Raw genomic sequence first — 143,739 nt, 5'->3', positions numbered from 1 at the left:
CTTGCTGACAATTGAGCAGAAGGACCTGACAATGTCACCCCGATTGCTGCAGCATTTGCAGCACAACGGGACCGGTAACGGCCCCTCTAGGGCAGGCAGCGGGTCTGAGGAGAGTAGAGGTGAATCTCGGATGGATGGGGAAATTTAGATGTTGGAAAGTTGGTTGTGAATAGGCCTGGATAGAGGTTTGAGTTGATTTTCACTAAGGTAATCGTGATGTAGAAAAGTTGATAGAAGGAACAGGGAACACGTATAGAAGGTAAGAGAAGAAGAGCTGGGCAGAAGTGAAAGAGTGAATCCCTCTCCTATGGGATCGGATCACTGTGCATATTGTAGGGAAAGTGGACACTGGAAGCGAGATTGCCCTGAGCTAAAGAACCAGCAAGGGGTTCTGGCGAACTAGGGACTAGGAAAAATGAGGTGGAATTTTTAGTGAATGCAAAACCAACTTATTTGATGTTAAACTTCAGTGAAAAGTATTTGTTACAGTTGTGGGGGAGCTGCTGGCCACCAGGAAAACATTCTGAAACCTTTAAAATACAAACTAAGAAAACAATAAGAATGCTAAATTCACCAAAATCTTTGTTGGGATGAGATTTATTAGAAGATCTGGACGTTTAAAGAAGGAGAAATGAAACTAAAGGCTAAAAATAATCAATTAATTGAAATCTTGAGCTTATCTTTAATTCAACAGAAAAGTGGAAAAGAAGACCTCCCTGAAGTAAAAAAAATCTATAACCAGGTATATCTGGAAATAAATTCCAGGTAAGGCAAAAAAAATGCTTTACCTGCTACAGTAAAAATGATAAGGGGAAGGCCTGTCTAGCTCAGGTAAAACAATATCCCTTGGTCAGCAGGGCTGTAGGGGATATTGGCATGAAAACTGAAATAAAATACACTCTGTAGTAGTTCTACTAATGTAAATCTGTGTGTTTTGCCATGACAGTGACTTGTTATGGGATGTGCAGATGAAACTCTGCATTGACAACGAAGTACAAGGAATAAGGTTGGTCAGGTGCCTCCTACCATAGTCAAGGGCAAGACTGGGTTGGCCTCTGTGTTTGCCACCAAGAAGAATCTTGAGCTCCGCTGTTGGCTGCAACCCAGTAGGCGTTGAGCAGTGGGAACATGTGCCATGCCAGACCCTGATGTGAGGAATGGCCCCCTCTGTTATAAGAGGGTCATCCAGGAAGGAAGAACGTAAGATGACCCATTGAGGCACTGATTTGGAGATTGGAAACTGCCTGGCTGACCACGAGGCCAGACGAGCAGCAGAGGAAGTAGGAAAAGAGGAATTATCCTTAATGCCAGACGGTAAATTCCAAACTGTAAGTGCAGATCAGGAACCAAACTATTCTAAAGAAGACCTAAAGCTAATTCAGGACATGAATCGTAAAATAAAATTAAATAAGTGGGCTTATTTGGCAGATGGCCGTATAGTGGTACCATCCAATTTAATATGGACCACAGCCCTAACAGAATATAATAAGACTCATTGGGGAGCTGATACTTTATATAAAAGGCTAAATCAAAAATTGATAGGGCAAAACTTATACAGTACAGTAAAGCAGGTGACTCAGCAACGCGAAGTGTGTTTACATAATAATCCCAATGTAACAAATAGAATAAAACTAGTGAACATTAGTAGACGAAATTATCCAGGATAACAGTGGCAAGTTGATTTTTCTGAACTCCCAAGAAAAAGGGGGGTGCCAATATTTATTAGTTATGACTGATACATTTTCAGGTTGGCCAGAAGCTTTTCCTTGTCAAACAAAGCAAGAGAGGTAATGAAGGGATTGTTGAATGAGATTATTCCCCGTTTTGGGGTACTGGCAACAATCTCTTCTGACAGAGGCTCACACTTTTGTGACAAAACAATACAAGTGAGTACAGTGTTAGGAATAGATTGGCAATTACACACTCCTTATAGGCCTCAAGCAAGTGGACAAGTGGAAAAAATGAACCGTTTAATTAAAAACAAATAGCAAAAATAAGGCAAGAAACAAATGTAACTTGGCTACAATCTCTCCCTTTAGCATTATTAAGAATCCGAACTAAGCCAAGGACAAAGGAAAATTTAAGCCCTTTCGAAATAGTATACAGGAGACCATATCAGTTACAATTTGCTGAACAAGATCTGAGACAGCTGGGAGAGGGATATTTGTGTGAATATGTGAAGGCCCTCCAGGGACAATTAAAGGTTATAAATAAACAGATATTGGGAGCAAGGGCCAGGGGGTTAGATCAACCAATCCACTCCTTTAAAACTGGTGACTATATGTATATAAAGACTTCTTCAGGGAAACCTTTAGAAGAAAAGTGGGAAGGACCCTATCAGGTGCTGCTGACAACCTTCACCGCCGTCAAGATAAGAGAACAACCAGCCTGGATTCACTACTCTTGGACAAAGAAGGCTTCTGAGAAATCACGGGCTGTCACCTCAGCAGGACCCATGAAACTACGATTTATTAGATCATAATTGTAATAGTAATAATTTTTTAAATTTTAATAACTTCTAGAAACACAATGGACTGTCAAAAGGATCAGGGATATTTGTGTAGAGTTATTCTGATCTTAATTGTAATAGCTGTAGAGATGTTAGAAACTGAAACATGGATAAACAATACCCGTCTTCAACACTCCAAAGAATTGTTAATGCCACGAAAGCTAAGGAATGCTGGATACGTACCTCTCTTCCTAAGGGAGGCCTGATAACACCCCTGTATGGGGTGGCCTCCCAAAACTGGAATTATCTAGATGGCAAATGGCCTACATGGCCAGACTTTTGGAAAAAACCAACCTATGGTGGAGGATATTACCTATTTGATAATAAAACTTATAAGTTGGGTCCCAGGTTTGATTTACAAATATTAAACCTAACCACCACAGTAGTTATGAAAAGTGATAATAACTGTCATTAGAAAGCTAAAACAAGACAGGAGGAACATGTCCTGGAAACCCAGGACAAAATACTTGTTCCCAATCTGATGGATGGAATGATTAAACAGACATCCATAAGATATGGAACACGGTGCAGATCCTGCATGAAATTACTAAAGACAATTTCTCATGGAGTTTTGAAACTATATGGAACAAACTGACTTCGTGGTTACCTAATTTGGAATGGTTAAAGCATGCTTTTGTTATAATACTTATTGTAATAGTTTTAGGAATAATATGTATATTACTTCAATGTTTTGTTTGGTGCTGTCAAGGAATGATCATAAGGCATAATGATTTTTGTAGTTGCAAAAGAATTTGCAGAAGTTGTTAGAAAAGGGGGGAATGAATAGCGAATGCTGTACCACTTATCTAAAGGATGACGCACCTACGTTTAGTTAAAAGTCGGGAGATGTCCGAGGACCCTTACTGCCACATGACGGATGCACAGACTGCTAAGTCCTTGGGTTGGTTATCTTCAGAAGGGACATTCTGTCTTAGATTCCTGTTGTACATGCAACGTGGCGAAGACAAAGACTTTAAACATGGCCCCTGAGGAATAGACTCTGCAGGCACGAGATACGTAAATGAATTCCCAGAATTGGAATGAATATGTAAACAATTTCTTGGAAAACTAATGAATAGGTCTGAGTAGCTTGTATAAAGGGGGGACTGAAAAGTCACCTCGGGGTGCATGACTTTGGCGGAGCGATCCCCCATGCACCCAGCGCTGCCGAATAAAGATAACCTCCGCTCGCCTGCGTATTGCTGACTGATTCTTCAAATCAGTAGCAAGTCTGGTACTGCCTCTGTCTTAAATAGAGGACACCATGGTCAACTCAATGTCTTTAATCAGCATTATGTAAAACAAATCCAGGAAAATATAAATTATTTACTAAATTTTTCCATTTCCTGTGTTTTCTGGTTTTTTTAATGATGAAAGCTAGATTTAGATACACCATTTACTTTCCTTTATAAAGGTTGCTTCCAGTTTGTTAGGCTAAACCACAAGCAGCCAGAATATGAGAGAATGGGGACTTCCCGATGATGACAGCTAAAAATTTAGTTAACAGAAAATTAGTTAAGTGAACTGTCACTCAGTCTGTCTCTTCATTTGTTAAGCTAAGACAGAACATACTGATAAGCAGCTTTTTTTCCTCTTATTAACTCATAGGATAGTGGTACATTATTTAACTTTTCATTAGCCCAATACTGTACTTTTGTGATAGAGTCCACAGTATAAACCAAATTTTCCACTCTGCATGTTTAAGGGGTTAAATTCTATGGTGGAAAGATTCTAGACAGCAACCTTAATCCTAGAAAAAAAAAATCTAAGCTTAAATTAAGCTCTGAAATTCACAGTTAAGGTACCTAAACAACATTTGAGCTTCGTAATAATGAGTATTAAGTCTACTATAGTAGCAGCTACTAAGAAGTTTCAAATGCTATGCCAGGTACTTACCTGTCCAAAAAAAGGTTGTTAGACAATTATTTTTTAAAATCTTTGTTTACATTGAATGCCATTAATTACCACCTTCTTCTGCAGATATACTTCATGAAACTAAAAAATGGATTAACCATTCCTGCTCAGCATTAGTCACTTGTCCAAAGGAAGATGAATACAAATTCCATGTTATAATCTTAATGAAGAAAAAAATTATATGGATTTATGGTCAACTGTCAATTCCCATCTTTATTAAAAGATATGAGAAGGAACAAACAGATAACATTTAAGATCTTATCAGTTGTAATCCCATACACTCCATACAGCCCCTTGGGGTGGGGGATGGATGTGTGGGAACAAATGTTTTCCTCTAAGGTGCAATTTCAAAGAGGGAACAGCCCTCATTAACCATTAATCAGATGGCGTAAAACCAGCCTAGATAAAACAAACATTACATCACCAGCCTAAAAATCAAGTTATAGAATCATAATATCTAAGGGATATTAATTTTTATTAATGAGAATGTTCTGATAACAGGCCAGACTGACAGAAACCAACGCCTAGGCTGGCAGACACATGGTGATTCAGACATGCGCCCAGGCACCAAGCTACTCAAGGGGCTGTTCTTTTGTCTCAGTATTTTGACATGCTGTTGGAACGGAAAGTAGTCTTAAATGGCGGTAATGGCCAATTTTTTAAGAATTTTTCTTTCATTATTACATCTCAGCATTTCCACCCTACCAGAATTAAAATGTACGATACGAGGCTGTTTCTGCAGGTACATACTTGTTCCATATCAAAAAAGTACTGCACAGATCATGTTTTTAAGGCATTACGATTATTGGAATGAAACTATCTTAAAGCCTTGTCCTCTCCCATATTTACTTTCCAATCCAGGCCTAACTCTTCTTTCCTTATCTCCAAGACACCATCAATATGCATTGCTATGCGTTTGGCATATTCCAGGCACAACACTCTCCAAGCTGCTTGTACCTCTCTACTGCACCGCCAGCAAGGGGATATATTATTACATGAGCTCCTATCCTCACCACTGCCAGGTGAAGCCAAACCACCCCATAATTCTGCCATAAACACCAACACATTTTACTTTCCTGAAAATGCAAAATATTTATCTATATCTTGTCACCTGTAACTTGCAAGGTACTTCTAAATGCCGCACTGCGTATTTACTTATATATTGTACCTATGAGCATGTCTACCTTTACATGTAGCACTTCCAATTTATATTCACAAGGTTTTGTATTAGGTCTTTCGCGTTAGGTCATTTCTCCCTGTAAATACCAAGAAAATGTTACATTCCAATACTACCTTCCTAAGCCTCCAATATTTCTCCCAAGATAATATCATGTACATCATTATTTCTTCACACACATTATTAATGAAATTACAAAATCAAAAGAAGGTGAAACTTTTCTGCTTCTTTAATTACCAATAACATATTTTTCATCACCATGTTGACTAGGCACAAAGAACGTGCCTCACTATGCTAAACACTATGCAACAAACAGGTAATCCCTGGAATAAAGCAATCCGTATACACCAAAATAACAAATGGATACAGACCAACACATACACACACACACACACACAAATCTTTGAAAAGTGTACTTTATATTTTTTTGTATATCCGCACATCACTAGTCTGAGATACCAAAATTCACACATACAGAAACAGAGACCCAAGAGCAACTAGTATGTGAACTTGCAGCTTATCTGTTGCCACACTGCGTTGGCCTACCTACATACACTCACTTTTTTTTGAAGAACAACTAAGGAAATCTGCCTCATATTTGTAAATGAAGAATTCAGCAATCAGACACCTTTGTTATGGCACTTGCCAACTATACAGGTGAAATAACTTCCCATCCACCTTCACACAAACTGTTTAACATTGACTTTCGTCTGATGTTAAAACCCAAAAGAAGCAAACAACCCTTACAGGCACTTACTGTCTTTACAGATGGATCAGGCAAATCACATAAATCTGTTCTCCTATGGTGGGATGATCAACGGAGACGATGGGACTCAGACATAGAGACAGTCTCCGGTTCACCTCAAATAGTAGAACTGAATGCAGTTGTTCGTGTTTTCCGAAAATGGAACGTACCACTCAACCTTGTTACTGATTCCGCTTATGTTGCAGGTATTGTTACACGAGCCGAAGCTTCTGTGCTGTGGAGTGTTTCACATTCACAACTTTTTACCCTGTTACAGGAACTTATTTTCCTTTTGGACTCTCGATCTGCGCCTTATTTTGTTATGCATATTAGATCTCACACCTCACTACCTGGTTTTCTTGCAGAAGGCAATCGACGAGCTGATCTATTGACGTTGCCAGTTCAAGTACTGCCAGACCGTATTGCACAAGCTAAACTAAGTCACTCTTTTTTCCATCGAAATGCTGGAGCTCTTAAACGACAGTTTGACCTTCCTTCTCAACAAGCGTCAAATATTATTGCTGTCTGTCCTGATTGTCAAAAACATTCTTTCCTATCAGTTGCTGCAGGAGTTAACCCTAGAGGATTACAAAGCCTACAATTATGGCAAACAGATGTCACACATTATTCTGAATTTGGTAACCTTAAATATATCCACTCTTCCATTGATACATTTTCAGGTGCCTTGTTTGCCTCTTGTCACACAGGAGAAAAGGCACGAGATGTTCGTAGACATCTAATGCGTGCTTTTGCTACTTTGGGTATTCCCTCAAAGATAAAGACAGATAATGGTCCAGCTTATATTTCAACAACTATAAAACCCTTTTTTGCCCTATGGGGTATAACTCATATTACTGGCATTCCTCATTCCCCCACTGGTCAATCTCTCATTGAACGGTCTCATCAGTCTCTAAAACGTCTATTGCAACAACAAAAAGGGGGAATGGGAATGGCTATTCCGGAGGGACGGTTACAGAAAGCATTGTATGTTTTTAATTTTTTAAATTGTTCTTTAATAGATAACAACCCACCGATAGTTCGACATTTCACTGCAAATACCTCTTTCGAGGCACGGGTTAAAGCCCCAGTATTGGTCCGAGATCCAGAAACAGGTAAAATTATGGGACCACATCCTCTTGTTACATGGGGAAAAGGTTATGCTTGCGTCTCCACAGAAAAAGGACCCAGATGGATCCCAGCAAAGAATGTACGACCTTTCCGTGAACCTTTACCGCAGACAACTGATACCGACACCGACCCTACAGAATGAAATAAAAACTGCGTGAGGATTTCTGTTTTGCATTAATGTCAGGTAAACAAATTCAGGATATAGCATCTAGATTTCGCTTTTTACAGCACTTGGAACGGACAATATCGCCCTGGATTAAACCACTTAACAAAGGTAATACGATTGGACCAGACCAGATCCCCAACGCGCTGATGGCACCACTAGCAGATATTATCTTCCCTTACATCGACTTTCAACGACACTGTCATGAGCCAGATTGGACAGCGTCTCGATTTCTACAGTTATGTTGCTATGAACATGGACCATCTTGTCGACCGTGGATCAAGATTCATTGTGAACTCTGTGATCACGATCGCTGGCGAGTTGTAAGACTAAAGGACAGATGGGGTCATTGGATGTGTTCTGAGTGTAATAATCAAATATTAAGGTTTAATCAGATACAGTGGGCTGAATGTTTTATGGGAAAACCTCTTTTGGAATTAGAGGGAGTTATAGGGTTAGGTTCTGAGATTTTGTCAAACTTAGTGTTTGCAAATTTTTTATCATTGATTGAAAGCCTAGAAGTACGGGCTATTGCACGGTTGTTGTTTCAATATATTGCATTAGCAAGCAGAATTTATATTATTGACAAGAACATTATTGTAGGATTAGAGTGTGGACAATCAATTGCAGTGCCTCGGTCATGGACAGTACGACCAGAAAAATGGCTGGTTGTAAAAAGACGATGGAAAAAGAAAAGGAGAAACAAGCATTGTCATTAATATGGATAATGATGTTCACATCTGGACCTTGGCCTATTGAAGGTAGCTCTTATCCCCCTTTTCTACCAAAGGTAAATGTTTGGGTCACGTTGGCGAACTTGACTGGACAGGATACTCTGTGTCTTGCTATGGCCACTCCGGATCAGCCTTTTTCCACCTGTCTTGTGGGCTTACCATTAGATGAATGGCCTGTATTAGGGACCTTCAAAGTCTTTTTCCACCCAAAAACGTATCAAAAAATGTGACAGACAATTAGGATGTATGGATACCCCATCTCCCACTGGCCACTTTGGAACCACAAGAAATTGAACTCCTTGGTTCAGTAAAAATGGATTTTTGCATAAAATTTAACTACACGGAAAAGAATCAATCTAGGGCATGGGACGTTTCCCCTATTCATCCTGTTTTTAGAAGTGCAAGTATCTGGTGTAATTACACTGCTAACAACTTGTCTAAATCTAGCAATGCTCCGCTCTCACTACCTGCTGGAGTATTTTTTATTTGTGGTGATCGAGCATGGCCTGTCATTCCTTCTCATATAAAAGGAGGTCCACGTAGTTTAGGGCGACTTTCCATCCTGACTCCTAACACATCTATGATTTTACAACATCGCTACTCTCGAAGGGCAAAGCGTGGCGTTCATGCATTTGCCTCCGATTGTGATGATAACATGCAATTTTGGTCTTTTGGCCAACGCTTTACTGCATCTCTTCTGTAGCCTGGAGCTGCTGCAGGAAAGGCTCTAGCGACATTAGATAAGCTTGGCTGTTGGCTTGCCAAGCAAACTAATGCCACAAGCAGTGCCCTGTCTGGTCTTTTATTAGATGTTGATAGTGTTCGCCACGCGACATTACAAAATAGAGCTGCAATAGATTTTTTGCTTCTGGCACAAGGTCAAGGTTGTGAAGAGTTTGAAGGGATGTGTTGCATGAACCTTTCAGATCATTCGGAATCAATTCATGCTAGCATCCAAAGATTGAAGGATGGAGTTTCTCATCTTCAACAAAGTGATACTTGGGATTGGTTAGATAAACTGTTTAGTGGTTGGGGCATTTCAGGATGGTTAAGAAGTTTAGTGAAGATGATTATATATGCTTTAGTTGCTTTTTTGTTTGTTTTACTACTTATACCTTGTCTTTTACAATGCTTACAAAAATTAATAACTCATTCGATTTCAGGGGTTCTTTTTGTGCAACAGGAAGGGGGAGATGTAGGACAAGGCCTCAAGGACAAGAGTCCAAGTACTGATAGCCTGATGAATAGAGACTTGTTAGAACTTGCAGGGCACAAGCCCTGGGAGCAAAGGAACAAGCTAACTGCAGACCCCTGAGCCGTCACAGTTGAGGAGGCAACCAGACAGACAAAGAGGAACAAGTAGCCAGATAAGGGAATGGATAGTGCCGATAAGGAACTTTATTAATTAAGAAAGTCACGTAGGAAGAAACCCCCTAATCTTAGAATAGGAATTGTTGCTATGACAAGGTAAACTAATAAGTACCTATTGTTCTAACGGTGTGCCTTAAATGTCAACCAATCAGTGTTTTTACGCTTAAGATTTAACCAATCAGTGTGTAATATGTAGAAGGTAGAAACGTATATAATTGTAAGAAAATCACTAATAAATGGACAACTTGCTTGCATCAAGCTGCGTCCCGTCTCTTCATTCGCCGCAGTTTGGATTTTTTTTAATTTTTTTTTTTCAGTTCAATAACTGAAGAATCGACGACTAATTCTACCTTCTGAGGACTAGACTAATCTATAACCTGGTATTATACAACTGGAAAAATGAAATGCGTGCGCCTGCCTTAAAGTGTCTTTCAGTTCATTTTATCGTATCATGGCAGCATATGAACTTAAAACAGTTAGTGCCTAATTTTTTTTCTTTTACAAAACATAGCACAATTCTTTAGCTATGATTCTAAACAACGCTTCCTAGAATCACTGAAAAAAGGTACCACAGTTTAAAAAAAAATATCTGAAAGGCTATCTTGAAGTAAAGGGGTCTTCAAAGCTTTCACTGCATTAGCTTGAACCTTAAGAAACCGTTTCCTGAACTATCTTGACTAAAAAATTAGATCAGTTTTAATTTCTATTCTCCTGAAGAGGCAGAAAGAAGACTAATGCAGTTACCTGTTACCACTGCTGTTACCACTAGACAAACTTCACCTTTTTTTTCTTTCATCAGCTTTTGAGTGCTTGAATCCTCGACATAGTCTTCACTGATCCAACTTAATTCTCTCAAGAACAATGTCCTCCACTCTCACATCTTGCTAACTTCTCTCCTTGGAGAGACAGGAAAAGGAATATAGTGCACTGAGGTCGCCTTTCGAATTATTTCATAATAAAAAAAAATAATATTGGTGTGAGGCATTAAAAAACCCACATGTTTTCATTAAGTACCCTGCTTCATTTACAAGAACGTAGCTTCCTTTTGATACTGGCTTTTTGGCCATTTGCAACTGAACACTTAGAAAGAGAAATCTGGACAATTGCATTCCTAACCAATATTCTTTTTCATTTTGCTTTCAAAAGGTGTCTCCGGATTGGAGAAGTTACAGTTCAAAGTTATAATGAACACTCCTGATAGTTTGTAAAAATTTCATCATTATCCCAAATCACATCGGCCACACTTACATTTAGGAATCCCATTTGAAGTCTGCCATGTAAACCTAAGCATGTTTTCCTGAGGCATTGCCTAACTACATAGCAAACACCGCTATCATATGCAGTTCAGTGTAACACCATGTTTCTTGTGGTTTTGACATTTCAGCACTTGTTCATTAGGAAATTCAAACCCCACTGCCATTAGATGCTACAAGATAGAAGAATGCAGTTTAGTTACACTGTGAGTGACAGACAATTTTTGATGTCTTGATTCTCTGTTACTAATCTCTCAAATGAAGCATAACGTAGAACTCCACAGTACATCACAGTACTTCAGTGATTTCATTTATCATAAAAACCCCGTTCATTGTTTTAAAACACATTCTATACATAGCTTTTTAGCAAACCTGTGGTTTGAAACATGACATTATGAGAAAAGGAAAAGCTAATTAGACTTCATGTTAAAGTAAGCATCTTTAATGAAGCCAGTTTAAAAGTTTTCCCTTGTGTGGATGTTGTGATCTGGTTCTATCTCAGTCAGCTCATAAGGTAGAAGAGAGAAATCATAATTTATTATGCCAAATTACAGAAAAAGGCATAGCTTGGTCCTAAGACAAAAGTCCCACATATGAATAGTAAAGGTCACAAGTTTAATTCTTTTAATGAAAAAAATTAAAATTACGATAAAAGGAATAAAGATCATGCTAGACTGACAAGAAACTTTCAACCTCCAGAGATTTTTGAATGTTTTAAAATTTTCACTTCCACATAACCAAACAATGTGACCTCTTTCCCTCTCATCTCAGGAGCTACACAACCATCATTAAACACACCCTAACTCATTGCAGGGGACACTACTTCCACCTGAAGGGACAGAGTGCTTTTATACAAGTGGTTCTGTTAAGGAAACACAAATCAGCATTCTCAGAAACTCCAACTACCCTTGCAGTCTGCATCCTGTGAAAGTGCTACCTGGAGTGTCATGTACCTCCAACAGTGCTGTGCAGAAACAGCACTCCAGGAAACCTCAGTGTTGTACCAGCTGCCTCGTGGCTTCCTGCTAGCAGATATCCAACAGATTCTTTCTAGCATCAGCAGGCATAGGATTCATGGGAAGAAAAGCAGAGAAAGGTGTATTTCCATAAACCTGTTTCTCCTGCATACTCTTTTTATGCATTCATAAAGAAGTCAGATCAAGCACAGAAACGACCACAGAATTCGGAGAAGAGGGTGGATGGAATACATGAAAATAAAGATGCTTTACTATGTCTAATATTGCTTTCCTTTTCATTGAAGGCTTATAAATGCTGTCCCATCTACTCCAATAATACTCAGAACTAAAACACTACCTATTAATATATTCAACATACATTTCATTATGCAGAGATGATATATTCTAAATTAGTATTTCTGAGAAGCCAAAACAATTGTGACTGTGCATAGTTGGACTTCGTAGCTTGGCTCCATGAGAACTGAATGGCTAAGTGGTTTTGTTCCATCCTTATCAGGGACAAGATTCATTACACCATCTCTGCTCCTACTGAGGTTTCAAGTAGGAAGTACAGAAGCCATCCATGACAACAGCTAACTGCTTTCCAGAGCAACGAGAAATTTTATTTGCAATGAAACACCGCAATTCACAAGAGATAGCCTGATATTTAGGGATCATAGAGAATACTATGCTGGATCAGGCAAGGTCCCACATGTGATCAAGTGGATTACTGCAAAAGCTTCCCCAAATGCTCCAGCATATTCGGTCTGGGCCTGCACTTTGGCCTCCCTCCATGACTCTTCTTTACACATACATCATCTTTTCTCTAGGCACGTACACTCGCATTTCATGCAGCTTTGCTGGACGTTTAGCTGTTTGACTACATTTTACATAGCACTTTAAAGGATTTCTCCATCATAATGTAAAAAGATGACATCTGGAATAAAATATATAAGTCTCAAGTGGAAGTACTGACTGTAACGGAAACCGTCTAAATATTAGCAAGTTTCCTATTTATTTTATTAGCTTTCCCCATATTTAACAAATAGAAAGTTGACTTCCTTGAGCAAGAGAAACAGATGATACCATCTTTTATAATCAGGCAACCTTCTGATTTCTAGAGTTCTCTGTAAACACAAGAACATTAAATTATCTATGGATCAAATTAAACTAATGACATCCAAGAGGTCTCTGAAGTTTTTCTTGCCCAACAGACATGTATTTATTTACACTTCAACATTCAGTTTTAGAATTTCCTACACTATGACAAATTATCCTCATTGTTTACCTTCAAATATTACCCACTACAGAAGATGAAATCCATTAACCAAACACTGAAACTTCATGAAGACTACTGACTTCATTGCATACTGTGTAGCTACAGAAATCCATCTGCTTGCAGACTTCCAAATGCAGCTCTGAAACTTGCATGACAACGTGTATTTATTTCTTCTATACTATCTAAACAATTCCAAACATGCACACATAAAAATTACGTGCAGAAAGAAACCAGTGAACACACAAAAGATTCCCCAATTAATTCAATGGGCCAAAGGTTTCATTGTACTTCTTCAATAGACTTGTCCACTAATTAAGAAGCACAATAAAAAGACAGAAGACAAGGAAAGGGAATGGAGGGGAGGAGAGGAGGAGGAGGAGGAGAAGGAAAAGAAAAAAGGAAGAAGAAAGAGAAAAAAAGCACGAAAACCCTCAACAACAAGGTACACAGCGCATGGGGTGAAAGGCTGGATGAATGGCTCAAGGAGTTAGTAGTGCACGGGGCAATACCTGACTGGTGACCAGTCCCCAGCGGTGTTTCTCGGGGCTCAGTTCTGGGGCCAGTTCTCTTCAATAGTTGTGTCAGTGACGTGGATGCAGGATTTGCAGAGGGCTCTGGATAGACGGGGGCAATGGGCAATCATCAGTGGCATGACATATAACAAGACCAAATGCCGGATCCTGCACCTGGGAGGGAGTAAAGCCGGCCACAAGTACAGCTTGGGAGAGGAGTGGCGGGAGAGCAGCCCTGCGGGAAGGGCTCTGGGGGTGCTGGCTGACAGGAGGCTCAGCAGCAGTCAGCAGTGTGCCCGGGCAGCCACGGGGGCAAACCCCACCTGGGGTGCACCAAGCACAGCGTCACCGGCCCGTCCAAAGGGTGATCATCCCGCTGCGTTTAGTGCTGGGGCGGCCTCCCCTTGAGCATTGTGTGCAGGGCCCCCCCATTTAGGAAGGCTGTTAAGGTCCTTGGTTGTGCCCAAAGTAGGGCTCGAAGGCATGTCCCACATCCTTTGTGGAGTGGCTGAGGGCTCTGTGTTTGCCTAGTTTGGAGAGAAGGCAGCTGTGGGGTGACCTCGGTGATCTCTACGGCTGCCCGAGGAAGGGACATGGAGAAGGAGGTGCTGAGCTGTTTCCCCCGGTGCCCAGTGCCAGGATGCCTGGGAATGGCTCAAAGCTACGTTGACAACACAAAGAGGGTGGTTAAACCCTTGAACAGGCTTCCTGGCCAAGTGGGCATTACCCCATTCCTTTCAGTGATTAGGAGATATTTGGATAATGCCCATTAATATATAATACCATTATATAACACCGTGCTTTGCTTTTACTCATCCCTGAAGTCATCAGGCAGTTCAAGGAGATGGCTGTTGTAGGTACCCTGCAACACAACTAGTCTACTCCCATTCCATTCCATTCCTTGTTCTCACCATGAGTTCAATAACAACGAGACTGTTAGTTCCCTAAAATGCCAGGGGTTTCTTGGCTCCGTAAACACTTTCAAGGACACAAATCAGAAAGGTTACAAGTAGAAGCAGGACTTTTTTCTTTTGAAGCTGCTTTGAAGCACGTGTTCACAAGCATGAAGACAACGCACATGTGTAGCCAGGAGCAGGCTGGTGCATCCCTCGGTTCAGCTGGAAAAGCCATCCCTTGCAGCCTGGCACAGGAAAGGCACAGAGCCACGGAGAGGAGCAGCAGGGACACAGGCCAAGAGGGATGCCAAAGATGGAATCCGGTTTTAGAAGCTCTTTTAATACGCACCCAGTACTTCTTCTATGCTCTAATTGTGTATGATAGCATTTGATGTTATATAAATCCTTAATGGTACTGAACAAAGACTGGGTTATAAGTGGAAACACACAACACATTTTCATGGATGGGAAATGACTTCATTGTGATGGGAGCGATTAAAATGCATTTCAGATGAAACTAATGGCTGGATGCTTACAGTCTTATATTTTAAACTGCTTTCCCTCATGAATTTATTTTGGTATATTTTCTTACGGTGCTATAGATAAGGATTCATTTGGCATGCATGTGCACCTTATCCCTATTTCCATAAGCATTCCGTTAGTTAAGAGATACTGTAATGCTTGTTACGCCTCTCCCTCCTCCCTGCTGTTTGTGGGCTATTTCTAACGCATGGTTTGTCTCTGTTGCTATTATTTTGCTTAATTTAGCGTAGCACAGAGACTCTGCAAGTGGAAAATGATTTCTTCTTTCTTGGGCCTTAACATATAGGATCCTGAATCATGTTAATAAACTAGAAGTATTGTGGTTAGATTCTGCGGATGGATACAAGCTCCCCTCCTGCATATGTTTCAAAAAAGTAGTATATGGATGTATCTTTGGCAGGTGTTTAGAAGTTGAATTCACCTGTGGACAGAGCTGGAGATGATTTTCACAGAAAGCTCGTCGTTTGCACGGAGTACAGGGTTAGATTCTAGATTCTCCTCTAAATGTATAAGACTATTATTTCAGGACCAAATTGTACTTGTTAGTATGTATTTATATTATAATAAAAGAAATATATACTGTAATTGCAGGTGTTTGCCCTAGCTTCTAGATTTAAAAGACCAATTAAGCAGCACACAAAATAATAACTTACTGAAGATTTCTTTAAGGAATAGTCAGTTCCAGATATTTGCATTTTTAAGCTTCTTAGAAATGGTTGGGTGTATTTTGCAGATACCTTGCCACATTTTCACCTTTTATATGGAAAGATAAATTGTCTTAGAAACTCCTTCTAAGCCAGCTTTTTGGGCTGGAAAGTAGGTTTCTGGAGACATTCTGAGATGGGTTGTTTGTGGGGGTTTTTTTTGTTTTTTCTTTTTTTTTTCTTTAAGTGAGAGAAAGAAACAACAAAGCATTTTAAGCTAGACAGTAACAAAAAATTGCACCGCAGTGTTTGCGTAACACCTGTAATAGTTTGTACATATAGTACAGCAATGACTTGTGTGTTCATAGGGAAGAGGCCAATACATTTTCTTTCTAAGCTACGTATTCTTGGTTTCAGTCTATAGCTTCTAAGCTAAGGAACTAATTTTTCATACCTGTTTCTTTTTTTTTTTTTTTTTTTTTCCCCACCCCGGAGGATTGCCTTATTTGCTAAATATGACACCTTATTCATCTCACAGCACCGCTCCGAGTGCTCATATGGCTTCTTCCACCACAGAGCTTTCTATATAAATCTTTCCATTATGGTGCCCACACAAGCAAATGAAAAAAAAAAAAAAATCTACATTTTTGTATTCCTCAGGAAGCAGAATCCTGGTTGGATTGAAGCCAGTGGTAAAACCTCTACAGATTTCCTGGGGTCAGGATAGCATTTGTGGCCTTGACCACCGGTGTTTTTCTAGGTTGAACCATTTCTGTTACAACTTTCAGATGTTCAACCAACCACTTAGAATAGACTAGCCCTTTTGTATAAAATTGCATCAGAGAGAACAGAAAATTCAGAAAATAGTGCAGCAACTCAACTTTTTGCACCTTTTTGTCTCTTGGGGATCATAGCATTTTGCAAAATCACTCCTGCTCAGGGATAAATTGATCAATTAACATATTCAAACAAAACAGAATCAAAGCTGTTTATGGATCTATTCATAGCAAGTAATTAAGTAGCCATCTGAACTATAGCTTTTGCTGCTTTTAGTTATGCATTTCCTGATAAGGTAAAGTCATATACAATTGCACTAATATATGTTCTGCTGCTAATAATAGCTTAAATAACTTTTGTGTATACAGTGTAAACTGCATCAAAATGCAGTGTTTGAGGGAAGTCTGCATATTAATAAACCTGTTTTGTTGTGGGGTTTTTTGGCTTCGGGCACAGTGGTTAAAGAATTCTCATTGCCATATCCTTTGAGAACCACACTTGAAGATTAGTCTGTACAGGCTAAGAATTCTCATTCTTCTATTATGAGTTTTAGACTTTGAGTCTTGATTCCTCCAGGTCCATGTCTTTTTTTTTTTTTTTTCCTAATCATGGGCTTTCATCCAAGAAAAATAAGATGTACATCCCAGAGAACTGATTAAAATCATTTCCAACAATACATTGAGAGTGATTTTACAGGTCACAAAGCCATTGACTTTCCACTCAGTCTGAAGGAAGCCAGTAATAAGATATTCCATGTAAATTAAATCATAAGGGACTTCTGAAAACATACCCAAACCCAAGAATCTTGTAAGACTATAGGGTAATTCAGGTCTGAAGGAACTGCAGTAGGCCATCTACTCCACTATTCTGCTCAAAGCTGGATGAACAGTCCTTGTCTAGTAGTAAGTAAAGACTATCTGAAATTCAATTTTCCTTCCTTGCAGTTTTGGGGTTTTTTGGGGGGTTTTGGTTGTTTGGGGGTTTTTTTATTATGATTATTTTGAACTTGCAGCCCAATATATTTAAATTATGTTTGGAGCTAGGGATCTGTTTACAAGTCGTAACAAAGGATGATTAGAAAAACAAAATTAGTCGAAATAGTTTGGAGACTTTCTTAAGAAAGTGCAAAACCAGACACCTCTGTGAAAATACACTATGTTATCACAATAAACAATAAAGATCAGATCCCAGCCCCTATATGATACCTTTTTTTCATAGTGAGTTCATCAGGTAAACCTCCAAAACACAGCAGAACGCATATGAACTTGAGAATGCATATGTAATTACTAACGTATGTGTGGCTGTTTGAGGTATGAAAGTCCAAAATGCATCTTCTTCCAGGAGTATGTTTGAGTATGTTTTTTTAGTGTGCTTTTTATGTGTGTATGCTTGATGTTATTTATCAAAGCAGACTGTTAAAATATTTCTCTGAATTGTCTCTGAAACAGAGTGCCTGAAATAGCTTCCCCTTTTCACCCTGTGAATAATTCTGCATGTTTCCCCTACTTCTCCACATTTTCTGCATAGTGTAGCCCATTCTTTCCTTGAATCCCCTTCAATAATTTCATACTCTGCCTGCATACGTTTGCTAATGTTAAACTATGTCACTTAGAGCAGCCAACATTGCCTAAGCGTGTACGAGGATGGAGTTTTACAAAAAGTTAGAGTATGCAGGAAGTATAACATATTTAGAATCAGGTTCGCTACCATCATTGCTATTGTAATCTGAGGGAGTGCCTTGTCCCCTTGAACTTTTGTGCCTATATGTGCTTGTGATATAAGCCGTGTGTACCTGTAGATTTCTTTGCGGAAATATATATGTGTGTGTGTGTAATATATATGTATATATTCCACATATATATATATGTGGAAATCTATATAGGTATTTCTATAAAGGGGGTGGCCTCCAGGTAATGATCACTTCCTCCTGGAAGGGATTACTTCAACAAGATCCTTTTCCAATGTACCTCTTTAAATATTTCACGTGAGATTTGCTCAATGTGAGAAGATGAAAAAGATTCATTTCCTGTGTTCTGTAAGGTAGACATATTTTACTGCAAACGCATATGGACAGTAACTTCTGTTGTCAAGGAATGTGTGTTGCCAGCATAAATTATTCATGATCACTTCCTTAAATTGTTGGAATAAGGAGTGGGAAAAATATTTCACTTGATTGATAGGATTAGGAATAAAAAATCAAGAACCATATTTTCTGGAAAAATGGATCTGCAGATTTAAAAAAGAAAAAGAAAGGATGCTTCCCGTACCTACTAGTGGAGATTTAACTTTGTATCTGGGCATTTGTTGGCCTGTACCACGATGAAGATGGAGCTGCTAACAAGGTGCAAAAGATTGAAATGCAGTTCAGCATTTCAGAAGCAGCAGCTAAAGATTTGGAATCAGTTACCAACGTAGCTGTTAAACTATAATGAGTTTCAGAAAGTGGCGGCTGATTAGCACACGCCGCTCTCTCTGTTACCCGAGAAAATACCCATTAGGCTGGTTTCTGTTGGAAGCGTACCCCAACACTGCTTTGCAGAAATAGCTGGGATGTTTGGGTAGTCAGCATGGACTCTGTAAAGCAAACACAAACTCCACAACTCATCCTGGGGTTTCACCTGCAGCTCGTTAAGGTCCTGTGCATTGCCCCAACAGCAATGATGAGGCTTGGTTTAAACTACGGGTATGCAATTAGGTACACGTGACTTATCAGATAGATCTTACTAACTCATAGGTTCAAGATATATTTGATATCTATCAAGCTTTTTTTTAAAATTACGTGGCTCACAAAGCACTTACATAGATGAACAAATAGCTCTAATGAATCTATTTTACCGAGTTTAAATTGTAGCCACAAAAATATTTCTATTTTGGAACATGCTATACTACTAAACAGAATCTTTTCTCCCACCACCTTAAGAACTACTAATCTGCTTTGTGCTAACATTAGTCTATCTCAAAAGTTCTTTTTACATTTATCAATTTCCCTTTTTCTCATTGCTCTTTGATGCTTTATTGTGTCTCTACCTCTGATATTTGTAGCATATTCTGATTTCATATACACTTTTGTAACATCTTCGTAGTATTTACAGTGGTATTACTCTTGAATGACACAGAAGTAACAGATCAAAGCTTCTTTTCTTTTTAATCATCTGCCCCCTATGGCATAGACTGTGTTTTCATCATTCTTTGCAAAGCACTGTGTCAAGTAGCAAGAATGTTTGGAAGAGATACTGAACCAATTTCCTTTCTGGAAAATCTGAAATTGCAAGCAGACCAAAAAAAAAAAAAAATAAAAAAAATCAGACATATAAGATAACTCATCTGTGATGACGCTCTGCGCCACTGTGCCAATTTTTCACCCACAGATCTAAAAATATCTTAACACAATCTCCAAACGTTAGGGAGTTGGAAGTGACGAAAGTTTTGTTTTGTTTGGATTGGAGGTTTTGGGTTGGTTTGTTTGAAGATTCCTGCACAAAGTCTGTTTGAATGTAGCGGTCCTGAGGAATTGAGAGGATTGCTGAACACAACTTGATGATCGATGCAGATCAACATTTACCATGCTAAGCAAAGAGCAAGCTTAATCTGACTGAACCAACATCAACTTGACTCTTGCTCTCATTAGTACTGCCTATTGATCTGTGGCCTGATGGCCAACTCTTGTTCACAATCATGTTCAAGTGCCAAAAATCTGTAACATCAGCAAGGCTTTGGGAACACAGAAAAAAACAAAGGATGAGTGGTAACTAAAAGTCTGCCAAATTAGGTCCCTCCTCTGGTAAATTTAAGGTTTTATCTGGAGAAATTCTTCCTGACATCGACTTAGCTCATTATTGAAGTGGAACAATTGAATATGCAGCATCCCAACACCAATGTCTGCTGTTCTTTGGACTCACATGCAAATTTTGTATTGCACAGTAACACCTGGACAAAGACAGCTAAAGCAGTTACTCATTATGTCAAATCACTTGGCATCCTCTGTGGTCTGACTGTTAGTGTTTTGTATTATATACGGGTTCCAGTGAGCACAAGGAAAATAATAAGCATTTCCAGTGTTTATAGTATTACTATTGTCAAGATTCATTTTTATTCAAAGTACTGCAACTATATGAACTAATGCTTAGAGAAAGAGAAAAGAGTTTGATTGTTTTTTGAATGTGATGCTAACTTTAGTAATCCTTTTATTATATGCCTTTTCATCAGGCCTTCACTGTATATCTATATTTTAAGAGAAAACATAAAAAAAAATCCTGTCAATTCAGTCTATTAAAGGATTTTTTCTCTCCCGAACTTTGTAATCCTTGCTTGGAGTTCTGACGGAGGAATGGTAATAGGAGAGCTCCGCTTTGTCAAGGACTGAAAAACAGCAATGCTTGCTTGCTGACAAAATCTTGAATAAATAAGCTGAGCACAATCAAAACAAATTTTAAAATAATTTCTCTCCTACTGCAGGATATTATTTGAGATTTCTCTCAAATTCTCTCAGATTAATTGCAGTGCAACACTGTTGGCAGTAGCATGGAACTTACTGAAGTCCTATCTCCTGTATTAAGAGAAATGTTGATACCGTGAAAACTTACTATGTGACACCCTTGCCCTCATGAAAGAGGAGGCAGAGACTCGCCGGGCCGACCCTGTCTGTGATGCGGTGGATGTCTCTGTCCTGCAGGGCAGTGGGTGGGAGTGAGCCATCACCCCCCATCCCCCCCGGGCAGCAGGCAGGGAGCAGCAGGAGCAAAGGCATCTGGAGGGGCAGGAGAGGAGCAGCAGCGAACTGCTCTCCCTGCCTGAAATCCTGAGGCTGCAGAGCAGGCAGAGAGGCTCTGCAGGAGAGTTTTACTGCAGGTCGATGTTTGAGCGCATTCAGGTGAGAGAGTGGCTGGGGAAATGGTAGGTGAAGAACTAATTGCTTAGTGAAAAGGCTGCTTATTCCGTCTGACGTGCGGAATTAAACTGCGTAACTCGGGGTAAGTTATAAAGCAGGGTGTTTATTGCGGTGCCGGGTGCAAGGGGGGTCGCTCCTCCTGACTTGCACACGTAGTTTTACTCACAATACATGTTTACACAGTGAAGTTGGTTAGTTCCGCCCAAAGCCTACACCTACGAGCTAATTATTGGTTAGTTGCCTTCTCGCTGCAGTTTAAAGGTAGAGTTCATTTTAAATTTACTCCCCGTGCTCCCCGGGCGGGGGGATTCGCTCTCTTCGGGGGGCCCATTTGAGCAGGAGGTCGGGATCTCCCCCACCACAGTGATTGTACCCCGGTGTCCTTGAGCCTTACCCCTTCAGCAGCCCGTTTCTTCCAGCGGCTCGCAGGCCCCTGCAGCAGGCTCCGTATTCCCACGCCGGTGGGCTCCGCTCCCCCTGCCCTGGCTGCCCCCCGAGGCGCTGAGCGGGCCGAGCCCCAGCCCTTCTCTGCAGGCAGGGAGGCTCCTGCCCGCCTGCCGACGGCTGCTGGCCCCGGGGCGGCTCCTGCCTGCAGCCCGGCTTTCGGGGGGCACCGCGCGGTCTGGGGTCGGGGGGGCACAGCCCTGAGCGCGACAGCTTGCCTGCCGGAAGGCAGAGCCGCTCGGCGTTAAGGTCAGCGTCGGTTTTGTGTGTGTTTGGTCGTGATTTGGCTTCAGGAAAATGATGCTTTTGAGGTGTGATGGCATGAAATCATGACTGAAACAGAGTAGGCGTTTGCAGGAGAAATACCAGCTTGGGTGTAAGTCGGTGAGCTGTTTTGCCTCTCCCCAGCATTACCTTTAATGTTCGTTGTTGGAGGGAAATCGGTCGTGCCAGAGGTATTGTTAGAGTTTACCTGTCCAATGAAATGGCAGAGACTGGCCAATTAGAAAATGTGATTTATTAAAGCAAGCGACAAGTAAGCAAAACAGCGCTGGGCGGCCGGGGAGTCTCCTGCTCCACCAGCGGCGCGCAAATTCAAGCAAGCTGAGCAGCTCTTTTTCTCTTCCCCGAGGTCGCTTCTGACACCTTCAGTAGCCCCTCTGCTGCTTCTGTTATCCTGGTTTCTCGTCAGACAGGACGTTCCCATGTTTGGTGCAGCAAGATAACATTGTGGAAACGTCTCTTCTTGTTAAACAGGACGTTCTTAAGGCCACCACGATGGGTTCCTTCCTCTTGCTTACCTTGGTCGATCAGCAAATTACCTTTAGTTACTTATTACAATTCCCCCCTTCTTTTATTTATAAGTAATTTGCTGATCAAACCTAGACAATACCTCACAAGCTGCATCTAATTCAGGATTTTCATTTGGTATGATTTTCATCTCTAGTTCCGATTGCTTCATCACCATTAGCTGCACTTTTTCCAACCTGTTTTTCACAACAGTTACAAATTTATTAATGATACAGGGTCCGAAAGTCAGAACCAATAACAACATTATGAGGGGTCCCACCAAAGTAGAAATTAAAGTAGTCAGCCAGGGTGACTGTGGTTGTAAAAGTCTTTACCTTGAGCTTTTCCTTTTTACCTTTTTGTTCTTTAATAACTCTGTTGGGTCCCACTGCTTGTGGCGTTTTTAGTTCATGTTTCTGAATAAATATTAAGACCCCTCTATCAGCTCCAGGTTCCCAATATCTTATTCCCCAGGTTCGTCCTAATAGCCATCCGTGGTCATTAGGCTGCAGGATTTCTAGTACATAACGTGCTTACAGCTGCCAAGATGGGGGTCCTCTGTGTGTCTATCCCAGCTAGGAGCTGGCGGATTGCATCCTCTGGGTCCCCATGTGATATTTAAGAATCTATGTTTAATGGCTACGTCCCAGTTTGAAGCTATGGTTTCACATCCCCGATATGCACAGTAATAGTGACTAGGGAAATTGCAATAGCTTTTCCCTGGATTCGAACTGGGGCAGAGATAAAAAGGTTTTATTGTTCTTTCTCGTTGACCGGGTGGGTCTAGTTCATAAAAGACTAAATCTTCCAATTTAACTTGGAATTTTGGGGATCCGGCTGTCACGTTATACCGAACTTCTATTGAATCTTCCCATCAACCTATGGTCCAATTGAAGGGTAATGCTCATTTTCTTTTTTTTTTTTTAAAGTCATGGTAACCAATACCATTAATAGGATACTAGCTTTCATTTCCCCACTGTTCAGTACCTCTCTGCCTTCCTCGTCTACTCTTTTGCAGAGAGCAACGGGATATCAATATCTTCTCGGCAGCAGCAGGTAGTCTTGAGGGGAATTTTGCTGTTATCCTGTCAATAATTTCCAAGGTCTAAAGAGTTAGTTATCTCTTAAATATATTTCCACCTGTTTGCTTGTTGTGCCCGTTTCCAGGCGAATCTTATAGTACACTGTCTTAAAACTCTGCACCAGTCTGTTTCATGTACTTCCCAAAGTTCAGGTACTGACAGTTCCCATCCACAAAATAATTTACGAATTTCCACTTGATCCTCTGGTCCCCTGGTACGTATCGAATCATTGTGACATTTCATACAGTAAGGTTGTCTCTTAAATGAAACACAGGACCAATCCCTCTCACAATTTAGACATCGGCAAACAACCCAACATGAATGTCCGGAAGTGGGGTGTTTTAAGCAGGGCATTCCCCGGAGATCTCCTCTTCTGGGTGATTCGGGTATCTCCGTCTCTGTGTTGTTTTGCGGTCAGCCAGCAATGGTGAGACAGATAGCGATGTCCCAATAAGGTCCTTCACACCGCCCCGTGGCTCAACAGTGCTGCTCCGTGGGTGGCATAGATAGAGATAGAGAAAAGATTCTGCCAACTATACAAAGGAGGTTAACAATCTTTATCTAAGCATTAAACCCATTTGCCATTATCAATAAACAATAACAGGCAATAACTACAAATGACTAACAAGAACTACAAATCCCTAACAAACGTTAGCTAACAATTCAAAACTCAAACATGTCATAAGCTAGTTTCAAAACATTATCATAACAGGATGACATAACAAAACACAATACAACATTTCTTAGCATATATAAGGTTTGTTTGTGGGGGTTAAGAATCAAGAGCCAAGAGGGGCATTTAAAGGGGTAAATTTTCATGCCCCATTAAGGTTAGGCTGCGCATGCGTTTTCATTGTGCAGTTTTGGTCAGGGCATTAGCCTGAATCTTGACCAGGAGGGTCACGGACCAATTTGTTTGTCTCGCCACAAACAATCCTTATCATTTTGGAAAGGATGGGAGCAGGAGACGACACGCTCTGTACGGTTTTGCTGTTCAGCCTTGGTCTCATCGTGACTACAGTAACCATCAGCATGTGCTTTTGTGAGTGTTTTTGGTCACGCCGGTACAGAAGAGTGGGATCTCTTCCTCGCAATCCGCCCCGAGTAGTGGAACCCATGGGATACCAAAGCAGAGTGCGAGAGACTGTTACATAAACAAAAGAAAACTGTTGATCTCCAGCAGTTACCACGTGACTTGTTATTTGTTTCTGTTCATCTTCGTTACCTCGTGAAGAAAAATACCAAGGACCAGACAGACTATCGTGGAGGGAACAGAGGGAGTTACCACCCCGACATTATTCAGGACCGTGCTGGACTCACGAGTGAAGAAGCCTGTTTTCCACCTCACATGAGACTTTGCTGGACTGTTATTCTGTTATTCAACTTCTAGTTCATGTTTGTTAAGAAATTGTTATTTGTTGTTTACTGGTTGTCAAACGATTCATTGAATTTACTTTACATCTAACACACGGTTTTCAAAATAAATCAAAAGGGTTGGGTAATACATATAATAATAACCTACAAAAACAAAACCTAAAAACAACACTTAGAACTATACATTCCACTTAAGTAATAAATGAACTATAAATACTATAGTTTCTTTAAACATTCTTTTTTTATTAATATATATGCGTCACTATCATGGCTAGACTATAGGGATTTCGCATGCGCGGTCTTTCCAGATTGTTCCAGTACATTCTGTGGGGTTTAAAATTGCGCGTGCGCATGTTCAAAGGCATACACGATAAAAGATGGCTGCTGAGTGTCCAGATGAAGTCCTGGACCCATTTCCCGAGCTTACCACTCCGGTAAGTTTGTTAATGGTAACATTTGTGGCACTATGGCCAAATGACAGGTCCTTGCTTTCAATGCAATGTTTTCTCACCATCAGACCGCCACGTCACCTGCCAGGGAGGAAGGCTCTGGAGTGCGCATTTCCCCCTCTGAACATCCCGTAAGGTGAGTGTTTCTTAAACGTCTAACCTGTATGGTTCATTATAAAGGGGAATCAAACCCCCTTTTTTTTTTTTTTTCTCGTTGTTTAGGCAGAGGGTGCGTTTTTCTACTGTCACACGTCAAGAACTTATGGCGGAGGTGGAAAAGTATAAAAGACGTTACCACATCCTCGTCTGTGCGTTCCTGCTGGTTGTTTTCTTTGCTATTCTACTTGTATTCTTCATCAGCCTACATTGTTGTATGAATTGTTAATAGTTAATTATTCCCAGATTCCTGTTTGCTATTAAATTGATATTGTGTTAACTATATAATCTGTATTGTCGACTGTACATTTCGGCGTACTACTCGAATTTGTTTAACGCCATTGGGTGAAATCATAGTAGCAAATTGCATGTTAGTTATAACGTGTTGAATTAATCTTATAAAACATGGAACAGCACATGGCAAAAACAATAAGGTGGCTAATCCACATAACAAATAAAATAGGATTCGTTTTACCCAGGGGCTCCCGAGAAGCCAGGAAAGCAAGTCAATGTTCCAGTCTTTCCAAGTTCGGACGGGAACATGGGCTAACTTCCCTGTCTCTGATGTGATTTGTTTAACTCCCTCACCATTGCCATCAATTTTCAAACAACAGTTGGAAACATTTCATTTACCACAAACACTTCCTTCTTCGGCTAGCAGGAAATCGAGAATCATTAGAATAGTTTGGCTCCTGATCTGTACTTACAGTTTGGATTTTACCATCTGGTATTAAGGATAATTCCTCCTTTCCTACCTCCTCTGCTGCTGCAGAGTTTCACCTGCACATCCCATAACAAGTCACCGTCATGGTAAAACACACAGATTTACATTAGTAGAACTGCTACAGAGTGTATTTTATTTCAGTTTTTCTGCCAATATTCCCCATAGCCTTGCTGAGCAAGGGATATTGTTTTACCTGAACTAGGCAGGCCTTCCCCTTATCATTTTTACTGTAACAGGTAAAGCATTTTTTCCTTACCTGGAATTTATTTCCAGATATACCTGGTTAAGGATGTCTTTTACTTCAGGGAGGTCCTCTTTTCCACTTAAAGATTTTGGTGAATTTGGCATTCTTACTTGTTTTCTTAGTTTGTGCTTTAAAGGTTTCAGGATGTTTTCCTGGTGGCCAGCAGCTCCCACAACTGTAACAAATTCTTTTCACTGAAGTTTAACACCAAATAAGTTGGTTTTGTATTCACCAAAAATTCCACCTCATTTTTCCTAGTCCCTAGTTCACCAGAACCCCTTGCTGGTTCTTTAGCTCAGGGCAATCTCGCTTCCAGTGTCCACTTTCCCTACAATATGCTCATTCGCTTCTGCCTGATACTCCTCCTCGGCCTCTGCTTCATCTCCTCTACCAGTTTAGCACGACCCAGCTCTTCTTCTCTCACCTTCTGTACACGTCCCCTGTTCCTTCTATCAACTTTTCTACATCACGATTACCTTAGTGAAAATCAACTCAAACCTCTATCCAGGCCTATTCACAACCAACTTTCCAACATCTAAATTTCCCCATCCGAGATTCACCTCTACTCTCCTCAGACCCGCTGCCTGCCCTAGAGGGGCCGTTACCGGTCCTGTTGTGCTGCAAATGCTGCAGCAATCGGGGTGACATTGTCAGGTCCTTCTGCTCAATTGTCAGCAAGAGCAACCCCCTCCTCCCCACCAGCAGAAGGGTTCGGGGCAGGAGATGCTCTTCCTGCTCTGCAGGTTACACAAGCCTGCCTCTGCTACAGCACTTCTGTTTTAACTCTTTCTGACCCTGAATGCAAATCTGCTCCTTGTTGCTTTAAGTCTGCGTTCTTACATACCATGCCTTCGCAGGGGGCTGCGCTTTTCCAGCGCCGGGTGGGCACCGGGGCCCGGGGGGCAGCGATGTCGCTCGGGCTCTCGGCAGCGGAGCTCGGCAGCAGCCCGGGCTGCGAGAGGGGGGCGGCTCGGGGGGCGCGGGGCCACCCGGGGCGGGGGGACACCCCTCCCGGCCGGCGGGCGGTCCGGCACCGGTGCCGCGGGCTGGAGCGACCCCGCCCGCCCCTCCGTCGGGGCCAGCCGGCGGCTGGAAGCCGGTGGCCGCCCCCCGCCCCCCCGCGCCGCGGTGCGCTCGCTGCGGGGTGCGCCGGCGGGGCCGCTGTGCCCGGGCCGCAGAGCCCGCACGGCAGCCGGGGAGGGCTCCGCCGTCCCCCCCCGCCCTGCCCGGGGGCGGCTGCGGGAGCGGCGCGGGCGAGCCGGGGGAGCTGCGGGTGACGGGCGCCCCCCGAGCGGCTGCGGAGGACGGGCACGACCGCGGCAGAGGCCGCGAGTGCGGCGTGAAGGTGCCGGTCAGCCGGAGCCGCCTCCCGCGGGGGGCCCGGGCTCGCTGCCGGGTCTCCGCGCGGTCGGGGCTGTCGCTGCCGAGGTTCGAGACGTTTCGCCGCCGCCCCTCGGCCCGACACGCTCCTGCGACGGCGGCGCTGGCCGTGCCCGGCTCGGGGCAGGCGTTGGCCAGCCGGAGAGCGGACCCCTTCTCCGGGAGAGGCCGGAGCGAGGCGGCGAGCGCCGGGGAGCGCGCAGGGAAGGGAGCGGGCAGCCCTGCGCAGGGGGCGAACCCGGGGGCTGCGCCGCGGCTCCGCACTCGCGGCTCCGCCTCAGCCGCCGGCAGCCCCCGCAGAGCCGCCCCCGGCCCCGCACCGCGCCGCGCCGCAGGCAGCCCCCGGCGCCCCGGGAAGCGTTGCGGACCGACGGCTTGCACGTCGGTGGTCAGCAGAAGGCAGCTCTGCGCCTTAAGTGGCAGCGTAGAGGCAAGATGTGTCTGCAGCGAAGCAGCGGAGCGGGTCCGGAGGACAGCGCGTGTCGCAGGCGCTTGGCAGCACACGGCCTCGGGAGGGGGAACAGACGCCATGGGGCAAGCTGGGGCACAAGGTAAGCTCAAGGAGAACCAGTTGGTTAATGGGACCAAACAGAAATTACTTGAACTGTGCATGAACACTTGAGTGAAAGTAAAGACCGCTGTGCCTTTAAATGGGGACGAGGCTCGTAAGACCCAGTGAGGATTAAGTGTGAGTAAAGGTCATCGTAAACGGTTTTTCCAGGGGTATAAAGTATTTTCCTGTCGCGAAGAGCTGTGCTAGCTTTGTGGGTTTGCCCCCCAGCTCCCGTCCCCGCAGACACGCGTAGCTGGTCCCTCGGCCGTGCGGGTGCTCGATCCGTTGCGCGGCGGGCGATGGGATCCGGCCGTTGGACGGCAGCATCGGGTCCCGAGGAGACGGTCGCTGCCAGCCCCGGCCGGGCTCGGCGCTCGGAGGGGCTGCGCGACGTCCCGGTGCGGCAGCGGCCCTTCCCGGGGCTCGCCCCCCGTCTGGGTGCGAGGGGGGTGGCGGCCCGGCGGGTGGCGGGCCTGCCGGGGTGGGAGATGCGGCTCCAGGTGCTTTGCCCGCCGGCCCGGACGGTGCTTTCGCCTCTCGTTACGCGTTCGGGGGAGGCAGGAGGGTCGCCGTTACCGTCAGCGAGCCCGTGCTGCCGCCGCTGCCCGGCGCCGGGGCTGTGTGGCATCCCGGGGTGGCGGGGAGCGGAGCGATGCGCCTCGTCCTTGCAGGGTGCTGAGCTGCCCTTCCCCGGGGCCAGGGCTCGCTGCCGCTTCCAGCTGCACAGGATTTGGTCCCGCAGCCTCAGGGTGAGGGCTGGATTTTCGCGAAACGAGGAGGAGCTGCTGGCACCTTCTGTACTGACGGTCGGCTTGATTTCTTGCTGTGCTTTTCATAGATTTTTAATAGCCCGGTGGAGTACAAATTGTAAAGGAAACTTGATACGCAGAGTTTTAGAGTTTGAAGAGAGATTATTCACCCTCCAGCTGTCGTGAGGTTTCACCTCTCCTTCCTGGCAGGACTGATCTTCCAGTTAGAAGTGAAACAAGGTCAAACGGTTAAGAAAAAAGGTTTCCTTCTGTCAGGGCGAATCTAAATCAATCAAATTCCCGGGCACCAAAGTGTGCTGTGTAACAAATGTGAGTGCAAAGGGAAGCACGTAGCTACCGGTAGCAGAAGAGCATGTGCGAGAGAAGTTGTGGGTCTTCTCTCTAAGTTCTAACACCTTGCTCTTTGCGCTGTTCTGCAAATTTGCCTGGATTTTAAGTATGGACAGAAGAGGGAGAGACCGAACATATGCATTTGATTTACTTAATAGAAAATCTTGGCAGAAAGACATGCTTGTGCTGTGTATTCTGTTAGAGTTTGGCTTTTTAAAATACTCATATGTTCTGTCTAATGAAAAGCTGGTAGTATCTCCCATTCACCTAAGAATATATGTTCAAACATAGCTTGAGGTATGCTGCTAATCACGTTAAGAAAAATGTCTAGCTTAATATCAAACTAGCTAAAGTGCAGTCACTGGGGAATATCTCGGTGCTTGTAAACTTTAATTTAAAGAGTGCTATGAGGCTGGATTACCCGATAACCAGAACAATTGAAACAGCAGTATAAACCCTCTTTTTTGAAGGAAGACTGTAGGTCACTTTGAACAGCATAGAATCATAGAATCATTTAGGTTGGAAAAGTCCTTTAAGATCATTGAGTCCAGCCATTAACCCAACACTGCCAAGTCCATCACTAAACTGTGTCCCTGAGCACCACATCTACACCTCTTTGAAATGCCTCCAGGGGTGGTGAGGCCACCCTGAAACTTCCCTGGGCAGCTGGTTCCAGGCCTTGACAACCCTTTCAGTGAAGAATTTTTTCCTAATGTCCAATCTAAACCTCCCCTGGGGCAGCCTGAGGCCTTTTCCTCTTGTCCTATCCCTTGTATCCTTGTTGGATCTGGTAGAAATGATCCCCAAATGGCAGTGTGTAAAGGATTAATTTAAATTCCAGATTCTGGTTGCCTGGCATTAGCAAAAATAAAGCTTTTGTGTTATTTCTCTTAACAGTTAAAAATTAGATGCAGGAAAAATAAAGAGAAACACTAAGTACTGCATTTCCACCCCCCCACCCCCCCCCCCCCATTTACCTTTTGGTAAGACAGAACTAATTTGCTCTCCTATCTGCTGTGCATCCTGGTGCTGAGCTAATCTTTTCTGTGCCCTAGATTGTTATTAGCCTTGCTTGCTTATTACTGAAAGATTTACTTTCTAGGACTCCTTTTAATTCCATTTGGTCCTACACTGCCTTTTGTCTTAAATGTTATTTTTTTGTAGTGTCCTTTGAAAGATTCTTGGCCTTTTCTAACCTGGGACAAATTTATAGTAGCCTGGTCGAGTTTTCCTAATCGTTAATGATCTTCCCGGCAGGATATGTTCTTTGTCTTCTTCCTAACTTGATTCAGGACACATTCTGTTTTGAAGTGCCCTTACCCTTGAGCCATTGTGCTGGGATTTAGTGGATTGACCCAAACTCTAGTAGATTTTTCTTGAGGCTTTTCTGTGTCACTTTGCACAGCACTGGTAAGATACCTGCTGTCAAAGTGCCTGCATTTTAGTAATAACTCCTTGGCGTTGTTAAAGTAAGTATGTTTAAATTTTCCTTTGGCCGACTCATCTGTTTTAATTCCTTAAGTATTCAGATTTGTTCTGAGACACGCGAGGAAAGGAGCACTTGTTCTTTACAGAGGATGAAACAGCAGAAATAAATGTGTAAATAGGCATGACCATTAGGCCATCAGGGGTGTTTCTATGGGTATGCCTGCTATGCCCAGAATGGTGTAAGAACAGTAATCCGCTTTGCAGATTTGGCTGTATGACCATATCACTATGTTTAGAGGTGCAGGCATCAATAGATGCAAGTGTTTTCACAGAATTAAGAAAACCATCTTGTCCATGCAGTCCAGCCATAAATGATGCAGAGAACAACAAATAATAGAAAAAAAAATGTCTTTTCAGAGGCGTATGAGTAAATAGAGTATTCTGTGCTGTCCTGTACACGCATGTGTGTACATGTATTCGTAGCCAGTGAGTTGTGGCTCCTAAGCCTGATTTAAAAACTGAATGAGTTCATTATAATCCCCTCCTCCCCCGCCCTCCCCCCCCCCCCAAAAAAAAAAAAAAAAAATCTCTGAGGAATCAATCTAATCTGCCTTACTAAATGAACATGTGAAAGTGCTTACCAGGGATAAACCTGGGGACTCTACATATTTCTCTCTTTTTCCTCCAACAGAATGAAAACACCTTTGAGACAATAAAGGAGTTGGAAGAGGAGCCAGTGTGTCCCATTCAGTATTCTCTGTGTATCTGCGTGCACCGCTTCCCCTGTTTGGTTTCTGATCGAGACGGGAAGGACAGGGAGGGTGTAAGGACATTGCAACTCTCAGAGAGAAGGTAGGCTTTTGTGCTGGCTTTAGGCAGTTCTGAGCTCTTTGGGGCTTAAATCTCCCCAGGATGGGTGTGATGTTGTCTACTCCAGGGCAAATGGAGAGGAGGAGGGGCGCCTGGAGGGAGGACCCAGGGCGCAGGGGACACCCTGAGCATCAGAAGTTGTTGGAACCAGTGATGACTAGAGCTGTGACCAGGGGGGACCTCTCAGATTTCTCTGCATGTGGTACCCCAGTTGCTGGGACGTACATGAAGCAGAGATTGTGCGGTGTGGTGGGAGGGTGACTTGGTTTGCAAAGGGGGAGCTCAGGCCAAGCCCCTGCAAGGCAGGTAGAACTGCAGATCCTCCCTGTGCTTCGTGTTCACCTTGCCTGTGACAACGTGCCGCAGAGAAGCTGAGCACAGCCCTTTGCTGACGCCCAGCAGCTTGTGCTCCCTGCTGTGCCCCTCTGAAATATTTTGGTTGATCGTCATTTCATGGCGAGCTCTATTGTCCCCACAGCCAGGGCTACTGCAGCAGTAGCAAACCAGGGCTTCTAGTTCCTCCCCGACGCCTGCCTTCCTCCCCCTCTGCATCTCCCCAGCTCTCACAGAGGAGGGGTTGCCAGTGGTGCCTTCTCCAGGCAGGGCACATCTGCAGCTTCCATTGAATACCCTCCTTCCCTTTGAAAGCCCTGCCTCTTTCTGGCGGGTGGGGTTTGCTCATTTCCGTGAGCGCTTTTGCAGGTGGTGGTGACATGGGAAGGAAAGGGACATACAGTGCTGGAGGTAAAGAGCCGCTGCGCGTCTGGTTACACCGTGCTTGTACAGCTGAGGTGGGTACAAATCGGGGGTGGCTTTGCTGGAGAACTTTGCCAGGGCTATAACTGACCGCCTGTTTGGGAGTCCCAGAGCAGCACGTTCGGTAACAGGAGATCGCTGCGCTGCCTGCCCTTGCCGTTGCTGTTGCGCATGCGGCAGTAAACACCTCCTCTGCACAAAACTGAGTCCGGGTAGAGTCCATGGAGACAGTGTTGGTAAGAATCCCAGGTGCTGCAGCAAAGCAGTCTGAGGTCTCAGCTGAGCTGTACTGCTTCAGAAGGGAGATTAGCCATAGATAGGTACGTGCTTTCTTTCTCAGAGAGGGGGAGGATGGTGTGGGATAGTCCTTTGCTCGGTGGTCCTGTGGGCATGTGCACTGGAGAGGAGCCATCACAGGCCACCTCTTCCTGAGCAAGCCACCACTGTGGGAGGCACCGAGATGCTCAGCAGAGGCAGTTTAGGAGCGACAGGGGTGATCTGTCCCGCTGCTTGGAGGTAATCCCCTCCATACAACCCTGAGATGCAACGTACCCAGCTAGAGGGAATCCCAGTAGAGGTGGACAAAAAGATGAACACGTGCAGGTATTGCTCCCCAGCAACATGCGAAAAAATTCATCAGCAGTACATATCCTGGCATGTACCCGTTCATATGGAAGGTGAAGATTTATGGTTTTTAGTGTAAGTGAAAAGTTGTTGGACAGTCTGTTTTGCCTTGGAACGAAACCATACAATTAAATTTCGCGAAGCAACCCGTGTTTCACATCCGTGGACAAGGTGAAATGCCATGTGCATGAGAGCGTTTCTCATCAGCGCGGATCTTTGCTGTCTCTAAAGCAGTGCAGGCTGGGGCTGTGGGTGCTACTGGAGATATGCAGCCCGCCTGCACTGCAGGAAGGTCATTCTGGTCTGACTGTCAGCTGGAGCTGTATGTTGTACAATATTGTACGTGTTGTGCCAAGCTTTCTGCAGGTAAAGAAAAGAAAGCAGCAGTCATGTATTTGACAACAGCAATCATAGGTGATGCTGTGAAGAAATTCAGGGAAAATCTGCGGCGCATGTGATTTTGACTACAACCGAGCTGTAGTTCTGACTTGTCTTGGTCACTTTAATTAGCAATGTGTCATTAATTTAAAAATAACCGGTGCAGTTAAAGAGCATGGGTGTTGGTCAGAAAGGCCTGGTTTCTCATGTGTAAATTCACCAAGTCAGAGGCACTGATGCAAGTGCCTGGATGAATCGGTAAACAGGGCTGGGCTAGCCAGGGCTGGCACAGGCAGCGTGTGCAGCCTGTAGTGGTTTAGGCAATAGCTCTAATTCAGAGTTATGGTGGAGGTGCTGAATGTGCTTGGGTTTGAAAGCACACGGTCTTCGTTAGCTTCAACGGAAACTGCAGGATTCTGCTGTGCAAATCAATGAAACTGTGAGATACAATCCACTGTTCAGGAAAGTCAGAACATGTTTTTAAGGAAGTCTCTGTTGGGAGGTAAAAGCGCTGCTGAAGCGATAGCAGCGATGGAGCGTGTGTAAAAGAGCCTGGGGAGACCCGCAGCCTTCTGGAGCCAGGCAGAGTATTTCCTGTTCACTTGAGCTATTGGTCACGACGGGAAGATGCTTCCTACAAACTGGGGTTTGTTCTAATGGGAATAGGTGACTTGTGAATAAAGAGGGCAGTGGAGGGTTGTCTTTTTTCCCCATTTTTGGAAAACGGAATGCATTATTGTTCCAGTTTAACAATAGGTGGCACTTGGTTCCAGTGCAAGTAGTTATCTCTTCATTGCCATAAAAAGAAATCCATACAATTACATCAGTTCTGATTCTGAATCAAAGAATGAAAATAGCTTCTGGACAGGGTCTTGACTACTAATTCATGTGCTGTGCTATCTGCGTGGTGTGTCTTCATTGCCTTTCACTAAAATTCCTCTTTCCTGTGAAACCAGTTGTGTTTGTGGGTTTGGGATCTTTTTTTCTTTCCTCTCCTTGTTCGCAGATCCACTTGATTTTTTTCTGGTGGTGTTACAACGAACATTGTGCAGTCCTCCTAACGCTTTGTCCATCAGTAATGTTTTCACTTTTTTCTTGTTCCTGTTTTAAGAGACACTATTGTTTTCTTTCTAAGGGCTGTATTTTTGTTATGTCTTGCATCATGAGTGAATTCAAAGTACTTTCAATGGCATAATACACTTTGTAGTGTAATTTTGTGAAAATGCTTCTGTATGAATTGCAAAAAAGATCATTTTATATTATTTCAGGGGTAAACCCTGAATTAATCAATCTTGGATGTGGTGTTTCTGTCTTCTAGAAATACGTGAAGCTTAACTTTGTTTTTATAGGTTAAGAAGGAAAAAAGCAAACAAAGATGTTCAAAAGTGCAGGCGGTGGCAAAACAGGAGTGTGTGGATAAATTAAATAACATCACTAATTGGCAAATGAAACAAAAGATTACTGTAAGGAAGAATGACTGTTTGAAAATGGAGAGTGAAAACACGATAGAAGAAAAAGACAAAAGGAGTTTTTCATCTGGGGAGAGCTCAAAATTGATTAAAGTGCCAATGAAAGGGTAAGCTAAGGAAATAATCTCTAGCTCTTATTTGTAGTGCTATGTAAGTGTCTTAGGTTTTCTGATACTGTGGTAGTTGAAGTAGTTTCCTCAGTGGTGAAAGCCATAGTGAGTAGTCCACTGCTTCTCAAAAAATGAAGAAAAATTCTTTTTTGACAAAATGAAGCGCACGATGGAGGTTCAAATTTATTGCCTGCTCTAAAAAAAGAAAAGGGGAAACCAAAAGAAAACCCCCACCTAAATTCCTGTGATTTCCATGTCAACACTGAGGTAAAATGCATCTTCAAAACCAGAACTGAAGACTAGAAAAAGCAGTTATTTTTGTAGGAAAAGGCCACCTAGAAAAGAAAAGTAGGAACTTGGGGTTTGCTACTCCTCCCTTTTCTAGGTGATTTTAGTGATCTCCGTGCAGTTGGTGTTTTCCTTTTCATTAAGTTAATATGCCCTTTGTCAGGAGAGGGGAAAAGATGATATTACCAAACCAATCTCAAAAGTCTAAAGAAGGCACACGTATTTTTATGCAGACCTAAGCAGGAGCTTTTTCTGTCTGTCCTTCAAAGGAATCTCTGCTCTAGGTGCTTTCTGTACCGTGGCTATTGGATATAGTCCAGCTTAACCTGGATCTAGCTCAGATTCCACGTGTCCCCCTCACTCCTAGGGGAAGGGTTTTAAATACTTGGGCATATTCCACGATCTTTACAGTCAAGTCTGTGATTTTATCATAGATATTTTTTGTCTCGGTTGTTTCTGGACATCATCTTAAGTATGTCTGTTTCACAGAAATATTTTTTATAAACCTATTCACTTGGTGATTTTTTTTCTTTCTTTCTGTGTAATGCAGTAAAATTGCCCTGAATGCCAAAGGTGCAAAGAAAAGTAAAAGACAGCCTTCAAAGCAGAAGGCTCATCAGCAGATGAGCTCTTCCAGTGGCAATCATGGTCAAGTACCGGATGAGAGCACTTCCAGTGAAACATCTGAGGATGAAGGAAGGTATGCCTATAAGGAATGTTGAAAATAAAACTTACTTAATGACAAAAATTGGCCTGAGAGCTAGAGGCTAGTTTGGGTTTTTGTTGTGTGTTTAGGTTTTTTGTAAACCTGACGCCTATGAAGATTCTTGTTCTTTCATGTGACCACCTGATGTTCTTTCTTGTTCTTTCTTGTTCTTTCCTGTGACTACCTGATGCGCTTTGTGTTGACAAACACTTCACTTTTGTTTAGAGTGCTTTTGAACATGCTGGCCAAGTCAACAATGAGGTCACGTGCACAAATTCTGATTAATTACATGAGTGTGTGCACAGGCATAGAAGTATTTCATGTGTTTAAAAAGGGTGAGGTATCTCAGTTTTTTTCACTGCAGGTACCTCAGGATTTTTTGCCCTGCTCCCCGCTCCACCTTTTCTCTTGCAGCTGTTCCCTCCTGACTTCTTGCCCACCCTGAACTTACTTGTGTGGGTTGTGGCAAAGTGCGAAAGAGAAGTTGTTGACACTGTTCAGCCCTAGCTAAAAATCTGGTGTGTTAGCAACACTGTTTTGGTCAGAAATCTAACGCACAGCCCTGTGTGGGCTGCTGTGAAGAAAATAAACTGCATCCCAGCCAGACCCAGGACACCAGAGAATCCAAAATTACAGTTCTTTGACCTGTAGGAGAAGGATTCTCAGTACTGAAGGGAGCTGAACCCCTGGTATTAAAGAGGGAATGCACGTAACCGTATAGCTCCATGTCTGTAGCTGTAAGATTTCTGTCACTTTGCGTGAAGTTTAGGGAACAGTTATTTCAACTGTTTGCTTAATATCTTGCGGAAAAATTAGCCTTCCAGTAGACATTAATAGCACACAATAATTGTTTCAGTCTTGAACTATATCTAGCAAAGTTACTATGCCAGATTTTAGTTTAATTCAGTTCTGCAATTAAGTTTTCAAAGCTACGGTAGGTATTATTCATAATGCAAAGTAAGCATTTCAGTACTGAAATATATTTCTGTTTTCTAGACCTGCAGCAACAACCAGGAGTGAAAGGAACGAGGTACTGTAAAACTAGTTTCTTGGTAAACAGTCTCTATCAGCTTTTAATCACTTCGATGGGAGCAGTGTTTATGTAGTGATCAACCAGATGTACAAATTGCTGCTGGTACGCAGCTTTATTGTATTTGAGACAAATCTGTGGGCTGTGAAGGAGAGAATGAATCATTCCTGCATTTGTAATGGTCTGTAATACTAGACAGTGGAATTACAGAAAGTACTGTATTTTTTGTAGGTCAGCATACCAATGGAAGTAACTGATGGCCCTGGTTTAACTCACTCATCTGACCCAACTTCAGAGGATGTCCGGTTAGAAGCTTCAGCCTACAAGGAGACTATGCTGCTGTTGGAAGAGCTTAGCGTGGTTCATACGGGTATGTTTTCAAGTCTCTGTCTTCAGCTGTTACAAGTTCCCCTTAAAACATGATTTCTTTGTAGGCACTCCTAAGTATTTTAATTTCATATTTTGATATAGTATCTCTTTGTGACTAGAGATCCCCCTCAAAAGCTGTGAAACTGTCACCTAACCTGAGATGTTGCCTGCATTACCAGCCGATGTGCCTTACGTTATCATTGGTTCTCTGTCTAGTCAGAGCTGGAGAAGCAGTTTCTTGCAAAGTACAGTTCAGCTCCTTCTAATGCGGTCATCAAAAGTCAGCAAGAGCTTTTTCTTCTTTATATCCCCTTGATGTGGTTTAAGCCCAGCCACACCTAAACACCTAAGCACCACACAGCCACTCACTTGTTCCACCCCAGTGGGGTGGGGGAGAGCATCGGAAAGGGAAAAGTGAGAAAACTCATGGGTCGGCACGAAAACAGTTTAATAGCAAAAGCCACGCACGCAAGCAAAGCAAAGCAAGGAATTCATCCAGCACGTCCCATGGGCAGGCGGGTGTTCAGCCATCTCCAGGACAGCAGGGCTCCGTCACGCATAACAAATACTTGGGAAGACAAAGTGCCATCACTCTGGATGTCCCTCCCTTCCTTCGTCCTCCCCCAGCTTTATATGCTGAGCATGATGCCGCGTGGCATGGCACATCCCTTGGGTCAGCTGGGGTCAGCTGTCCCAGCCGTGTCCCGGCCCGGCTCCTTGCGTACCCCCAGCCTGCTCGCTGGTGGGGTGGGGTGAGGAGCAGAAAAGGCCTTGGCTCTGTGTGGGCGCTGCTGGGCCATAACGAACACACCCCCGTGCTACCAACCCTGTTTGCGGCACAACTGTAAAACATGGCCCCGTACCAGCGACTGCGAAGAAAATTAACACTATCCCAGCCACAACCAGCACACCCCTCAACAGCTAATGACAAAGAGTACAGCAAAATAATGGCTTTGCTTAAAAATAATAAGTACATGTATATAACAAATTTCAACTGTCATAAGATGCTTGCATATGTGCACAAGGCATTATATAAACATAAGCATCACTTACTAGGGCTCTTAAACTATGCTAAAATTTCATTAGGCAAGTGTTAACCTTGGCCGAAGGCCAAACTCCCCCCCCAGTGCTGCCACTGCCCCTCCTTGACAAAACGGGGCGAAAAAGCTTGTGGGTCAGTGTGAAGGCAGGGCTGTCACTTCCCAGTGACTGTCACTGGCAAAACAGACTCCACCGATTAAAATACATTTGGATAGTGAGAAACAAAGACCCCAAACCTGAGAAGGACACGTCGGCACCCCCCCTGCTCAAGCTCTGCTGCGCTCCTTCCCTGCCACCTCCCCAGGCAGCGCGGGGAGGCTGCGGTCGGCAGTCGGGACGTAGCAGTTTCTCTGCTGCTCCTTCCTCGTCCCTTTTCCCTGCTCCAGTGTGAGTCCTCCCCCAGGCTGCAGTCCTTTGGGGAAAATCTCCTCCAGCCTGGGCCCTCCATGGGTCGCAGGTCCTTCGGGAAGGATCCGCCTGCTCTGGCACGGGGTCCTCCGCAGCACTGCGCTGTGGGTATCTGCTCCAGCATGGTTCTCTCCGGGGCTGCAGGGGAATCTCTGCTCTGGCACCTGGAGCAGCACCTCTCCCTCCTCCTTCGCTGACCTGGGTGTTCGTTTGCGGGGCTGGTTTTCACATGCTTTTCCCCTTCTCTGCCCGTGTGGTGGTTTCGCCCTTTCCTACGTTTGTTTTTCCTGAGGAGCTGCCAGCACGGCTGAGAGGCTCAGCTGTGCCCTGCGGTGGGTCCATCGAAACCGTCCATGGCCAGCACGGGGCGACCCCTGGCTTCTTCTCACAGGGACCTTCCCACTAACCTGCCACCTGCACCTAATACAGCAAAGCACTGAACAGCTTATACATTGGGCAGTATTTGTGCAGCTTTGTGTCTTTTCTGTCTCAAAACAGGTTCTGCTACTTTGTTGAAAATGCAAAACATGCTTCTTGAATATGAACAGAGAATAGAACGTCAGAAAAATCGGAATAAAGCGCTCTCAAGAGAAGTAAGGAAATTGGAAGATGAAAGGGAGGAGTCACAGTTCAGAGCGGAGAAGACTCAAGATTTGAAATCCGTGTTGGCTCACCAAGAAGCGGAATGGAAAAGGGGTATCCAGAGCCTTAAGTATGTAAATTGTGGTCTGATAATGTATTATCTTGTCAGTGGTTTTGTTCCGAAAGACACTGATGGTGCAGGCAACAGGATGAGAAGTTTCCAGTCTTTTGGGTTTGGGTTTTTTGAATCCCGTGGGCCAGTTATGCTATGAAGTACATAATGTGAGAGGGGAAAAACGTCCGGATACCAGCTCCATGTACAGTCTTCTGGATGTTGTTCTATCTTTGTTTTCTAGCAAGAAAAGAGCAAGAGAGTGTGTACGGGGAAATCAGATTTATAAGAGAGATCTGAGAGATGGTTGGGTGTGGGTTTTTTTTTCGTTTTGTCCTCGCAGCTTCAGTTGGCCTATAATACTAGGATTTCTGGTAACTCCACCCAGTGCAAGTCAAACCAGAGCTTAGAGCATTTGTTTGCTTACCTGTTTGTTTGTTGGAAAGGTCAAGTTTGGGATTGCCCCTTTCCCCACACTCCTGAGCTAGACCCGGAGGTGTGAGGTTTCTCATCGCTGTTGACATCACATCAGACAGGGGTGGCCAGCAGGCACCGTAGGCAGTTGAGCAAGGACAGCTGCAGAGCCCTGGCCTGGGAGGGGAGATCTCCTCGTGGTGATCCCCGGTGGGATGGCGTGGCTGGGGAGCTGGCCCAGCAGGGCCAGGCGGCCCAGGCAGAGCGCGAGCTCAGCAGGAGCCACCGTGAGCTGGCAGCTGGGGCGGCCCGCAGCGGCCTGGGCTGTCTGGGGGGCAGCAGTGCCAGGGCACTGGGGGCAGTGAGTGCCCACCCCTCCTCAGGGCTTGCTGAGCTGTGTCTCGAGCCCGGGGTCCGGTTTTTGGCCGCCCAGCCCAGGAGATCTTGCCCAGCCCGTGTGAGGTCGGCAGGGAGATGCCGGGCTGGCGCGGGGGGCAGGAGCACCAGCCCTGTGAGGGGAGGCTGCGGGAGCTGGGCCTGGGGGAGTTGGGCCTCCCAGCGCGGGGGAGGGGAGTACGAGGAAGACGAGGCCGGTCCCAGCTTGGCCTGGGTTTGACTTCAGCAGGTGTTCAAAATCCTCAAGCATCTGTCAAGTATAAAGAAGTAGTATTTTCATTCTAGAGTGAATTCTCCAAGCAGCGTTAATTTGTACTTTCGAAAGTTACACTTTTTATGAAATTAAACTAGAAGTTATATGTAAAGCTTTTTCCTTGCAATATACGCCATTCAAATACAAACGTTTGTCAGTCTTTCAAGTAATTTTAGTGGTGGTTGATTCTTGTTTTGCAGAATTTCTAAAGCAGGCTTTCAATTGGCAGTTCTTCCCTTACGCTGACACTTGATTTTTTAAATTTTTTTTTTTGTTCACTGTTGCGAGTATATGGGAAAAAATAGTCAAAATAATGATCAAACACAAAGCTGCTTGCTTGTTTGGGTACCGTGGGCACACCATGGACCGTTTTTTACCATGTCAGTGCTTATTGCTGATTGTTTCAGTTGGTAAAGAAGCTGACCTTCCATAAGGCTTTCCTTGTAAGTCAGCTTCAAAATGAAATTGCTGTAGTTTCTCCCAGAGGTAGATCCGACTGGGGTTTAAAACTGTTTTTAATCGTATTCAGCTTAAACCCCATGCATTTCTGAATCTGGTTTTGAACACTGACATCCTTCTGGAGTAAACAGAAGCTGCTTGTTCTGCCTGTGGTCAGCAGTTGTTTTAGACTTACAGAAGGCTTGCTGAAAAATTGTTGGGTCTGCCATAGGTAAGTGGCGTGCTGATTCACCAGTATTGCTTCTGGTCACTGAATCCGTAATGTGTAGGCAATGCTCAGTATACTAAGAAAATGTATACTAACCATAGTAAAAGTTTACGATGCTTTGATCTGATGAGACAACAAACTCCTTTTTCAGCAAAATGGCTGTAATATGAAGATGGATTTTTTTAATTTTATTATAGAAGTGTGCACACTGGTGTGTGTTTCCCTATACAAACTTACAAATAACTGATAAATCACTCAAAGTTTTTTTTTCTGTATCTTGTACAACTGATACCATGCACAATGGCATGAAGTTAGAATTCTTTAAAAAGTTGAAAAGTACAGTAAAAATATGAACTCTGAAAACGTTTAACATTTTTTATGGTTTGAGTTGTCTCTGCAAGTTCATCATGTGGAATATCTACTTTTATATCAGTGCTTTTGTTTCTCAAATACTCCGTTAAATCCCAGATCTTCTTTGAAACAAGAAGAAGAAAAGAGGCTCAGAGTAGAAGTGCTGTGTGAGAAAAGGAGAGAAGACCTCCGAAGGAAAGAAGATCAATGTTGTAAAGAGATGGAGGAGAAACAGAAACTTGAGTTACAGTCTAGGAATTTAGAAATGGAGTTAAGAACACTGAGAAGGCTCTTGAAACAGGTCTATTAAATAATGAATTAAACTCTTTGTCTTATTTTCTGCTTCTTTTCAATTGTATTCCAGTATGCCTAGAGAAGGAGGCGCTTTGTTCACGGAAGAGGCGTTGGATAACAGTTGTCAAATTTTGAGAACAGTAGAGTACAGTTGGTTCACAATTGGGTGGTTGTTTTTTTTTTTTTTTGCTTTGCAGTTTATTATTCCCTTTTTCCTTTTTCAAAATTTAGGTTTCATTTGTATTTCAGGCAAAGCCTGACCTTTTTTTGAATTACTACAAAACATCCTGTATTTCGCCTTCTTAAATTTTCATAAGAAAATTTAAATTTATTTATTTATAGGTGGATTATCATAACGGTGGGGAATCAAAAATGTTTTCAAGTATGCAAGGGAGAATGGGAAGATGTATTGCTAGCTCTGTTTTTTCTTAAGATGCAAGCAGTTTTATTGTATTACTGCAGGTTGAAGAGGAACGTGATGAAACACAGAGACAGCGCTCTCAGGAAAAGAGGGCCAGAGCCCTTCAAGAAGGAATTTTGAACAACCACCTTGGGAGACAAAAGGAACTAGAAGAAGAGACAAGAAGATCTATCGGAAAAAAATCAGAGGTAAGCAGATTTTTTTTCTAATAAATTACATTTCACCATGTTTGTTTTAAAGTCATAATAAATCTTACATAACTTTTTCTGTTTCTTGATGTTTATTTACTGTTTACCAGTGTAACTTATCTGGGTAAATACCTTTCTTGTTTTCTCCTATGTCTAAAAGTTCTGGAAAGCAGCATCACTCCTGTATGTACCTGAATTACTTGTGCAAGTCGGAAGCTAATAGAAGACACTATTTACCCCGTTTCTTAACCTATCTGTTATTTTCCATTTCATAGACATTTTGTCATCGCTTTTTAGGCTTTCTAGCAGTGAAACACCTAGCTACCTATGGCAAGGTTGACCAGGAAGAAAGTTGTTTGACAGTGTTTGTGTTTCCATTGCTTTTATTTTTTAATTAGTTATTCCCTTATTGAACTTACTTCAAGTATGCCTTTCTTTGCCACCTCCGCATAACTAAAATTTTATGATCGACTCTCAGCAATGAATTCAACTCTCTGTAAGAGTTAGAGTAACTGGAGGAGAAAAAGCAATCATAAACACTGTATTAAAAAAGATCTTGAAAAGAGTTTACTGAATTTCCTAAAGAATGTGCAGTGCCTTGAAGCCTTTTTGTTCTTGGCTGTGCTGCCCAATAAATGTAGGGTGAATGTGTTTAAGTGGGAAAAAGTTATACATACAATAAAGAGGAAATATACAGGACTATTGCATTCCGGGGGTGATTGAGTCTTATAGCTAACTTTCAGTAATACAAAAGGATAAGTGTTCAGAAGACATTTGAGAAGGAAAATACCCTTTCTGGCCTTGTTTTTACCAGATCTGTAGCACAACTAATTCAACCTTAAAGGCAGTATTATAAAGGCATGCACATACAAGAAAGCGCTGTCATTTTAAAAGCTTTGGTTGCTGGTTTAAGGGGGGAAAAAACCGTAACTGTATATTTGGGATGTTCATTTAGGTTTTAAGGCTATGTTGCACTTCCGTTGGGTACGTACGTTGTACATGTGCATGGGTTCACAGAGTAGCTTATTGCCTGAAACTTCATCTTCGAAGTCATGCTTCGGTACTAGAAATGTTAAAATGCAGTTTACTGCTGCAGGTTTTTTGTAGATTCATTTCCCAATTGGCTCTTTATTCATTTTCCCTGTCATTCAGGAATCCAGCACTGATAGAGAACAGGATCTGTTGTACAAGAATCAGTTACTACAAGATGAGATTGCTATGCTAAGGCTAGAACTCACTCAAGTAAGACTTAGGCACCAGGAGGAACAAGGAAAATATTTAAAGGAAAATGAGACCTTGAAAGAAAAAAATGAAGCTCTCAAAAAGGAACTTAAACTGCACAAGGAAGCATTAAGACAAATGTTTTTTCAGTTCAACGCAGAGCTGGACTTAGTAAAGAGAGAATCTGCAGTGCTGACTTCCAAACTTGAGCAGACAAACAAAAGCAAAGACAGACTAGAGACAGAAATTGAATCATTGCGTTCCTCCCTGAACGCTGCAGTTCAAGAACTTGAACTTCATTTGTCATCAGAAAGCAATGCTGAACGAAGATTTCCCAGAGAACGTGATGAATGCCTTTGCTTGCAAGTCGAGCTCCATCGTGACCTCTCTGACGTGCAAGAAACCAACAAGAGCTTGTCTCTGCAGCTGTGTAAAGCTAAAAGCAAAGCTAATAGGCTAGAAAATGAGCTTCACCAGTTGAAGCAAATGCTCAGAGAAAAAGCTTTGCTTTTAGAAATGACAAAAAAGAATTAAGTCAAGGCCAGTGTCGGGCAAAGGAATGTGATCATGCTCGACAACTTGAGAAAGATCCAGTAAGCAAACTTGTAATAAAACAGGAGTCCCTGCAGGAGCGATTGGCCCAGCTCCAGAGTGAAAACCTTCTTACTCCATCAGCAATGGGAAGAGATGCAGAACAAGAGGATCATGAAAGAAAAAATAGCGGATTATGGGCAGGAGCGTTTTAATGACATTTTCAACAAACTTAGAGCTGATACAGAAAAGCAAGTTTATCTAACAGAAGAGCGAAACAAGGATTTAAATGCCAAGCGTACTGATTTAAGGGAACAAGTCTTTAAATACGAGACTGATGTAGTAGAAAGACAGGTAAAGTATATGCGTAGAAAGAACAATTTAAAGTTTGTCCGTTCTTGAAATTAGTTTGTTCCTCCAATGTATCCGGTGTAAGTTACATGCATGGGACCAAAGAATACTCATTTGTTCTGGTTTGTTATGTTTCCCTCGGAATTGCGGAAAGTTTTGGCAACGGGGATATTAGTCCTCAGATCTAAGCAGAGAACAGAAAAAAGGTATCCAAGTCTAAGCTTTGATCAAGAAAGGTGATTCTTCTCTAGAACTTTTTTCCATCTATTTTCCTTAGTCCATGTTATGCCCTATAGAATAGTCTAAAGTATTTGATGGTTTTGATGTAAGTATTGCACAGATGACATGAATGAGAGTGGTATAAAAGGAGGAACCATCCAATACACGAGGGCTGAGAAATGAAGATACAGAGAAGTGAAGTGGTTGGGGATAGATTTATATGAAGCTTCTATAGAGGGGAAAAAAGAGGTTCTCTGTAAGCTGCTATCAAGATTGAAGAGTATTAGTAATGTCCAGCTGTTGATTTCTGTATGTGTTTTGAGGGTTCTGAGGGGCCTGCCTGTTCCTCAAAGTTCATGTCAGACGGTGACCTTAAGCTTTCTCTTCTATGATGTGTAGCCACACTCCAGCAGTACTGTCAATCATTGTAAACTGTGACTTGCTTTGTATTCTTACTACCAAAATAATGGGTTCCTTTTGAAGATCATGTGAGAGAGTGTGTGTGTGTTATATGTATATAGCTATATATATATAATGAGCTATCCAGATTTTTGTAAACCTAATCTATCAGTATTTCTAAAACGAGCTGAGTAAGAAGACTACAAGAGGATGTGATTCAACATACCCTTAAAGTGTATCTCAAAGGAGCTTTCAGATATTTGTATTCATTTAATTGTATTTGTATAGTGAAGAAACAGAAGAAAGAACAATCTAACACAAAGTCCTGCCTTCAGTCACCGGAGTAATATTTGCAGTCAAACTGTGGCTCTTAGATCACAACAGATTTCTTTGGGTTTTGTTAGAAAAAAATACCCGATTGCAGTGTGTTCCTGTGTATTGTTCAAGGAAGAACAATACCTGAGCCTTTTTTATGTGTTAGGAAACAGGAATCCTCATGAACAGCTGCTGATAGTCAAAGGTGCTCAGCTGAGAAAGATGACGAGAGGTCATCATCTGTGCAGATGCCTGCTGGTGGCAGGCAAAATTTCATACTTTTGGGTTCAATCTAGACAGGTCTAACCGTATAACAAAATAAGTTAAAGGCGTATTTCATGTTCTTAGAACTTTCTTCATGCTAATTTAACTGTTTCGTTAGGGCATGTTTGGACAACTGCAGCAGGAGCTTGCTGCTGCACTTAAAAAGCAATCTATGCCAGAAGCTTCACTTGAAGTTACTACGCGCTACCACAGTGACCTGGAGAGAGACAAGCTGCGCTTGCAAAAGGAGTTGGAAAAAAAGGTGAAAACTAAGGTAGTTAATGTCTGTAACTATATGAATAAATCTGAGCGTAGCTGTTGAAAGCAGGAGCGAATGTTGTCCTTTTGCACCACCTTTTGCAGTGTTCTTACGAAAACTGAAGTATAGAGGGAACCAGAGGAGCTTTGCAGGAAAGCTGTAGGGTGATTCTGTGTGTGTGTGCATGTCATCTTATCCCCCAAAGTTGTAACCTCATCCTGTCGCTTCTAGAGTATTCCTTCTTCCCACCAGCTCCAGCTGCTGTTCTTGGTTATGGTTCCTAAGGTGTGTTTTACACTCCACACCAACCTTGGCCATAGGTCTTGGATGGGTGGAGGAGAGCTTAGGCCTGTTTCTGTGTAAGTTACTGCATTCTCCTGCGCTCTTGTCTTTTCCGGCCACCTTACTTTTTCTTCTGCCACTGTTGCTTTCACAGACGCAGAAGCAGAACATGCTGGCTCTGACATCCAAGGACTTGCACAGCACGTGGGAGGAGCACTTGAAGTCAAGATCCCACCTTGAAGAGCGCGTTGCTCAGCTGGACGAGGAGAAGGCTGAACTGTTGCAACAGGTGAGCCCAGAAAATTCTCCGGGCACCGAGCCAATACCCAGGAGAACCACATGCACCTTCTGGTCAGGTTCTTACATATCATTGTTTTCTGTTATCCCTGCCATTCAGGCTGCGAGTACCTTATCGTTTGGGGGTCATGGAGGAAGCAAATAAAAGCTAGATGGGTATCCTTGTGTAAGTTCTGGAGTGGCTCTGTTGGGAAGAGTTCCCAGTGTGGTTTGCTATCAGTTGAGCACATCGAGCAAGGCCACAGTTCCCAGTTCTTCCTTGGATTTTGTGTGGTCATCTTCTGACCCCTTGGTTTCTGGGCAGGTTTAAAATGCTTGATGTTTCCAGTGCGTGTGTGGAGGAGCTGCTGTATGTTTTCAGCGTAGCGGGAGCTTAAAAGCCTTGCCGAAAAACATACTGAAGGAATGCTGGGTAAATGAACGACTGCTTGGGAAACAAGCAGCGCCTGCCAGTTGCCAAGGGACAGCCTTCCCCTTTTCTCCTTTTCTGTAGAGGGAAAATGGAAGTACAAAGTCAAAACAGCTGCCAGCTCTCCTCTGGTGTGGCTGAGAAAACACCAAGAGGAGGAAAACCAGCATGTGGCTAAGTAAATGGCCACACAGAAGAGGTGGAGGTAATGGCCGAGGGGAATAAAATGTTGAAGAACTCCAAAAGATCAGATTCCTCCACAAGCCCCTGCCTGCTGGTTGCTGGAAGATCCCATGAAAGCTTTGGATGGATCCATGTTCTCCCATGAAGTGCATACCTACGTAATCCCTGCTATGAGCAGAGGCACTGCCAAAAGTGTTCTCCAGCATCTTTTCCACCTGTTATGTCTAGAAGAGGATGGCCTTTGCTTCAGCGAGGGCATCTGTTTCTGTAGTTACGTATTAGTCTGTTTGATGTGAAACCTGAAGGGATGGAATATCCTCAGGAATTCCGTCCCATGGCATTCTGTGGAACGTGGCTAAAGGATAGAGACGTCCGGCAGCTTCTCTGTGGAGAGCGCTAGATGCACAGACTGTACGTAGGTATTTTTCCTGTGCTCTGTGTGTGTGATAAACCTTTCTTTTCTCTTTTGAAAGTGCGAGAGTGAAAGAAAGGAAGTGAAGAAGCTGGTAGAGTTGAAACGCCCAGCTGAACTACGTCTGGCCCAAGAAATGAAAAGAAACCTCGATCTGCAGAAAGACTGTAAGAGGGACGGCTTTTTAGCGTGGTGAAGAGGTATCCGTGCGTAGAAGTCATGTTTTATTAAACTTTAGTGTAAAAATAGGTGTACCTAACTGTGAGCAGATGCCGGCCTCGTGTTAGTTCTTGCAAGGTACTTCTGTACACCAGCCCCTAGTTTTCACTAGCTGCCAAAACAACTGCAGGTGCAGGTTGCCCTGCAGTTCTCCTGGGAAAAAGGGAGTCTTTCATTCCTCTTTTCAGGTGAAATCTGGACTCTCCAAGTGTATGTGGCACAGGAATACTGGTTTTTCCTGGTAATTCCTAGTGTGTCAAGCACGTTAAAGATGAAGCAAGCTGTGTCTGTGCTGTTTACATGAGAGTATGTGAAAAAGTCCAGTTTTGTTCCTTTGCTTCATTGTTTTCATGACTAGTTTGCTGTGCAGGTTGAAGAGGCTGCTGAGCAGAGCTACGAAGGAACTAAGGGTGTATGAGGAGAGAGGGGGACTGTCCCAGCTTAATTTGCAGGGAGAAGTGAAGAACAGGTATTCTGAAGTGGTCAATGAAATTGGCAGATTAAGAACAAAGGTGAGCTTTGCTTTGTTTGGGTTATTGTGGTGTTTTTTCTTGTGAAACCTTTGTTCTTTCTTTATACTTCTTTTCATATTGTTGACTTTTTTTCTTGGCTGTATTTCTGAAATTATTTGGCTGTTTTTTGATGTTCCTTCTATGGTCACAGTAGTAGGCGACTGTAATACTGATGTAGCTCTTAGGGGTAAAGATGGAAGTGTTACGTACACAGCAGTATCTGCGAGGGCACATCAGGGGTAGGCTGTCCTGCAGAGGAAGGGCAAAGCAAGAGCCACAGCAAGGCTGGCAGGGTCTGTGACCACACAGGCCAGGGATCAGCCCCACAGGCCCTCACCAAGAAGAGCAGAAGAGTTCTGGGGACAGTTCTGGGGACAGTAAGCAGAGTCCTCCAAGAGTGCAGATCACCAGGCCGGTCCATAGGGATGGGCAGGTCTGCAGTCCTACTGGGCCGTCACGTCCATGGGTGAGGGTCAGGGCTGAGAGCAGTGAAGGCCCAGCACAGGCCTGGCTGCAGCTTGAGGCCGTGGCAGCATCGTCGGGCTCCGACGGATGCATTCCCTCTCGGAAGAGAGGGGAGTAACGCCACCATCACTCGGAACAGCTCTGTGCAGTTGGCCTTGCCCAAGGTCACCCCCTGAAGCCTGTCTCGGGCACGAGTTGAGCAGGAGGCAGGTGGGGGTTTGCTTTTCGGAATGGTGTCTTTGCTTCCCAGGGCACAATGCAGTGTGAGGTGGTGCGGAAGAAACCCTGTAACTTGTTGCTTACTAGTAGCTGACTCAGTCCGTCTTTCCCTTGTCATGGAGGCCCAGAAGTAGAGTTCCCAGAAGTGCTTCTGAGGTTGCTCTGGGTGATAGATTCTAGTTTTTAATTTTGCATCCTTTCTGTCTAATAATAAACAAACAGTTCCTGTTGTGCCCTTAACACTATATCCACAGGACCCATCAGCACTCCCTTATCTTCCAAGCCTGAAACTGAATTTCAGCCCAGGCAGCTACCAAAGTCCCTACCAACTAAAACTGGGTAATCACGGGGGGGTTTAATACCATTCTGAAACATTTGACATTGCACAGGAACTGTAGGGTCTCCTGGTCTTGGCTGGGGAATGACCTGTAAAAAACCCAAGTTTTTGTGGCTGAGCATGCGTGCACTTGAAAAAGGACTAGAGAAGAAATACTTCCTCCTGGAAAGAGCACAGAGATGGATTGTGTTTACTCTGTATTGCCACCTTGTAAATAAATTCCTGCCTTTCTTCTAATGTTTGGAAGAAAACAAATGCACCCAATTAAAAAATGCATTTTGCTCTCCATTCCCCCATTAAATGGTCAGACTGATTACAGAGGTGCTCTTGAAATGGCTGCTGCTCATAGCCATTTCCCAAAACTCATAGAATTCAGGTTTTGCAGCCTGAATTTACTTGGCTGTGTTTTCAACAAAAGTCTTTTTTCTGTCTTTTTAAAATTATTATTTATTATAGCTTTTCCTTCTAGGGATCACGTCTACAATAACAGAACGCTGCTAATACACTGAGGATCAGCTAAGGAAAGTGACTATACATCAGCCACTTTGGTCGGCGAGAACACTGCCAGAGCGAACAGGCTTGATAAAGCTGTGAAGGCTCATTCCAGAAAGCAAAATGAAGGTTTTAGGAGCTGTACCATTATTAGCGATGAAGAAAAAGAAGGTATTTCAAAGGGCTGAATCTTCTCCCTAAAAAGTGGTACCAGATTCCTGTCCTGTTGTAATCAGTATTTTCACTGCTAATCACAGTGAAGTGTGTCCCTCTCTCTGATTGAGGATTTCTTTCCCATCTCTCCGTTTTTCACAAACTCATTGGCAAGAGACAGTTTCTAAGAGGAAGAAGTGTGCTGCCAAGGTGTTCCATGAGTCAAACCATCTAGGGTATACTGGACTGTGACATCACCCCAAAACCTTATGGTACTTATAATAAGGTTTCACCACGCTGAACTACCTAGCGGCATCACCGCAGCAGTAGAATAGGAGGATGGTTCCCAACTTATCTACACCAAAGGCGTGACCTGTCTTTTGATTTCTGGACCACGTTTCCATACCCTCAGTGCGCGTTTGTGTTCTTTTGTGGCAGTGCCAGCTCGGCCACATTTACTGGAAAGTAACTTTCTGACCCTGTCATGGCAAGGCAGGTAACTAGATGGTGCCTACAGCCCCCCCCAGCCCCCCTCCCGCTATATTAACCCTTGCTGTTTGATCCTTTGGCATCCATTTGCCCAGGGCTAACGATGGCACACAAGCAGGACTGCTCAACAAGCTAGGAGGCAAACTGCTCGCAGAGCTGTTTTGGCCATAACTCCCTGACGAGATGCCCTTGCCCTGAACGACAAGCGCTTCCCAGTTTGAGCCATTTGCTTTTAAAACCGACTCGCCCGAGCCCCCCAGCGTGCTCGCAGCGCGGGCCCCGCCGGGGCCAGCGGGGAGCTGCTGCTGCCCGGTACGCCGGCACCCCCCGGGCTTCCCGGCAGCGGCCCGAGTGCTCTGCGGGGGGCGCAGCGCCGCCGCCACCCGCCGCGCCTCTCGCTGCCCCCGGCCCCGCTCGGCAGCGCCGCGGCCGGGCACCGCGCAGGAGCCGCCGGCCACCGCGGGGCAGGAAGTGACGTCACTCGCGCTGGACACGCGCCGGAGCAGACCCCGCCCCCGCCAGCAGAGCCCGCCGGCCGTTTAACCGCCGCGCTCGCCGCTGAGGGAGGCGCTGTCCGCCGCTGCCGCGCTGAGGAGCAGCCTGTGCGCTCGGCTTCCCGCCCTCTGGTGGTTCGCTCCGTAGACAGCCGTACCGGGCCGCTGCCCGGGGCCCCGACCCCCCGATCCCCCTGCCCCGGGGGCCCCCCCGATCCCCCGATCCCCCTGCCCCGGGGCCCCCCCCGATCCCCCTGCCCCGGGGGCCCCCCCCGATCCCCCGTCCCTGCCCCGGGGGCCCCCCCCGATCCCCCGATCCCCCTGCCCCGGGGGCCCCCCCCGATCCCCCTGCCCCGGGGGCCCCCCCCGATCCCCCTGCCCCGGGGGCCCCCCCCGATCCCCCGATCCCCCTGCCCCGGGGGCCCCCCCCGATCCCCCGATCCCCCTGCCCCGGGGGCCCCCCCCGATCCCCCTGCCCCGGGGTCCCCCGCCGATCCCCCGATCCCCCTGCCCCGGGGTCCCCCGCCGATCCCCCGATCCCCCGTCCCTGCCCCGGGGGGCCCCCCCGATCCCCCGTCCCTGCCCCGGGGGCCCCCCCCGATCCCCCGTCCCTGCCCCGGCCCACCGGCTGCCTCCCGCCGTCCCTTCCCTGAGGCGGGACCGTGCCCGCGCCCCTGCCGCGGGATGAAGAGGTTTTTCGGGTTCTGGAGGAAGAAGAAGGGGCAGCCGGCAGCGTCCGGCAGCGCCGCCAAGCCCTTCCCCACCGGTGCCTACGAGCTCCGGCTGAAGGAGCTGGGCAAGCTGCACCGTGCGGCCGCCCGTGGCGACCTGGGTCAGGTGCGGCAGAGACTGAAGAAATGCGGCATCGACGAGCGGGACACGGCGGAGCGGTAAGCGGCGGGGGGCAGCAGCGCCGGGCGGTGCTGGGGCGGGGTGCGGGGGGGTTGCGGGCAGCGCCGGGACCCGCAGGTGCAGCTGCAGCCGCCGGCAGCTCAAGGGCGCTGGGAGCGAACGGCAGCATCGCTGCGGGGAGCCTCAGCCTGGGCGGGGAGCCAGGCCTGTGCTGCCAGGAGCCCTTGGAGTCGGCCGAGCATCCCCCGTCTTGCCCCGGCCCCCTCCGTGCCCTCGTTCCCGGGGGTGCTGCCTTGCCTGGGGGCGCAGGAGCGGCAGGGGGCCGGCAGCAGCCTGGCCGGGGGGGTTGCAGAAGGAGCCTCAGGGCCATTCTCCAGGCTCGCTTGGAAGGCAGAGTGCATGCACCTCCGAGGCCTCGGCGTGCGGGGTTAGTAGTTGAGCTGAGCAAGCTGCACTGCCTCAGCTGGGAGTAAAAGAGGGTAAGCACTGCGTTTAGGAAAGGGTAAATGTGCTGTGTATTGGTGCTGTGTGGACGGTTGCCTGATGTGCCTTTTGTGACTGTGATGTTGCAGCCAAAGCAACATCAGTCTGATTTTAGGTGGCAGTTACTTTGCTGTTTGCTCTGTGGCCTTGGTACAGCTAATTAGTGCCTTGGATTGGAAAATCTGGGCAGTGCCATGCAGAGGGAGCTGCTGCTTCTGGCAGGTGGTGTGATGTGTGCTTTTGAGTCAAGCACAGCAAGTACTTGGCAGTTATATTTTAGGGAGAAGCCCTGGGCTGCAGCATAGCTCCTCATGGTCCACCGTAAGCATAAGGGAATCAGCTGAAGTTTTTGGGTCTTGGATGTGTCGAGCTGTTAATGCCTTTTCTGAAAAGACTCTGAGTCAAAACATCCATGACATTCAGAGGAGATGCTGGTTTAATCGGAGTACTTCAGCATCCTGGGCTGTCTTTTTCTGAAGACTGGACTTTTGCCAGCCAGCTAGCTTATTGCCCTGAAAACACCTGAAACTGTCTAGATTTGTAGGAAGGCGATGAAGAGTGCAGCCAGTCAGCACGTGGGCTGTGTGCCTGAGTGTTGCCAGCCAGTATTTGTTTATGCAGCTGCAGGTGGGGGATGCCATTTAAGGTGGCTTGAGTGCACTTCTGTGCATAATTCAGCTGCCAGAGTCAAGGTGCCCGATGGCATTTATGGAAATAGTTCGGAAAGTTTCTCTCTTTTTCTTCTTACTGCTTCCTGATTCAGTCAGCAGTCAGTCACCAGCTCTTAGCAGACCCTGGTACGAAATTTCGCTAGTTTTTGCGTTTCAAGTTCATCTTGTCTAGAAAGCTTCTTTTCCTCTGAAGGGTTTCCTTCTGTGTGCCAGGCAATTATCAGTGTTATAACAGGACAAATAAAGTCACAAACTGTAAAAAACCAAGCCGGGGGCGGGGGGGGAGAGGGAGGGAAGAAAGAAAAGGCAGCATACTATGATGAGCACGGTGGTGGTTTTGCCGTGATAATGCCCAGTGCTGAAAAGCGAGGCTGAGAGCAATTTGGTGGCCAGAGCCTGCCTACTTGCTGCAGCCACTGCCCTCTGTACCAGCCATGAGGGTTGCAAGGCCACCTGTGCCCTCTTAGTGCTTGTGGGTGTGATGTGTGTTGTGAGTGACCACCAGATGCAGTTGCGTTTCAGGGCTTCGTGTTGGAAGACTTGGTATCATTGGAAATAGAGGTGAAGAGTAGGAAATAATGCAAAGTAACGGCAACAATGTGTGCATTGGTTGTATGAATATCTCAGGTTTGCTGCTCAGGATTTCCAAAAGCAAAATCCTGCACCAGGAGCATGGCAAGGATCACACCAACAGGTTCCTTCCATAAAGTGGGTCCTGTAGCCCATAAGACCTCCCGAAAGTACGCTTGATACAGCATCAGTTAGGAGCAGGCAGCTTTCAGAGGTGGTCTAGCAAAACCTTCAGCCTCACTGACAGAGACGGGCACAACTCTGTAGTTGGAAGCACTGCAGGCACAATGCCAGCTAGTCATGGATCCTGGGTCAGAGCCCATCGCTAAGGGAGATTGACCCTGTCAGCTGCCTGTCAGACTGAACTCCAGCGCTTTCATTGCTTGGCTTGTAGCTGCTGGGTTGTCGGCTCAAGGGCCATTCAAAGTGTGTACTGCCAGCCTGCTGTTTCCCAGTGGGGTTGTTTCGTGGCTGCTCAGGCATCAGCAGTTCTCTTCTACTCTGTAGGTGATCAGCGTAGCAGCAGCAGGAGCAGGAACAGAATCTGGGCAGTGTCCCCAGGGCTGGGTGGCAAAAGAACTTCGGTGTTACTGGAGGCCTCTTGCAGGGACAGGCAACCCTGAGCACTGGTGTTCTCTGCCAGCCTGTTCCCTGAAGTGGATCTTCTGTGGAGCACAGCAGGCCTCGCTCCAAGCAGAGCCGTCTCCTGTTGACAGACTGAGAGGCTTGGTTGAGGAGGACAGCAACAAGTCCAAGTTTTCTGAAGGCTTTTCTGTTTGCAGAACTGATAGTGACTACTTGACGTCTGTCATGCTTCCTAGTGGTTGGTAGTAGCAGCTTTCAGATGATTGTGGACTCCTTCATAACCAGTTCTGGTTAGCTTTCAGATAATCTCAGTCAGTCGTTTCTTCAGAGATGAAGAATCCCGCATGTTTCCATGGGAATTTCTCAAAAAGTGGTGGTAGTTGCTCTTGAGCTACTCCTCTGTCAGTGCTCCAGTCTGTTCCCTGTCTGTAGCAAGACATTCCAAATTCTTTGAAGTTTTCTGTATTTCTCTCATCCTCATCTTTGTTGCAGTGGAGGAGGATGTCAGCTGCCCTGTAGCAAGTATCTGTGTTACAGATTACTGTGTTTCTGCATCACCTGCCACTGCATTTGTGTACCTCTCCCTTTCCATTCCCCCTTAGCCAGGGAGCTGTTGTGCTCCTGTCTCAGCAAGGTACCCAAACAATTGCAAGGCTAGTTGAGCTTTCCTAAATACAGAGAAGGACCTACCTGCAGCGATGTGGTTCAGAACCAGTGCTGGTGTTCCCCTCAGTTCTTGAGGAACTGTGGGATTGTTACTGCATCGCCTTCAAGGGAGGAAGGTCCCAGCTGTTTTCTAGCTTGTCTTCTGCTCTGTTGGGACAGGTGTCCTGCAGAGCAGCAGGTGCTTTGCTTTTGCACAGAGTGAAGCTTGTGCTGATTTGTGCCTCTGATTTAGGGGGAAACACATGCAAGGACTTTCTGGGCAATTTCTTTCAGTACAAGTAGGCTGGTTAATTGACATCGGACCTAAGATGTTCTGTGGTTTGAAGGAGGGGTTTTTTGTTTGTTTTTTTTTCCTCTGGCAAGGCTTTAACTTGAAGAAAAGAGTTTCATTTTCTTATGCTGGTCATGTATTATGGAAACACAGTATTCCCTCCCTGGAGAGGACTTCTTCTGTAGTGGGCTTATTATGACTATCGTAGTTACACGTATCTGAAGGGTCGGGTATTACTTTCCTGTACTCAGGCTTACAGTGTTCTGCTGTCTGGTTTGCTGCATGTAATGGGGGGCACTTTGGTGCAAGTGAGTACTTGGTTTTGTTGCAGTAGTAAGCAAGCTAGAGAAAAAGCAGAAATCCTCGAAGTGCAGGGAAACGCTAATACTCTTTATATAAAGCCCATCTACATCTCTGAGACACTTCTGGCACGTGAATAATCCTAGAACTTAGAGGGTTGCTTGCCATAGTTCTCAGATTCCCAAGCTTTGGTCTTTTTTGCTGTGCCACAGGTGTAGTCCTGCTGGAGGCAGTGACCACCACCTGGGCACAGGAATCTGTGCAGATTAAGTTCTAGAGTGAAGGAAATGGCAGCTTACTAAGCAGATGCTGCGGAGGGGTTTTGCTGGCCAGTCTCGGGTGTTTGGTGCGCAACTGCTGTTACTGGTAACGGAATGAGAAATCTTTCCTTAAGCTTGCTTTGTGCAAAGTGAAACTTGTGGTCATAACAATTTACCACAGCCTGAAATTATTTCTCTAGTTGTCTGTTTGTGCTAATTTAATATGTTTAACTTTTAGGACACCTCTGCATCTCGCTTCTGCGAATGGCCATGTGAATGTTGTTACATATCTCATAGAAAACAAGTGTAAACTAAACCTTACTGACAGTGACAACAGATCACCACTGATGAAGGTATGTGGAATATGTTATGCTTGTCAACTGTGCATTAAATGAGAGGTGGCTGGAAGGATTCTTTACACAGCTCTGTGTAGAAGCATGCATGTTGTAATCAGCGTGGAATAGGCATATGTTAGCTCAGCTTTGAAGGTGCTCTTATTTTCCAGCATTGGGAAGCTGGGGCAATTGTAACAGAGTGCTGGCAGTTCTTCCTTTTTTGCGTGTTGTTCCCAGGCTGTACAGTGCCAGCAAGAAGAATGTGTAGCTATTCTGCTAGAGCACGGTGCCAACCCCCATCTGGCGGATGCTGACGGCAACACTGCCCTTCACCTTGCTGTCCGATCTCCTAATACAACCGTAGCGGGGCTGTTACTTGAGCATAATGCCAATATTGATGCTCGGAATAAGGTAAATTTTTGTATTTGTTGAAGAAGTTCTTTCAAAAAGTTGTACTAGTATTTCTCTTGTAGGGTTTTTTTTCTTTTATTTTTAAATGTATTTATCTGTCCTTTCAGGAGGGAAACACTCCGCTTATTCTTGCTATCTCTGAACGTCATGAAGATATAGCAGAGTTTCTTCTGCAGAGAGGAGCTGATGTGCATGCTCGAGATCACTGTGAAAGGTGAGTGGTTTGTCAAAACTCTGCATGGGTCTCTTTAGTATTCTTTAGGTTGGATTAATCAGAGGCATGAGAGTGAGCTCTGAAAAAACCCGGGGAGCCACATAGCAGCTATTTCTGTGTGACTTGTGAAAGCACATCTGCGCTTGGCTGTTGTCATACCTCAGTGGGTGCTTTCCTCGTTGAGGGTTACAAGAAGGCATTGTCTGTGGTGGCCCTTCTGGCAGGAAACATGCTGTTAGCTCAGCAGCACTGCCTCAATTTGAAAAAACATCTCCTGCATAGTGGCGTAGTTTGTACGTGAGTGTTGTCTATGTGGAAGCTTTGTCTGAAGATTGAACGTTTGCTTGTTTTGACTCCCTCTTGCATTTTATGGTTGCTCTTAATATTTAATGAAAACTGCTTTTTCTTTTGCTCATTCAGTAATGAGGAAAGTAGTTTTTGAGAGCAAACAGGAATAAAAATAATTACAGTGTCTGTGTCAAATGATCTACTTCATAACATATTTTTGGTGTTTCAGAACCCCACTTATGACTGCAGCATCTGGTGGACAGCTTAATTTAATAAAAGTTCTTCTTCGATATGGTGCTGATCTTTTCCATAAAGACAGTAACGGATGGACAGCTGAGGATTATGCTGTTACTCATGGATATTCTAGGTAAATTTTTGACTTTATTGTTAGAATAGGTTGTCAGTTGTCAGTGTGGCTTTTGAATGTTTTTGGTAATAGCAGCAAGGTTTAATGGTGTGTTGAAAGCTTCAGGACAGACAGTGCTCGGTGACGTCTTCTGATACGTATTGTTCCCTGTGTCTACTATTAATCTGGATGTTGAAGAAAATTTCCGCCCCGAATTGTCTGTTAGATTTCAAGTTTTGATGCTAAACTTGCACCTGCCCAATACAAACTCTAAAACATGTCTGCATCCTACAGTTACCCAGAGGTAGAATGTGGCAAACTGAAATGCATGTCAGTCCTCTCCTCAGACCAGCACCATTGTCCTTACTGACTTCCACTACAATGAGCAGGAACTACCAGCCTTTTCTTTCAGAGATCTAACATATCCCTTTTGTTAAAATCTTAAGCAGTTTCACCCCTCTTATGGATAGCTTTGTACCTGTGCGTATCCCTTCTCTAAGGTGGTTATGTGTGCTTAACAGCTAGGCTGAAAATATTGTGCCGAGCTGGAGCTAATAGCTTCATAGGTGTGGATATGCACCTCTAGAGTGAACGTGACTGTAGTGAATATTGAAGTAGGTAGTAGCCGTGCAGTAAGTTCTGTGTGTATTACTCTCAGTGAATGCATACAAGTATATGAATTCCTACGGCTATGAATACGTGTAGGGTGGATAAGTGGCTGTTAACTGTTCTATTAAACTGTATAAGCAAGTATGTGGTTGTTTTTACCAAATACGTTTCTTCTCTTTCCCTATATAGTCTTTGTACACAACTGGTGGCATACGCATTCTGGGGAGACAGAGACGAAGGTGGTGCACAAGGCGACACAGTACCTGGCATTCCTCACCGGGCCAGAGCTGCTGGCTTGACGTTGGGTGCACCTGCTGTGGACAGAGGAGGTAGGATCTTTAATCACGCAGGAGCTCACGAGGAAAATCACTGTGGCCTTTTCTTTAGGGGGTTTGTGTTGTCAGCGCTCGCTGTGTTCGCCGTTGACTTTAGGGGAGGCATCAGGTGGAGTAGCACAAGAAGCTTTGTGAATATGCTGACTTGTTGCTGGTTGGAGGTGCTTCTTGTCAGGGGTGAGGACAGCTGCGGTTTGTGTGCTACGGGCCCACGTACGGGGTTGTTGCGTTCTGCCTGCCAGATTGCCCATCTGTCTAGGTTTTCATACCGAGAGAGAAGGGGGACAGGGAAGGAACTAGGTGAGTGGTTTTGGGTTTGGGGTGTGTACTTGTACCTGTAGATGGCCATTCAGATTGTGAAAACAAATTGCAAAAGGTTCATCCTGAGTAGTTGTTCATCTTCCTGTGGTTGGGAAGCAACAGATGAGTTAGCAGGACTGTACATGTCTTGTTGATTTCCACTGAGTTTGTGCAGTGGTGTTTTAATATTAATAGTTTCACCTGCACTAAGCTGCTTTTAGTGAGTTGTCTTATTTCTCAGCATCAGTTACGGTTGTTTCTGTGTAGGTGCTGTAGAGACATACTTAGGAAAAATCGTCTTGGAAAAGTCACTTGGTTAGAAACAATAATGCAACTTCTGTGTGTACTGTATCTTCATGGACATAGTTTGATTCCAGTAAAAATAAATAACACTTCTACTTCCAGTAATTTTATGAAATAAACGTTAAAAAGTCCATATTAACTTGTGATCCAGAAAAAAAATTGAATTGCCTTGTTATCAAAAAATTAGCTCCTTCAGTGAGTTCATTTTAAATTAAAAAAACCAAACAAACAACTCCTTAATTTTTAAGATCCAGTCTATGCTTATGAGCTCATATAGCCCTAGAGGAATCTTAGAAAACTAATCTTTTAATATAGATCGAACTTCTTGTACTTTACATCTCAGGCCCTACAGTGGGAAGTTCTATCCTTTCTGGTTTTTTTAAGGGTGTTACATCAGAACTTTGTGGCAAATGGGCAGCAGACAGTGTTCAAACACAGTTTATTACTCCTTTTTTAAATATGTCGTGAAATATGAGCAAAACATGGGCTATTTTTCCGAGTTCACTTTTCCCAGATAGGGGAATTTAATTTAGAGCCAAACTTTGTTCCTTTGACTTAGGACTAGTTATTTTGATCTAGTCAGCGATGTGTAAAGTTTCTTGATAGACTGAAGGAAGATGCGGAGGTTTTTATATTTTATTTTATTTTTGGAAAGGGCTTGGTACAGGTAGTTTAATCAACAAAATGTTGCTTTTACCCAAACAGCACTCTGTGGCTGCCTCCTGTGCACATAGATAATTGCTGTGGTACCACATTGTGATGACTGACAGGCCCGGGTTATTTTAAAATATGTGGCTTGAAGAATAATACTGTTGTGTGATTCCAAAATTGATATGCCCTCAGGGAAATAGGGGTTCTTGAACCAAGTGATTTGCTCGGTTCCTTGAAGACAGTAATACTACTAGCATAAGTCCACAATGTTATGGGAAATCCTCACTTGAAGAGGCATAGTAAGTGTGAAGAGCATATTTATGTGGGTTAAGGACTTGGGAAGAGAAAGTGTGGTGTGTTCTCAAACTGTTCATAGTAGGGCTTGTTTTTCTTGAGTAGTACGAATCTTTTTCTCCTTGTGCTCAGTCTCCTGGAAAATGACCCCGGCCTGTTGAGTGAGAGGGATTAGTAGCATGCAGGGAACACTTGGTGGCATTGATTCTGCGGTCTCTTGCTTGCACCCACAAAGCACAGGTCCTGCATCCTGAGTCCCTTTGACAGGCTGCAGTAAAAGCTTTGAAGCCCCTGTTAGAGGAGAAGCTAGACTGATCTTGAGACAACGGAGGAATACCCACTTTGAATTCTTTGTTTTAATCTTGCTCTTCATTCCTATTTTTCTGGGATCTTCAATGTAGTCCTTCCTCCTTTTGCTACTTTTGCACTTGTTGAACATTGTTCAAAATACTCGCCTCTAGTGAGCAAGTCGGTATATTTAAGAAGTTGGCTCATGCTTATTTGAGTGTATACTTTTTGTCAGAACACGAACCTTTTTGTTGATTACAGACAGACTTGCAAAAACCTCCAAATGAATGGCTTCCACCTCTAGCATATCGAATGACAGACTTTTCAGATTTGAAGTTGAAATTTCTTTGGCAAAAAGTAATTATGCATTTTTTCTAAAAGCGAGGGTTCAGATTTCTAGTATGTCTTCAGTGGCAGCTTTTTTTAGCTGCTGCACTGCGTATTGGTGTATTGTTCCTACAGAAACCATTGGTTTTTCGTCATAGAGCTCTTGGAAAAGAAACGAGTGCTTCAGTGTGCTTTATATCTGCTGTATCACCTTTTAAGAAAATTGAGAAATGGAGAAGGAATGAGAAACAATCTTGAGGTCCTTTTTTTCACTCTTACGTGTGTGTTTTTGATAGGAGTCCTCTTGCCACGTCCATTCCATGTATTTGTGGTAACATCAATATAAGCAGGACTCCCTGTTGCTCTGAGGCAAATGTTACGGCCTTGTCACACAGACGTTTGGTGTTGGGTAGCTGCAATAACAGAACCACACCATTCTTACTAAGTAGGATGGGTAGAGCAGGCAGATGGTGATTTGTATTCTAAAGCTTCTGTTCCACAACATAGACACGCGTACACACACAAGCACACATGCATGACACTCACAGCAGTCAGTGCACCCGTTCTGGTCCAGTTGTGGCCTGCCCTATAGCCCTGGGGGAACAGGGTATTCACTCTGACTGCTTGTCATGCCTGCGTTCTGGCTGGTGGCGTAGCTTCTCTATGTGAACAGTTCAGCATGGTCAAATCAATATATGCAGGGCTTTTACCTCAAACTGAGGTAGGAGGGGGCTGTGTCTGCATCAGGCACCATCTGACACAACTGGCTAGCATATCTCCAAAGTTTGTTGGCACCTACAGATTTTTGGGATGCTTAGACGGAGGGATTTTAAGTGTGCTGTATGTATAAAACACTCTACAAAAATACGAAGGAATTGCATTGGTAGTCAGTGCTGGGCAAGGACTAGTCAAGCTGAGAGAAATGCAAAGTTGGCAGGACAGTAAACTGCCAAGAATCTGTTTCGGTGTTTCAAAATATTGGAATATAGGTATTCTACAATGGAGCAAGTAAATGAAGTTACACTGTTTGACACTGTCCCTTAAGAGTAGAGTTCTGTAGGTTGTGATAGGTTTGGCTTCTACTTCTTGTAACTGTAGAGTAGGCTGATGGTCACAGTACATTCTCCCATTGCTACAGCTTTGTTAATGTACTGGTTAGGTTTTCTGCATTTCTGGGAATTCACATTTATTCTGGTGTCCTTGTTTGGTCTGTCCTTGACATGGCTTTCCCTAAATGGATATAGGAATGCCACAATCTCCTAGCCAGACATCAAGAACAGGAAAACCAAAGAAAGGTATTCTATACAGTAGCATTTCAACTGTGAAACATGTTGCGTGATGTACAAATACTAACACACCTGTGATGTTTATTATCTTGGAGGTCTCTATTCTGATGGTTTTGGTTTTATAAATTAGGTTTGAGAGCAGGCTTGGGGTGCTTTTTGTTGGCATGTTTTGCACAGGTCCTTTATTACTGAATTGAGTGATTGCTTTGTGTCATTAGTGATAGTAAATAATATTATTTAAAAAAAACAACTCTTCTGTTACTCCAAAATGAAAATGGACTTCAATTAAAGTAGAAACAAGTGATCCCTAGATACTACTTTTCTAGATCCCACTTCTACGGTAGGGCATCAAGATCTGTCTGAAAACTATCTCATAAACTTTCTCTCTTGCTTTTTAAAGGAGAATGGGAACTGGTTTTGATCATTGCTTGAAGTTACTATACATGGAAAGCAAAAGTTCAGATAACTTACTCAACATGATATGCCCTTTGTTTTCTTTTCCTTTTAATGATTTTGTCTAAGACCTCGGTTTGGCTCTCATCATACAACTTTATAGAAGGCTACCAATCTCCTATTTATAAGCAACTTCGTTTTGTGATGATAGTTAACGAGAACTAATTATCGAGGACTTGAGGAGTGCTGAAATAGATACGATGTGGAGGCTCTATTTGTTTTTTTCCTTTCTGTCCTGGGAATTGAAGAGGCCTTTTATTTCATCTTAGTTGTTGATAATTGAGAGGTTTTCGCACTCTTCAGGCTGGATTCCTAGAGTTCAGGTTTCTTTAGTGCATCAGTGGTGTGCTAGAGTGCGCTATGGTTGAGTTTGCAACATGTGCATCTGGGCCACGCTGCCGTTCAGAGGGATCTTGACAAGCTGGGTAAATGGGCTGTCAGGCCTGTCTTAACAGAATTCAGCAAGGGCAGATGCCAAGTCCTGCACATGGAAAGGAACAACCATTTGCTACAGCATGTGCTGGAGCTGCCTGGCTGGAGAGCTGCTTTGCTGGGAATAGCCAGAGGGTCTTGGCAGAAAGTGAGCTGAGAATGAGCCAGCAGGGTGCCCTGCCGGCTGAGAGGGTTAACGGTGTCCTGGGCGGTATGAAGAGCAGCGTAGCCAGGAGACTGAGGGAGGGGATTGTACGCTGCTACCTGGCAGTCCCTGGCTTGTGTCCAGCTCCCTGGGTATAATTTTGAGCCCCCAGTGCAAGAGAGAGTGGTCTTTCATCCGTGAGCGAGTTCGGTGGAGGGCCATCAAACTTTGCCAGGAGCAGGACTACTTGCCTTTTGGGGAGAGACTGGGGGAACTGGGCTTGTTCAGTGTAGAGAGGAGATGACTTTGAAGGGGACCCAGCAGCAGCTTGCAGCACGTGTGAGGAGAAGCCGGAGACAGGTGCCTCCCAGTGGTGCGTGACAGGAAGCAAAGGTACAAGAGGCATAAATGGAAACAAGAGAATTTCTAATGGAATGTGGGCAGCTTCACCATGGTGAGAACAGTAAAACAGAGAGGTTGTGCAGTCTCCCTCCTTGAACGGTTCAAGATCATACTGGAAAATTCCTGTGAGCCTAATCTGACCTCAGAGCTGAGTCCGCTTTGAGGAGGCGGTTGGCTGAGAGACTTGCCGAGGTCCCTTGTGACCTGATTTATCCTGTGGTCCTGTGTGCCAGTTGCTTTCTTAATTGATGAAAGCTTGGAGCGTAGTATAGATTGCCCTGGTTACGCCTGTCTTGCCTGTTGACTATCCTTTTTGGTGCAGCATAGAGACCTGCTGGGGATTTTTCTACCTGAGGATAGGCATTAGATCTTGGTTATGCTTTTTGATGTTTTTTACCTTTTCAGGATAACCTGTAAGTGGGTAGAGCACCAGCTAGTAGAGTATATAAACCAGTAAAATCTCTGTCAACAGTGTGTGCTTGTGTGTGCAGTATGAGTACTTCAGCAGTTCATTTATTTACTGTCTTGCTAAAGCACCAGTATTTTGTTAACTGTTTATTAACGTAGCCTATTCATGCTATGCTGGGCTTTTTTTAGTTTAGAGGTAGTTCTTAAACTTTTAGGTATAAAAGTTCAAAGGAGATATAACTCTAGTCTTTTTTGTTTTGTCAATTCAGTGTGACTTGAAAAAGCAGTTGTTTGGAAAAGCATTCATTCATTCATGCTGTCTTACGTAAAGTTGACTCCCCAAAGTTTCATTCTGCTATGACATGTAGAGTTGTCCAGGTTAAATGTTTGTATGTGCTGGTTGGTTTTTAGCATGCCAAATCTAATTTCAACATGTCAATTAATGTTTGAACAGCAACAGACGACTTGTCGCAAGGAGACTCAATCGGGTAAGACTTTAAACATACCCAGCACATACCTGAGGAATGATTGGAGAGACGCAGTACTCATTTTGCTTTACTTTTTAAGAAGCTTGGAGAAAGAGGGGAGCGATGTCAGTTGGCGTGCTTCTGAGGAAGAGCTCGATTTTTCTCCCAAGGTATGGTGTATTTACAGTAAATGTCCTGTAAAAATAAGTGATCTGAAGGCAAGTTTTCTGGGGGATTGAAAGAAACTACAGTTCTAGCCAATATTGTTTTCTCCTTAGAAGCAGTCTCTGACCTGCCAGCCTTTTTTCTGCTGTGAGTTTTTCCTAAAAGACCTGTAGCTGTGGCAGAGCATGCAGCAGATTTGTGGTTTGAGGCAAAAGAGCCATAGGCGACGAGATAAACCCCCACAGTTTTGTTTGTTCTTGGTCATTTGAGTCAGATTTTAAGTTTATAAGTTACTAATATAACCTGCTCTGTTCTTCCTCAAACACTGTTAATGTTTCCTGTAGATTTCGTGATAGAATCCTAACTGATAAAGGGCACTTTTTAATGAAGATGTACTGAAATTCTTCATCACCTAGTTCTCCTCTCCTCCTCCTCAGGTTACTCAAGAGTGCTCAGCGGATGAGTTACTCAAACGGGTCATCTTTTTTTCTTCTATTGAGATGGCATTCTGTGCTTGCATGTAATCTCACACTGCATGTTTTCCCTCTTTTTTTTTTTTTTTTTTTTTTGAATATGCTTAGGCAGTATTCCTTTTGTCAGCTACAAGCTCTCAGGCCTATTTTTTTTTTTGCTAGTGTTCTGAAGAATTATTAACTTCTGCAGTGATGTCTGGAGCATCAGTTCTGTTGCTCTGGGATTCTGCAGCGATGAGGAACCGGTGTTCTAATTCAACCTACTCTGCAATACTGGAGATGCAAGCATGTTTAGTTTTAACATGATTTCATTTTCTTGCACTGATTTAAATATAAATTATGCATTTTTTGGGCATGTTTTTGAAATTTCAGGATATTCTGGTGAGTGTACTTGCAGGGACTAATTAACGCAGTAAGTCTAGGGTTCTTAACAGTTACTTCCCTTGTGCACACTTGCAAGTAAGCATCCAGAAGCTGCGATCTTAAATATAACTGAATTTTACTGAAGTACTACAAATATTAAACCCAGATTTTTTAGAACTGCTATGCATGTAACCATAGTTTTGGGCACAATTTTCAGAAGGGTGCCTGCACGGTATTTTGGGGGGTGAAATACTCACTGAATTGCATACGTGAGGAGTGTTTTTGTACTTAGAAGTACAGGATGGAGCCAGCACCTGACCATTATCAAAAGGACAGCCTGATGACATTTAGTGTTCAAGATTTGATGTGAACAAAAGATTTGTTGTTGTCGTTAGTGGTTTTTTTTAAAAAAATAATTGTTTTTTGGCTTCTTTATTTACAGAAGCTGCAGAAGCCAAACTTGACATTCTTAATGAATGTTTCCCAGCAGTTCAGGAAAAACAGTAAGCTATTTGGAAAAGATTGCATAGTATGCTAATATATAAAAGTAGATTTGCTAAGTCGTTTTTTAAACATTTCTTTTCCTATGGTAAATGAGAAAAGTAGCATTTTGAAAACACAGCACTTAGTCACTTCAGAAAACATAAGTCATGTTGTTAAAATGAAGCTATTAATCCCCTCCTAAGCCTTTGTCCCTGGCCAAGTCCTTCCTCCATCCTGCCCATCCTTGACTTGGTTCCTTTTCCAGACATTCCCAGATTACTCCATTAATCTGGTAACATGCCTGTTGCCATTTCCATAACTCCTTTTGTTGTTTTGACATAACTGCCATGTCTCCAAAGACGGTGAATAATGAAGTATCTTGCAAGTCGGTACCAAAGCAAACTGTCTTTCAAAATCTAAATAATTTGCAAGATAAACAAGAAAGTTGGAACAAGAAAAGCATGATTCGGGTGCAGTTTCACAGAAATGATGACTCTGAGATGACAAACTGGAAAAAAGAGACACCTCAGCTTCTCTCAGATAGTTGTGGTCTTAAGGAGAAAAAGTCAAGCTTCAGTAATGGCTTTGAAAGTGATAATAGTTCTTTGTCAGCAGGAAAAAAACCAATGCTTGAAAGTCAAAGACCAAACTCTGTCTTTCTTGAACATGTGGATGATGAAGATACAGAAGAAGAGCAATGTGAAGTAGATAATAAAGTGTGTGAAGCGCTGAAACAAGGAAGTGAACACTTGTGCTTGAATAGGCATGAAGAAAACGTAAGAGCAGCATTTCACTCGAGCACCAAAGTAAGTTATATAAGGATGATTCAATCACAAAGGTATTTTCTAAGGGTAATAAAGGTAAGAACCAAAAGGTAAACTGGATTTCTGTTAATACTTCACGTATATCCATCTTTTGATCTTCCTTTTTTTTATATTAGAAAATGCCTTTACTCCTAGCCAAAGCAGTTTCTTAGGTATAAGAACAGCGTTGGGCAGTATTTTCAATATTTTTTTAATTGGTTGCAGTGGTTTTGCAGGAAAACAAATAGGCAGTATAATTTTTCTGAAATAAATTCAGTTTTTCTCAGCTGTATGTACAGTTTTTTATCTGTCAAGATTTATTGCCATTTAGTAAAATACCTGGTGTGATGGCTGAAAGTGAGGAACCAACAAGTTTGAGTCAGATTGAGAGCAGGAAGTTAGTGATTTTCCTGGAGCAAAGTAGAGGAAAAGGAGCGTGTTCCAAAACAATGTAACTGAAATGAAAGCTAGAGTTAGGCTGACAGGAAGAATTGCTTCTCAGGAGCTTTGCAGAGCCAGGGCTAATGACTTAGGGCTAATGTCATTGCTGTCTCCTCAGAGATTCCCATGGAAAAACTGAAGGTGTTGTAAAACAAAGCTCGACAAAGTTTCCCTGTTGTCTTACACAGGAAAAGCATTTTTAAAGTTGTCGATGGGTGGCTAAGAAGGTGCTTGTTTCTGCTATTTCCAGCTGTTTGGTCAATCTCTTCTAGGAAAAATCACCTGAACGGGAAGAAGAGGAGAAGGAGCAGGAAAAGGAAAACACTGGTGAAGAGCTACGAACTGCAGTTGTTGAGGGTGTGAAAAATTCTATTTGTAATGATAGCCATCAAGTCCACAGTGCTTCCAAAGACGACACTGGTGAGAGAAGTGAGTTAGTAAATACTGATCCCAGTTCTTCCTCTATAAATATTAATGCACAGTAAATGAACTGAAATGGTGCTTGACTTCTGAAACAGTAAGTTTTTCCCTTGCCTGTGAACCCTAGTGGGCATTGGCAAGGAGGAAAGTAGCTTTTGTTCCTTTTCGTTTGTTCCTGAAGAACAAATTGTGGCCTTGGATTCCAAACGATGCTAAATGGAGCAGGTGTCATTCTTGGTTTTGTTGCTGTGTTCTCCCTGAAGCGATCAGAACAAAACGCACGGTTGAAAAAGAGGAGGATTAGAGAGTCTTGGTGTGACAGTAGTATTCCCCTTTCTGGCCCGTGCTGTCAGACTGAAAAGTTGTGATTGCTCTTGGCTGAAGCCTGGGAAAGATTTGAGTCAATCTGAGAGAAAGCTGTTCTGTTCCAGTGCCTCACCTTGTCCAGTTTTAAAACGTAGAAAGTCTCTCCAGTGCCACGCTTGTGTGTGCTCGAAAGCATTGCCCCGTCAGTCAGGGCTGAGCACTCCGGTACTCACCTCGGGTCTTGGAGCAGGAGGAGAAGGCACACTTTGCATTGTCTGTCTCCAGAGAGTAGAGTGGTGTGGTAGATGTTACCAGAGCGTGTGTAGCTGCTGATCAAATGCTACAGAGCGGGCCTGGCAGAACCTGCTGTATTCCAGGTGTTGTGCCTATACGTGCTCTTCTGTCGGTGCATTTTACCATAAGCCTGCATTTGGCACAGTGTAAGTAGTCCTAGCTGAGGCTGGAACCAGCAGTTCCCCTCTGCTAGGACGGGTGCCCTCACTGGTCTCTACCTCCTTTCCCGTTTTTGTGTGCGTGTCTCCACGAGAGCGAATCCTGAATCCGTTTTACCTAACGGACTAGCTTAAAACAGAGAAATGAAGATAGTTTAATCTGGCCAGGAACCTACTGAGACTGAGCCTTGCGTGTGCCTAGTAGAGAAGAGATTGGGATGTTGGCCCCTGAGATAGAGACAAGTTGTGTGTTTGGGGTGAGATTTTGGGCTGTGAGCCTCTCCTCTTTTTAAATGGCAATGCTTAGGTGTCTACCTTCTGGGAAGGTGCAGGGTAAAAACTGCTAGTCAAGGAAGATCTTTTCTGGTAGCGCTACAAAAGGAGCATTGTTTCTTGCTGATCTTAGCGTGAAGATGTGTCGGGTGGTGTTTCTATGGTACTTCTTGTACAGTGGATAGTGGTAGTCAGTGGAAAATTCTGGAGCTGTAGACTGGAGAGCAGGTGACCTAGAACACTATGCCACAGGGCTGCAGTGTGGGGGAGCCTCTTCCTGAGCGTGACACAAGCCCGTGTTCACTGCTGCTTGTAGCTGTGTCAGCTGTTGTGCATAGCCATCTCCTGCTGGAGAGGAGGCAAGAGGTGGCGATCCAAAGGAAATACCGTGGTATGTTGTGTGCTGGGTGTGAAGAAACCCTTGAATTCAACACTCGCTCCTTAGTTTGTCCTCAGCAACAGAACCGCTGTGCACCTTTTGGGCGCAGGGGTGATGGGGAAAAGCAGAGTGAAATAGAAGGGCTCAGTGTCTCCCCTCTTCCTGCATTTGTAGGTGCCCTGACTGCAGTGGGAGCAGAGGAAGAGGAAGATGCTGAATCTCCCTGGGATTCTGAGGTATTCCCTGTGAAGGACACCGGGGTTCCCAGTGGGGCGGGGGTGGGGAGCGAGATCCAGAAGCACTCGGAGCTTGGGCCCTGCCGCGGCTGAGGCTTATTTCCCCTTCTCCTGGTTCTGCTGTATGTTTGTAACTGGGGGCCCTTGAAATACTTGTGCTGTGTGCTAGCTGCTCAGCGAGGCTTGGGGTGAAGGTAGGTCGAGCTAATGATTTGGGTCTCGTGGCAGCTGGCCCTTGCAGTTGGGTTTCTAGTACAGTATTGCGGCAGTGAAGTTTCTTGCTGCTTAAAATAGTCTGAGCTTCTCAGCGGGGCTGGCGGGATTGTTGCTTTTTCACCACACAACTCTGTTCCGCTGACGTGTTCAGTGGTTGCCCTTAGGGTCTGCAGCCTAGACGATGAGCTGCTTTGGGAAAGAGCCTTTCTACCTTTTTGGCCCTTTTTGAGAGTAATGTTCAACAGAGATACCGCACGTGCTGGCTGTGTTTGCCCTTTTAGTTCTTCCTGTCTGTGGTAATGGGTTAGAAGAAAGCGAGCAGAGTCTGTAGCTTACGCCCTCTGACTTTTCTTGTGAGGAAGAAGGAACTCTTCCCCACCCGCTTCTTAAAAATACAAGGCTCAAATGCTGCTGGGTTGTTTTGGTTTTTTTTTTTTTTTTTTTTGTAGAGCCTTGGTTTCTGTAAGCTTTGTCTTGCTTGTCTTTGTTCAGCCCTTGCAACCGGGAGTAGCAATGTGTTCGCTCCCCACTGCAGGACGTGTGCCTGGGGAACATCAGCACAAATTTGAGTATCGGGTACGAGTTCAGTCGAAAGTTGGGCCCCCCCCAGACCTGCGGTTACGGGTTCGCAACCCACAGCTCGAGTTACCGTGTTAATTCTCTCTTGCGGCTGTGCAGTTTGCCAGCGTGACAGACTAGTTTAGATGAGTTGTGAGGTTTTTGCCCAAGATCTGAAAACACACAAGTCTGCTGTGATTTTCCAATATACTGTGTCTTGACGTGCCCTTTCCAAGGGGCTGATCAAAGGCTTTTGTGATTCCATGCTGTGCAAGTTGGCTTAGCAGGAACATTTTGCGTAGAAATGAGTTGAGAATTTGTACCGATGCTCACGCCCGTGTGTTATGCTCTACAGACGGATTCTGAAAGTCCGGAAGAAGGATCACCTGGTGTGTTGCTTCCAGCTGCAGACAGACACGGAGCACGCTCGCGGATTGTTTCAGGGGAGCGCCACACTGGTAACTTCGTGGTGGACTAAATGTTTGTCTGTAAACACGTATAGGCTGAAGTGAGCTTTTATCGATGTCTGCCTTAGGAATGCGCTTACGGTGTGGGTGCGCGCTATAGCAGTGAAGTGCTTAGTATTTGTTAATTAACACCAGCTCTCACGGCGCTTGCTGGCAAGTTGTAAGGGAAGTTACCTTGTTTGCGTTGCGTGTGTCCTTTGGATGTGTTTGTATCTCCTTGGGTTCGGGTTCTTGTGGCATAGTGCTGAAAGTGTATGTGGTTTAGGGCTGACCTGTCTGAACACCTGAACGTTCTTGGATGATAACGTAGCAGGAGAAAGCTATGATCTGGCCAAGCACTTTCCCCCCGTCTTAATTTTTGATACCTTGCTGTTATGCTTTGCCTAGGAGCTAAAATGTGACTGAAAGTTCAGGGTTTGTTGTGAAGGGCTTCTGCCTGTAGTTTGTGCCGCTGTCTCTTGAGCATCTGGAGTGTAGAATGGCAGGGAAGTTTTGCTGTTGGCGTAGAACTCTCATCTGAAGGATTTCTCCTTTACTAAACGGTCAGTCCTGCTTGTAGTGTAAGTATGATAGAATAGCTGAAGAAGCGTATCCAGTTTTAGTTTAGTAAGCTGGAAGCAAAACTTTAAAAGCTCCTGGGAGCTTGTAAATCCCCTTGCTGAGTAGTTGTCATGCTTTGTATGATTCTACTAAGAGAAGTTTAAAGTCAGCGTAAAAAGGAGGTAAAAGGTGATTACGCTAATCTTTCTAAGGTTTTTCTGTACTGCTAGACCACCAAGTTTACTGAAATCAAATGCTGTTTGCTTTTTAACCGCTTTTGTAAACATGAAAATTTTGCTGTGGAGCCCTTCTTAGTAACATTTCGTGCACTTCTTTCATGAGAGGACTCAAACTGTAAGATGACTAAAGCAGAGGACTTGAGAAATATAGGTGGGCCAGTAGATTGTGTGGGTTTGTAAATGATTTCCATGTTGGCCAAAAAATTTTTAAAAAATTACATATTTGGAACTGTGCTATAAATGCAGATTACAACCAATTGTAAGGTGTTGGTTTTTTTCCTTTCCACACAAGCTAGACCCGAACAACCTGATAAGAACTAGTTTGCTTCTACCTCATGGAATGATGTGTATGAGGTGTCTGTGTCCGCACCCACGTTTCCTCTGTCCCATCAATGGAAAGGAAAATACTCCTCGACATTAAACACTTGTAGGATAATCGCAGTCGTAGTGCTGCTGGCCTGTTTTATGGTAATTCGTTACAGCAGACCAGCTTTGGCTTTTGAAATAATCTTTGTAGAAGGCAGGATTCAGCTCCTCAAAATAAGTATTTTGATCTTGTTGTTGTGTTAACAAGCATGTCCTTCCTGCTTCCTATGGATTGTCCTAGTTCTGTGAGTATTATTTCTTAAATCCAAGGCGCACGATGGGAAGCGTGCGTTGTCCATTTCTTGTATACCGATACAAATGCTGGATGTTGAAGTGGATTGAATGTTAAGTATCGCAGTCTCGATGGAATAAAGCTTGCGAGTAATACTTAGTTGTAGAAACTGCTGATGTTGAATGGAGTGAAAGGTACCTTCAACTAAATGAAGTAACACTTCCCAAAACGTTTTTTTACCTCCAGGCATTTTGGAGAACCCCGACAATTCCCAGGTAAGTATTTGTTTGTGTCAGACTGCCTACTTGTCCTGCTCGTTAAATATTATGTAGTTACTTTAAGTTTGATTTTTTTTTTTTTTTTTTTTTGTCGTCATTGGGTTGTCTTTCATAGCTGAAGACCCCTGCATCTGTTTTGGAAATGAATGAAACCTCTCCTAAAAAAATGCAGCAGAAATCAGGTAATGTTCACGGCATGTAGTTCTGGGTTTAGCTTCGTAATCTTTCTAGACGGGAGTATTTAATAAAGCATCTGATTGATTTGTTTTGCGGATCTGTTGGAGGAATTTGGTTTAGGACACGCAGAAGATGTTGAAGGTGTTCATAACAATCTCTTTGTAGTGTTCTTTTATGAACAGACCCATTGTACTTGCAATTTTCTTTCTAATACGAAATTAATGGCTCTAGCAAGGCATCCCGGGAGCAGGTGGTGTGCTGAAATATACCTCGGTGTATGCGTTTGCTCCCTCCTCTAGCCTGCTGTTCAGCACTGTCCATACCCTTCCATGATGTACGCTTCCTACACCGTACTTGCTGTCATCTCCCCTTTTCAGGCAGTCCTGAAAGTCTGCTTTTCTTTCAGGGGCTCAACACACACACACACACACACACACACACACACACCCCATTCCTGATTGTCTTGGTCCTTTGAGCATGTGCTGTGGCTGATTCCAGGCTAGGGGGCTGTAGGCTAGGCTGTCCAGGAGCTGCAGGTGAGCCACAAAGGGGAATTCTTGGGCTCGTGCCGTAGCTGTAGTTTGCAGGAATTATTACTTGCCTGGCTTTATCTCTACCTGTCTGGCAGTCGTTTTGAAACATGTACAAACACGTTCCTCTGAGGCTTCCCTCTCTTGTTTCATGGAAAATGACCAGCAGGCTCAGAGGCAGGGGAGGGAGGTGAGGAAGAGAGGCAAGATGGGAGGAAATGAGTGTCAGCGTGTTGTCAGGAATTCTTTTTTCTTTGGAAACAAGGCTAAAGTTGAGGCGGCTAGCTGGTCGGCTATGTATTGGGGAGAGGGTATGTAACCTTAATGGGGGTTTTTTGTTTCTTTGTTCTGAGGTTTATTGATTTGTATAGTTGATAACTTGTGTTGTATTTTGTATTAATCACGCTTGTTAATCGGATGAGAAACAATTTGCCATTCAGGTTTTAGAGTTTCTGCAATTGGCTATTGACAATATAAACCAGAGAGAGGTGAACAGATATGCAGAAAAGTAAGCGGACTTGGAACTCTTTGTATTCTCTACTTAGAAGTTACAAGTTCTTTGGCATCTGTGCTTTAGGCGAAGAAAAAAACCAGTATTGTTGTTCTTTTGACAATAATAGAGATGAAACTTCTCTCTAGGAGATGTATCTTCCTCCTTCTCCTCTCGCTCTTCTCCCTCCCCTGTATTTGCAATGGGTAAGCAACAGGTCCTCTCTTGCCCTTTATTTTGCAGTGACGGTGTTCTGGTAAGACACACAAATACTTGTTAGAGGTTGTTCAGTTAAAACTTGAGTTTTGGTTATGCGTGTATTCCACAGTAATGTGAAGCGTAGCCCCACAACGGACCAGTATGTTACGATATTCCCGACACAGAAAGGTTGCCTTTTCGTGGCTCATTTCATGTCGGCTGTTCTTCCTGCGTGGCTTTATTCAGCTGCGTCATGCTGGTTTTTAGCCATATGTTACCTTGAAGGTCAGGTGCCAAGAAGTAGGTGTAGATGTAAAAATTTCTTTCTTTCAAACATTTTATGTTTGGATTTGGGTTTAAGGAATTTAGGTTGCTTCGGCAAAGCATCATGATTCCTGCAGCACAAATATTTCTGACTCTAAAAGGGTTGAAATGCCATCCTTGACAACTTGATTTCATAAATCTGGAGAACAGGTACAGTATCTTTCACAAGTAAATGTTCAGTGAGGGCTGGAATTTCCCATTCTATTTACTTTGTTACTGTCGCATAGTAATACATTCTTAAAATCTCTTTTTGAGGCAAAGTAGTGGTGTTCTCGTGTTTTCTGTATAGAAGAGTAGCTGCTGTCCACTGCAATCTGCAAAAAGTCATTATGTAAGAGAGTTTATGAGGAGGGAAGCCTCAGAATAGAGTGGAGAGGTGAGGACTAATTGGAAAGAACTCAGATGACCAGAAGTCATTTTTCAATGCTAGCTAGAAGAGCAGACAGAGTAAAAGGTGGGGGATTCGCATCTTTTTGTGTGCGCTGCACTGCAGGCATCCGTTAATAAAAATGCATGGTAGCAATAGATGACAGGCAACAATACTGGAATCTGGTTTACCCTGTGAATTTTTTATATACGTTTTTTTGAATGGTGGTCTCTTCAGAAGCCTTGGAGTAGGGTTCTGCCAGTGTTTTGACTAAGAATTTCTCCCTGTGCTAAAAGCGAAGAACTCTTGACAGCGAGGAGTCATCCTCTTTCACAATGTTGACAGAAGCCAATAGAAGCCAGTGTTGGCAGAAAATAGACTCGTGAATTACTGCTCCAAGGAAAGAAGAAATTTTACTTGCAACAGCTAATGGGAGAAGTCCTTATCTTTTTAGTTGATGTTTTTGAGTTATTTTTCCAGTGGTTGGAGAAAATAATTACGGACTGGAGTTACTGACACGATGAGAACTGGAATTTTGCAGGTAGAAGAACACTGTAGCCTTTCACCTTTCCTGCTTCTTCCTTGTTCTGTACCCATCATACAGAAATGTCAAGATTGATTAAACCCTATGGAAAAGGGTTCTTAGGGGCTCCAACGTTGTTAAAATCTTACCTAAAAAGGGAGACTTCAGGCTCAGATAGCTGCTGCTGAAAACTTTCCCGTTGACCGTGATGGGCAAGGCTGAAGAGGAGTTAAGGGTTGCTTTTCATTCTAGCAGCATGGCGCCTAATTTTGAAGTGACTGCACTCTGAAACAGAATCCGAAAGACGAAGACACCTACGTACTCTGAACAGAGAATGTGACTTGCATCCTTAGAAGGCCCGTACAAAAGAAAACCCTGGGTGCTCGCAGGTCTGCTTTTATCCAGCTTTCAGGCAGATACGGTTGACCAGAAAAGCTGGTCATTCAGCCTGTGCTGTGCACAGGGGAGGTGTCACAGCTCTCCTGCATCCACAAAATATCTAAGTCTATCTTCTAAGCAAAATTGTGGTGCCCATGTTACATGATGGGAGTGATGGCGCATATCAAGTTGTATGGTAGGAAGCTGCCTGCATTTTTCTGTTTGTGACCTGAGTGAACACTGGTGAAGTGACAGAAGAAGTCTGGTAAGCGTACCTTCATGGAAGCAGAGTAGGAGCAGCCCCATCTGTCTGACCGACTGACCACCCGCTGCTGTACTTGGGTGGAGAGGCTTCTAGGAGTAGCACATAGACAATGAAAGTTTGTGAAAGGAGTCACCTACAGGAGAAAATGCCAAAAGCGAGGTTGGCCCTGTGATTCATCAATAGTAGACCCTTTTGTATTTTTATGATCTTCTGGATTTTCTTCCTGTCTTGCTCGCTTTTCTTGTGCGAAGAATGTTGCGTCCCTCTCTAGCAGCAAAGCTTTGTGCATAGCCATCTCCTGCTGGAGAGGAGGCAAGAGGTGGCGATCCAAAGGAAATACCGTGGTATGTTGTGTGCTGGGTGTGAAGAAGCCCTCGAATTCAACACTCGCTCCTTAGTTTGTCCTCAGCAACAGAACCGCTGTGCACCTTTTGGGCGCAGGGGTGATGGGGAAAAGCAGAGTGAAATAGAAGGGCTCAGTGTCTCCCCTCTTCCTGCATTTGTAGGTGCCCTGACTGCAGTGGGAGCAGAGGAAGAGGAAGATGCTGAATCTCCCTGGGATTCTGAGGTATTCCCTGTGAAGGACACCGGGGTTCCCAGTGGGGCGGGGGTGGGGAGCGAGATCCAGAAGCACTCGGAGCTTGGGCCCTGCCGCGGCTGAGGCTTATTTCCCCTTCTCCTGGTTCTGCTGTATGTTTGTAACTGGGGGCCCTTGAAATACTTGTGCTGTGTGCTAGCTGCTCAGCGAGGCTTGGGGTGAAGGTAGGTCGAGCTAATGATTTGGGTCTCGTGGCAACTGGCCCTTGCAGTTGGGTTTCTAGTACAGTATTGCGGCAGTGAAGTTTCTTGCTGCTTAAAATAGTCTGAGCTTCTCAGCGGGGCTGGCGGGATTGTTGCTTTTTCACCACACAACTCTGTTCCGCTGACGTGTTCAGTGGTTGCCCTTAGGGTCTGCAGCCTAGACGATGAGCTGCTTTGGGAAAGAGCCTTTCTACCTTTTTGGCCCTTTTTGAGAGTAATGTTCAACAGAGATACCGCACGTGCTGGCTGTGTTTGCCCTTTTAGTTCTTCCTGTCTGTGGTAATGGGTTAGAAGAAAGCGAGCAGAGTCTGTAGCTTACGCCCTCTGACTTTTCTTGTGAGGAAGAAGGAACTCTTCCCCACCCGCTTCTTAAAAATACAAGGCTCAAATGCTGCTGGGTTGTTTTGGTTTTTTTTTTTTTTTTTTTTGTAGAGCCTTGGTTTCTGTAAGCTTTGTCTTGCTTGTCTTTGTTCAGCCCTTGCAACCGGGAGTAGCAATGTGTTCGCTCCCCACTGCAGGACGTGTGCCTGGGGAACATCAGCACAAATTTGAGTATCGGGTACGAGTTCAGTCGAAAGTTGGGCCCCCCCCAGACCTGCGGTTACGGGTTCGCAACCCACAGCTCGAGTTACCGTGTTAATTCTCTCTTGCGGCTGTGCAGTTTGCCAGCGTGACAGACTAGTTTAGATGAGTTGTGAGGTTTTTGCCCAAGATCTGAAAACACACAAGTCTGCTGTGATTTTCCAATATACTGTGTCTTGACGTGCCCTTTCCAAGGGGCTGATCAAAGGCTTTTGTGATTCCATGCTGTGCAAGTTGGCTTAGCAGGAACATTTTGCGTAGAAATGAGTTGAGAATTTGTACCGATGCTCACGCCCGTGTGTTATGCTCTACAGACGGATTCTGAAAGTCCGGAAGAAGGATCACCTGGTGTGTTGCTTCCAGCTGCAGACAGACACGGAGCACGCTCGCGGATTGTTTCAGGGGAGCGCCACACTGGTAACTTCGTGGTGGACTAAATGTTTGTCTGTAAACACGTATAGGCTGAAGTGAGCTTTTATCGATGTCTGCCTTAGGAATGCGCTTACGGTGTGGGTGCGCGCTATAGCAGTGAAGTGCTTAGTATTTGTTAATTAACACCAGCTCTCACGGCGCTTGCTGGCAAGTTGTAAGGGAAGTTACCTTGTTTGCGTTGCGTGTGTCCTTTGGATGTGTTTGTATCTCCTTGGGTTCGGGTTCTTGTGGCATAGTGCTGAAAGTGTATGTGGTTTAGGGCTGACCTGTCTGAACACCTGAACGTTCTTGGATGATAACGTAGCAGGAGAAAGCTATGATCTGGCCAAGCACTTTCCCCCCGTCTTAATTTTTGATACCTTGCTGTTATGCTTTGCCTAGGAGCTAAAATGTGACTGAAAGTTCAGGGTTTGTTGTGAAGGGCTTCTGCCTGTAGTTTGTGCCGCTGTCTCTTGAGCATCTGGAGTGTAGAATGGCAGGGAAGTTTTGCTGTTGGCGTAGAACTCTCATCTGAAGGATTTCTCCTTTACTAAACGGTCAGTCCTGCTTGTAGTGTAAGTATGATAGAATAGCTGAAGAAGCGTATCCAGTTTTAGTTTAGTAAGCTGGAAGCAAAACTTTAAAAGCTCCTGGGAGCTTGTAAATCCCCTTGCTGAGTAGTTGTCATGCTTTGTATGATTCTACTAAGAGAAGTTTAAAGTCAGCGTAAAAAGGAGGTAAAAGGTGATTACGCTAATCTTTCTAAGGTTTTTCTGTACTGCTAGACCACCAAGTTTACTGAAATCAAATGCTGTTTGCTTTTTAACCGCTTTTGTAAACATGAAAATTTTGCTGTGGAGCCCTTCTTAGTAACATTTCGTGCACTTCTTTCATGAGAGGACTCAAACTGTAAGATGACTAAAGCAGAGGACTTGAGAAATATAGGTGGGCCAGTAGATTGTGTGGGTTTGTAAATGATTTCCATGTTGGCCAAAAAATTTTTAAAAAATTACATATTTGGAACTGTGCTATAAATGCAGATTACAACCAATTGTAAGGTGTTGGTTTTTTTCCTTTCCACACAAGCTAGACCCGAACAACCTGATAAGAACTAGTTTGCTTCTACCTCATGGAATGATGTGTATGAGGTGTCTGTGTCCGCACCCACGTTTCCTCTGTCCCATCAATGGAAAGGAAAATACTCCTCGACATTAAACACTTGTAGGATAATCGCAGTCGTAGTGCTGCTGGCCTGTTTTATGGTAATTCGTTACAGCAGACCAGCTTTGGCTTTTGAAATAATCTTTGTAGAAGGCAGGATTCAGCTCCTCAAAATAAGTATTTTGATCTTGTTGTTGTGTTAACAAGCATGTCCTTCCTGCTTCCTATGGATTGTCCTAGTTCTGTGAGTATTATTTCTTAAATCCAAGGCGCACGATGGGAAGCGTGCGTTGTCCATTTCTTGTATACCGATACAAATGCTGGATGTTGAAGTGGATTGAATGTTAAGTATCGCAGTCTCGATGGAATAAAGCTTGCGAGTAATACTTAGTTGTAGAAACTGCTGATGTTGAATGGAGTGAAAGGTACCTTCAACTAAATGAAGTAACACTTCCCAAAACGTTTTTTTACCTCCAGGCATTTTGGAGAACCCCGACAATTCCCAGGTAAGTATTTGTTTGTGTCAGACTGCCTACTTGTCCTGCTCGTTAAATATTATGTAGTTACTTTAAGTTTGATTTTTTTTTTTTTTTTTTTTTTTTTTTGTCGTCATTGGGTTGTCTTTCATAGCTGAAGACCCCTGCATCTGTTTTGGAAATGAATGAAACCTCTCCTAAAAAAATGCAGCAGAAATCAGGTAATGTTCACGGCATGTAGTTCTGGGTTTAGCTTCGTAATCTTTCTAGACGGGAGTATTTAATAAAGCATCTGATTGATTTGTTTTGCGGATCTGTTGGAGGAATTTGGTTTAGGACACGCAGAAGATGTTGAAGGTGTTCATAACAATCTCTTTGTAGTGTTCTTTTATGAACAGACCCATTGTACTTGCAATTTTCTTTCTAATACGAAATTAATGGCTCTAGCAAGGCATCCCGGGAGCAGGTGGTGTGCTGAAATATACCTCGGTGTATGCGTTTGCTCCCTCCTCTAGCCTGCTGTTCAGCACTGTCCATACCCTTCCATGATGTACGCTTCCTACACCGTACTTGCTGTCATCTCCCCTTTTCAGGCAGTCCTGAAAGTCTGCTTTTCTTTCAGGGGCTCAACACACACACACACACACACACACACACCCACCCCCCATTCCTGATTGTCTTGGTCCTTTGAGCATGTGCTGTGGCTGATTCCAGGCTAGGGGGCTGTAGGCTAGGCTGTCCAGGAGCTGCAGGTGAGCCACAAAGGGGAATTCTTGGGCTCGTGCCGTAGCTGTAGTTTGCAGGAATTATTACTTGCCTGGCTTTATCTCTACCTGTCTGGCAGTCGTTTTGAAACATGTACAAACACGTTCCTCTGAGGCTTCCCTCTCTTGTTTCATGGAAAATGACCAGCAGGCTCAGAGGCAGGGGAGGGAGGTGAGGAAGAGAGGCAAGATGGGAGGAAATGAGTGTCAGCGTGTTGTCAGGAATTCTTTTTTCTTTGGAAACAAGGCTAAAGTTGAGGCGGCTAGCTGGTCGGCTATGTATTGGGGAGAGGGTATGTAACCTTAATGGGGGTTTTTTGTTTCTTTGTTCTGAGGTTTATTGATTTGTATAGTTGATAACTTGTGTTGTATTTTGTATTAATCACGCTTGTTAATCGGATGAGAAACAATTTGCCATTCAGGTTTTAGAGTTTCTGCAATTGGCTATTGACAATATAAACCAGAGAGAGGTGAACAGATATGCAGAAAAGTAAGCGGACTTGGAACTCTTTGTATTCTCTACTTAGAAGTTACAAGTTCTTTGGCATCTGTGCTTTAGGCGAAGAAAAAAACCAGTATTGTTGTTCTTTTGACAATAATAGAGATGAAACTTCTCTCTAGGAGATGTATCTTCCTCCTTCTCCTCTCGCTCTTCTCCCTCCCCTGTATTTGCAATGGGTAAGCAACAGGTCCTCTCTTGCCCTTTATTTTGCAGTGACGGTGTTCTGGTAAGACACACAAATACTTGTTAGAGGTTGTTCAGTTAAAACTTGAGTTTTGGTTATGCGTGTATTCCACAGTAATGTGAAGCGTAGCCCCACAACGGACCAGTATGTTACGATATTCCCGACACAGAAAGGTTGCCTTTTCGTGGCTCATTTCATGTCGGCTGTTCTTCCTGCGTGGCTTTATTCAGCTGCGTCATGCTGGTTTTTAGCCATATGTTACCTTGAAGGTCAGGTGCCAAGAAGTAGGTGTAGATGTAAAAATTTCTTTCTTTCAAACATTTTATGTTTGGATTTGGGTTTAAGGAATTTAGGTTGCTTCGGCAAAGCATCATGATTCCTGCAGCACAAATATTTCTGACTCTAAAAGGGTTGAAATGCCATCCTTGACAACTTGATTTCATAAATCTGGAGAACAGGTACAGTATCTTTCACAAGTAAATGTTCAGTGAGGGCTGGAATTTCCCATTCTATTTACTTTGTTACTGTCGCATAGTAATACATTCTTAAAATCTCTTTTTGAGGCAAAGTAGTGGTGTTCTCGTGTTTTCTGTATAGAAGAGTAGCTGCTGTCCACTGCAATCTGCAAAAAGTCATTATGTAAGAGAGTTTATGAGGAGGGAAGCCTCAGAATAGAGTGGAGAGGTGAGGACTAATTGGAAAGAACTCAGATGACCAGAAGTCATTTTTCAATGCTAGCTAGAAGAGCAGACAGAGTAAAAGGTGGGGGATTCGCATCTTTTTGTGTGCGCTGCACTGCAGGCATCCGTTAATAAAAATGCATGGTAGCAATAGATGACAGGCAACAATACTGGAATCTGGTTTACCCTGTGAATTTTTTATATACGTTTTTTTGAATGGTGGTCTCTTCAGAAGCCTTGGAGTAGGGTTCTGCCAGTGTTTTGACTAAGAATTTCTCCCTGTGCTAAAAGCGAAGAACTCTTGACAGCGAGGAGTCATCCTCTTTCACAATGTTGACAGAAGCCAATAGAAGCCAGTGTTGGCAGAAAATAGACTCGTGAATTACTGCTCCAAGGAAAGAAGAAATTTTACTTGCAACAGCTAATGGGAGAAGTCCTTATCTTTTTAGTTGATGTTTTTGAGTTATTTTTCCAGTGGTTGGAGAAAATAATTACGGACTGGAGTTACTGACACGATGAGAACTGGAATTTTGCAGGTAGAAGAACACTGTAGCCTTTCACCTTTCCTGCTTCTTCCTTGTTCTGTACCCATCATACAGAAATGTCAAGATTGATTAAACCCTATGGAAAAGGGTTCTTAGGGGCTCCAACGTTGTTAAAATCTTACCTAAAAAGGGAGACTTCAGGCTCAGATAGCTGCTGCTGAAAACTTTCCCGTTGACCGTGATGGGCAAGGCTGAAGAGGAGTTAAGGGTTGCTTTTCATTCTAGCAGCATGGCGCCTAATTTTGAAGTGACTGCACTCTGAAACAGAATCCGAAAGACGAAGACACCTACGTACTCTGAACAGAGAATGTGACTTGCATCCTTAGAAGGCCCGTACAAAAGAAAACCCTGGGTGCTCGCAGGTCTGCTTTTATCCAGCTTTCAGGCAGATACGGTTGACCAGAAAAGCTGGTCATTCAGCCTGTGCTGTGCACAGGGGAGGTGTCACAGCTCTCCTGCATCCACAAAATATCTAAGTCTATCTTCTAAGCAAAATTGTGGTGCCCATGTTACATGATGGGAGTGATGGCGCATATCAAGTTGTATGGTAGGAAGCTGCCTGCATTTTTCTGTTTGTGACCTGAGTGAACACTGGTGAAGTGACAGAAGAAGTCTGGTAAGCGTACCTTCATGGAAGCAGAGTAGGAGCAGCCCCATCTGTCTGACCGACTGACCACCCGCTGCTGTACTTGGGTGGAGAGGCTTCTAGGAGTAGCACATAGACAATGAAAGTTTGTGAAAGGAGTCACCTACAGGAGAAAATGCCAAAAGCGAGGTTGGCCCTGTGATTCATCAATAGTAGACCCTTTTGTATTTTTATGATCTTCTGGATTTTCTTCCTGTCTTGCTCGCTTTTCTTGTGCGAAGAATGTTGCGTCCCTCTCTAGCAGCAAAGCTTTGTGCATAGCCATCTCCTGCTGGAGAGGAGGCAAGAGGTGGCGATCCAAAGGAAATACCGTGGTATGTTGTGTGCTGGGTGTGAAGAAGCCCTCGAATTCAACACTCGCTCCTTAGTTTGTCCTCAGCAACAGAACCGCTGTGCACCTTTTGGGCGCAGGGGTGATGGGGAAAAGCAGAGTGAAATAGAAGGGCTCAGTGTCTCCCCTCTTCCTGCATTTGTAGGTGCCCTGACTGCAGTGGGAGCAGAGGAAGAGGAAGATGCTGAATCTCCCTGGGATTCTGAGGTATTCCCTGTGAAGGACACCGGGGTTCCCAGTGGGGCGGGGGTGGGGAGCGAGATCCAGAAGCACTCGGAGCTTGGGCCCTGCCGCGGCTGAGGCTTATTTCCCCTTCTCCTGGTTCTGCTGTATGTTTGTAACTGGGGGCCCTTGAAATACTTGTGCTGTGTGCTAGCTGCTCAGCGAGGCTTGGGGTGAAGGTAGGTCGAGCTAATGATTTGGGTCTCGTGGCAACTGGCCCTTGCAGTTGGGTTTCTAGTACAGTATTGCGGCAGTGAAGTTTCTTGCTGCTTAAAATAGTCTGAGCTTCTCAGCGGGGCTGGCGGGATTGTTGCTTTTTCACCACACAACTCTGTTCCGCTGACGTGTTCAGTGGTTGCCCTTAGGGTCTGCAGCCTAGACGATGAGCTGCTTTGGGAAAGAGCCTTTCTACCTTTTTGGCCCTTTTTGAGAGTAATGTTCAACAGAGATACCGCACGTGCTGGCTGTGTTTGCCCTTTTAGTTCTTCCTGTCTGTGGTAATGGGTTAGAAGAAAGCGAGCAGAGTCTGTAGCTTACGCCCTCTGACTTTTCTTGTGAGGAAGAAGGAACTCTTCCCCACCCGCTTCTTAAAAATACAAGGCTCAAATGCTGCTGGGTTGTTTTGGTTTTTTTTTTTTTTTTTGTAGAGCCTTGGTTTCTGTAAGCTTTGTCTTGCTTGTCTTTGTTCAGCCCTTGCAACCGGGAGTAGCAATGTGTTCGCTCCCCACTGCAGGACGTGTGCCTGGGGAACATCAGCACAAATTTGAGTATCGGGTACGAGTTCAGTCGAAAGTTGGGCCCCCCCCAGACCTGCGGTTACGGGTTCGCAACCCACAGCTCGAGTTACCGTGTTAATTCTCTCTTGCGGCTGTGCAGTTTGCCAGCGTGACAGACTAGTTTAGATGAGTTGTGAGGTTTTTGCCCAAGATCTGAAAACACACAAGTCTGCTGTGATTTTCCAATATACTGTGCCTTGACGTGCCCTTTCCAAGGGGCTGATCAAAGGCTTTTGTGATTCCATGCTGTGCAAGTTGGCTTAGCAGGAACATTTTGCGTAGAAATGAGTTGAGAATTTGTACCGATGCTCACGCCCGTGTGTTATGCTCTACAGACGGATTCTGAAAGTCCGGAAGAAGGATCACCTGGTGTGTTGCTTCCAGCTGCAGACAGACACGGAGCACGCTCGCGGATTGTTTCAGGGGAGCGCCACACTGGTAACTTCGTGGTGGACTAAATGTTTGTCTGTAAACACGTATAGGCTGAAGTGAGCTTTTATCGATGTCTGCCTTAGGAATGCGCTTACGGTGTGGGTGCGCGCTATAGCAGTGAAGTGCTTAGTATTTGTTAATTAACACCAGCTCTCACGGCGCTTGCTGGCAAGTTGTAAGGGAAGTTACCTTGTTTGCGTTGCGTGTGTCCTTTGGATGTGTTTGTATCTCCTTGGGTTCGGGTTCTTGTGGCATAGTGCTGAAAGTGTATGTGGTTTAGGGCTGACCTGTCTGAACACCTGAACGTTCTTGGATGATAACGTAGCAGGAGAAAGCTATGATCTGGCCAAGCACTTTCCCCCCGTCTTAATTTTTGATACCTTGCTGTTATGCTTTGCCTAGGAGCTAAAATGTGACTGAAAGTTCAGGGTTTGTTGTGAAGGGCTTCTGCCTGTAGTTTGTGCCGCTGTCTCTTGAGCATCTGGAGTGTAGAATGGCAGGGAAGTTTTGCTGTTGGCGTAGAACTCTCATCTGAAGGATTTCTCCTTTACTAAATGGTCAGTCCTGCATGTAGTTTTTTTCTTATTTTGTGTTAAGATTGTTGTCACAAGTAGGGTGATTCAAGATGCACTTTAGGTGTAAGTAAGTAATATGAAGTCATGCTGTTTATAAAAATGTGTGGTTTTTCACTGCAGGTGAGAACTCAGGATCTACCTTTCATATGTCATCATCAGGTGAAAAAGAAGACATGAAGGATGGCATTGAATATTATGGTGTGCAGGTATGTAAACCCAAATATTTTGGATTGCAGTCTGATTCAGTAGGCTGTATTATACACTAAGGTAAAGAAAACTTACCAGTCAGTGAATAATGCTTATGGGACGTCCTGTAGGTGAAGGCTGCGTTACAGTCTGAAGGAAAGCTGGATACAGTCTTCTTATGGTGGGGTAAAATCCTTGTCACTATGTCGGATGCTTGCTGTTACACTGATTTTTTTTCAGTTGGTTTGCTTAAATTTTGAGGGGTGTTTTTCCTCTTGTGCACTGCTGAGAAACAGTGCAGCCAAATGCGGGTTTTATTGCCTGTGCAAAATGCACGTTCAAGTGAAGAGGGAGATTTGTCTGTAATAGGCTGATCTGTTTGATGAAACATGCCGGTCTTCCTCTTTGTAAGACAAGGATCAAAGAGAACACCTTGAGATGTGGTGACCTTTCTGAGGCTTCCCCAGCCTCTGCAAAATACGCTCTTGTTTGGCCACGCGAAGTGTTTGAAAAGGGTTTCTCAGAGGGTATCCTAGAGGGGAATAAGGCAGGCGTCCTGCTTGTGTTGGGCGTGCGGGGCAGGGCTGCACAGCGGGGTCTGGCGTCCTCTGGAACACCCGAAGGGACAGCGTAGCAAATGATTTCCACCCCACAGCCGGGCATCACGAGAGAGGGACGTGCCTAATTCTAGCAGGCAAAGCGCAGGACTTAAGGCTGTTGCAAGGCGGTAGTAGTTGGCCAGTGAGCTTGGGAAGGGGGAGGGTGAGACAGGTGGTGGCTGGCTGAGGTGCTCCTTCCCTCTTGTGAGCGGAGGGGTCTTTGCCGCGGGGGAACAGGGCCTGGCTGACGAGAGGAGCGCGAGGAGCGTGAGGGTCTCAGCCCGCTGGGACACCAAGGCTGCAGGCCCTGTTCAGAAGGCACCACGAGCCGAGGAGGCGTGTGGGCAGGACTGTGACACGGGGCAGAAGCAGTCGGAGCTGTTGAGAAACAGAGCGTGGGGACAGGGGCTTGAGGGGGCTGGGTAGGGTTAAGGCGTGGTGCGGTTTTCCTGCGAGCTTGGGTTCCTGATTCCTGGGATGAGGGCAGGAGCAGGCAGGTTTCCCTAATAAATCCTTTCCTTTGCACCTTGGAGTGGAATTTATTATTTCTGAAGCTTGGGTGAAGAAATAATCCTCCCTTAGCCAGTTCTCTGTGTGGTGAACGGTAAAAAGCTTGTCATGTTCATTCCCCTTGGGTTAGCTTAGGTGGCCGGGGACTGTGCAATGCCAGACGGTAGAGCGCGATGGAGGGAGGAGGGTGGGTGAGGAAAATGTTGGCAGTTTAATGAAAAATGGTATTAAAGCAATAAACCGTGAAAAATAAACATGCTCTGTGACAAATGCCGGCGGTTACAGAAAGCAAGCAGGCTAAAAGGTAAAAGCAACCCTAATGCCTAGGCAAACCTAACCCAAGAAACTGCTGACTCTGAGTCCTTCTCTTGTTAAGAAGATGGTGTGCAGTGAACCTTTCATTTAGTGTCCCTTGATTTTTGTAGTGAAAATGGCTTTCAAAATGCCTTATTTCTATTATAGGATGAGTTTGCAACAGAAATTGCATAGATTAACTGTAATATTTTTTCTTGATAATCTTTCTGTCTGTACCTGTTTACTTAAGGATAAATATATTTTAGAAACTACCAACTTGACAGAAAAAACCAGCACATGAAAATCACACTGATAAGGCAGAAATTTTACATCAGAAATTTCACAGCAGAAAATGAGGAATTGCACAGTGCTGACAAGCAGTTAAGTCCAAAACCTTCGGAAGAAAGATATGCAAGAATGTGAGTTGAAAATGAGAAAAGGGAATTGAAAACAAATTGTAAAAATGTTACAGCAGAGCTAAAGCAGCTGCCTGGTGAAATTCATGAAACTGGGAAAACTCCTTCCCTTGTGGAAGAAATGTCAGAAGATGGCTTCAGTGCTGAGCTGAAGAGTTCTCATGTTGTTTTGTCTCATGCAACAGAATCAATTAACAACTTAGAAAGTAAAGGTGAATTTGGAGATACTAAACTTATGCTAGGTGGAAAAGTACCCAAAATGGAAACTGTAATCCGAGTCTTGGTGTCCTTTCTGATCAAGATAACTGAAATGCAAACATGGAAGATACCTGGAGTACAGATGAAGAAGATTGCACAACCAATATCAGTGATACAAAGATGCCTCTAGCAAAAGGAGAGAGAGAAAAAAATGCCTTCTATGGAAACGGAAGAGAATGAAAATGGAAGTAGTAGAAATGCAGTGGGAGGTCCTGAATACTCCCCGAGATACAGCTTTAAAACAAGTCTTTTGGATGACATTTCTAATATTATTCCTAAAATAAGACAGTTCCTACACGTGGTGAAAATGCACTTCTTGTAACAGAGAGGGAACTTGGAAAAGACTCTGGATTTAGTGATGATGTTCCCAGGGACTGCTTTATCGACAACAAAATAGGAGAAACAGAAATGGAAAGTCTTTTTGCAAGTGCTCAGCAATCATGTGTCATGCTGAAAAGGAATCTTGATGAAGAACTAAACCAAGATACGGGAAGATTTAAGGGTAAGGTAGGAATGCTGCAAATAGTATTCCTGGCTTTGGAGAAAGAGAAGGTACAGCTGCCAGAAGAGGTGGTTCACCTGCTACTCTTTAATCTCGCTCCGGATCAACGGTGCTGCTCACTTTAGCTATTCGTCACGAAGGGGAGATGCTTCCTACAAATTGGGGTTTGTTCTAATTAAATTGGTGACTGGTGAATAAAGAGGGCAGTGGAGAGTTGTCTTTTCCCCCATTTTTGGAAAACGGAATGCATTATTGTTCCAGGCACTTGGTTCCAGTGCAAGTAGTTATCTCTTCATTGCCATAAAAAGAAATCCATACAATTACATCAGTTCTGATTCTGAATCAAAGAATGAAAATAGCTTCTAAACAGGGTCCTGACTACTAATTCATGTGCTGTGCTATCTGCGTGGTGTGTCTTCATTGCCTTTCACTAAAATTCCTCTTTCCTGTGAAACCAGTTGTGTTTGTGGGTTTGGGATCTTTTTTTCTTTCCTCTCCTTGTTCACAGATCCACTTGATTTTTTTCTGGTGGTGTTACAACGAACATTGTGCAGTCCTCCTAATGCTTTGTCCATCAGTAATGTTTTCACTTTTTTCTTGTTCCTGTTTTAAGAGACACTATTGTTTTCTTTCTAAGGGCTGTATTTTTGTTATGTCTTGCATCATGAGTGAATTCAAAGTACTTTCAATGGCATAATACACTTTGTAGTGTAATTTTGTGAAAATGCTTCTGTATGAATTGCAAAAAAGATCATTTTATATTATTTCAGGGGTAAACCCTGAATTAATCAATCTTGGATGTGGTGTTTCTGTCTTCTAGAAATACGTGAAGCTTAACTTTGTTTTTATAGGTTAAGAAGGAAAAAAGCAAACAAAGATGTTCAAAAGTGCAGGCGGTGGCAAAACAGGAGTGTGTGGATAAATTAAATAACATCACTAATTGGCAAATGAAACAAAAGATTACTGTAAGGAAGAATGACTGTTTGAAAATGGAGAATGAAAACACGATAGAAGAAAAAGACAAAAGGAGTTTTTCATCTGGGGAGAGCTCAAAATTGATTAAAGTGCCAATGAAAGGGTAAGCTAAGGAAATAATCTCTAGCTCTTATTTGTAGTGCTATGTAAGTGTCTTAGGTTTTCTGATACTGTGGTAGTTGAAGTAGTTTCCTCAGTGGTGAAAGCCATAGTGAGTAGTCCACTGCTTCTCAAAAAATGAAGAAAAATTCTTTTTTGACAAAATGAAGCGCACGATGGAGGTTCAAATTTATTGCCTGCTCTAAAAAAAGAAAAGGGGAAACCAAAAGAAAACCCCCACCTAAATTCCTGTGATTTCCATGTCAACACTGAGGTAAAATGCATCTTCAAAACCAGAACTGAAGACTGGAGAAAGCAGTTATTTTTGTAGGAAAAGGCCACCTAGAAAAGAAAAGTAGGAACTTGGGGTTTGCTACTCCTCCCTTTTCTAGGTGATTTTAGTGATCTCCGTGCAGTTGGTGTTTTCCTTTTCATTAAGTTAATATGCCCTTTGTCAGGAGAGGGGAAAAGATGATATTACCAAACCAATCTCAAAAGTCTAAAGAAGGCACACGTATTTTTATGCAGACCTAAGCAGGAGCTTTTTCTGTCTGTCCTTCAAAGGAATCTCTGCTCTAGGTGCTTTCTGTACCGTGGCTATTGGATATAGTCCAGCTTAACCTGGATCTAGCTCAGATTCCACGTGTCCCCCTCACTCCTAGGGGAAGGGTTTTAAATACTTGGGCATATTCCACGATCTTTACAGTCAAGTCTGTGATTTTATCATAGATATTTTTTGTCTCGGTTGTTTCTGGACATCATCTTAAGTATGTCTGTTTCACAGAAATATTTTTTATAAACCTATTCACTTGGTGATTTTTTTTCTTTCTTTCTGTGTAATGCAGTAAAATTGCCCTGAATGCCAAAGGTGCAAAGAAAAGTAAAAGACAGCCTTCAAAGCAGAAGGCTCATCAGCAGATGAGCTCTTCCAGTGGCAATCATGGTCAAGTACCGGATGAGAGCACTTCCAGTGAAACATCTGAGGATGAAGGAAGGTATGCCTATAAGGAATGTTGAAAATAAAACTTACTTAATGATAAAAATTGGCCTGAGAGCTAGAGGCTAGTTTGGGTTTTTGTTGTGTGTTTAGGTTTTTTGTAAACCTGACACCTATGAAGATTCTTGTTCTTTCATGTGACCACCTGATGTTCTTTCTTGTTCTTTCTTGTTCTTTCCTGTGACTACCTGATGCGCTTTGTGTTGACAAACACTTCACTTTTGTTTAGAGTGCTTTTGAACATGCTGGCCAAGTCAACAATGAGGTCACGTGCACAAATTCTGATTAATTACATGAGTGTGTGCACAGGCATAGAAGTATTTCATGTGTTTAAAAAGGGTGAGGTATCTCAGTTTTTTTCACTGCAGGTACCTCAGGATTTTTTTGCCCTGCTCCCCGCTCCACCTTTTCTCTTGCAGCTGTGTACCCTCCTGACTTCTTGCCCACCCTGAACTTACTTGTGTGGGTTGTGGCAAAGTGCGAAAGAGAAGTTGTTGACACTGTTCAGCCCTAGCTAAAAATCTGGTGTGTTAGCAACACTGTTTTGGTCAGAAATCTAACGCACAGCCCTGTGTGGGCTGCTGTGAAGAAAATAAACTGCATCCCAGCCAGACCCAGGACACCAGAGAATCCAAAATTACAGTTCTTTGACCTGTAGGAGAAGGATTCTCAGTACTGAAGGGAGCTGAACCCCTGGTATTAAACAGGGAATGCACGTAACCGTATAGCTCCATGTCTGTAGCTGTAAGATTTCTGTCACTTTGCGTGAAGTTTAGGGAACAGTTATTTCAACTGTTTGCTTAATATCTTGCAGAAAAATTAGCCTTCCAGTAGACATTAATAGCACACAATAATTGTTTCAGTCTTGAACTATATCTAGCAAAGTTACTATACCAGATTTTAGTTTAATTCAGTTCTGCAATTAAGTTTTCAAAGCTACGGTAGGTATTATTCATAATGCAAAGTAAGCATTTCAGTACTGAAATATATTTCTGTTTTCTAGACCTGCAGCAACAACCAGGAGTGAAAGGAACGAGGTACTGTAAAACTAGTTTCTTGGTAAACAGTCTCTATCAGCTTTTAATCACTTCGATGGGAGCAGTGTTTATGTAGTGATCAACCAGATGTACAAATTGCTGCTGGTACGCAGCTTTATTGTATTTGAGACAAATCTGTGGGCTGTGAAGGAGAGAATGAATCATTCCTGCATTTGTAATGGTCTGTAATACTAGACAGTGGAATTACAGAAAGTACTGTATTTTTTGTAGGTCAGCATACCAATGGAAGTAACTGATGGCCCTGGTTTAACTCACTCATCTGACCCAACTTCAGAGGATGTCCGGTTAGAAGCTTCAGCCTACAAGGAGACTATGCTGCTGTTGGAAGAGCTTAGCGTGGTTCATACGGGTATGTTTTCAAGTCTCTGTCTTCAGCTGTTACAAGTTCCCCTTAAAACATGATTTCTTTGTAGGCACTCCTAAGTATTTTAATTTCATATTTTGATATAGTATCTCTTTGTGACTAGAGATCCCCCTCAAAAGCTGTGAAACTGTCACCTAACCTGAGATGTTGCCTGCATTACCAGCCGATGTGCCTTACGTTATCATTGGTTCTCTGTCTAGTCAGAGCTGGAGAAGCAGTTTCTTGCAAAGTACAGTTCAGCTCCTTCTAATGCGGTCATCAAAAGTCAGCAAGAGCTTTTTCTTCTTTATATCCCCTTGATGTGGTTTAAGCCCAGCCACACCTAAACACCTAAGCACCACACAGCCACTCACTTGTTCCACCCCAGTGGGGTGGGGGAGAGCATCGGAAAGGGAAAAGTGAGAAAACTCATGGGTCGGCACGAAAACAGTTTAATAGCAAAAGCCACGCACGCAAGCAAAGCAAAGCAAGGAATTCATCCAGCACGTCCCATGGGCAGGCGGGTGTTCAGCCATCTCCAGGACAGCAGGGCTCCGTCACGCATAACAAATACCTGGGAAGACAAAGTGCCGTCACTCTGGATGTCCCTCCCTTCCTTTGTCCTCCCCCAGCTTTATATGCTGAGCATGATGCCGCGTGGCATGGCACATCCCTTGGGTCAGCTGGGGTCAGCTGTCCCAGCCGTGTCCCGGCCCAGCTCCTTGCGTACCCCCAGCCTGCTCGCTGGTGGGGTGGGGTGAGGAGCAGAAAAGGCCTTGGCTCTGTGTGGGCGCTGCTGGGCCATAACGAACACATCCCCGTGCTACCAACCCTGTTTGCGGCACAACTGTAAAACATGGCCCCGTACCAGCGACTGCGAAGAAAATTAACACTATCCCAGCCACAACCAGCACACCCCTCAACAGCTAATGACAAAGAGTACAGCAAAATAATGGCTTTGCTTAAAAATAATAAGTACATATATATAACAAATTTCAACTGTCATAAGATGCTTGCATATGTGCACAAGGCATTATATAAACATAAGCATCACTTACTAGGGCTCTTAAACTATGCTAAAATTTCATTAGGCAAGTGTTAACCTTGGCCGAAGGCCAAACTCCCCCCCCAGTGCTGCCACTGCCCCTCCTTGACAAAACGGGGCGAAAAAGCTTGTGGGTCAGTGTGAAGGCAGGGCTGTCACTTCCCAGTGACTGTCACTGGCAAAACAGACTCCACCGATTAAAATACATTTGGATAGTGAGAAACAAAGACCCCAAACCTGAGAAGGACACGTCGGCACCCCCCCTGCTCAAGCTCTGCTGCGCTCCTTCCCTGCCACCTCCCCAGGCAGCGCGGGGAGGCTGCGGTCGGCAGTCGGGACGTAGCAGTTTCTCTGCTGCTCCTTCCTCGTCCCTTTTCCCTGCTCCAGTGTGAGTCCTCCCCCAGGCTGCAGTCCTTTGGGGAAAATCTCCTCCAGCCTGGGCCCTCCATGGGTCGCAGGTCCTTCGGGAAGGATCCGCCTGCTCTGGCACGGGGTCCTCCGCAGCACTGCGCTGTGGGTATCTGCTCCAGCATGGTTCTCTCCGGGGCTGCAGGGGAATCTCTGCTCTGGCACCTGGAGCAGCACCTCTCCCTCCTCCTTCGCTGACCTGGGTGTTCGTTTGCGGGGCTGGTTTTCACATGCTTTTCCCCTTCTCTGCCCGTGTGGTGGTTTCGCCCTTTCCTACGTTTGTTTTTCCTGAGGAGCTGCCAGCACGGCTGAGAGGCTCAGCTGTGCCCTGCGGTGGGTCCATCGAAACCGTCCATGGCCAGCACGGGGCGACCCCTGGCTTCTTCTCACAGGGACCTTCCCACTAACCTGCCACCTGCACCTAATACAGCAAAGCACTGAACAGCTTATACATTGGGCAGTATTTGTGCAGCTTTGTGTCTTTTCTGTCTCAAAACAGGTTCTGCTACTTTGTTGAAAATGCAAAACATGCTTCTTGAATATGAACAGAGAATAGAACGTCAGAAAAATCGGAATAAAGCGCTCTCAAGAGAAGTGAGGAAATTGGAAGATGAAAGGGAGGAGTCACAGTTCAGAGCGGAGAAGACTCAAGATTTGAAATCCGTGTTGGCTCACCAAGAAGCGGAATGGAAAAGGGGTATCCAGAGCCTTAGGTATGTAAATTGTGGTCTGATAACGTATTATCTTGTCAGTGGTTTTGTTCCGAAAGACACTGATGGTGCAGGCAACAGGATGAGAAGTTTCCAGTCTTTTGGGTTTGGGTTTTTTGAATCCCGTGGGCCAGTTATGCTATGAAGTACATAATGTGAGAGGGGAAAAACGTCCGGATACCAGCTCCATGTACAGTCTTCTGGATGTTGTTCTAACTTTGTTTTCTAGCAAGAAAAGAGCAAGAGAGTGTGTACGGGGAAATCAGATTTATAAGAGAGATCTGAGAGATGGTTGGGTGTGGGTTTTTTTTTCGTTTTGTCCTCGCAGCTTCAGTTGGCCTATAATACTAGGATTTCTGGTAACTCCACCCAGTGCGAGTCAAACCAGAGCTTAGAGCATTTGTTTGCTTACCTGTTTGTTTGTTGGAAAGGTCAAGTTTGGGATTGCCCCTTTCCCCACACTCCTGAGCTAGACCCGGAGGTGTGAGGTTTCTCATCGCTGTTGACATCACGTCCGACAGGGGTGGCCAGCAGGCACCGTAGGCAGTTGAGCAAGGACAACTGCAGAGCCCTGGCCTGGGAGGGGAGATCTCCTCGTGGTGATCCCCGGTGGGATGGCGTGGCTGGGGAGCTGGCCCAGCAGGGCCAGGCGGCCCAGGCAGAGAGCGAGCTCAGCAGGAGCCACCGTGAGCTGGCAGCTGGGGCGGCCCGCAGCGGCCTGGGCTGTCTGGGGGGCAGCAGTGCCAGGGCACTGGGGGCAGTGAGTGCCCACCCCTCCTCAGGGCTTGCTGAGCTGTGTCTCGAGCCCGGGGTCCGGTTTTTGGCCGCCCAGCCCAGGAGATCTTGCCCAGCCCGTGTGAGGTCGGCAGGGAGATGCCGGGCTGGCGCGGGGGCAGGAGCACCAGCCCTGTGAGGGGAGGCTGCGGGAGCTGGGCCTGGGGGAGTTGGGCCTCCCAGCGCGGGGGAGGGGAGTACGAGGAAGACGAGGCCGGTCCCAGCTTGGCCTGGGTTTGACTTCAGCAGGTGTTCAAAATCCTCAAGCATCTGTCAAGTATAAAGAAGTAGTATTTTCATTCTAAGTGAATTCTCCAAGCAGCGTTAATTTGTACTTTCGAAAGTTACACTTTTTATGAAATTACACTAGAAGTTATATGTAAAGCTTTTTCCTTGCAATATACGCCATTCAAATACAAACGTTTGTCAGTCTTTCAAGTAATTTTAGTGGTGGTTGATTCTTGTTTTGCAGAATTTCTAAAGCAGGCTTTCAATTGGCAGTTCTTCCCTTACGCTGACACTTGATTTTTTAAATTTTTTTTTTTGTTCACTGTTGCGAGTATATGGGAAAAAATAGTCAAAATAATGATCAAACACAAAGCTGCTTGCTTGTTTGGGTACCGTGGGCACACCATGGACCGTTTTTTACCATGTCAGTGCTTATTGCTGATTGTTTCAGTTGGTAAAGAAGCTGACCTTCCATAAGGCTTTCCTTGTAAGTCAGCTTCAAAATGAAATTGCTGTAGTTTCTCCCAGAGGTAGATCCGACTGGGGTTTAAAACTGTTTTTAATCGTATTCAGCTTAAACCCCATGCATTTCTGAATCTGGTTTTGAACACTGACATCCTTCTGGAGTAAACAGAAGCTGCTTGTTCTGCCTGTGGTCAGCAGTTGTTTTAGACTTACAGAAGGCTTGCTGAAAAATTGTTGGGTCTGCCATAGGTAAGTGGCGTGCTGATTCACCAGTATTGCTTCTGGTCACTGAATCCGTAATGTGTAGGCAATGCTCAGTATACTAAGAAAATGTATACTAACCATAGTAAAAGTTTACGATGCTTTGATCTGATGAGACAACAAACTCCTTTTTCAGCAAAATGGCTGTAATATGAAGATGGATTTTTTTAATTTTATTATAGAAGTGTGCACACTGGTGTGTGTTTCCCTATACAAACTTACAAATAACTGATAAATCACTCAAAGTTTTTTTTTCTGTATCTTGTACAACTGATACCATGCACAATGGCATGAAGTTAGAATTCTTTAAAAAGTTGAAAAGTACAGTAAAAATATGAACTCTGAAAACGTTTAACATTTTTTATGGTTTGAGTTGTCTCTGCAAGTTCATCATGTGGAATATCTACTTTTATATCAGTGCTTTTGTTTCTCAAATACTCCGTTAAATCCCAGATCTTCTTTGAAACAAGAAGAAGAAAAGAGGCTCAGAGTAGAAGTGCTGTGTGAGAAAAGGAGAGAAGACCTCCGAAGGAAAGAAGATCAATGTTGTAAAGAGATGGAGGAGAAACAGAAACTTGAGTTACAGTCTAGGAATTTAGAAATGGAGTTAAGAACACTGAGAAGGCTCTTGAAACAGGTCTATTAAATAATGAATTAAACTCTTTGTCTTATTTTCTGCTTCTTTTCAATTGTATTCCAGTATGCCTAGAGAAGGAGGCGCTTTGTTCACGGAAGAGGCGTTGGATAACAGTTGTCAAATTTTGAGAACAGTAGAGTACAGTTGGTTCACAATTGGGTGGTTGGTTTTTTTTTTTTTTTGCTTTGCAGTTTATTATTCCCTTTTTTCCTTTTTCAAAATTTAGGTTTCATTTGTATTTCAGGCAAAGCCTGACCTTTTTTTGAATTACTACAAAACATCCTGTATTTCGCCTTCTTAAATTTTCATAAGAAAATTTAAATTTATTTATTTATAGGTGGATTATCATAACGGTGGGGAATCAAAAATGTTTTCAAGTATGCAAGGGAGAATGGGAAGATGTATTGCTAGCTCTGTTTTTTCTTAAGATGCAAGCAGTTTTATTGTATTACTGCAGGTTGAAGAGGAACGTGATGAAACACAGAGACAGCGCTCTCAGGAAAAGAGGGCCAGAGCCCTTCAAGAAGGAATTTTGAACAACCACCTTGGGAGACAAAAGGAACTAGAAGAAGAGACAAGAAGATCTATCGGAAAAAAATCAGAGGTAAGCAGATTTTTTTTCTAATAAATTACATTTCACCATGTTTGTTTTAAAGTCATAATAAATCTTACATAACTTTTTCTGTTTCTTGATGTTTATTTACTGTTTACCAGTGTAACTTATCTGGGTAAATACCTTTCTTGTTTTCTCCTATGTCTAAAAGTTCTGGAAAGCAGCATCACTCCTGTATGTACCTGAATTACTTGTGCAAGTCGGAAGCTAATAGAAGACACTATTTACCCCATTTCTTAACCTATCTGTTATTTTCCATTTCATAGACATTTTGTCATCGCTTTTTAGGCTTTCTAGCAGTGAAACACCTAGCTACCTATGGCAAGGTTGACCAGGAAGAAAGTTGTTTGACAGTGTTTGTGTTTCCATTGCTTTTATTTTTTAATTAGTTATTCCCTTATTGAACTTACTTCAAGTATGCCTTTCTTTGCCACCTCCACATAACTAAAATTTTATGATCAACTCTCAGCAATGAATTCAACTCTCTGTAAGAGTTAGAGTAACTGGAGGAGAAAAAGCAATCATAAACACTGTATTAAAAAAGATCTTGAAAAGAGTTTACTGAATTTCCTAAAGAATGTGCAGTGCCTTGAAGCCTTTTTGTTCTTGGCTGTGCTGCCCAATAAATGTAGGGTGAATGTGTTTAAGTGGGAAAAAGTTATACATACAATAAAGAGGAAATATACAGGACTATTGCATTCCGGGGGTGATTGAGTCTTATAGCTAACTTTCAGTAATACAAAAGGATAAGTGTTCAGAAGACATTTGAGAAGGAAAATACCCTTTCTGGCCTTGTTTTTACCAGATCTGTAGCACAACTAATTCAACCTTAAAGGCAGTATTATAAAGGCATGCACATACAAGAAAGCGCTGTCATTTTAAAAGCTTTGGTTGCTGGTTTAAGGGGGGAAAAAAACGTAACTGTATATTTGGGATGTTCATTTAGGTTTTAAGGCTATGTTGCACTTCCGTTGGGTACGTACGTTGTACATGTGCATGGGTTCACAGAGTAGCTTATTGCCTGAAACTTCATCTTCGAAGTCATGCTTCGGTACTAGAAATGTTAAAATGCAGTTTACTGCTGCAGGTTTTTTGTAGATTCATTTCCCAATTGGCTCTTTATTCATTTTCCCTGTCATTCAGGAATCCCGCACTGATAGAGAACAGGATCTGTTGTACAAGAATCAGTTACTACAAGATGAGATTGCTATGCTAAGGCTAGAACTCACTCAAGTAAGACTTAGGCACCAGGAGGAACAAGGAAAATATTTAAAGGAAAATGAGACCTTGAAAGAAAAAAATGAAGCTCTCAAAAAGGAACTTAAACTGCACAAGGAAGCATTAAGACAAATGTTTTTTCAGTTCAACGCGGAGCTGGACTTAGTAAAGAGAGAATCTGCAGTGCTGACTTCCAAACTTGAGCAGACAAACAAAAGCAAAGACAGACTAGAGACAGAAATTTAATCATTGCGTTCCTCCCTGAACGCTGCAGTTCAAGAACTTAAACTTCATTTGTCATCAAAAAGCAATGCTGAACGAAGATTTCCCAGAGAACGTGATGAATGCCTTTGCTTGCAAGTCGAGCTCCATCGTGACCTCTCTGACGTGCAAGAAACCAACAAGAGCTTGTCTCTGCAGCTGTGTAAAGCTAAAAGCAAAGCTAATAGGCTAGAAAATGAGCTTCACCAGTTGAAGCAAATGCTCGGAGAAAAAGCTTTGCTTTTAGAAATGACAAAAAAGAATTAAGTCAAGGCCAGTGTCGGGCAAAGGAATGTGATCATGCTCGACAACTTGAGAAAGATCCAGTAAGCAAACTTGTAATAAAACAGGAGTCCCTGCAGGAGCGATTGGCCCAGCTCCAGAGTGAAAACCTTCTTACTCCATCAGCAATGGGAAGAGATGCAGAACAAGAGGATCATGAAAGAAAAAATAGCGGATTATGGGCAGGAGCGTTTTAATGACATTTTCAACAAACTTAGAGCTGATACAGAAAAGCAAGTTTATCTAATAGAAGAGCGAAACAAGGATTTAAATGCCAAGCGTACTGATTTAAGGGAACAAGTCTTTAAATACGAGACTGACGTAGTAGAAAGACAGGTAAAGTATATGCGTAGAAAGACAATTTAAAGTTTGTCCGTTCTTGAAATTAGTTTGTTCCTCCAATGTATCCGGTGTAAGTTACATGCATGGGACCAAAGAATACTCATTTGTTCTGGTTTGTTATGTTTCCCTCGGAATTGCGGAAAGTTTTGGCAACGGGGATATTAGTCCTCAGATCTAAGCAGAGAACAGAAAAAAGGTATCCAAGTCTAAGCTTTGATCAAGAAAGGTGATTCTTCTCTAGAACTTTTTTCCATCTATTTTCCTTAGTCCATGTTATGCCCTATAGAATAGTCTAAAGTATTTGATGGTTTTGATGTAAGTATTGCACTGATGACCTGAATGAGAGTGGTATAAAAGGAGGAACCATCCAATACACGAGGGCTGAGAAATGAAGATACAGAGAAGTGAAGTGGTTGGGGCTAGATTTATATGAAGCTTCTATAGAGGGGAAAAAAGAGGTTCTCTGTAAGCTGCTGTCAAGATTGAAGAGTATTAGTAATGTCCAGCTGTTGATTTCTGTATGTGTTTTGAGGGTTCTGAGGGGCCTGCCTGTTCCTCAAAGTTCATGTCAGACGGTGACCTTAAGCTTTCTCTTCTATGATGTGTAGCCACACTCCAGCAGTACTGTCAATCATTGTAAACTGTGACTTGCTTTGTATTCTTACTACCAAAATAATGGGTTCCTTTTGAAGATCATGTGAGAGAGTGTGTGTGTGTTATATGTATATAGCTATATATATATAATGAGCTATCCAGATTTTTGTAAACCTAATCTATCAGTATTTCTAAAACGAGCTGAGTAAGAAGACTACAAGAGGATGTGATTCAACATACCCTTAAAGTGTATCTCAAAGGAGCTTTCAGATATTTGTATTCATTTAATTGTATTTGTATAGTGAAGAAACAGAAGAAAGAACAATCTAACACAAAGTCCTGCCTTCAGTCACCGGAGTAATATTTGCAGTCATACTGTGGCTCTTAGATCACAACAGATTTCTTTGGGTTTTGTTAGGCAAAAAATACCCGATTGCAGTGTGTTCCTGTGTATTGTTCAAGGAAGAACAATACCTGATTGTTCAAGGAAGAACAATACCTGAGCCTTTTTAATGTGTTAGGAAACAGAAATCCTCATGAACAGCTGCTGATAGTCAAAGGTGCTCAGCTGAGAAAGATGACGAGAGGTCATCATCTGTGCAGATGCCTGCTGGTGGCAGGCAAAATTTCATACTTTTGGGTTCAATCTAGACAGGTCTAACCGTATAACAAAATAAGTTAAAGGCATACTTCGTGTTCTTAGAACTTTCTTCATGCTAATTTAACTGTTTCGTTAGGGCATGTTTGGACAACTGCAGCAGGAGCTTGCTGCTGCACTTAAAAAGCAATCTATGCCAGAAGCTTCACTTGAAGTTACTACACGCTACCACAGTGACCTGGAGAGAGACAAGCTGCGCTTGCAAAAGGAGTTGGAAAAAAAGGTGAAAACTAAGGTAGTTAATGTCTGTAACTATATGAATAAATCTGAGCGTAGCTGTTGAAAGCAGGAGCGAATGTTGTCCTTTTGCACCACCTTTTGCAGTGTTCTTACGAAAACTGAAGTATAGAGGGAACCAGAGGAGCTTTGCAGGAAAGCTGTAGGGTGATTCTGTGTGTGTGTGCATGTCATCTTATCCCCCAAAGTTGTAACCTCATCCTGTCGCTTCTAGAGTATTCCTTCTTCCCACCAGCTCCAGCTGCTGTTCTTGGTTATGGTTCCTAAGGTGTGTTTTACACTCCACGCCAACCTTGGCCATAGGTCTTGGATGGGTGGAGGAGAGCTTAGGCCTGTTTCTGTGTAAGTTACTGCATTCTCCTGCGCTCTTGTCTTTTCCGGCCACCTTACTTTTTCTTCTGCCACTGTTGCTTTCACAGACGCAGAAGCAGAACATGCTGGCTCTGACATCCAAGGACTTGCACAGCACGTGGGAGGAGCACTTGAAGTCAAGATCCCACCTTGAAGAGCGCGTTGCTCAGCTGGACGAGGAGAAGGCTGAACTGTTGCAACAGGTGAGCCCAGAAAATTCTCCAGGCACCGAGCCAATACCCAGGAGAACCACATGCACCTTCTGGTCAGGTTCTTACGTATCATTGTTTTCTGTTATCCCTGCCATTCAGGCTGCGAGTACCTTATCGTTTGGGGGTCATGGAGGAAGCAAATAAAAGCTAGATGGGTATCCTTGTGTAAGTTCTGGAGTGGCTCTGTTGGGAAGAGTTCCCAGTGTGGTTTGCTATCAGTTGAGCACATCGAGCAAGGCCACAGTTCCCAGTTCTTCCTTGGATTTTGTGTGGTCATCTTCTGACCCCTTGGTTTCTGGGCAGGTTTAAAATGCTTGATGTTTCCAGTGCGTGTGTGGAGGAGCTGCTGTATGTTTTCAGCGTAGCGGGAGCTTAAAAGCCTTGCAGAAAAACATACTGAAGGAATGCTGGGTAAATGAACGAGTGCTTGGGAAACAAGCAGCGCTTGCCAGTTGCCAAGGGACAGCCTTCCCCTTTTCTCCTTTTCTGTAGAGGGAAAATGGAAGTACAAAGTCAAAACAGCTGCCAGCTCTCCTCTGGTGTGGCTGAGAAAACACCAAGAGGAGGAAAACCAGCATGTGGCTAAGTAAATGGCCACACAGAAGAGGTGGAGGTAATGGCCGAGGGGAATAAAATGTTGAAGAACTCCAAAAGATCAGATTCCTCCACAAGCCCCTGCCTGCTGGTTGCTGGAAGATCCCATGAAAGCTTTGGATGGATCCATGTTCTCCCATGAAGTGCATACCTACGTAATCCCTACTATGAGCAGAGGCACTGCCAAAAGTGTTCTCCAGCATCTTTTCCACCTGTTATGTCTAGAAGAGGATGGCCTTTGCTTCAGCGAGGGCATCTGTTTCTGTAGTTACGTATTGGTCTGTTTGATGTGAAACCTGAAGGGATGGAATATCCTCAGGAATTCCGTCCCGTGGCATTCTGTGGAACGTGGCTAACGGATAGAGACGTCCGGCAGCTTCTCTGTGGAGAGCGCTAGATGCACAGACTGTACGTAGGTATTTTTCCTGTGCTCTGTTTGTGTGATACACTTTCAAAAGAGAAAAGAAAGATGTGAGAGTGAAAGAAAGGAAGTGAAGAAGCTGGTAGAGTTGAAACGCCCAGCTGAACTACGTCTGGCCCAAGAAATGAAAAGAAACCTCGATCTGCAGAAAGACTGTAAGAGGGACGGCTTTTTAGCGTGGTGAAGAGGTATCCGTGCGTAGAAGTCATGTTTTATTAAACTTTAGTGTAAAAATAGGTGTACCTAACTGTGAGCAGATGCCGGCCTCGTGTTAGTTCTTGCAAGGTACTTCTGTACACCAGCCCCTAGTTTTCACTAGCTGCCAAAACAACTGCAGGTGCAGGTTGCCCTGCAGTTCTCCTGGGAAAAAGGGAGTCTTTCATTCCTCTTTTCAGGTGAAATCTGGACTCTCCAAGTGTATGTGGCACAGGAATACTGGTTTTTCCTGGTAATTCCTAGTGTGTCAAGCACGTTAAAGATGAAGCAAGCTGTGTCTGTGCTGTTTACATGAGAGTATGTGAAAAAGTCCAGTTTTGTTCCTTTGCTTCATTGTTTTCATGACTAGTTTGCTGTGCAGGTTGAAGAGGCTGCTGAGCAGAGCTACGAAGGAACTAAGGGTGTATGAGGAGAGAGGGGGACTGTCCCAGCTTAATTTGCAGGGAGAAGTGAAGAACAGGTATTCTGAAGTGGTCAATGAAATTGGCAGATTAAGAACAAAGGTGAGCTTTGCTTTGTTTGGGTTATTGTGGTGTTTTTTCTTGTGAAACCTTTGTTCTTTCTTTATACTTCTTTTCATATTGTTGACTTTTTTTCTTGGCTGTATTTCTGAAATTATTTGGCTGTTTTTTGATGTTCCTTCTATGGTCACAGTAGTAGGCGACTGTAATACTGATGTAGCTCTTAGGGGTAAAGACGGAAGTGTTACGTACACAGCAGTATCTGCGAGGGCACATCAGGGGTAGGCTGTCCTGCAGAGGAAGGGCAAAGCAAGAGCCACAGCAAGGCTGGCAGGGTCTGTGACCACACAGGCCAGGGATCAGCCCCACAGGCCCTCACCAAGAAGAGCAGAAGAGTTCTGGGGACAGTAAGCAGAGTGCGCCAAGAGTGCAGATCACCAGGCCGGTCCATAGGGATGGGCAGGTCTGCAGTCCTACTGGGCCGTCACGTCCATGGGTGAGGGTCAGGGCTGAGAGCAGTGAAGGCCCAGCACAGGCCTGGCTGCAGCTTGAGGCCGTGGCAGCATCGTCGGGCTCCGACGGATGCATTCCCTCTCGGAAGAGAGGGGAGTAACGCCACCATCACTCGGAACAGCTCTGTGCAGTTGGCCTTGCCCAAGGTCACCCCCTGAAGCCTGTCTCGGGCACGAGTTGAGCAGGAGGCAGGTGGGGGTTTGCTTTTCGGAATGGTGTCTTTGCTTCCCAGGGCACAATGCAGTGTGAGGTGGTGCGGAAGAAACCCTGTAACTTGTTGCTTACTAGTAGCTGACTCAGTCCGTCTTTCCTGGTCTTAGAGACCCACAAATGGTTTTGAGGTTGCTCTGCGGCGAATGAAGAGACGGGACGCAGCTTGATGCAAGCAAATGTCAATTTATTGTACAGAAGCACACGTTTTTATACACTTTCAGAAGCTGCGCGTTTCAAACTAATTGGTTCTTGAAGCTAAGCCTTGCATACTAGGCAATCCCTGATTGGTGGTTAACTACCAGCAATTAACAGCAAGGTGTTACCTTTCCTTGGCGCCATCCGTCTCCCACTCCCCTGTGCTCTGCAAACATGCCTCATCATGTTAATTGCTGTCTAGACAAGCTCGAGCACATTCCCCTCAGCTAACCGATTGCCACGCGTGGTCCTAGTTTCCAGCCCGCTCCTGCATTGCTCTGGCCGTTCGGTAGCATGTGACCTTTTAGCTGCTTCTCCGCTCATTACTGAGATAGCTGTGTTTCAAAGTTATGCTCCTTTTTAGAAGATATTATTGTAGAACGAGTCAACTGCCTTGACAGTGGCTCATTTTTAGTTCACAGGTTAGCAGCATATTTGTGTTCCTGTTGGAAGAGTTATTTTGAATGACAGGGAATGGAATTACGTTTGGGCAATTTTAAATAAGTGTAAAGTTTCTACGTATTTTAGAGACTTTCAAGTGTTGACTCTGCTGGTTTCCCCCACTTTTTTAAAAATAAAAGATGATGGGATATCATGTTTTATGGTTAATAGGTATAGACGATGGATGTTTCTGGAGGGGGAAAGAAGGGGATAGAGCTGTAGTTGACCATTGGGACCTATGGGAAGTCTGATATTTCCTGGAAATCTTTTGAAAACAAACCGTAGCTTTGACCTAAAGAGACTGTCTTCTGCCACCACTGCTGCAAAAGCGGTGTTCTGAACTGCTACTTCCAGATCTTTTAGCGTAATGGAAGAGAAGGGTACCCGTTTCTTGCCTTGTCAGTTCTGTGACAAAGCTTTGACCGTGTGACAGCATGTGACAGTTCCTCTGAAGCGTGACACATGGTTCTTTTTCTGATGAAACCAGAATGTGGCTGTGATGTAACTGGGTATGGGTGTGTTTGATTTCCTATGATCGTATGAACATCTCGCAGAAGAATAGCCCTAGTGCTTTTCAGCCTAGCCCTGCGGGTGTCATGCCGCTGGTTTGGTACCTCTCGGTCCGTGACCCACTGCAGAACTGAGGAAGGATGGGAACCTGAGGAATGCTGTCAGAAATTATGTGAAAGCTGTTCTTGTTTTAAAAGAAGAGCCTGGTTTCACTTTTGTGATAAATAGTCTTGATGGCCAACTCCTTTACCAATTTTCACAGATTTGACTAATTTTAGATCCCTCTGAGTTCCCTGTTTTTTTCCCCTTTCCTGTCTACAGGTTGATGAACTTTCCCAGCAGCTGGAGATAGAGCCTAAAAAAGGCATGCAGCTAGAAGCACAAAATCATGATTTGCGAGAGGAGTTGTCCACCATGCGTGGGAACCATGAAAAACTGGAGAAGAGCAAAAGCCAGCTGAAAGAAGAGGTGGCTAATCTCAAACACCATATGGAGACTAACATGGTGGATCGCAGCCAAATAGAACAATCCAAAAGAGAGGTGGAAGAGTGAGCTGAACAAGAAATAAGACAAAAACGGCAAGAAGTCAATCTGATTTTGCAGGTAAGTTCATTTCTTATGTGTGTCTGTTATAGACTTCTGTTTTGGTTGTCATTTTTAGGGGCGGGGGGTGGTGCCTGATTCCATGTGTTACGCTGTACTTCTGTTTTTCCTGAAGGGCAGTGGGAGAAGGGAATATGGTTGGGCAAGACGCTTTCATGTGCGTGCAGTGTGCCTGCAGGCCCTGAATCAAAAACTTGCCAAGGTAGAATTTCATTTTGCAGTTCTTGGAGGGGTATCACTGTCCACTGGTCTTGTTCTCATTGTTTATCCTTGAATGGGTATTGCAACTTAGAGTTGTCACAGCCAGGCATACACATCTTCCTTAGTCATTGCACAAGGGGCAACGCTCAGAAAAGAAGTCACCAAAGCTGCAGGGTGGGGGCTGGGGGTGCGGCATCTCCATAATTTCTTTGAGGAATGCTATGCCCTGTCCTACAGAGATTGTGTTCTTCCATCAGTAGCTTTGATGAAGAATAGTGCTAAGATGGGGGTTCTTTCTGAATGAAAAGAATCATTTAGTGTGGTAGTTCCAGGGTTCTGCCCTGGTCGCTGATGGCAGTGAGGAGGCACAGTTGCCTCGCTGAATAGAGCTGGGCCCTTGAAATTGGGTACGTGCAATTGACTGGCGAGGGGAGTTCTCTTTTTCTTTGCGGTGGTTGAAAGTGTGTATCTACTTCAGATGCAGGCAGCCTCCCAGGACAGATTAGAACAAATCAGGGCCAGTCGTCATGCTTTGCTGACAAGCCAGCTAGAACACAGAATTGGAGACCTCGAACGTGAATTGGACAGGATAAAAAATACCCAACGAGACAGTATTTTTCAAAAAGAATCTGTACAGGCAGAAGCGGAAAAGTACAAAGACCTGTATCTGGAGGAAGTTAAAAATGGAAGGTGCCTAGGAAATAAACTGGAAGGGTAAGTCCATGCATTTTTGGGGTGATAATAAGATACTACTTTTTCCTCAAGCAGTTTTCTTCGTTAAATACCTTTTCTACATCTGGTCAGCATTATGCATAAGAGAGCATATTTGTGATGAAAGTACCTTAAGGCTCCCCCCTGTTCATTGGAACTATCTTCGTTTCTCTTCAGTGTTCCAGCAGTAACACCACCGATCATGGGCATTAATAGGATATTTTTGAAGTTGAGTTTGTTTTAACAGGCAGCCTTTTTGCCAGTCTCTAATCTCCTCTTCTTATTCTAAGTACGGCAGAAAAGAGAATGTCATGTCCTTTACTGCTTGAATAAGGATAGGCCCTTCAGAGAATGGCATTTGGTGCTATGAAGAAGAACAACAAAAATCTTTTGGCTTCCATTTTAGCCGCATGTCATAGGTTTCAGCTTGCTTTGGGAAAGGAAGGGAAGCCCAGAGTTCTTACGCCGGTGATGTACCTTTCAGGAAGAGCTATGTAAACACACGGTGTGCACAGACTGCTTTGAGGCCTTAATGCTGAGAAGTCCAAAGAATTGGTTAACTCTTGCTGCTTCCTGCAGGTAGTGTGGCTACCTAGAAATAGGCTCTTCAAAAAACCTCAGATCAAATTATGGACATTTTTTTTGAACTCTCTTAATCCCTTCCACTTTCAGAAGTCAGATAATAGTCAAAGACCTGGAGGGTAACTTTGCGGAAGTGTTATTACCAAAGATAATTCTTTGTATGCTTCTGAATGTTTCAGAGCTAATGAGAGATGAGCAGAAGCCAACGCTAAGCTCCTTCAGGAGTGCCATAGAAGCAAACCTTTAATTGCAAGCAGCGCTGTCAGTGGTCCAGTTCTGTATTCAACTGAACTGGGACATATTAGCAACAATCCGGCACTGAATAGAAGTCTAAATCTAGGAGGAAGCTTCCTAACCCCGACCGTGAATACGTTACCATCAAGAAACAGAGTTGAAGCCTATGTGGCTAAGGTAAGCGTTTTTAAATACTGGTCTCAACTAGTGTTGAAGAGTATCTGTAAGCAAGGTTGTGCTTTTCAGTCTAAAGTTAGAATCCATTTCTAGTTCCAAACCATATGCTCTAATATGCTAAACCAAATTGCTCATCAAACCAGTATACAACTAGGTGGTAGAAATGAAGACTTCTGGTCATTAGGGTTATAAAATTTCCAGAAGCGCTCAAAGACCAAAAAATACTGAGTTCTAAATGATGAACTGCGTAACAGGGTTTTTTTGCAAGTTCTCTTTTGCAAGAGAAACTGTGATGAAGAATACTGTGGCATAGGAAGCTCCCAAATAAGCTCTTCAGTAAAATTTAATGCGGATGCCCCATCCCTGGCAGTGCTCAAGGCCAGGCTGGGTGGGGCTTGGAGCAACCCGGTCTAGTGGAAGGTGTCCCTGCCCATGGCAGGGGGGCTGGAACTGGATGATCTTTAAGGTCCCTTCCAACCCAAGCCATTCTGTGGATGACCTTTTTTAAAACAGCTATCTTTATGATGAGTGCAAAATCCCATCAGACTTCTTTGTTTGAGACACCTTTTCCCCCTTCACTGATGTTCATGCTAGCAGTTTCTTCACCGGAACTGGTTTTAGTACAATACCAACAAAGGGATGCTTCAAAACTAGGATGGTATGAACAGGGCACGTTACTTCTCACTTGAGTGCGGGACGAATGCTGTGCCTCGGAGGCATTTGATTTTGTGGGTCCTGCTATGTGGTGTTATATGTAACTGCTCCTCAGGCAGTCTACAGAGCTTTCTAATTTGGTAAAAAGCTGCAACCTCTGCAATACCTCTGGTCAAAATATGCCCTGTAATTAGCAGTCAGCATGATAGCACATCCCTCACAGAATGGTAAACGTGATATCATGAGACTTGGAAACAGATGTCAGTAGTTGTAATCGGTTTCCCACCTAGCATAGGACTGAGGCATGGGCAAGCTTGCCTGTTCAGTCAGTGTCTGTCCCTCGCACATTCTGTTGTTGAATGGATGTGAGAAGCATTTGGTCACCTTTAAGCCTTACCCTGGTTCAGTGGTCCCACCTACACTGGAAAGAATCCATTTAAAATAACGTGTCTACATACTGCACCTGGTTTAAGAAAAAGAAAAAAACCAAACCAAACAACAAAACAAAAATAGACAAAGCAGTGTGTAGGTAGTGCGTAGCAGCGGCAGTTAAGAGATGAACTTTTCTGTATCGTTGTGAATGTGGTTTTTGTGTCAGAGGGGTGGACATAACACTACCTAAAGAACGTGGGAGGCAATTAGTACTGTACCACCTGCAGGGATTATTCTGCACGCAAGCAGCAGAAAGGAGGCGAAATTCAGGGATCCACTGCAAAACTGAAGTAAGAAGAAAGCCAGGACAAGGGAACAAGAGGGACAGGGAGCAGGGAGCAAGTGAGGGCAGGGAAAAAAGAGAGAGAGATGGGAGCGAGATGTTACAAGAAGAAAAAGGCAAAGGAGGAAACCATCCCACTTCTAGGAAAAAAGCTGTCCTAGTTTAAAAGAAAAGGGTTTAACAGTTGTGGTTTCTTTTTTTGAAGAAGAAACAGGAAAAAAAAATAACCTCCCTGTTACTAAATCCAGCTGCACATCTTTTTATGGTATTTCTTCCTGTAATCACCAGTTAGGGAACGACTGAGACTAATTGTAGTGTCACTGCTTGTAGCCTCGAGTCACCTGACGTTCAGTGTATTCAGGGAAGTCTTAAAACCTGATCTTCTCTGGAGTCCTTCAGAAGAAAGGAACTGAGTTCTCAGAGGTGCAGTAGTTGCTAGAGGACTAGGCGAGTATTTCGCTTAGAACTGCAGGCTTAATTGTTCTCAGTCGGGTGCAGTATGTCATGTGCATAACATGCATCTGAGAAAAGAGGATTGAATTGCAACATAAGACTTTGAAGTCAGGAAGTAACAAAAGGGAAAAACTGCATGTATCCCTCTGCATACAATAATGGGTGGCAAATCTCAATCAGTTTCCAAATGCAAAATCACCAGACGCACAGTCTGTGCTGTCATTTCCGCAGGAGTCCCGTGCCATTCAGGAGGCAAGTTGGAGCATGAGGGAAGAAATCAGAGATTATAGTGTTAGTCTATTTTGAAATGCTTTGCTGGTTGTGCCGCCTGGTATTCTGTCTGTTCACCAGACTGTTTCAAAGCAGAAGAATTTCTCTGACTCTAAGCCTTTTCTTCACTTCACTGTTTACTTCAGTTATGCCTCAGCTTTGTTTTCCCACTAACCTGGTTCCCTTCTACAGAATTTGCCTTGCCTTTAAATTCAGGATGCGCAGTGCTGCCTTGGCTGGAGATGACAAATGTTTCTGCCACTGAAGCTCTAGATGACAGGGAGTTAAGAAGCTGAAATTGCAGTGTGCCTCAGGCAGTCCTTTTGCACTACTTTTTTTAGTCAAAGCTCTCTGCAGATTTGGTGTTCCTTGTAGTAGCTTCCTCAAGGTGAGAAAGGCTATTGGAAGTAGGGAACATGCCAGCCATTCTGAAGAGGAAGATGTTTGTGTAAATTTCGTTTGTGCACAAGCTTTGAAATAGCTTCAGGGGCAAAGAGGTGAAAATAGTTCACACTGCTATTATTCAAAATGATGGTGATCATTGGTCCTGCAGCTGTTGGAAAAAACACTGGTAAATGATGCTGACAAGAGGAAGGAGTGCTCCACTAGCAAGTGGACACAGTTTCTTCTTTAGACTTAACTAAGGAATTTGGTGTTTAAAGGCTTGAAAGATTGCACCGTTTTCCTAAACATGAGGCATGACTATCAGTGATTACACATAGAGCCGTACATGTTGAAGATGGTAATATCACAAGTTCAGCAAAAAATGAGCGTGTTATTCTTAAAAGAGCATAAAGAAATGTGTTCCATTCCAGTATAGCCCCTTCCCCTTTATCAAATATATACGCTACAGAAATGAATAACCTTGAAGTGCAAAAGGATCTTTAAAAATAGAAAAAAGTTCATATTGGCACAAGCTTATTAACCAGTAGAATCCCAATCCCATGCAAATGTCTTCGGGTTTTTTTGGTGTTTTTTATTTGTATTAGAGCTTCAGTAATGTGGAATAAATTACAAGTACTTGACAAATTCTGTGCATGTCATTAGACAGTGACTGTAGCAACTAGCAATTCAGCATTTCAGACCTGCTCCCTTAGTCCATAGCCTAAGGCAAGGAATGTCTCCTGCAAGTGCTGCAAGGAGGTTTTGGGACTGGAGTCCTGCTGTTAGGTTTAACAAATGTCAAGCTTAAATCCTAACAGCTGTGCCAAAGGCTGGTGAAAATGAACGTGCGTGTCTTGACAGACAAGAACAGTGAACTCTGCAACCAGGGTGAATCAGTGGGTAAATGAAACCAGTTTAATGTGGGAAGGGAAATGTCTGCTTCCTCTTCATCTTTCAATTTCTGTTCCATTTCTGATTTGGCTTTCTGCACTCTTGTAGCAGTCTTTGTTGTTAGCTTTTTTACTTGCTTCATTTACATGTAGGCCACGTTCTTGTTTCTCACTGAAGACCTGTGAACATAAGGCCATTTTTCTTTCTTCTTCAGCTCCTTCATCAAAAATCTGTCCCTCTCTCTTCTCTGCAGCCAGATACATGGCAAGGTTTGCAGCCAGCATTGTTTAATGTTGGGATGGTATTTTATACTGGAAATGTTGTCTGTTTACGCTGTTAGGTTTTGATTAAAACTTACTGATGTATTCACATTTTCCTAACACTGCGCATATTTTGAACTTTAGTTTGTCCAAGTGAAAGAATGACTGCTGCAGGGGACTTCTCTGCTTTATGTATTTGTAGTGCAAGGGCTTCGGTGGTAGTTAACCGTCTGTGAGATGTAGTGCAAGGGCTTCGGTGGTAGTTAACCGTCTGTGAGGGGTAGCGCAAGGGCTTCGGTGGTAGTTAACCGTCTGTGAGATGTAGTGCAAGGGCTTCGGTGGTAGTTAACCGTCTGTGAGGGGTAGCGCAAGGGCTTCGGTGGTAGTTAACCGTCTGTGAGGGGTAGCGCAAGGGCTTCGGTGGTAGTTAACCGTCTGTGAGGTGTAGTGCAAGGGCTTCGGTGGTAGTTAACCGTCTGTGAGGTGTAGCGCAAGGGCTTCGGTGGTAGTTAACCGTCTGTGAGATGTAGTGCAAGGGCTTCGGTGGTAGTTAACCGTCTGTGAGATGATAGTCTATGGATTTAATCTGTTATAATGGAACTTTGAGCTCTAGGAGTAGGCTGGTTTACCCTCCTTGCCACTTCTGATACACAAAAAGTTCTTGGTGGTCGCAGCAGTTGTGTCTAGGAACTCAACTTCAGAACAGTACTGGTACTCCAGACTCGGAGCATCATTTCACGGAGTCTTACAGGATCCAGCTTACTCTGTGCTAAAGCAGCCTGTGTGGATAAGTAGTAAGTCAACACCACTTTCTGAAAAAGAACTGTTGAGAAGGTGCCTGCTGCAAATGAACACCTGGTGTGTTACCGCCTGAAGAGATGTGCAGTGAGGTGAGAAGTACCTGCTCAGGAGGTTTGGGACACTCAGCTGTGATGCCTTTCCCAGGGGTTTGGGGGGAAGGAGAAAAGTGGAGGCAAGTTAAGGTCCTCGGAGGTGTATTTTGCCTGGCTCTTCATTCATCCCCTTTTCAGAAATCAGTGTGTTGGCTTTATTTCCACCTATTTCTCTTCCCTCAGACATGGATGAGAATCACAAAGACGTTGATGGAATGAATAAGAGGAAAACAAGACCTTTTTCTTCTCTTGATTGATTTGTACATGTTGCGGAGGGTCCTGTGGACCTTCTAGTCATTGTGAAGACTCAGGAAACCAGGGAAAGTGGTTTCTTCTAACACCACTAAGTACTACGACTTTGCTTGGGCTTGGTCCTGGGTTTGGGCCGTATTTTGGTCTAGGCATTAGTTTTCCTGCTTTTCTCTGTTACCTGTGTCTCGTCTCAGGAGTTAGGGGGTCCTTTCTCCCCGGAATTTTGCTTCTGCTCGTACCTGCTTGAAAACAATTAGAGATTTGGGGGGTCCTTTTCCATTGTTCATGCAGCTCTGTTGGCACAGAGTATTTCAATGAAGTATCACAGAGTGGTGCTTCTCCTGCAGGATCCGGTGAATTTGGTCCCAGCTTTCCCTGTGTTCCTGGAGAGAGAGCCCTTCCCTCCGCTTCGCTGGTTTACAGCCCCGCTCCTCTGACCCTTGCAGTTACTGCCTGTTACTGCTGCTCTTGTGAGGGTAAGCAGAGTGGTTTCCTTCCTGAGGCTCTTGCTCTCTCTGTCCTGTTGAGTACCCTGTGCAGTGTTTCCGTTCTTCTTGTTGTTGTTATGCTGCTAGGTGGGTCTGCTCATTTCATAAAATAAATGCTCCTTCCCCCAGGAATTCAGTACTAAAATCAAGAGAGTCACAGAAGGAGTGAGGGTGGAAAGGGGCCTCTAGAGATGATCTAGTCCGACCTCACCCCTGCTCAAAGCAGGGTCAGCCGTAGCAGGTTTCTCACTGTTCTGTCCAGCCAGGTGGTGTACATCTCCAAGGATGGACACTCCACAACCTTTTCTGAGCAACTTGTTCCAGTGGCTGTCCATGCTTACAATTTTTTAAAAAATAATAATTATAAAAATCCTTGTGTTAAAATTTCCTCTATCTGGATTTGTGCCTATTCCTCTTGTTCTTTTGCTTGGCACCGCTGAGAAGAGTCTGGCTCCATCTTCTGTACTCCCCCCACCAGGTACTTATACGCATAGATAAGGTCCCCCTGAGCTTTCCTGTTCTCCAGCAAAGAAACAGTTGCAGCTCTCAGCCTCTGCATATAGCTCACAAGGTCCAAGCCCTGCAGCATCTTCATGGCCGTCGTAGCCCTGGAAGCTGTATGATACGTGTTTGGAAATTCACTTCTGTGTGTCACAAATTTGATGGGAAAAATGTAGGAGTAGCAAGTACCATCAAACGTAAACAACAGCGTATAGCGCTTGGACTGTGACTCTTAAATTAGGAGATGTGATTCCTTCTTGTGAAGGCTTCTGAAGGCAGAATCATAAGTGAGAATAACTTAATTGGTAACAATACCCACTTTCTAGGGGAGAAGAGGCGTAAGTGCTGCTTTGCAGTGATCCAGGCTGATTCCAGCTACATAATAAACCCCACAGCACTCGCTGCGTAGAAGCTGTAGCTGCGGTTTTTTTCTTAGTACACAGTTTGCAAGAAAAAATTGTGTGTGCTTTTATATTTTTATAAATGTGTGTCGTGGTATTTGCAATAACAATAAAGAAGTTTTGGCGTCATCTGTAGGAGCTCTTTCAATTTCCCATCTTAAGGTGGAGAAAAGAAGAATATTGGCACACGCTTTTTTCTATACAAATGGTGTATGTCAATCCTGCAGCAGCTGCTGGTGCAGCTCTTCTCTCTGTGAAGTTGCAGAAGCCAGCCTCAACTGGCTGATTTGTCCCTGTGGGTGGCATTTGTACATATCTCGGCATGTAGCTGACATCCTGTTTGTGTGTTTGATGATAAACTTCAGCCGTACCTTCACTGCTATAACTGCGCTAGGCTTTCTTGCTTTCTTCCTGTGTATTTTGTTAAATGCCCAGTAATAATCCAGCTGGCGAGTTACAAATTGTTTTGTTAACGTTGCTGAGCAATGAGGCAGCTGCAGCCCGACTGACCAAAAGTTTCTCTTCGAGAAAAATCAAACCCCAAACCAAGGTGTGTCTACTTGGAATTATATTTTTAGGTTTTCTCTCATTATGTGTGGATTTTAAGAATGTTTTAGAAGTTTAATATTAGAAAAATGTAACTGTTAAAATATTAACTATATTTTCTGTATAATTCTAGGTACGGCAGGAACTAGATGAAAGAATCGCTAAAGAACTTAAACAAGGTAATGTGTCACTGTTAGGGGCATTTTTAAGGAAAAAGAGGAGTGTTCCTAACTCCTGAATGTAATGGCTTGAAAGCTGTCAAGTTCCTGTGCTAAGCACAGGGAGGTTTTTCTGCTAGCTTTCCAGTTTAGACTTGAATGTGAAAATTTCCTGCTTACCAAAAGATTGTGTAGAATGTTATGCAGTTGCCTGAAAAAGACAAGTGCAGAGAAAACTAACCCACTTCCTCTACACGGGTGCACTTGGCTTAAGCTGAAGTCACGTTTTTCTAGAGTGAATCCTTGAGCACAAACATCAAACGTAAAAGAAGCCCTGAGAGAAGACGTTTATAGACTTCAGCCATCACTGCTTCTTCCATGTGCGTCGGTTGCATTCCGCACTACATCATACCGCGCCCATTCTCTGCTGTTGGGTCTGGATTTTTGCTGTTTCTTGTCCATTGCTTGTATTTGTAGCTTATATGTTGCAGTCTTTTTTGAATAAGCAAGAAAAATATAATCAGTGATGAAAGATACCCTTTCTTTGGGAAAAGATCATTTAGTAGCACTTAGGCAAACATCAGATGAGTTGAATGCTTTTAACACATAGCATGAAACATGCTCTATAATATGAGGCCAGGTGTCGAAAGAGGAATTCCACCTGTTTCAGGGTAGTCGTTCCTCCAGAGTCACTGCTTTGCTTTGCAGTGACTGGTGCTATTTCAAAGCAGGTAGCCCCTGCGAGAATTTCCTTCTGTTCCTGCATGCTTTTGGTAATACAGAGAGTGTTCAGCTGTAGCTTCACAGCTCGTTCCATGTGTCCGAATGGACACAAAGCCGTTGCATTTCATCCGTGTGCATTTTGAACCTGACTGTGCATCTGCTAGGTGTCATAGAGTGCGTTTGGTTTCAGGACCTTGTCGGAAAAATGTGGCTGGAGAAGAACAGGAAAGGTGGGCTTGCTTTCGTTGAGTATGTGTTTTTGTGGAGGAAAGAGGGTTTTGCCAGGGTGAGTTACAAAGACGCCCCTCAAAGAAAGTGCCAGGCTAGGAGACTTGTCCTGGCCTGACTGCATTGCAAAGGTGTTTGCGTTTTCACCGGCGGATTCTTTTTAAGTTTGTCACAGAGAAGGCAGAAGCTGGTTTTTAGGAGCAGAGTTCCAATAAATCACTGCTTTGAACATTCAAGGAAAACAGATACTGGAGGTTCGTGAGGTCTGCAGGGGGGCTCAGTTTAGCACTGGTGCAAGCAGGAGTCATTTGTGGGTTCCCTGAAGATGTTCAATGTGTAGCCTATAGAATTTCTGTCACTGGCTTTAGAAATACTGTTGGCTGGTAGGCAAATGTGGAAAAAGATTGTTTCTTCCTTTGTGCCTAGCCCTTTGATTGTTATGTCCCCTTGGAAGTTTTTAAATCTCTTTCTGGACTGTAGTCTCTCCAGTTATCCATGATGTTTTCATAGTGACTGATTTGGCCCTGTCTAGTGTAAAAGCAACACCGGAATGTTGTTTCTCTTCTCCCTAGCCACTGCTGAACTTGAAGCTGGATCTGCTGGAGCTTCTCCCATGGTATCTTCTGACGGATCTTCAGAAAGTATCCACGTTGACAGGATCCCCTTTGCAGGGCAGTACAGGAGCACCGCGATGTTTTAACCAAAAATTACCTGATTTGAACAAAATGCTGGGAAAAAAGCTCTGGAAATCATTTTGTTTACATAGTGCGTCTATAGTTTCTCATCCCACAGTTCAGATGGGAAAATGTGTTTATTGCAGTCCGAATGTGAATTCTAAGTCTATTAAATGGATGTCAAGCACATTGCACTTGCCTGTTGGTTTATTGATGCATAGGTGTTTTATTTTGCACTCGCCACAAGAAGCACACCTATTTTTGTCGGACTAGCAGAATGACTCACCTTGATTCTTGAGCGTGACAGAATTGTCAAAATGTTTCTTGTTAACGTAGAAGCATTATTTTTTCTCCACTGATGTTCTGTGTTTTAACAAAAGCATTCCCTTTGTTCTGCTTAATCCTTTCACCCTATGTGTTTTTAATGTTTCCAGTGTTACTTTAATGCTTAGGACATCATTTGATGTGATTTGAGCCTGCTGCTTCAGTCCAGATGCCGTGACTGCTTCTGCCGATAAAGTGAAATCTTTACCAGTGGTCATGCTGGAGGACGGGGCACTTTACGTTGCTGTCACCTTATGCGCCTTAGGTTTAACATTACTGTGAGTGTGTAGCAGTGCAGAGAGAGTTACGTGGTGGGTTTGGTATGTTTGTTTTGGATCACAGGACCACAGAACGGGTGAGGTTGGAAGGGACCTCTGGAGGTCATCCGTTCTAGCTCCCCTGCTCAGGGAAGGCCGCCCAGAGCTGGTTGCCCAGGACCATGCTGGCTTTTGAGTATCTCCCAGGATGGAGCCTCCATGGGCAGCCTGTGCCAGTGCCCAGTCACCCTGATCGGAAAGAGGCATTTCCTGACGTTCAGCCCCAGCCCTCCGTGTTTCCGTTTGTGCCCATGGCCCCTCACGGTATTCATCTTGGGGTTTGTGTTAAAGGCCGCTGCAGCTGTAGACGTTCCCAGTTACTACATCGGCAGCTGCGCTGTACCTGAAACACTTCATGTGCGGGAAAAATGAATGTTAAAATATTAACTTCCAGTCTCCTCAGTACTTTCCAAACCTTGTATGATAGGGCAGCCAATCTTTTTGTTGCTGCTAGCAGCTGACGATACGGTGGCGGTAGCCCAGATGGTAGCCAGTGTTCTGGGACATTTGTGTCAATAAAAGAAGCAGGTTTACTTATTTCAGGGAGTTACCTGTTACTGAAGATCTGCGTTGTCATTTCCTGTGCACAGAAGTCAGCAGTGATCAGAAGATGACAGAACAAAGTCCCAGTTCTGGGAAAGGAAGAATGGTTGTCCCGAGATCAATTAAGACTGGAAAAATCTGGGGGTTTTACCCACTAATTCAAGGACCTGAGTTAACAGGCAGTGAGGAAAGCAATGAATGTTGCTGTGACGCTGTTCCTCTTTATATGAATACATATTTGTGAAGTTAATATACTGTATTTAATTCCAGGTATTCTGTTTCAGCTTGAAATTTAATAAACTTTGTCATCTAATATATGTCTTTGTTTTATCGTTCCCCTTCTTGACATCGCTTTCTACCCCTTTCCCTAACCGTACAGCTCTCCAGAGCGCTCTGCTCCTTTCAGCTCTGTTCGCCGCTGCACCTTCAGCCTGTCCTGGAGGCCAGGCAAAAGGCCAGCATGTGTGTATGTCCTTTTCCACAACTGTGTTAAGACCACAGGCTGGTGTTGGGGTACTCGTGATCAGTTCCCAGACTTTCCCTGTATTTTAGAGCAGTCCTCCTTGTGGTTTGGGCAGAAGGTAGCAGGTGAGCTTCTGGTGGCCGTGGAACGCTGGGAAATCGCACAGGTTTTGATCCCCTGCAAAGGAAAAAGGTGTAAAGAAACTTCTCCAGCCTGCACCAGAGTGGTCAAAGAGAAGTTCAGCTTTTGCTGCTTTCTAGTGTCTCTCCACAGAGGAAGCAGGGACAGAACATCTTGACATTCACGTTGTGTTGTCAGTCACTGTGATAAACTCAGACGTGGCCTGTGCTCAAGTTTCTTCACCGCTCTCTGCTGCCAGCTCTTAGTGAGAGGGGAGAGCTCTTGGCTGGTGGAGCAGCAGAGCAGAAATTCGGTGTTGGCATCTGCCATAACCGGCATTGATGGCAGTTATGATGAGGCGTGAGGGGGGTACAGAGAAGGCCAGGCAATTCCTGCGCTCGAAAGTCCATCCCCAGTGTCACTGTGGGGACACTCCTGATGAAGCAGGAGAGGGCATGGCACTTAGGGGAGGCTCTGAGGCCTGGAAGACAGGGAATGTCTGTCCCATCTTCAAGAAGGGCAAGCCCGAGGAGCTGGGAACTGCAGCCTCACCGTGCTGCCTGGGAAGGTGGCGGAGCACGTACTCTGGAAGCCGTTTCCAAAGATTGGGGACAAGAAGTTGGTAGGGAGGAGTCAGCATGGGTTTGCACAGGGTGAAATCATGCCGCACTAACCTGGTACCTTTCTAGCGATGTGTGAGTAACTGAGTGGACAGAGGAAGAGCAGTGCGTGCTGCTTACCTTGGCTTTAGCAAGGCTTTCTCTGGCTTGTGCCCCAACAGTCAAGTTCAGGTTCAGGAACTTCCTGATCTCTTTCCAAAGGAGAAAGCAAGCGTGTTTCTTGATTTCTTTGCTCAGGTACATTAGAAACCCTTTGGGGTCAGTAGCTACAAGCAGGTTGCAGATCTTTGCAGTCAGTTGTATGGAATAAACAACTCTGTTTCAGAAAACCTTATTATGCCAGTTGCTTTTTCCTCATGAGCAAATGTGTCAGGAGTTTCCCAGGTTTTGCTGTCTTCAAAATACCACGTTGAATTGTGGCTACAAAACATTAGTTTTTCAGTTTCTCATTGGCAGAGCAGTGGTTGAGTAGTGCTGCTGCAGCACTAGTATGTCTACCCAGCAAGGCCTGACTCCTGAAACATCCAGGCATTTGCTTATGATTCATTGCTGATCGCTGCCACTCCGTTCCACTGATGCTCTGCAGAGGGAACAGTTTAGAAAAGCCTTGAAAACAATTCATTAATGCAATAAACATAAAGGACAAATCGGAGACAGGGCAGCTGTCTTCTCCTTTTTGATGTTCCAGCACAGGCACTAGAAATGGGTAAGCCCTTGCTGAATGAGGGATGGGTGAGCTGCAGCTGCTTGTATTGTCTGTGACAGCCATGAAACACTACATTCTTGAAATACAAACGTGAAAATCTGGTAACTCATTTCTTTTTTTCTCTATAAACCGACACCTTCCTGCTGAAGTTCATCATTTTCATATTGACCATCTTTGTGATAATAGAACCATGAACTTGACCTGTCTTTGCCGTGTTTGATCACACAGTCTTATGATTGGATGCGAAGAAAAATCACGGTTACCTCAGTCATAACCAGTGGGGATTAATGAAAGGGGAAAAGATCAGGTTATTGTATTTTCTTGAAGAGAAACCTTGGGTCGTTCTCTGCTTTCTGTTGCAATACAAAGATTCCACGAAAAAAAAAATCTCGGGAGGGGTGGAGAGAGGAAAACTTTGAGCTCATGCAGTTGGTAGGACAGCTTGACCTACATACCACTGAATACTCCGTTGGAAAACTCAGGAGAACCGTCTATTGCTAGAATTCTCAGTTATAGTAGCTGAAATACTTCTGTGACTTTGAAAATTATAAAATAATTCTTGAACATAAACCAGATTTTAGCTGAGAGAAGGAAAGATTTACACAGTTAATTTACTACTCCCGTTTATGATACCTGCTTGTGTATCTTTTAGCTACGTAAGGGTACCAGAATGGGTTTGACTTTTACATAGCAGCCGGGGGGGAGGCAGCGGTGTGTTTTGCCAGAACATATTTTTCATTGGTAAAGCTGCTCTGCTCAATGAGAGACTATCACCAGAGCTGTCCGTTGTGTTGGGTTTTTTAAAGTGATTTATTAATCAAAGATGTATTGTCTGGCAATTTTTTATAGTTATGTGTTGGCTGCAGCAAGTGCTTTTGGACAAAAAAGGAACAAGAATATTTTTTCATTCTCCATTTTATTTTCAAGACTAGAATTCTTCAAAGCTAATTTTGGTATTTTTAGTTTCAAATCAACATTTTCAGAGCAAATTAAGTTGTGTAAAATTAAGCAAACGGGAAAGCAAAACTGTTTGCAGTAGTTTGCTGCTTTTCTTGGTGTGGTTTTGGCTTTGGGCAGCCTCAAAACTGTTTGGGTTTGCTTTGTATTGTTCTCTACCTCTTACTTTCCCCCAGACATACTCATTGAGCTTGAACAATCCGTGACTCCTACTGCTCAAAGGCTGTTGTCTTACGCAAGCAGCTTCTTTCTTACAGACTTCCATGAAACTCAATTTTATCTTTTTTTCTTTGTTAGTAATCCAGATTAAAAGGTTAACAGGAACTGTAGAGTTACATATAGCTTTACAAGCAAGAACTTAAATAGTTAGGCATACTGACTGCAAGGGGGAAGTCAGGATAAAAAAAAAGTAAACCAAATAATACTGTGGCTAAGAGATGAAAAACATATTGCTGTTACTGCATTTGCGAAAATGGTAGCAATTTTTATGGTAAGTAATATTTTTTTCTCAAAGTGACTACAGTTGAATGTGATTTACAGAAATGAGCTGTGGTGTTTTGTTGGTTTTTTTCCCCTTTTCCCTGTTAGTGGGCAGGAAAGAATCAAAGTGCAGGGAGTTTTTTATTGCTGCACTTGAGTATGGTCTTTTTGAACAACCTGCCTGCCAAGTTTGTTAGGAATCTTACTTAGATGGCACTGTTTGCTACACTTGTTAGAATATTGCCAAATAGTAGCTTGAAATGTGTAGGTGAAGTTGCACTGATAGCTGAGCTGATTTAACAGCTCAACAGTGCCAAACAAAACTCTTCCTCTTTTCTGCCGGTGTGCCTTCCACCTCCCCTTGTATAAGCTTCGTTCAGAATGCTCTAAGACGCTGCAGCTCACTAAACTATTAGACAAAAGAAAAGTTCTTTGCCAGATCGTAGAGCTGGATCAGCTTAGCACAAGGGCTAAAGAGCACCAAAAATGGCTGAATGCGGAACTAAAAGTTGGTGCATGGGGACGAAGGAGGAGTTTAGGTTTTGAAGAGGATCTGATTCTTCATCCTTTAGTGGACCTGAGCTATTAAGTTGGCTCCAAGGTATGTAATGCTACCGTTTGAGAAGCTGAATCGTACAACATGTTTTTCAGGAAAAAATGTTGTGCCCAGAAGTTGTGGTAAATTCTTCTGAGTCCCTGTCATGGGTCCGCCTGCCCCCCCGTCAAAACTAAATGCATGATCTGAGTCGATCTGTCCTCTTTAAGACTATACGTATTTTCTTCTGATCTGTTTCTGTTATTTTTTAGAAAGTCTTGTCTTTTTTTGTTGTTGTTGTTTGAATTGCTGATGCAGTAGCTACCAGAAGGCGGAAGATGACCTCACCAAAAGCCAAGAAAGGCACAGCATCCAGAAGGGGAGTCCAGAAGTAAATTATAGATGGAACAACAAATTAAGTTGCTCTTTGCCTTACCTCTGGGTTGTCTTTTTTTTTCAGTTACTGTAGCACTGGAATCTATTTCTTTCCTTTTAAAGTGATGAATCCTGAAATGTTGTTTGTACCTGTTTTGAAGAATACATGTTTTATTAAAATAGATGTTTATTAAATAGCTGTTTTATTAAAATATTTGCATGATTTATGAATACTTCAATACGAATGCAAAGTTTTGCCAACTTTGAAGTGAGGATGTGTTTTCTTTATATACACAAATCCATGTCTTAAAGGCAAACTAAAGTGCTTTTTTCTGCTTTATAATGTAGAAATAAAGCTTTATTTACTTTTGTTGTGGGTACTTTATAAAGAACAGTGGTGTTGCATCTGATTTCTTCTAATTTTGAGTGAGTCCTATTGAGGGCCACTTAGATGTACACCAAGAGGAAGTCTGAAATGGTAGAGACACCTTTCAAATATTTTTCAAGCGTTTGAATTAAAAAAAGAGAATGTAAGACAAAAGTCACGTCCTTGCATTCCAGTTTGTTACAAAATATGTTTAAACAATTATTTGGAGAACAGGTAGTGAATGTTAGTTATTTTTTTCATAGTATTTGTGTTTGTGTCACTTTTCTAATTACTCAGATTTTCTCTGGAAAGGAGGAGACCAGCATTTCAGACATAGGGCCCAGGGCAAAGAAAAGTACAAACCAAAACCCAAGGTCCATTCTCAACTGCCCCCTCAGGTTTTCTTTTTATGTTAGTGAAAAGCTGTAATTATTAATAATTTTGTAAAGTGTCTAGTTCCAGTGAAAGGTTGACTCACATGTGCTTCTCATAACAAAATTATGGTTTACCTTTTTTTCATAGTTGAGAAGCATGTAACCTTCCAAAAACTTTCTTAAAAGTACTTCCTTGCCTGGCTTTGAGTCGTTTTCAGAGTTGTAAGTAAAAAAATGCAGTGTTTAATTTTGGTGTGAAATACCACTACTTTACATTTAGATACTGCAAAAAAAAAAAAAAAAGTTAGGGCATGAACATTATTCTTATGAGGGAGAGTGCTTTATGAAGTTCGGCAAACCAAAATGAATGCGTGTGAGCCAGTGGGTGGTGTATTTGTGTGGATGTCCAGTGCTCTGCTAGCTTGATTTTATGTCTGAATCGTTACTGAAATAAATATGTTGTAGCATAAAATGTTGAATGAATGCTGAGGTTATGTTTTGAAAACAAGGGAATCCATTTTTTCTAAATAAAACTGGAATAACATATTTAAAAGTTCGTTTCTACTCTGACTGCTATACAGACTCAATCAGCAAAGTGTGGCTGGTGACTTTAAGCATAGCATTCTTTTCATTTCAGATGCAAAAACAGGACTGCTAAAGCCTCTCGCATATTTAAAACTCCTCAAACCAAACTATCATTTTAATGACTTCATTTAATCATTTTGTTCAAAAAGTATGTTACACTCTTCCGAAGAACTGTTGTCAGGAAAGCATATGGTATTCTCTTGCTGTCTTGCATACTCAAAGTTAATGTCATCCTTTTGTACTTTAGTTGTTTGACATTTTAATTGTTTTAGAAACTTACTTACCAGTAAACTTTCTCTTTATTTTGAAGGTTACAAGCAGTGTGTTTTCTTTTGAGACTGCCAAAGCCAAATGCAGGAAACACAGATATTTCCATATATTTGAAATGTATGTTCTGAGGTGCAGATTTCGTAAGCCATCCCTGCCTCTTCCCACCCCAAAAAAGTCCTGGAAAAAGTTTGTACTGGCAAGTGTTCTGCGAAGAAAAAGGGTGCTTTCCATCCGAGGTGAATGTTGCTTCAGGGCTTGCCGTTGCTCACAAGAGACTGCAAAACTACAGTCTTGGCAAGCAAGAATGTCTTTGGCTCACTGTGAACTGCAATGATGTTTTAAAGCGTGGGATGGTCAGGATAAGCGAAGCGGAAGGCTGTGATAATCCCTGTAGTGCTACTGTACATACCGCGTGCTGTATGTGCTTGCACACGTGTGTGTTGTTTTGCAGAACAGGGATAGGGAAACAGTAGGATTTTGTTGCCATCCCTGTTTGAAAGTGAAGCCCCCAACACAAAAGAAGCAAGCTGCCTTTAGACTGCGTCTGCTGCTCCTGATGGCTCCAGGTGTGTGTAAATATTAGAGAACAGCAGGGTCCTGCATTCCCAGAGCCACGTGAGCAGTGCCGTGAAGAGAAGTGTCCTTGCTGGTATTGCAGTCATACTCCCAAGCTCTCCTGCTGTTTCCAATCTGTGCGCGCAGCCGTGAAAAAAACGGACTGACATTTCCAGCACAGCAGGGAGACTCTTGAGTAGGGAATGTAAAAGACTCCGCTACCTATGTTTCAGAGTGGCCACTATACATGATAAATCTTCACAGGAGAGCTAGTCGGCACTTCAGCTGATGGTGTAATGAGGCTATTGATAATGAAGCACGGAATGCTTCTTTTAGTGCTTGAACGCTTTGCAGACAGATTGTTTCTATTTTTTTTCCTTAATCGAAAATATCTGGCGAAAGAGTCAAATTCAGGATGGGTATAAGATATTTTTTAGATGGTGCTGCTTTGCTAATTTTTACAGGAATATTTCCCAATAAGTTAATCTAAAATGATAAGGTAATTCCCTATGTCTGTTACAGCTAGCATTCAGAAGGGGGTCAGTTGCTTTCCTGAGTAGTTTGACAGACTTTACTCACTGTTTTATCCTGGTGAGCTGCCAGATTTGGGATGCCATAATAACAGTAATGCAATTAGGTTTTCTGCACATTGTCTGGTTGACTTCTTAGTTAAGAGTTTCTTTCCCTTTGGGAATAAGACTAGACAGACTGTCATTTGCTATTACTAATTCTGCTTAGCATTATCACTGGAGCTTTTTTGTAATTAGCTGTCTTAGTTGGCTCTTAAATTTTAATAGCCAATTGAAGCTACATTTTAGCCAAGTTCCCTATCTAAATTGCATTCAGTCCATTAACAAAGTTGGTTCAAAGGCTCTTAAAACAAAAGCCAGTAGATGTGGTTAGCACTCCCATGTTTGCAGCAGTAGCAGTACCAGCCTCCAATGAATATTCTCAAGAAATGGCTCTTCCTTCTAGCAAAGGAAGTGAACAAAGAATGACCAAAGTTTGTTTTGGGAAAAAAGGCTGATTATGCAGAATACTTGTAGAAAAAAAATAGAATTGAAGTGCGTCATTTCTGGAAGAAGGTGGGGGAGATGCAGAAGGGGGAAATTAATGGTTCTGCTCAGACTTGACAGGTTCTGGAAAAGCCAAATAAACGAAGTTATGTTTTTCTCCATTTCAGCTGATCAAAATTATTAGCAAAACCATCTGAAGCACCTTCTGGTGGAATTGTCATCTTGCTGAGTTTAGTTTGTAAAACAACCTGCCAGACATTAAAAAAACTGTAAGCATGCCAGCACATAGGCTCAGAGCACCGCTTCTCTAGTTGATAGACCCTATAATTTTCTTTTATACTGAAGACCATGGCTGGATACCTCAGCCTCCCAAATAATTTAATGTAATCTCAGTCTGATTTTTTTATCCCTAATAACACTTGTTTAAATTAGATTTTTCTCCTCTTTTCTTTCTTTAAGGTGTAGACAGGAGATTAACGGCCTTTGGATCATCCCGTGACAAATAATGGCTTTCTCAGACTTTTCTGCTTTTAAAAAAATAAATAAATCTTTACTGTTGTGAAGACATCAAATATTAATACTGCTACAGTTTTAATACAGAGTCTACTAGTTGCTGATGAGTTGTTTCAAGGATGGTTTGGTTTGCAATGCCCTGTATGTGTGACGATAGGTAAGTATCAGTAGCTTCATTGCAGGAGGTGTGAGGCAAACCCCAGATTATGTCTGAATAATCAGTGTGTGTGTGTGTATATATATGTGTGTATATATATATATATATATATGCTTTTACCAGCATATATAGTGGGACATCTAAATTAGAGTTTCCAGAGTGCACCACTTCCATTGTTCAGTAAGACGTAGAGCTGGAGCTCTTTGAACGTGAGTTGGATCCTGTTGCTTGTAGCTGACCTGCAGTATCAAACCGACTGGAAATGCTCTGTGGCAGTAAGTGCCGGTTCCTTCATCTCTCTTGCTGTTCTGGGGGTGCTGGGCTCTCTGTGGTGATGCAGTACTCAAAGGGAGAAGGAATCTCATCTGTCTGAAGGTTGATTTTCATGATGTCCTTTCTCACAGGTAGGGAGAAAGCAGATGTGGTGGGATCAACTTCTCTGGAAATTCCTAGAGTCCTAGTTGATCTCATGGATAGCTTTATGCAACCGCATGCTAACTCACATGCATTTCAGTTTTCTTCCCCCATATTTTCAAGACTGAGCAACTGAAGATTTAGAAAGGTGATTCTATGAATTCTTGCTCCATTTTAGGCCTTCTTTATCTCTGTAGATGATACCTCTATAGCAACAGTTTTGGGGGTTTGTGTGTCTTGTTGTCTGGGTTGTTTTTTTTTTTTTCCTTTTCTCCTGAAGCGATACATAAAAAAGGGAATATACTATTTCTGTGAACTGTTTTGCCTGGATGCAGAGTAAGCCGGACAGCTTAGAAAAATGCAGCAGCTCTAATTGGATGCTACAGACTAGTTTTTCTCTGCACTGATGTGCCATGTTTTTAAACGTGAAGTCAACCAGCTGTATTGCACTTGTACTTCTTTCTAGTTGTCTGTGTTTCATCTTACCTCAATCAAAACCTGTCTTCTTTCAGACTAGAGCATATCCTGCTCATATAGGCTTTCATGCCAGATTTTAATGCCCTTGCATCTAGGTCTACTGCATACAAATAACTGAAGTATTTTCAAATGGACCTCAAGTTCCACAACTGCCTAAGCTGCTGACAAGTGAATCCTGACAGCTTTTTCTCCATCATTGTGAATGCTGCAACAAGCCAAAATTAAGGCTTTGCATTTTCTCAGGGATATCCCAAACAGTAAAAGGGTTGTGGAGGAACTGTTATTTGATGGGAGAAAGATTGCCTCCCGTATTTCTGCCCCTTGTGTTGGCAGGTCAGCTTTCCAACCCTGCAGACCTTAGCTGCTGTGATGGGTTTTCATAAGTATACTCGAAAGAAAAGTGACAAGAGCACAGTGAGACAGCTGTGAAGTGTAGTAGAAGTGAAAAGAAAATAGACGTTTATGAACTTTCCGGAACTAATTCCTTTTGGCGAACCACGCCAGACAGGAAGAAGCTGGCACAGTGGTAATCTGCATCTGCAGCTCCTGAGAGAAGGAAAATGCTTCTTTGGCAAATGGAGCAAGAAACCTAGAAAATTAAGGATTAATATGTTCATTTATAGAGAAGCAGTGAGAACACAGTAACATGAAATACAACCAAGGAGGATGCATTTAGAAGACAAAAGAGCCCTGGAAGGGAAGGTACTTAGCTTTGTTAGAATGCAAAGTATAACACACAGTCCTTGGAACTGGTGAGTTGCACAGCTGAACGTTAAAAGAAATTAGTTCATACCACAAGAAATACACGATCTGTGCCTTGAAAACCTGAAGGTACTTTTCTTTTCTGCCAGGAGAGGAGTGGAACACTGGATCTACTTGAAAGTAAGTAACCCTCCAGCTAATTTTGTCTATCTGCTGCTAAACTTCAACAAAAATAGTCTTATTAATAAACTGAATTCCTTTCTGAAAACAGATATATCTATAAAAATGCCTTTATTCCTGCATTCTCACTAATCTGTCGTTATGGAAATGTTTCCTTTGGAATGGTGAAGGTGGATCTGCACTAGCACATGTGCAGTCCCTGACTCACTTCTAATAATGCTTGGTGATAGCCATAGAGAAAGGTATAGAGTAAACGGCACCACATTCAGAAGACAATATGGTGCTGAAAATATCTGGACATGGTCTAACAGCTAGTTCCTTTTGTCACCGATGGAGCTGATGATCAGTAATTTGTAGGATTTGGGGCTTTTTTAATCAGTGTTGTCAAACCTGGGATGAGGTGGAATTTAAAACTCTCTCTTATCCAGACCAAATGTTATTTGATACACCACTTGAGAGACTGACAACATTTTTTGCCTCTGTTATCTTCATACATTAGCTGGTTCCATGTGTGGCAGTGAGTTACCTCACTGATTGCTTATTTCCTTTCCTCAAGTCCAAGCCCTCCTAACAACAGCTTTGAAACTTGTCATCCATTTCTGGTGTAAGTGCAACACAAGGTTTTCTCGAAATCTGACCAGAATACTTTTTTCTCTGTGTGGAAACTATTCTGTTTTGGGGATGAATTCCATTGTTTCTATGGAAAGCTTGAGTTTTCTGAGGTGGTAGCGCCCAAGATATCATTTGAAGCCAGTAAGAGCTGCAGTTCTCCGGTATCACTGAAAATCAGGTTTATGTTCCTCTAAAAATACACCCCTTGCCTGCAAGAAAGATGATGATATTTTTGGCTGTTTAGCACACTGCTGATGTATCTTTAAGAGCAGTGATAGAAGCAAAATTGCAAGAGAGGCCCTAAAACAGAATGAGCAATTTGTTAATGAAATTGCATGCTGCAAGACTGTAACTCTTAAGCTAACCCACAGAACTTATGCTTGAACTTGACATTCCAAAATTAAAGGTACTGTGAGCAAGGCAATGAGGAACCACAGGCATGAGAAACACATGTATTGAAATGTGTCATGTTTTTGCTGTGTTCTTCACAGTTTTTGCCTGTCGGCTTTGTTTTAAGCTCTTTCAAGAGGTGGTTGTCTTCTTACCCATGTGCATAGTACCTCGGGTACTAGAATGTGAGATGTTGAGTGCTGATGGTGAAGTGAATTTTCTTTTATCAGGTATTTTGCTTACTTCATGTCAATATACTTCTTCCTTCTGCCTTCCAAGAGAATTTTTTGGTTATTCCAACCAGTAGTTTAGCTTTATTAGACTAATTATTTAGCCTCATTAAGCTAATTATTAGCTTTATTGAAATTGACATTGCCCTGAAGAGCACTGAAAATGAGAGGAGCCATAGCAGACCTGAGGCACTGGCAGGCATTGAAACAGGCCAGGGCACACCAGAGCGTTGTGCTTAGAGCTGAGGAAATGGAATTGCTTTCCTGGACAGGCTCTCTGATTCTTGCCTAGGGTTGAAGTTCCAAGGTGTGGGCCTTTCCCACAGCAATGGTTGCCTTGTTGCTTCCTCTTCACCACAAAACAAGACAGAGCCATCCACCTTGGCTCTTCCCTTCATCTCTGTCAGTTCTATTCAATCTGATTTCTTCCCCCTTTAAGTGCAGACAATGTTAACTGCTAGTTGATGCACTTGTGATCATACAACTGATGTCTAATCAGAGCCGTGCTTGCAGTGTTCAGAGCCCTGGGACCAGAAGTAAGAGTCCTGCACAGGTACTGGGGAAAAAAGGTGGAGGAATTAAACTTCGATATGTCTTTGATCATTCAGACTCTGAAGAAACTCGGAACAAATCATTGCTGCATCTTTCTGTTTTCAGAACAAGGTTTTTGAGAGCAGTCAAATTCAACGATTACTGTTCTGGAAATTTAAACAGATCACTAAAATACATTAATATTTTTGCTTCCTCCTCATCAAAGTATTTGATTACCATTTGATGGTTGGAGGACTTCACAGTCAGAAACCTTTTGCCTCTCACTGTTGTATCGTTTGCAAAGAAAAAGTAGAGTTCAAGACCTGCCCCAGAATTCATGCCTACTTTCTAGCTCCTTTTGAGAGGTCGAGGGGTGTTAAGAGTAGCACATAGCCTACAGAGGGCATACACAGAAGTGATACCAAAAGGAATGTGAACTGTTTCTGAAATGTCTAAGAGCACCTCTGATGCGGAGCACAGTTCTGAGAATTAGGGCATGCTCTTCCTCTACAGTTCTTTGCTGTGGAAGAAATGGACAAGTCAGTGGATTAATTATGTAAAACTTGTATTTAGTTTTGCTTCCCATTAATGTGATGAGGATAGCATGCATGGGAATTTATTTTTACATTCAGGATGTCTTACAGTTAGCCTATTTTACCAAAGTTAAGATTCAGTCCATTCTCCGTCTGACTTTTCTGTTCTTATCAGCAATCCTGACACTTTACTGATGAGATATAAATATGAAATGGAAGACTCTACAAGCTCAAATGCAGCAAAAGAGCTTTTTATAGGGCTCTTTTCCCCCTTAAGCTGCTCTGTTCTGCCTACCCTAAAAAACAAGCAAGCACCAGAAGGGAAGAATTAACAGCAAACAAAATGATATAAAGGGAGACATTTTTCACCTGTCCTTTTTAGAGGGGTAATTGAAAGAGACAGAAGTCAACTAAATTTAGTACACTAAACCAATGTACAGTGCTGTGAGTTCCTCAACCTAGTGGATCAAATACAGTTCTTTAAATCCTTCCCATTGCAAATGCAAGGAGAGAGAATAAAAAGAGGCTTTGTTTTCAGAGTTGTTATTCAGTTAACTGTAAAATAATTTCCAAAGATAAAAAGATGTCCTTAATGCTTTACACAGTGTGGATTCAGGTTGGAATCTTTTTGTTCTGCAGAAAGTTTCCATCACCAGAATCTCTTTTCTTCCTTGTTCAGGCATTTGAAACCCACATTCAGACCTGTCAAGTCTTACACTTGGAGAATGAGACTCATTCAGTTGATTCCTGTCTCACATGTTTCTATAGATAGCCTGGATACCAGTCAGAGAGCAGATTCGCTTTACAACAAAGTTAATCTAATGGGTTCATGGGGTCAGTAGCACAGTCCTGCTTCCTTCTGCTGCTCCCTAGTTACGTGTTCCTGCCCCCTTTACCGTGCCAGCGTTGCTCATTCGAGCCTGTGGTGAGCTGGCTAAACCTGCTGAGTGTACATCCCTTTTTTTAAACAGGGGTCAGGGTGGTGGTGGTGTTTGTTTTCAGAAGGAAATTTTAAAGGCCCTTTTTATCTAAGAAATAAATATTTTTCCCTGGCCCGTAATACTTTAATGTCATCTGTTACTGGACTGGACGTGAACCATTCTGGTACTGGCCAAAAGTAGTTGTTGGGCAGCTCTGAATACATGTTCTGTCCTAAGAGCCCTACACTCTCTGAGAAATTCCCTTCTGCCTTCAGACAGTAGAGAATTAGCCAAATACCTGATCAAGCTGCATCATTGCCCCTCATCACTGGTATTTTCCTATTGAGAAATACACATCATAAGTTGCATGTGAAAGTCAATTATGGAAAGCAAACTTAGGCAGGCCGAAAGAAGAAATGAAATCCCCTCAATTACCTCCATTTTCTGGCATTGCTTCTAGTACTGGAGCCTCAAGCATCACTAGGTGTTGTCACTCTCAGCATGGCACTCGCACCACACTTTGCTGCTCTTCTGCTAAGCAGGTCACAGGGTTAACTCCAGAATGTCCATTTCAAGCTATTAACTTTGTAATCAGAAGTGTTGGGGAATATGATGAACTGGTTTAGAAAAATTTCCAGGGCTGTCAAGATGCACTTGGCTTGCCCCATGACTCCTAGAGACATGCAGTGGAAGCTGAATGATTGGGAGGGACAAATTGGAACCAGTTTGCTTCCTGGCTACCCTGTATGGGTTCTTGTATTATAATAAATGTATGCTTATACAGTGGGTGGATTTGATTTTTCATGAAATGGATTACCAGTAAGTCTATGAGGTGGTCATGACATTATCTTTTACAGTAACATTGAAAGGAAACAAAATACACATCCCTTCACAGAAAAGCAGTGGTCCCCAGGAAAGTCTTTTTGTGTTGGAAGGATAATGAGATCCTTCAGAATTTTAGGCCTTCACCTCAAATGTGCATGCCTGAAGCTTTGTGTGTTATAGTTATGAAGGGAAGGCATTCTTCCCACAAGTGTACTACCTGTTGGAGAGAAAGAGAAATTACAAAGAATGTGGAGTGTAAAATCAGTCTTGATGTTTTAAATAGTATTGACCGGGGACTCTAAAGATTTCCATGGACTGCTTGATAGAGTAGAAGGAGACAATAGAGAATTTTCTGCATGCTGGCTTTGCAGAAACATGTTCTATATTTGAGTGTTTTATTGAGTGCAGCAACAGAGTATACAAAACATTTGGGATCAATAATGATTTCGTACACCTTTCTTCCAACGTTCCTAAGCTATTTTTCAAACATTGAGCCTTATGGCCTTAGGAGGAGGAACTCATATCTAGGTCCCAGGTACCCTCTTCCTTTTAAAGGCAGGGAAACGGGACCAGCAACACTGTTCATATTGCGCAGCACTACATGCTAAGTCAAGTGGTAAACTGCATATGAAATCCCCACCCAGCACGTGCCACTTCATCTCCTGGTCCTTCATACAAGTCCTGAAAAGCATTTGTTCCTTGTTCACTGACCAGCTAAATTATTTAGGAGCAAAGTTAGTGCCCTGTGGAGGCCTTGTGGAGTAAACCAGCCTCAGTCTGTTCAGTCAAAGCTAAGGAGCTATCTGTAGTGGAAGTTATACAGGTTCTTCTCTAAACTCCTTTATCTGCCACGAATGAAGAGCAGTGTGGGTATGTCCTGCATTATTTCTCTTGGTCAGTTGCTCTTAAATACCAGGGGTTGCATTGAACTCATCATGTGGCCTCCCCTGGGCTGGGAATTATCACCTTAAGATAGTAAATGCATGTGCTGCATCAACCAAGCATTCACGTGGCTGACAATTTCCCTTTACAAAAGCCCTTTAACAGTTAAAATATAATTACCTGGGCAGACATGAGATGATTGACTGACTAGGTTGTATCATCACCTTAACTGTAATTCTAGGACTCCGCTAGCGTTATGAAGGGCAGAAATCAGCACATTTCTGCCTCTTTATCTGAGGGAACTTCCTAATGCTTACAGCAGGGTGCTGGGAGTCAGCATGGTGCTGGTTTCAGTGTCTGCCTCTGTTGCTGAGACTGGATTTGGTTTGGAGCTTTTCTCAACTCTCTTTAAGAAACAGGGAAAACTCAATAGTCTGTTTCCAATAACTTTGTACTTTATAGTGCAAAAGCAAATTCTGATTCTTTAATTATTTGCAACAATAAGTGCAATCTCTCTCATTACATTCTTGAAACCTTCCTCTTTGTATGAGTATGGACATTGAGCTGGTGTATATTTTCTTGGCATTTTGAGGATCGAGTCTTTTCAAAATGATAGCTGTTATTTTATAGGAAGCTGCTAGTACATCATTAATAAAAGATCAGGTATGTTTACCTTTCGAAATATTTGTTTAAAATTTGTCAGTTTTCTAGTAATTCTATGATTGCAATAGGTTCATAAGTTTGTGGGAAGAATTCTAAATATATATTTATAGAGGATGTTTTCTCAAAAAGGGAAATAACAATGCTCAGCATAAGGTTAAAAAGCAATAAAGGTCTTCCGTTGTTTTTACAAGTCTGATTTAAATGAAAGGTGTTTTGTAATGCTAGTAAAAATAGCTTGAGATGTACGCAGTCTGAGCCTCCTTCTCCACAAGGAGCATTTACAAAAATGTAGCCGTGGGCCTTTGCCTGCATAAAGAAATTTCTGTCATTGCTGGACTACTCGCTGACCTTGTAGTCTTCTGTGCCACATTGCAGAAAAGCAGTGTGCTTATTTAATAAATCTTCACGTGTATTCAGGACTTAAAGCCAGGTCCCGCCAATAAACCACAGGCCTCGACTGACTCCAGTGGGGACCAGTGGTGTAGTGGAAAGACCTTTCAGTAAGCTGAGAAGAGCCCAGAGCGGGGGTCAGGGCCGAGTGGTTGTACTGACGGGAGTCTACATAAAGCTGTAGAGATGTGCCACGGGTCGGGTCTGCAGAGAACTCCACTTGCAGCCAGTTTGTGGCAACGAAGAAGAGGAATTTTGCTCCAAGTAGGTAAGAAAGGAGCTACAAACTGTTTTCAAAAGAAAAGCAAGCTTTAAGCAAGAGGTCTTAGTCTTCCGCCAGAAGGAAGAGGGCTCGGTACTGGGTTGGCCCAAGGCCTCAGGCCGGGCTGCGCCCCCCTGGCACGGCGCAGTAAGGGGGCACACAGCTGCAGTCAGGAGCTTCTCACAGGCCTGGACCTGTCGTGGTTTGAAGGTGTGTTTTTGAAAGAATATTTGCGCTCGCAATTAACCTTCTCAGCTTCTTGCTTCTCTGTTGCGTTACCTCTGAAAGGGTTAACAGGGGAAGGAGCTACACAGCTGAGAGACTTCAGAGGGAAGGGGGCCCCAGGGCTGGGAAGGGCTGTGCCCCCCAGGAGGGCCTGGGCAGAGGTGGGGCTCTGCCAGCTGGGTCACTCATCTGGGAGTATGGTTCAGAGGCCCCAGGCCAGAAAGAATAACCGACTGCTCATCCCGTACCCCCTCCTTTTGCCTTTTCAGTGGCGCTAGGGACCTGTTGAAGCCCTGGAGACTGAGGGGTGTCAGCGCAGAAGCCCGTGGGCTGAGCGACGCCATAGGCGGGCAGCATCAGAGGCCTTTCAGCCTTACCCCGCACACATCCATGGAAGAGCTCCTTCTCTGAGGCCCTCTGCACCCTCCCTGTGCCATGGGTCCCGCCACCCTGCCATCGGCCCTGGACACCGTGTGGGAGAGCCAGGCTCATGGGGGGACTGCTGCGCCCACAGCCCCTGCCAGCTGCTCACTGGTCCCTTGGCAAGCACTGCTGTTCTGGAGCTAGTTTGGGGGGTTTGGGGTTTTTTTTTCTTTTGTCTTTGAATGCCTTCAAAAGATAATTACAAGGAGTTAAGGCCATTCGCTCAAGTTACTTTTAATCCTCACAGTGGTTATAATGAAGTGAGTACTGCACATCCATTTTACTAAAACAGGGTACGAGGACACACTTGACTTTCTCTCTGCAGGCGAAAAAGGACAGATCGTTAAGAAAACAGATCTGCTTTGGAAGAGCTGCAGACTGAGTCTTTTAGATCAGCTGAGATCTTCGGTAAAGGGCTTTTGGATGCTTCCTTTCCCCCCGTTTGGTGCTGATCCCAGCGTCATTGCAGGTTTTATCTCAAAGCAGACGGGCTTACTTCCACAAGAACACCAGTAAAAGCGTGCTAGTGAATAGGAGAGATGTCCATAAGAGAAAAGGAGGTAGAAACATCCCTTACCATGAACAAACACTTTTCTGAAGATTTCCACTTTGTAATACTGGCAGGTGCCATTCCCTCATGGTTCAGGTGAGTGTTGGGGATTTGGGCGTTTAGGTGCTGGCTGGCTTGCCTCAAGCTGAGTGCCCAAGGTACTGGTAGAGGACAGATGTTTTCACATTCAGATCCTCCTTTCCCAGTTCCTGACTGCTCAGAAGTGGCAGCACACACGCAGATGCACACTCACTCACTATTTCCTGAAAAATTGGCTTCTCAGAGCTGCTCTTGAAGGAAGCGTTGTCGTGCAGTCTCTTACAGAGGAACCAACGACAGGGATTTAAATCAAGCCCTTCCTGTGTGTCGGAAGAGTACGTAACTCCCTATCCAGAGTGCATTTTGAAGCTGAGATTACATTGCAGCTTTCAAGCTAGATATGTTTTATATAAAATAATTATGCGGTCTTGTGTTTAAGATACTCACTCAAGTTTCAGCCTTTGGTCTAGGAAATGCTTATTTCCCAAAGTGGAACAATGTCCCTAGGAGAGATTCATACCTCAAATAGCCTTATTGCTTCAGGGCTGGGGTGCTGTCCTGGGAGACTGAAAACAGGGCTGTTCCATTCCAAGTGATCTACCCAAGCATTGCAATTTGTGAATAGAAGTCAGAGGTGACAATGGGGCAGGTTGGCATCAGCACTTTTGTAACAATTTAGACTTTCATTTTCTCTGCTCTTTTTTTTTTTTTTTTTTTTTTAAGGGGGTGGGGGGAAGTTACCAAAATGATTCATTTCAGTCCAAACAAAATGCAGTGATTTTATCTTTGCTACAGAAAACACAAAAATATATTTGGTTCGGATGCATTTGATTTTTGTCTATTTATTCTTTTGTTTTGGTTCACCTGGTAAATAATATTCTCAAATATGATTAGAGGAGTTATGCAGAGATTCATTGAGCAGAAACTGGTTCATAATTTCATAAATCTTTGCTCAATTGACTTGGAATTGTCTGTCAAAGCTTTGATTGACATGACAACATTATGATGCATTTTTGTCCATGGTGACTCATCCAACATCCTTTGCTAGGATGGAAGAGAATTACATTGCTTTTTCATATCTACTGAGGGGTACAAACACCAGGAAGGGATGGGGATAAATTACTAATATGCATGAATCTTTTGCTTTTGTGTCATCCTGCCATCCATCATGTCTTTCCCCAAGTTTCTTAATGTCAGGACTCACTAGGATGAAAGTCTTAAGTTAAAGGTAACTGGGGATTGAAGCTCTTGCATCACCTTAACACAAAAGCACCATCGATAAGGTTTTGCTTCACTGTTCTGCAATTCAAGGGGACTTTGAAGTCCACATATATAAATGACCTAAGTAAACTCTGAATGACCACTAAAAATAAACCTGTTTGCTATTTATTATTTTATAGCACTACTGAATATGTTTGTTACTTCAGAGATGTGAAAAGAGAAGACCTCATCCTTAGTTGTCTCTGCAGAGCATTTGCAGACAAAGAAGTCAGCATGCACTGGTACGATCCTTATTATAATCATACTACTACTCCACTACATTTTCAGAGTAATGAAAATATATTCTCCTTTTGGAATTACGGGATTCAATCCTTTGCCCTGTGTTAAACAGATAGTAGCTCAGACTAAGTGGTTTTAGTAATCCTTCATCCTTTGAAAAATGTTAACCAAATCTACTACTACGAGTTACAAAAAATGCCATGGCTGTATTAAGGTGTTTCACAAAAGAACATTTGAACTCTGGATTATCATGAAAAGCTCATTCAGAAAAGAGCAAAATAGTTAATTTTGCAGTGAGAGTGAAACACGTTCTTTGAATTTCCCAAAGAAGGTTTTCCTGTGGTAAACTCGGCCAGGTGAGATCTCAGGAGGAATAGTAACCAGAAAGTGATTCCGGTGATGTTTAGACTTGCAGTTTGCTGGTTTGAAATGTGCCACATAAACTGACTGACAAAAATGTTTATTTTCAATTAGGTGTCACTGATGGAGCATCTGTACTTCTCTGAGAGGGTGCAGTGCACTCCAGTCCTGCATTGTTATGTTCTGCCACCGTTAATTCAGAAGTCAGTGCTGATTTCTGCTTCACGTTCTCCTATGGCAGCCTATTTAAGGCTTTAATTTGCCATGACACAAGACAGGTATCAGTCTATTTCCTTTCCTTTCTCACTGTATCCCAACTTGAACTGAGCTTTTGGTGGGCTCACCCCGTGCTTCCCTTATTATCACATTTAAGGCATCCAGGTGGGGAGACAGAATGGAATAAGACACCAGCCCTCCATCTGTTAAAAAACAAGAAAAAAAGAGAAATGAAATACAAGGGTTTATTGTTCTTTAGGTAAGAACAGATACTGTCTGCATGTCAAGGCCAAACTATATGCTACTAAATCTATCCTTTGAAGTCTTCCATTGGGCTGACCAAGGATAGATGGCAAACTGTTATCATTTGATATGGGATTAGGTCAAGTCGAAGTTCAAGTCTGAAGGTAACAGCGAGAGTCTCAGTTCAGCTGTCAAATGTATTAGTTTATATAATGAATAGCACATAGTCAGCATCTTTGCTACTGTTCTGCTAGTGGGGAGATTCATTTAGCCACAGATCTCCACACTCTTTAGAAGTCTAAAATGGCAACACGTATCTGTTCTAACTTAGTATCTGAATATCAATGCAATCTTTATTCTTTTGAAGAAGAAAAGAATTTAGGTCTAGGATGTACTGGCCTAAAATATAAGACAATTATTTTTTGATGCATTTTCATCAGTTGCCTCTGTGTTTCTGTTTTCTTTGCCTATTTGCCAAACGCCTATCACGTGAATTTATCAGGACATTTAAGCTTTTGAAGATACTTCAAGGACAAAATGCTTAAAAGTTTTTATGATGGCTGGATGAAAAGTGGGATGATGCAAAAAACAAGGGTTCCTTTTGTCACTTTTCACTAAGCTTGTAGAATGTAAGTTATACAGAGATATTATAAAATGGCGCATATGCATAGCGTCTTAACCATAATGGAAAATGTGTGTCAAGGTAACACAGTTGATTTGGTAACACATCTGTAGCGAGAATGATGTTGCTGTCTGCTGGGAGAGGGAGGGAGTAAGACATTCTGCCCCTCTACCCCTTGCCCTTAACATATTCTTATCATGTCTGAGACATGACCTCCCCAGAGGGATTCAGGTAAATCTTTGCATTTAATAGCTCAACAGGATTTCCTGTCCAGGCTTTTACACAGTGTCCTCTTGAGATCGTGTAAATGGCCATCATTCATAGCATCCTACAGCAAGGCTTTCCACCAGTTTAAGTACATATTGTATAAAGATTCACCCTGTTTTGTTCAGTGTGAACTTGCCTCCTGCGAGCTTCATTGGCTGAACCCTAATTGTCCCACAGGGAAAGAAAATAAACGATAAGCTTCTCTGGCTATTTATGCTTTTATATGCCTCTGTCACATATTGGAGCTTTTCTGGGCTGAAGAGTCCTGGTCTGCACAGTCTTCCTTCACATGGAAGATACTCCATACCCGTGATCTTTGCTGTTCTCCTATGAGCTTTTTCCCACTCTGTCTTTATGAGATGAGGCAAATAAAGCAACACATTTAATAACTGGGTGCAAAATACATCTAAACAGTTTCTCAGTTTTGTTAGCAGCTTCTGCAGTTCTTGACAGTTGCTCCATCCTGAATAACTTCATATTATTTGTAAAGATTGATACCTCATCTGTCATTGATACCTACTCCTAAGTTGCTCGTGAAGGCGAAAAACGGCCTCCTGACCATTTACTGAACGTTTACCCTTATCTTCTGTTCCCTGTCTTTTACCCAGTTATTTAACCATGCAACTGCCTTCCTCCTTGTAATGTCTGAATTTCCTTAAGAGCCTTTGGTGAAGGACCTTGCCAAAAGCCTTCTGGAAAACCAGCAGTCAAGCCCGTATCAATATGCTTGTCAACTCCTAGAACCTGCAGGTTGGTGAGACAGGACTGCTCATCACAAAAGCCACACGACTCTGGCTCAGTATCTCATATAATGGTCCAAATCTGCATTAGATACAAATTAAACTTCTAATATAAAACCAAAAAGTCCCAGACATTTGATGTGCGGAAGGAAGAAGACAAACAGGGCAGTCAGTAATCCTATTGGAGAAGTGCTTCAGCAGAGATGGTGAAAAATTATGGAGGATTAAGAAATATTTCAGAGGGAAATAGAAGTAGCAGTGATGAAATTTAACTTGGAGTAAGCAAACACACATTAGCCTAAAATAATCCCATACTTCAATTACTGAGCACAACTACTGTGCTCTGAGTAGGCAGAACCTTTCCATAGGAGCAACATAAATAGCAATATCAATTTCTGCCCAGCCTCCACCAGAAGTTAACAATACAGATAACGTATTTTTTAAATGAGCAGAGCAAAATCAAACATATGACATCTTTATATTCTTCAATGCTACTGTTGTATTTGAAATTATTTGCTAAAGCAAAGATTTTAAGACAAAGGGACTAGCTGAAATGGTAGCAGGAAAAATAAGCTTTAGAGGTCCTTTTACTGTAATATTTAGCAGTGTCAATGGAGGGAAAGAAAAGGAAAGATGCAGCGTGTTTTACAATTATTGGGAAATATATTTAACATGTGTAAGTAAACTGTGGGATTCACTGCCGCAGGAGGCAAAATGTCTGTGATGACCTTGAATGATTAAATGACACATCCCAAAATATTGTGAAGGAAATCATATGGGCAAGGCCACAAACAGGAGTCAGAAAAAATTATTCCACATTAATCTGTAATACTAGAGAACTGACTAACAACAATAGGAATTATTGGTCTTTGAAGAACTTTCCACTGGATGGATCAGAACATGGTGGGGGGGGTATTGCAAAGTAATAAATATGAAATGTAAAAAAAGTTTCTATTTTTCAAATGCTAGCTTACCCCCCCCTAAATTATAGAAGCAGCTAAGCCAAGCAATGTGTGATCAGGCAGCTAGCTGTCTGCAATATTTATGGGTGTCATGGGAATAACAGTAAATGTCAGAACTGAATGTATGCTGTCATGGCCACTAACGCAAAGCCACAGCAACTTAAATTTTTCCGGTCTTCTTTTTAGTGATACAAGGCTTTAAATGGTTTTAAAAGCATTTAGAGAGTTCTTTGTTAAAAACCTTATAAATGTCCAAATTCTGGCATGTTTAAAAGATTTTGCATTAACGTATTATGCTAAACTGTCTGAGAATGGCTATGCATCATTGTAAGTATCAGCCTGGCTTATTCATCTCCCAGACACTGTGAATTTGGACAATGAAGCCAAATCCAGATTTCTCATTTTGTTGTACCTGCCCTGACTTCAGTGGAGGACCTTCCTGAGCATGATCACAGGATTAACTGAATACAGGATCTTAAGAGCACATTCTGCGTGATGGTGAACGCCTTAACTTGGATTGATTTCAGAGGAAATTAACTTTAGGAAGAGCTAAGAATCCTCTAGGGATGACCTCTTTAAAAAAACCAACCACCAAACCAACCACGACCCCCCACCCCCCCAAATACAAAATCAGACAAAATTCCTGACAATATGTGTGTAGAAGTCCTGATTTGGTCATTCTACAACCTTGGCGAAGAGTGAGCTACCAACTCTTCCTTGAAGATGATCATACTCTGATCTTACAGTCATTGATACATGAGAGTTTCAAAGATGTGTAAAGAGAACAATGAATTTCACTGCAACAATGATGTAGCCAGGAGATAACTTTTAAGGACCAGATTATATGAGCATGTAACAAAGCCACTGACTTCCCTATTGTCATATTTTGTTTGTCATTTTACATATTGTCATATTAAAATAATGTTATCGATTTGTTAATAAGTTAAGATTGATTGACTTTGATTGATTAATTGATTTTATAAAATCATTTTATAAAATTGAAATATAGAAGGATAAGAAATATTTTTAATGAAACTTATAGCTGCACAGTAAAAGCTGCTATGAGATCTTCTGTACGTCCTGTACCAAGGCTAGAAGAAGGGGCTGGAACCATTGTTAAAACTTAGGTAATGACTTTAGGGTTGAAAGGTTTCTTTGTATTTAACCAGTCTTCTGTATGCAGAGGTGTATTGAAATGTCAGAATATGAGATGAATGGGAACTGGGGAGAGTCGACTGGAACAGCTTGTGGTTACCTGCCAAGAAACCGTGAACTTTAGTAAAAGGTAATTCCGGCAGGGGAGATCGCGACCACCGACTCATACACCACCTACCCAAATCGTACCCCAGACCCATTTCTAGACCTTTCTAAGCTCTACTGCGCAGAATCGGATATAGGAGGAGAATATGTTAATGATTTATGGGAAATATCATGGTTATGCATGAATATTTAATGAATATGTATGAATAAGTTCTATATATGGTGTCTAATTTTGGGACCTGGCGTGCGTTGATCGTGAGAGGACTCGCTCACGCACCTGGCCGTCAATAAAGAAGTGTCTGCTTATCTACATCACATTGGTGTCGATAAGTTTTTCATTCCGAGATTTCGGTAACAATAACGGTAATTTTTCATTTCTGTGATTGGTTTGTGAGGAACAAAACTTTGGGTTTATCTTGCCTGAGGTAGTTCAGATATTTACCTACCTGGATCTGAAATACCTATGTTCTTATGATCCAGCCACTTGTCCTACTCTTGGGAACACTTCAAAATTTTGCCAAAGTATGTCAAAAAAGACGATCTGTTTGAATGAATAATTACAAGAGACAGTCATGTAAGGCTTGTCCTACCCTTAAAACTTTTTGTATCAGAAGATGCTTATCTAGCCAAATTGCCTTGCAACTCTGGCTGACCAGAACACACCTGTGGCTACCGTAGCCAGCTGACAGATAGTATCTTATTAAGCTGCATTAGCTTGGTGGATTAGGACCACCGACTAAATTCCTGCGCTCCGCACCCAAAAATCATGAGAGTAGTGCATGAATTTTTGGGAGCATGAATTTATAGAGCACTCGTCTTGATAAACATCAAAGTCATCAACCCTCTTTCCTCCACAGACAATGGAGTAGAGCCCTATGCTGGGAGCCCTCACCAGCATCTTCTGGTTCTCAAATGCTGACTTAGGGGGGCTGCCTGTCCTTGGAGTGAGTGTGCCCTGGGCTTGGGGGGTGTCACCTCGGTACCCTTCCTGCCCCCCCCCCCCCAGCCCCGCAGACTGCTCACCCATCAGACCCCAATTCACAGCACAGAAGGGTGCTGTCTGCATCCTGCTGACCCCACACCACGGAACAGCAGGGAGTGAAATGAAACCAGTTTTATAGGGAGTGCAATTAAAGGAAGCAAGAAGTTCATCATCCCCCTTTAACAGGTGGTGAGTTTAGGTAAGCTGCTCTGATGACAGAACTGCTGTGCAGCTGGATAGCCACAGACTTCTGAACTTTGTGGAAGATAGGTCTTTGGTTTACATTTTGGTCACAAAGGATTTTTCTTCCCACTGAAAAAACACCTCAGTTATTTGTAATATTATTTAAATGCAGTCATTTTAGTACTGGCAAACACTGCAACAGACTGACAGCATGATAGTCTTAACAGGTCTATCCTGTAGAAATCTTTCTAATTTCTCAGAATATATTTTACAGTATTTCTTAGTGTAATAATATCATCTTAAACCTCAGCTTTTAAAAAGTTTTTTTTTTAAAAGAAAAAAATAAGGAAAAAAAATCCTGCCACAAAAATAGAGAATTCTAACATGTTTTATGGCAACAGTTTTAAATTAAACTGTTTCAGCATTAAAAATCCATTAAAAGTGGAACAAAACCTCCCAGCATAAAGACAATTATCTAGGGATTCAACTACTGAAACTGCTTGCAATCAACTTATTTCAGTGGAATATCCTTTTTTCAAGCTTACAAGAAAAAAAAAATTCTTGAAATGAATCAGAGAAGTCAACACCAAAGTTTCTCTACATCACAAAGCAATAAGGCAATTTAATATGGTATTAACACATGAAACAGAGGTTAACTATGCTTTTCAAAGATCACTTAAAACAGAACTGAGAAAAATGGGCTGATGATATGTTCTTAGGCTTCCGTTCTAAAATTGTCATGTTCCATAGTTTCAGATGAGTCAGCTGAGTAGGAAAGTTGGTTGTCCTGTACTGTGCTTGTGCTTCCGGACCTAATCCCATCCGTAATTAAAAATAGAGATTATTTGCCAAAATTTGTCAGATCTGAAAACAGTTTCGAGTTTCGCCTTATCTGACTTATTAGCAAAGCATCTAGGTCCTTCTTTCCTTCCTAACTAAGATGACCTGGATAGAAATACTCAACGTTTACTTATGTTGACTCAGAACAAATTAAAATGTAGTAGTATGAGACTCTGCCTTAGCTGTGTTACAAGAGGTCTGGAGCTCAAAGATTTGTACCGCTATACATTCAAAAAGAAAATAATATCCATCCTTCTGTACTAGCTGATTATTTCTTTAGCTAGAAAAAAGATGGAAGAAAAATCACATTTTCTTCCAAAATGTTAATTCTCTAGGGAATGTTTTTCAACAGTTCTTTGTTATCTTCCTAACAAAACTGAAACTAATTACAGCAACACTTCTTACCACTCACAAATCTAACATGCATATAATCATGGTAAGAGCAGTTATTTTCCAGCTTTATAGTATATATGTACATTCCTCTTATGCATTTAGAGGTGGACTTTTTCAGCCCAGGAAGGGTGACTGTATGTAGCGTGTCTGGCCTTCTTCAAATTACAGGCTTGATAATGTAAACTGGTCGCTTCCTCAACTAACTGGTAGCTGAACAAAAGCACACATGGATTTAAATTTTCCAGGTGATGAAGAATCCTCCACTTAAGCTGGTAAGACCTTCCAGGGATTAAGTGCTGCCTTTACTAACAGTAGTATGTCCTTGGATGGTAGTCAGGGTCAGCACACCGCATGGAAATGCAGCCGTCCTTGCCCTGACATACAGTAGACAAGCTAACAATACCATTTTTGTTCAGCTCTGCAGAATCAGTTTGCAAAATGTGTAATTTACATCGTTCAGTTGGTAGGGGTTTTTACTATATATATATGTATAAGCAAGGGAAACACAGAAAACTAGGAGGTTATTACAAAAGGTTGGAATGGAGGTTAAGCACTGGCAGGAGAAGAGGATTATGAATTTCTGGCAAAGGCCCACCTTCTCGTCTGTACAATGGACACATCGCTGGTGTCCCGCAGCAGGGAAGGAGGAAGAAAGCTAGCTGCAGAGAAAGGCACAGCTGTGAGAGAGGCAGACACCAGGGAGTAACTGCCATGGTACATGGCAAACAGGGGCGTGTGGGCTAACAGCAATTTGAGTTCACATGGGTGAAAAAGAAGGAAAGCACTGAGTTCATATGTCAATGACACAAATTAGTAATAAGCTATTTCTTCTTGCAGCTCCCATCACCTTTGGCTAATAACAATCTTTGACAGCAAAGTAACGATTAAAGTCCTCAGGACCAAATTTAACCCACTGACCATGAAGTGGCAAATGAATCCGCTCTTGTGGCTGAAGTCAAGAATGGCCAGTGGTACCAAAGGGACCGATGTTTCTGTGTGTTGGTTCTAGGGAATCATGCTCTGCATTTCAGTTACGGACTACGTATTGCTGGCTCTGCCCTGAGTTACGGATGATACACTAAAAACCTCACCTGTCCCACCATCAGGTAGTCATGGTCTTCTGGCACTCTCGCTGCACAGGGGGAGAGAAACCCAGATTCATTTCACTGAAGTAATGCAAAAGACAACCTCAGGAATGCCGAGAAGAATTTTTTGTGAAGTGGACATTTTTCTGGATTTTTCAGATTTGCATTCAGTATGCTTTACTTAAGTTTTAGCTGTTTACACTGGGCAACATAATTCTTAATAAATTATTACCGAGGGGAAAAAAAATGCAAAGCCTCTTGGGAAGACGACAGCATGAGCTTACTAGAATCGCAGGCCATTAATTCCTTGGGTAAAGCAGCATCCTTCTGTGGTGCTGGATTTAGCTTTGATGACAACATTGACAAAATTTCTGCTTCTGGTTTAATTTGAAGTGTGAAACTGTTAGCAACCCCGCCCAAACATCATTTTCCTCACTTCAGCTATGCGGAAGAGCAGAGGGATATTACTTTCAGTTTAAAAACAGGAACAGTTTCCCATCAGTTTATTCAATTTTGCCCCCTTTCTGGAACTTACTGTGCTTTTACTTGCCTTGGTGGTTAGGGGCTGTGCTGTAAACCAAAGCAATAAGGACGACTTTAGTTAAAGAAGAGGTTTGGGTTTGTACCTTCTTGCTAAGAAATTTTACGACAACTCCAAGATAGTGTATTTGAGGTCACGAAACACACAGGTGCTCAGTCTTCTCACTCCTGCCTTGCTTTGAGGGCAGCCAAGACAGAGGAATGTCATTTTCTTCTGCCACTGCTGGTGACCTGTGGGCAAGATGCAAGCAGAGAGAGAGAGATCACCGCACTCTTCCTTCCCCGGCTCCCTGCTCTTCTTTGCCTTTCGGTTCATAGCAGATTCCTGTTCTGCAGCGCTAAGGATGGTTCTGCTGGTTCCTGCAGTCTGCCTGCAGTCACAGCTGACAGCACAAGGCAGAGGAGAGGGCAGATCTGCACCAGTGCAGCTCAGGCACCGCCTCAGAGCTGTGCCAGCGCACAGTGCAAGCACTCGCAGTGAC

At 43.5% G+C, this 143,739-nt stretch overlaps 1 protein-coding gene and 1 pseudogene across 1 annotated transcript; both read left to right on the top strand.

The window, feature by feature from the left end:
• Window positions 1-36,352: 36,352 nt before the first annotated feature.
• On the top strand, window positions 36,353-49,590 carry LOC130143462 (ankyrin repeat domain-containing protein 26-like). Its single transcript, XM_056326148.1, has 10 exons — window positions 36,353-36,407; window positions 37,739-37,813; window positions 43,895-43,923; window positions 44,092-44,181; window positions 44,441-44,590; window positions 46,358-46,513; window positions 46,935-47,069; window positions 48,143-48,256; window positions 48,672-48,812; window positions 49,528-49,590. Exons 1-10 carry the CDS (start codon window positions 36,353-36,355, stop codon window positions 49,588-49,590), a joined length of 1,008 nt encoding a protein of 335 aa, XP_056182123.1.
• A 2,447-nt stretch (window positions 49,591-52,037) lies between these two features.
• On the top strand, window positions 52,038-114,901 carry LOC130143461 (ankyrin repeat domain-containing protein 26-like; annotated as a pseudogene).
• Window positions 114,902-143,739: the final 28,838 nt, after the last annotated feature.

The sequence above is a fragment of the Falco biarmicus genome, unplaced genomic scaffold (assembly GCF_023638135.1).
Source record: "Falco biarmicus isolate bFalBia1 unplaced genomic scaffold, bFalBia1.pri scaffold_30, whole genome shotgun sequence".
Classification (NCBI taxonomy): Eukaryota; Metazoa; Chordata; class Aves; order Falconiformes; family Falconidae; genus Falco; species Falco biarmicus.
Note: the sequence above shows the minus strand (reverse complement) of the source record. Positions and strands in the feature narration are given on the sequence as shown.

What these genes read in the sequence shown, in the direction of transcription:
- LOC130143462 (XM_056326148.1), top strand. Translation starts at nt 36,353, where the DNA reads ATGGTCAAGTACCGGATGAGAGCACTTCCAGTGAAACATCTGAGGATG. An exon ending in GCTTAGCGTGGTTCATACGG is followed by an intron (nt 37,814 to 43,894) that starts GTATGTTTTCAA and finishes ATGTTCATTTAG; the next exon opens with GTTTTAAGGCTATGTTGCAC. An exon ending in AAAAAAAGGTGAAAACTAAG is followed by an intron (nt 46,514 to 46,934) that starts GTAGTTAATGTC and finishes TTGCTTTCACAG; the next exon opens with ACGCAGAAGCAGAACATGCT.